Below are 144,179 nucleotides of genomic sequence, written 5' to 3'. Positions count from 1 at the left end.
ATTGCATTTTATAAAAAATAAAGAGTCAGGATATGTTTGGTAAAGGTGCAGTTCAGTGAGAAGGAAGGGGTGTCTCTCCAGGACCAGGTGCCTATCCTTCCTTCTTGGACATCATCTGATAAGTGGGAAGGGGTTGTTTGGGGAACAGGAGGAAGGAAGATGGCTTATGGGACTTTGGAGGAGGGGGATCCAGAAAAGGGGAAATCATTTGAAATGTAAATAAAGAATATATCTAATAAAAATAAACTGATGTAGAATTTAAAAAAAGGAAGGGGTGTCTCTTCAGGCCCATCCAAAGACATCCCTTCTCCCTGAGGTACCAGCCATCAGCCATATAACAGATATAGTATGGATAGTATGGAATAGAGTTTATTTAGGGCACAGGAAGGAGAGTTTAAGAGAGAGAGAGAGACAGAGAGAGAGAGAGAGAGAGAGAGAGAGAGAGAGAGAAGGAAGAGGAGGACGAGGAGGACAAGGAGAAGAGGAGGACGAGGAGGAAGAGGAGAAGAAGAAGGAGGACGAGGAGGAGAGAAAGAGAAGAAGAGAAGAAGAAGAAGAAGAACAAGAACAAGAACAAGAAGAAGAAGAAGAAGAAGAAAAAGAAGAACAAGAAGAAGAGGAGGAGGAAGAAGAGAAGGAGGAGAAGAAGACGAAGGAGAGAAAGAAGAAGAGGAGGAGGAGGAGGGAGAGAGGGGGGAGAGAAGAGGCTGGCCATGAACATGTGGAAGGGGGAGGGGAAGACAAGGGACAGAGAAGGTTAGAGAGTAAGAGGGTAAGAGGGTAAGAGAGAGAAGGGGGCAAACAGCCCCTGTTAGAGTGAGTCAGGCATAGCTAGCTATTGCCAGGTAACTGTGTGGCAGAGCCTAGAAGGAAAGATAGCAGCCCCTCTAGTTTTAGGGAACCCACATAAAGACTAAGTTGTACATCTGCTACATATATGCTGGAGGGGGTCCAGCCTTTCTGTGCTCTTTGGTTGGTGGTTCAGTCTCTGAGGGCCCCCAAGGGTCCATGTTAGTTGACTCTTTTGGTCTTCCTATGGAGTTCCTATCTACTCCTTTTCCTTAATCCTTCCCACATCTCTTCCACAAGACTTCCTGAGCTCAGTCTATAGTTTGGCTGTCGATCTCTGCATCTGTTTCATGTACCACGGTTTAAAATTTGGGTTATTTGGATTTAATTTTTTGAGTTCTTTATATATTTTGGATATTAACCCTCTATTGGATATAGAGTTGATGAGGATCTTTTCCCATTCTGTAAGTTGCCATTTTGTCCTATTGACAGTGTCCTTTGTCTTACAGAAGCTTTGCAGTTTTATGCAGTCCCATTTACTAATTGTTGATCTTAGTGACAGTTTCTCAGAAAACACGAAATATTTCTATCTCAAGACACAGATATACCACTCCTGGTCATATACCCAAAATATTTTCCATCATACCACAAGGACACTTGCTCAACTATGTTCATAGCAGTTTTATTCGTAATAGCCAGAAAGTGGAAACAACCCAAATGTCCCTCAACCAAAGAACAGATACAAAAAAAAAAAAGTGGTTCATTTACACAATGGAATACTATTCAGCCAATAAAAATGAGGCCATCATGAATTTTGAAGTCAAATGGATGGAACTAAAAAAATGTCATCCTGGGTGAGGTAACCCAAACCCAGAAAGGCAAGCATGGTCTGTACTCCCTTATAAGTGAATATTACCATAATGTACAGGATATCCATGCTAAAATCCACAGACCCAAAGAAGCTAAGTAAAAAGGAGGACCCAAGAAACAATGCTTGAATCTCCCTCAGAGGGGAAATAAAATAGACATCTATCAGATGTGGATGGAGAGGGAACTGGGTGAGAGAGGGATGGGAAGGAAACAGAGGTGGGGAGCAGTTATGGGGAAAGCAAGGGTGGAAATTGAGAGGGTTGGTAGAAGAGAAATCAGTGGGGAGGCATCTCTGAAACAAACTGGAGTCCTGGGATGGGGAGGTTCCCAGGAGGATATGAGGGTAACCCTAGCTAAGAGTCCTAGCAACAGAAGTTATGGAGCCTTAAGAGCTCACTTCCTGTAGCCAGGAAGGATTTCCAGTGGAGGCAGGAGGCACCAACCCACCCACAAAACCATTGGCTCAAAATTGGCCCTGCCTACAAGATGTGCAGGGATAAGGATGGGACAGAGATAGAAGGAATGTCCTACCAATGACACCCCGACTTGAGACCCAGCCTATGGGAGAGAGCCAACCCCTGACATTATTAATGATTCTCTGTTATGCTTGCAGACAGGAGCCTACAATAACTGTCTCCCGAGAGGCTTCATCCAGCAGCAGATGGAAACATGCTGAAACCCACAGTCAAACTTAGCTAAGCAGAGCTCAGAGAGGCTTGATTGTGAGAGTCCAGGGAAAGACTGAGGGAACCAGAGGGGTCAAAGACCCCACAAGAAGAGCCATAGAGCCATGTAACCTTATTCCATGGGCTCGCAGAGACTGAAGCACCAACCAAAGAGCAGGCATGGACTGGACCTAGGCCCTCTACACATATTTAGCAGATGTGCAGTTTGGCCTTCATGTGGGTCCCCCAAAAATTTTAGTGGGGGCTGTCTCTAACTCAGACTGTTGCCTGTCTTTATATCCTTTTTCCCTAGCTGAGATGTCTTGTTTGGCTTCAGTGGGAGAAGATGTGCTTAGTCCTGTTGAGATGTGATATGCCAGGATGGGTTGGTACCCAGTGGGGGTATCCCTTCTCTGAAAAGAAGGTGGGAAAGAATGGGAGAATGGGGTGAGAGGGTGGGTCAGTGAGGACAGTAGGGAGGGGTGCTGTGATCAGGGTGTAAATATATAAATAAGTAAATAAAAATAAATTGGAGAAAAGAAAATTTGTGTTCCTTCAAAATAACTGTTAAAAGAATGAGAAGCATGAGAAAGCACTGAACAGAAGGAAACACTCAGAAATTTAATTTTCCTGAGAGCTTATTTATGGGATATCTGTGTCTGTCTCTATCTGTAGCTCTATTTATAAACTTCAAATCCTACGAAAAGATAAGAAACATCCAAACCCCAATATACAAATGACAAGTCCATCATAAAAGCATGCGCAACACTTTTACTCATGAAGCAAATGCTAATTAAACTCCACCACAGCCATAAGGGAAAATGTAAAATGAAAAGTCAAAGAAAAAGAAAAATCAAAAGCATAAAAATGGATGATGTAGGAAAGCAAAAGAAAGGAGAAGTCAGAAGAACAGAAAAAACTTTAAGAGGTGAGTGGGACAAGTAGCCTGGCAATGGAAGCAAGAGAAAGGAATGTGGATTAATTTGTGTCTGTCCTCTTCCTCTTCACAGTAACTTAACCTCCTGGTCTATCTGTTGGGATTCCAAAGCAAGACAAGAGGCCAAAGTCTTTGTTCACATTTTCAGCACCTGAGTACTCAAGAACTAACAGCCTCAGATGGGTGAGGTAGCTCCTGCTTATAATCTCAAGAATTTGGAAGGCTAGGGCAGAAAGATAGGCATGAGCTGGAGGCCATTATAGGCCATAAAGATAGTTCCAAGCTAGTTTGATCTGTACTGGGCGATCCTGACTTAAAGCAAAAACCCCTTAAACTGTCTAGGGAATAATATCAGTGCTTGCTGGTAAGCGGTCATTTGTGCTTGTTCATAAGAGGAAATCATTTTGAATACACAAAGGAGAATAACTTCTTAGTTCATAGATGTAACTCTTGTTTACCAAAACTTTTCTCCCTATTTCTTAAAGGTATAGGATAGCATATCCAATCTGAAAGACCGACCTTCCTTCCTTCCTTCCTTCCTTCCTTCCTTCCTTCCTCCCTCCCTCCCTTCTTTCTTCCTCTCTCTCTTTCTTTCTCTCTCTCCTTCTCTCTCTCTCTCTCTCTCTCTCTCTCTCTCTCTCTCTCTCTCTCTCTCTCTCTCTCTCTCTCTCTCTCCCCTCTCTCTTTTCTTTCTTCCTAGTTTTTTTCAAGACTGGGTTTCTGTGTGTAGTCCTAATTGTCCTGGAACTCATTCTGTAGACTGGACTGGCCTTGAACACACAAAGATCCACCTGCCTCTGACTCCTGGGTGCTGGGATCAAAGGTGTGTGCCACCATAGGCCAGCATCAAGATAGTTCTTTCTTTTGAATTTTTAATTGATTCTTTATGAGTTTCATATCATGGGCCTCAGTCCTGCTCATCGCTCCTTTCTTTCATATCTGACTCTCACCCTTGCAACCTCCTCCAAAAAACAAGAAAACCCACACAAACAAAGAAACAAACAAAAAAACCAAAGCATAAAAACATCTCATTGTGGAAGCTATAGTATGTCAGTGTGTCCTGCAGTTTATCCCTTTGTCCATACATCTTCACTTGCAAATGTTCACTGCAATGAGTTTGGTTTGAGATCTCTGGCTTCTGTAATGCCATTAATACTGGAAGCTCACTTGAACTTCTCCTGGTTATCCTGTTGTTGCCCTGTGTCATGGAGATCTTGCAAGTTTCAAATAACAAGACTAGCCCCCTTCACAGCACTATTCGTAGATGAAATAGATTTAGGGGTGGGACATTTCAGAGCCCTGGATCTGGCCTTGGCTGGTCAGTCTACAGGCCCTCCCTTATCCATACCATCAGGGAAAACTCTCTAGCCTGCCCTTAGCTAGGCCACCCAATGCTATCATCCTCTGGAGGCAGGGTCGGCTTTCCTGCTCTCATGCCCTCACGGTTGACTCACCCATGCCTTTACCATCAGGGCCAGCTCGTTTGTGTTGGCCAGGTGAGATGCTGGGCAAGTTCTCCAGATTGCAACACCCAGTAATGTGGTAGGGCTAGCTCTCCAGCTCTCATGCCCAAGGGGGCCAGCTCTCCCAACTACAACAGGGGGTGAGGGGGAAGGTGGAGCAGGCACTACCCCTATACCCACATCACCTTAAGGCAAACAAGTGGTGGAGCCAGTTTTCCCTAGCTCTCATCCTCAGGGCTGGCTCACCTGCATTCTTTCAACCAGGACTATCACTACTGTGCTGCCCTAGAAAGATGTAGGGCCTACTTTCTGGAGTGTTGCAACAGGCAAGGGGGCAAAATAGGCTCTCCTGACTTCATGACCCCAAGACAAGCATTCCTGATTCATATGTGGCAAGAGGCAAGGAGGAGGGGGAAGGCATCACCCAGGCACCCATGCCACCCCAGGGTAGGTGAGTGGTAGGGCCAGATGTCCTCTACTCTTGCCCTCTGTGCTGGCTCACCTGTTCCCCTTCCACCACAGTCAGGTCTGCTGTACTGTCCAGGAAAGGCTTAGGCCCAGTTCTCTTGAGTGCTGCAGCTATGAGGGACAGAGCTAGCTTTCCTGAGCTCCTGGCCCTGTAAGCATCTTTCCCAATTTCTAAATCAAGGGGAGGGGCATCACCTCTGCACCTCAGCAGATGAATGCCCATCGGGGCCAGTTCTACTGTTCTGCCTGGGTGAGGCCCAGGGCCCACTCTCCAGAGTGCTGCCATGTTAGAGATGGGGCTAGCTCTCCAGAGCCTCACATCCAGTGTGGGGGCAGGGCCAGTTCTACATAGCTCCTGAACATCCAGGTGTGTTCAGGGACATCCCCATGTTCTCTAGTGGTAATATGAGCCAGGGACATCAGCATTAACCCCTGCCACTGAAAAATCATCAACTCAGGCATGGCCCTCATCAGTAGCTCAGGCTGGGACCTCCCCATGGCCCCAGGTGACAGGACTTGACACTAATAACAATAGGGTACTCCTCTCCACCCTAGAGTCTCCAGTTTCTTCTTCACAATGCTCAAGCTGATCCACTGTTTTCTCTCCCATCTGACCACCACATATTTTAGTGTTACCTCCAGTTCCAGGCTGGCCATGTGACATCTTTCATCCACATGTGTGGTGTGTAGGCAAGCAGGTGTCTATGATATGTCTTTGTCATGCACTGAAGGGCAGGCCTGTGGGTGGCATTGCGATTCATAGGTCTCTTGTCTTGCTTCTTCTGTACTTGTGCTGCCTGGATGTGATTTTGATTTTGTGAAACCTAGGCTTAAGACAGCTTCGGTCACCAGGATCAAGCTAGGATAAACAAAGGATAGCCATCTGCTCTCCCCTTGACTGGTATAAGAACAATAATACCAACAAGGTATCTCTTTGCTCATTGCCTGGGGGGTGGCAAGATATTTCTTAAGGAGAATAAAAAAGAATGAAGGTCTCCAGTGGGGTGTGGACTGGCTAGTTTATGTCTACTAGCCACAAGTTCTACTCATATGAGCAGCCCTCACTTTTAAATTTAATTTTTTTTAAAAAAAAATGCCTCCATATGATCAGGCTATCAGCGAGCCTATTAGGTATTTTCTTAATTAGTACTTGATGTGGGAATGCCCAGCCCATTGTGGGTGGTGCCAACCCTGGACTTGTGGTCCTGGTTCTTTATGAAAGGAAGCTGTATTAACTATGGGAAGCAAGCATCACCACTCCACGGCCTCTGCATCAGCTCCTGCCTCCAGGTTCCTGTTTTGAGTTCCTGCCTTCATTGCTTGTGATGATTAACTGCTATGTGGAACTGTGAGTGAAATAAACCTTGTTATTCTGAAGATGCTTCTGATCATGGTGTTTCACCACAACAATAGCAACCACAACTAAGATTGGTACAGGAAAAGAAAGAAATTAAATTTGATTAAAATTGTCGATTGTTGAATTACAATGGTTCTTTTTTAGTTATTTCATTTACTTGCATTCCAGCTGTTGTCCCCTCCCACTCTCCTCTCACAGTTCCTCATCCCATTCCTCTTCTCCCTTGCCTCTGAGAGGGTGCTCTTCCTTCCCTCCACCGGGGGCCTTCCCCCCTTCCCTGGAACATCAAGTCTCTCAAGGAGTATAGGTATCTTTTCCCACTAAGGCCAGATCAGGCACTCCTCTGCTATATATATGCTGGGAGTGAGAGTGGGGGCCAAGACCAGCCTGTGTATGCTGCGCGGTTGGTAGACCTGTCTCTGGGAGTTCCCAGGGTCTAGGTTTGTCAAGACTGCTGGTATTCCTATGAAGTCAACCTCCCCTTGAGCTTCTTCAGTCTTTCTCTAATTCAACCATAGAGGTCCCTGATTTCAGTCCAATGGTTGGATTTATCTGCATCTATCTCAGTCAGCTACTGGTAGAGCCTCTTGGGGGACAGTCATGTCAGGCCCCTGTCTGTAAGCACATCATAGCATCAGTAATATTGTCAGACCTTGGTGTCCCCTCATGGGATGGATCTCAAGTTCGGCAGGTCATTGGATTGACTTTCCTTCAGTCTCTTCTCCATTTTGTCCCTGCAGTTCTTTTAGACAGGAACCATTCTGGATCAGAAAATTTGACTGTGGGTTGGTAACCCTGTTCTTTCAGTTGAGTCCATGTCTATTTACTGGAGATGGACTCTTTGAGTTTTCTTCCCCCACTGCTGGGCATTTTTGGCTAAGGTTACCCCCACACTGAGTCCTGACTCTCTCATGTCCCAGGTCTCTGGAACATTCTAGAGAGTCCCCCTACCTCTTACCCCCAGATGCTGCATATTTCCATTCATTCTTTGAGCTTTGTTTTTATTTTTCTAAGCCCTCTTCCAACAGGACATATGTCAGCAAGCATCCCTCATTGATGGTCAACAAATTAACAAGATGTACTTGAGCTGAAGCTGTGTTTTATTGCTGATGGTATTTTAGCTAGTCTCTCCAGAAGCCATATCACAGGAAACAATTTCTTCCTGGTGCTGCGTATTTGACTCAGGGCTTCATGCATACTAAGCCAGCACTATACCACTGAATGAAAACCAAGTGAGCCATTGGCAGTATGACTCAGAATCTGACTTAAACAGAATGTATCCAGTGCTCACAGAATCGTTTAATAAGACAACTAGAACTCAATATAGACAGGAGTCTAGCATGGGCTACAGTCCTATTTGTTATGTTTTAGGACATAGACTGACCCTGACTTTAGGGAACCCTAGGGCTTCATGCCTGATGAAATTTTTCTGGGAGTTCTTTCTCATGAATAACTCCAAACTTGCTCTTGGGAGCTTCTAAAGCCAGAAGCCCGTATATTGCCCTTCAAGTTAAGAAGTCAATGCAGAAGCTCCCTGGACCCTATGACTCAAGAAATGTGTGTAGCCACTAGTTGGCCAACAGCCTCAACCCCGCTCTCAGAAGCTGATGGCATGAAATTCTGGAGTCAGACATGTTCTAGTGGCCAAAAAGTAGACCTCTGTCAGGATGGACAGAGGTGACTCCATTAAGTCATATTGCTACTGACAATGGTGTGGTGCCAGAGAGCAGCAGACAGTTTTTTTTTCTCCCCACAAGGAAGGCTTTGTTCAAGCATCATAAGCAAACAAAAGAGTTTGAGTGCTTTTGAGACCCTATGGCCAAAGACATGACAAAAACAATAACAAAAATCAAATCAAAACAAACAAAAATTTTGACTCATGGTTTCAGAGAGAGAAAATCCCAATGATCTTGTCATGATGATGGAAGTAAGTATCTCTATCCCTGGTGGCAAGAACATGTATTTACACTGTGGTCATAGGCTGGGAAACAGACAATGGCTAGAATAAAGAGCAGGTATCACCCTAAAAGGTCTTCCCAAAGGCCCTTCTTTTGTCATCTCACTTTTGCCCCCACTTAAAAGTTCAGTGACTTGGTCATTTCCAGCAACTCAGACCTTGTCTGCATCTCTGCCGTGGAACTTTTAGGACAAATTCTATAACCATGGAGGGACCTTCAGTAAACTCAGTTTCAAGCTGACCTTTGATAGGAAGGTTCACAAGAAGTATGACACCCAACAAGTTACAGAAGAGAATAAAGATCCAAGTTGCCCAGGGCAAGATTAATGCCAAACACGGAACTGGTGTTACTTCCAGAAATCCTGTGAGGTTGAGCAGTTGCATCTTCCCCAAGCCTGTGGCCATAATAACTTCGTACCCTGAGAATGAAGCCACTTAAAGGAGAGAGGAAGCAAAGCTAAAGAAACCCCAACAGTTCTTTTCATTGAAGAGACTGCAGAAACATCAAGTTGGAAACAGTAAAGGGGGGTCTATCATGTCTAGTGAAGCCTACAAACCCTGTAGAAAGAATTGCACTGGGAATGCAGTATGAAGCCAATGACCAAAGTGGTTCTAGGGATCAGTTCACTCCTGGAGAAGCCACCTCTGTCCAATCCCCCAGGTTTGGAAAAGGCTGAGCAAGTGGGTCTTCAGCTGTCACCATCTTTCTCCAGTCAAGGGGTAACAATGCCACTGCCCCTTCATCTGTCACCATCTTACCACATGCATTCAAGACATTATTGCAGACATCTTGAGACAGACCTGGAAGGTAAAGAAAGCCAGGAAGAGACTGGCAGAAGCCTTGGAGGCAGACAGACTTGCCAGGCAGGCAGAGAACATGGGGGAACAAAGAAGAGTAGAAAACATGTGTTGAGGTCTCTGTAAGTTTTTGAAGGAACTTTTGGGTCTTTTTGGTTTTGGTTTTTCAAGACAGGGTTTCCAGATGTAACCCTGTTTGTCCTGGAGACCTGTCGCTGCCTCCAGAGTGTTGAGTTTAAAGGAAAGTGCCACCATCACCCACTATTACTTGTATGTTTTTAAATAACAAGTTTAACAAACCCAACTCACCCCTTTTTAAGCTTTTGGAAAGGCAAAAAATATAAGCAGTGATGCTTTAAATAATGGTGTTTCAGGTTTGGATAGAAATGTTCTTTGAGAGAATTCATGTGAAAATATTCTTTTGGTCAGTTTTGATCCACAGTAGGATTTTGGGATGTATTTGACAGCAACCCACAGAGCAAAGGACACAGGTTAATTTATAGAATTTAGCTAATTTTATGAAGCTACTAGGTCGTCACAAAAGCTTAACTTAGCTAAGCAGGCCTTGTGTCTTTGAGACCTTGAATTTAAATTTCTATTGCTCTCTACCAAGGGACAGCAATTTGTTAGGTATTTAGATTTAAGACTGGACTTCTGGTTGCCTCAGGCCTGGGAAGAGAGAGAAGCCTCAGCAGGTATGCTAATCTGCTCTGTAGTGCTATGTCTATGATTTAACAAGTAGATCTGTTTATATTAGATTTACTGGGAGAAGAGCTCTTTACTCAAAATTGTTTAATTTCCGGTTACAATTAAAAAAAAAAATTGGTGCTTATTGGAGTCTCGTTATGTGGGCCTTGCATTTGATCCTCCAGATATAGCTCGATGAATGTTATGATTACAGGCAACCATCCCATATCCAATTGTAATTATTTTTATTCACTTTCAGTCTATAGGAATAATCTAGTCAAAGAGATTATTTAGTGTTTTATACTAAGAATTTAAGTTGTTAGTACTTATATTAATGAATGGTGACCCTTGTGCTGCAGCTTTGTACACCATTGTCTTGGGACTCTTTGTTTTTAGGGAAGTCTCTGTTGCAATCCTAAATGATAGTGATAATAAAGTTATTGAAAATAAAGGTTTCCATTTAAAAAAAAGTTCAATGACTTTCAAAACCTAAAAGCAAAATATGAGACTGTGGCTGATGCTACTAATTCTAACCATAACAAGCAACACAGTAACTGACAGTGTCTTCTTTTGTGAGCCGATTACTTGACCATGGGCAAGCCAGTTAACTTTTCTATGCCTCAGTATCCCCAACAATTATAGATGTCTTGGGGGTGTTGTTGTGAGCATCAAGTAAACTAACACATAAAGCACTTAGAATAGATCCCTACATAAATGCAATTTCTTATTAAAGTCATCTTTGGTGACATGTCACTATTTCTCCATGAATATTCAAGATCACATGGTATCCTCTTCCCTGAACACATGTAAACACCCACACACACACACACACACACACACACAGAGAGAGAGAGAGAGAGAGAGAGAGAGAGAGAGAGCACTATTCTCTTCCAGCAGACTCAATGTTTGTATCAGTTTCATGAACATACTCTGAGGCTGAAAAATGAAGTGTCAGCTTATAGCTACACAGCTACTCTGTGGATCTCTTATAGACACAAAGCAGTTCACCTTGGTTGCAACACAAAGTACTCTGTTTCTCTTTAAATGGGAGAAGGTTAATCTATCCCAATCATAACACACTTAGATTGGACAGATTTACAGGACTGCTTACGTTGGGGAGGATATGAATCTTTTAAAACAGTTACATAAAACAATTGCCCTCTGAACTTCAGCGTACTAATTTAGTAAATTACTTCACTATTCCTAGATGCCCTGATAACAGAGGTTAATGGGACAGACACATAAACAGGCAAGAAGTGATAGAATTAGGAACCCAAAATTCACAAACCAGACCAAAATGGCCAGATATCTGGACTCTATTGGTCTCCAAAGAAGTTCAGCCCCTGAATTATTATGTAAAGTACTACATTTAATATTAGTTGAAGCATAATGTTATGTAAAGCATTAAGGATGTGCGTCAGTTGTACAACATAACATCTAAGAGATATCATCAGGGAACAAGAAACTAAGCAACGGTCTGCAGAGGGAAACAATGAGTAGCAGGCAACCACCTCCTCTTTAATAACAGGATGCTGAGATGGAAAGAAGTAGCTACAAGCCAATCCCCATTCTGGGCCACTTTGTATTTGCACCTAGAAACACTTTGCTCAGAATAGTCTATATTTTATTATTCCCTTTTTGCAGATTCAAACGCCAAGGTTCAACATGATTATTCAAAGTGCCCTATAAGTGTCCAAAGCCATGGTTTTAAATTGGGTTTGACATAGTCTGTCCATCAACTCCTTAGTAAACAAACTGATATGCTAATACTCACTGGGAAAAATTGGTGCACCCTCAGGATAATAATTGTCAAGGTGTGTGGACGGGGAAGATCAGGGAAGCACAGAAGGAGTTGGGGACACAGTAAGGTTACTTGGCAACACTGCATTAGTAAGCTTGGGTTACTTGCATTTTCCATACCTTAACTATTTGTCTGGATCACATCTACTCAGTTATGATATAAAAATATAAACCACTCACTATTTTACATAAAGTACTTAAGACTATGGAGGAGTGGGGAAACCTGTGGGTTTCAGTCCCAGATCAGCCCCAGCATATCCTCTCTTCAGCAATAACTGGAATACTGAAAACTTTATAACACATTTTAAAGTCTCTGGTTATTGTCCTAAGGGCATAAAGCAGAGAATTGTCATGGGGAGCTGAGACAGGAGGATTACAAGTACAACTTGGGTAGAACTTGTCTCAAAATAAAAACATAGTACTAAAAGGAAGAACCAAAAGTGCTTCGTGGCAGAGCACTGGCTTTTGATTGATCAGTTCAGATGAAAATATAGATCATAACAATACATAGTCGTGCTTAACAGGGGAAACCCAAATACTTCAAAATATGTTAAAACTAGGTATGCGCATTTCTTAAATGTGTGTGTGCACATGTGTGTGTGTGTGCGCGCGCGTGTGTGTGTGTGTGTGTGTGTGTGTGTGTGTGTGTGTGTGTGTGTGTGTGTGCGTGAGTCATGTATACATTTATTATTGTGGCTCTGTGTGAGAGTAAACATCTGGAGGTCAGAGCATTTTGTTTGTTGTGTATAACCAAGATTGTATCCTATGATTCCCAATTTTTCAGTCAAAGAAGCATTCCCCTAGCATAATAATTAAAATGGAGACTTTATGAAAGTTACCATTTGAAAACAATTTTCTCAAAATTTTAACACTTCAGATAAATCACCAACTTCACTGTCAAGGTGGTTCTTTATCATCCTCCACTACTATCAGGTAGCTCTTAACACTTTTCCAGAAACTACTTAGTATGTTTAAATTCATAAACTTGAAATAAAGATTAGAATGATTATCTGGTTTGAATTTAAAAAGTAAGCAAAGGGTGAAACATAAGAGAAGCAGATTCATTTCAGGTCTTCTAAAATTATCTCAGCATCCTATTTTCTGACTCTTTCTAAAGATAGGATTGAAGCTATCAAATTGTTGTCCAAAGACTTGTCATTTTTTAAATAGAACTAAAGACAAATTGGAAAATATTACTCTATATTTGTTACGTAAAATCATTCTGCCATTTCATATATGGACCACTAGGGCCAGTTCTGGTGAAAATTCTGAGAAAAAGAAAAATGCAAGAGTTCTGCTAAAATTATACAAGAGTAGAATGATGAAGTGATATATAAAAGAGAAAAATCTTCCTCAATGTGAATTGAAAAACAGGGTATAAAAATTATGTAAACTTGGACTAGTAAGATGGCACACCAGTAAAGGCACTTGTCACCAAACCTGGTGACCTAAATTCAATTCCTGGGCCCCACGTGGTGGAAGAAGAGAACAGACTCATGAAAGTTGTCACATTGTCCTCTGACTTCTATACTCAAGTCATGCCATATGTGTGCCCCCACTATACACATAGAAAATAAAAATTAATGAGTGAGTGGGTGAATAAACAAATTACATGTTGTAAAAGAGACACACTTCTCACCCCAGCACTTGGGAGGCAGAGGCTTTTGGAGTTCTAGGAGCTGAAGTCTAGCCTGATCTGCATAGTGAGTTTTGGGTCAGCCAAAGTGTCTCAGTGAGACCACATAACAAAAATAGCATTCTGATGACTCCTGGTGACACATTGCTCTACCTATAGATCATTGCATCGCTCAACCCTCATCAGAGGAGTTTCTTGGGGATAATTAACACAGAGGCCCACAACCAGACAATGTGCAAGAGTGTGAAAAAATGCTCACTCATCCCTAAACAGATGTCTTTATCAAATCCTCTCCCTAAAGGCTAAGGAAACTATGCAGAAGAGGAATTGGAAAGATTTTAAAAGAAGGAAATAATGTAAGATTCAGAGGTAGTCAGTGACTCCAAGGAAACAGTCTTCCAGACACAATAAGACTGATGCCGATATGAACTCATAGAGACTGACAGCATGAACAAAATCTGCACAGGCTCAAGGCAGACAAAATCCTAGCCTTGAGAAGGGGAAGTGGATATAAAGTCACACTTCCATCCAAGAAGCCATTTGCTATTGAAATCTACTGTGAAAAGGAAAGTCATTTTCTCCAATGGACTCACCACAATTTAGAGAAGACCTCATGCTCAGTAGAAGCTGACCAACACATAACTAACTTTGTTTTTATGTGGGGTTTTTTTGGGGGGGGTGGTTGTCCTGACAGTTTTTTTTTTATTTGTTTGTTTGGAGAGAGAGAGAGAGAGAGAGAGAGAGAGAGAGAGAGAGAGAGAGAGAGAATGTTGTGATTATAAAAAGAGAAAGAGGTATTAGAATATGTTCTATGGGGGTGTGGTGAGGTGTGGGGGAACAGGGTGTCTCCGTGGGCCCATGCCAAGGTATCTCTTTCCCCTGAGGGACCAGACACAAGACAGTATAGCATGGAGTAGAGTTTATTCAGGGCATGGGGAGGGGGTTTAAGAGGGTAGTAGAGGCAGAGAAAGGGAGAGAGTAGACAAGTAGAGGACTGGCCCTGACCACATGGAGAGAGGGGGAGGAAAAGGGGAAAGTGAAAAGCCTAAGAGGGTAAGAGAGGGCAAGAGTAAGAGAGTAAGAGGGAGAGGAGGGGCAAGCAGCCCCTTTTATAGTGGGCCAGGCCTACCTGACTGTTGCCAGGTAACTGTGGGGTGGAGTTTAGACAGAATACCATACCGACAGAGTATGTTTAAGAGAGAGAAAGTAAGTAGTGTTGGATAGGTAGAGAGGTGGGGAAGATCTCAGAGAAGTTGGGGGAGGGGAAAAATAAGATTAAAATTTACTATATGGAAAACGTGGGAAAAAAAGGCAAAACCTGTATTTAAAAAAAAAATGATAAAAGGCCAAGAATTGTACTGCTGTTAAGTAGTATAGTAGAGACTAGTTGTCTAATAAGCCTTGAAATATGAAGAAGTAAATATGATGAAGTAGCAGAAGAAATGACAATTAGCCTAGTTTTTAAAAAAAAGAAAGTATAGACAGTCCATGTGGCCTTAGCCTACCACTTACTTATTGGCTCTGTCTGTGACTTCAGACAACTTCAGTTTCCTTACCTATTAAACAGGGACAGCTAATCCTTCAATAACTTTTGTGTAGGGGAGAGCTAGGGGGTTGAGCCAGGGTCTCACTGTGTAGTCCTGCCTAGCCTCAAACTCACACTCTTCCTCACTTGGCTTCCCTAGTGCTGTGGTTACAAAGTTAATCCTGAATATTCAATCAATTGGTTAAGAACTGCTCAGGACTATCAGTGCTTCCTGCAACTATTTCATAAGTGTCCCCAGTCTCCATCTAATGTTGGGCTGTGGGTCTCTTCATCTGTTTCAATCCACTGCTGGGTAGAGCCTCTTGGAAGACATGCTAGGCTCCTGTCTGCAAGCATAACAACAGTATTATCAATACTGACAGGGATTAGTGCTTGTGCATGGATGAATTTCAATTTCAGCTAGTTATTGGTTATAAACAATATATTTTGGTTACATAGTTATATGACCTTTTCTTTGGTCTCTGCTCCATCCCTGCATGTTTTTTAGACAGGACAAATTTTGGGTGGAAAATGTTGGGTTGGTTGGTACCCTTATCCTTCCCCTGGGGATCCTGTCTAGCTATAGGAGGTGACCTATTCAGGTTCCATGTCCCCACTGTTAGGCATTTCAGCTTAGGTCATCCACATGGACTCCTGGGAGCCTCCCCTATCCCAAGTCTCTGGCACTTCCTAGAGAAGCCTTCCACCCCCAGCTACAGATTTCCATTCATTCTCCTGGCTCTCTGGGACTATTTCCTGTCTGTCCTTGCTCCTGATCCCGCCTCCTCATTCCCCTTCCCATCCCTTCTCCTCGACCACTTGGTTCCCTCCGTATAACTATCTTATTTTACCTTCTATGTGTGATTCAAACTTCGTTGCTTAGTCCTTCCTTCTTGTTTAACTTCTTTGGCTGTAGGGTGTGTTTCGTGGGTATTCTGGACCTTATGGCTAAGAACTCCACAGGAAGACCAACAGACAAACCTGGACCCTGGGAGCTTTCAAAGACTGAGCCACCAACCAAAGAACATATAGGAGCTGGAATGAGCTCTCCACCCCCAAGCCCCCAGCACGTATGGAGCAGACAGACAGCTCAGCCTTCATGGCTACCTTGTCTGGCATCAGTGGGAGAGGATAAACTTAATTTGACAGAGACTGCTTGTGCCGGGGCAGGAGGATACCCAGGGGGTGGGGCGACCCTCTCAGAAGGGCAGGTGGAGAGAAAGGGGAAGGACTGTGTGAGGGAAGGACCTGAAGTGGGAGTGGCGCTTGTGTTGTGATCGAATGAATGAGTGAATGAGTGAATGAATGAATGAATTAAAAAGTACTATTCTAAACATTAAAAAAGAGAGAACTGCCCAGGAGATAGCCATTTAGGGAACCACTGCCAGGTAGAAGTGCTAAGGCTTCCCTGCCTTTGTGACTCAGAAGTGGGTTATGTTCCCCTTCTTCCCATTTTGGCTTTCAGGTCCTGTAACGCTTTCCAGGACGCTGGGACCTTTTACTTTTGGACTCTGAAGCTACATTCCTGCTGCCACGTGGCTTATTATGAACAGTTGGTTTCCTCGATTCCTCCTCCCATTGTCCTCTTCAATGCAGCTGCCAGGATTTACAGCTTGCTTGCCCTGGGGCCCTTCTTTTAAACTCTAATAAAACTGTCTTTGAACTTCCTTCTGAAAAACAAGACAAAGAGAAGACAAAAAAGATTTTAACTTCTGGGTTTTTGTTAAGCCCAGAAGTTTAACAAAGTGTACTTCTGAGTGTATGCGTGAGGATATTCCTATACCATTTGATCAGGATGGCTCGGGCTAAATGAAAAAAGATTAATCCCTTGTTGGGGTCTGGTTTGATGTCATTTTGGGGAAATGGTGAATACTGGAAGACTTACTTGGAGCAAGTAGAGCAGAGGTAGTGTAGTCCTGGGTTTGACTCCGTACTCCAGTCTCTTCCTGCATTCTTTTCTCTACTTATAAGCAGGAAGTGAAGGCTAGACAACCATATGTTCCTGTGGTCATGTTCTTTAGCTCATATGCACTGGGGATGAGTAAACGTGACCAAGACCTCTGAAATCATGACCCCAAACCATTCTCCCATCCCTTAGATCTTCCCTCAGGCATTTTGACCCAGTGATAAGAAAGTAATTTATCCCAGAACTGCAGCTGTGGTTAGATGAGTCACACAAGGTCTAGTCAGTCAACATTCCAGTGTGGCCAAAGTGACTCCAAAACCATCCACCCATAGCTGAGGAGCACGACTGACAGTTGATAGCTTCTGGGGGATAGAGAGGCAGCTTGCTTTAAGGGTGTGGTCACTAGCAGTTTGACCATGCTGCAGTGGAACTCTCTACACCCATGAATACATGGCCATCACAGATTTCATTCTATGGGTTATTAAAAAGTAGAGGGCATGAAGTTTGGGGGAATGGCACATATGCCCGGGAGGATACAAGGACAATTTGTCAGGGGGTATATGATCAAAATACAGTGCATACATGCAGGAAATTCTCAAAAAATGAATAAAAATATTACATTGAAAATGTTTAAAGAAATTGAGTTAATGATGATACTACACAGTAAGACCTATGAAAACACTTATAAAAATTAAAAATAAATATCTGTATCTGACTGTTTCAGCTGCTTGTTGGATAGTCCCCTGCTTGTAAGCACACCATAGCCTCAGTGATAGTGTCAGGCCTTGGAGCCTCCCCTTGAGCTAGATCCCACTTTGGGCCTGTCACCTCCTTTTCCTCAGGCTCCTCTCCATTTTTCCCCTGCAGTTCAGACAGGAACAATTGGGTTAGAGTTTTGACTGTGGGGTGGCAACCGCATCCCTCCACTTGATGCCCTGTGGTTGAATTAGGGAAAAGCTGGAAGAAGCTGAGGAGGAGGGTGACCCCATAGGAAGACCAGCAATCTCAACTAACCTAGACCCCTGCGATCTCTCAAATACTGTCAGGCAGCATACGCCAGCTGATATGAGGCCCCAGACACATATACAGCAGAGGACTGCTGGGTCTGGACTCAGTCAGAGAAGATGCACCTAACCCTCAGGAGACTTGAGAACCCAGGGAGTGGGGAGGTGTGGTGTGGTGGGTGTAGAGCAGTAGGAACATTCTCTTGGAGACATGGGAGCAGGTGTGGGATGTGGAACAGTTGGAGGGTGCACTGGGAGGGGGATAAAGTCTGGACTGTAAAAAAGAATAGGTAAAAAAATAACTGTAGCTGGGTATGGTGGAAGATTCTTTTGTTCCCAGCACTCACAATGCAGAGACAGGTGGATCTCCATGACTTCAAAGCCAGCAGGGTATACAAATCAGGCTCCAGGCCAGCTAGCCAGGATTACAGAGCAAAACCTTCTTTCAAACAATGGAGATTAGGAAGAGAGCCTTAGAGAATAAAGGAACTAACTGCCAAGCCTGAAGATGGAGTTCAGTCCCCATGGTGGAGTGAAAGGCCTGACTCTGGCAAGTTGTCCTCTGACTTCCACATACAAACATACAAATACACACACACACACACACACACACACACACACACACACACACACGCAGAGAGAGGGAGAAATGACACATACATGCAGAGAGAGAAATGACACACACACATGCAGAGAGATAAATGTAATGTTTTTAATTAAAAATAATTTAAATAATGATGACGAGATTTTCAGTGACAATTAAGCCTCATGTATCACTTAGCATAATATAATCCTTCTTCACATTCCTTAGATAAGGTGATAGCTATCAGATTATTCTCATTATAAAATTACTATATGTTCTCTTCCCGATGAATATCCTGGTTAGGGAAAAGTATTTTAAAACTGTTGAATATCCTGCTACTCTACAAATGTTATACAATACTGTCTCAGAGTTTCTATTGCTGTGATGAAACACCATGATCAAAAGAAGCTTGGGGAAGAAAGGGTCAATTTTGTCACACAGCTTGTAAATCTATCATCTAAGAAGTCAGAGCAGGAAGTCACAGCAGGATCCTGGAGGCAGGAGCTGATGCAGAGGCCATGGAGGGGTGCTGATTACTGGCTTGTCCTCAAGGCTTGTTCAGCCTGCTCTCTTATACCATCCAGGGCCAGGGGTGGCACCAGCCACAGAGGCTGGTCCCTGCCTCCTCAGTTATTAATCAAGAAGATAACCCCACAGACTTGCTTATGGCCCAACCTTATGGAGGAATTTGTTTCAAGTAAGATTCTCTCTTCCCACTTATATCCAGGTTTGTGTCAAGTCAACAAAATCCAACCAACACCAATAGATTTATTTGAATTTTGTCTATAGTAATTACCACTTTAATAGATGCTACATAGTGACATTTCTAATTCTATCATTACTCTGCATTTCTTTCTTGGTACTGAAATTACTTTCTGTATATTCTATGACTGAACAAATAAGTAAATATAATTTGGATCAAGAAAGCTAGATTTCTTGTCAGAGAAGGCAGCTAAAAATACTAGAAGCAGGAAAAGCAGAATGGGAGACAGGAGCATTAGGAATAATATCCTTGGTTGGTTTTTAATTATATTAGCATGTAAATAAATATATCAGTAAATTAAAAAAATTATATTAGCGTGAACTTTTTGATTCTTATTTTATTTAATAAATTGTAAATTTAACTGTCATCTATTTAGAAGCTCAAACTGTCCCTAATTTGGTCAAATGGAAGCACTGATGACTCCTGTTTTCTTTTGACATATCTCTGTCATGTTTCAATAGTGTCTTACTTTCTTGTACACCAGGGCATTCCAGATTCAAATTTTCCTTTTTTTGTTTGTCCTAGCCTTGAAATTAGACATTTCTTCATAGAGCCACGATTCCTTTCAGTATTTAGAAACCAAGAGCAGAGCCTTAGGAATACCTATTGCTTCTAGTTCCTTAGTCAAAACACCTAGAGAAGTTGTGTGTGTGTGAGAGAGACCAATTTATTGAGAACAGGTCTCATGCACTGCAAGAATGACCTTAACTCTTGATCCTCCTTGCAACTGGTTCAAACAGAATACAACCAACACAAATAGATTTCTTTGAGTCTTGTCTTTTCCTACTTCTCATATTTGTAGGTGTCTTCTCTAACAATGACAAATCTAACTTTCTTGATCGATATTATATTTACTTATTTGTTCATTCCTAGAACACACAGAAAGTAATATCAGTATTACTCTCCCACTCCTTTGAGAAAAAGAACTCCACCAACTAAAATTCAATATTATTTTAGAGTTCTTTCATCTGTACCCCAGGGTCATATTGTCCAAATAGTATCTCCAAAGGTTATTTCATGGTGGGAACAGCAGCAGTGGTCAAGCAGCCCAGCTTTGCAAACTCTTCTCTGTGATGGAAGAACCTGACTGGGCTGGGATGCTTGCAGCCAAATCTATGCCTGCAAGTGTGAAAAGCCAAAATGACAGGAGAAAAGAATAAAGCCTGTTGGGAAGGGGGAATGTAGAAACCAGAGGGGAAAGGGGAACAAAGAGGCAAACCTTCTCTTTTTACAGAAAGAATTATTCATTTTATTGGATACATATACAGGAACATTATCAGTTTTAATTTGTGCAGGTATTCTGATAATTGGCATTATTTCCAATAAGGCTGTAATAACACAAGCAGTCTTTGCAGAACTTAATGCTGTTGCCCATTGAAACCCTGAGTAGACAATGGTTTGGTGGATATACCTGTGCTTTCCAAATTCTGCAAAATGTAAAACATTCATGTGCCAGATGTCATTGCTTTTGACACCCCTCCAGTTTCTACCAGCAGATAACAGAATTTGTTTATATAGAGAACATGTAAGCTTTTTATTATTATTATCGTTTCTTTGGCTTGTTATATGATGGAAAATTTTTCTTTAAACCTCTCCTATTAATATGATGTTTTTCACGAAAATTTGAGGCTTCTAACCCATTTCCTTTTTTTTTTTTTTTTTTTTTTTTTGTCATTTCTCTGTCTATGGTAATTGAAAGTTTTGCTGGGTATTGAAGTGACAGTTTCTTGATATGTCATATGATCATAAGGTGCTTTGCTGAGGCAGACTTTCGTGGTATTTTGCTGCAGCAAGAACCATGGGAGGACATGTGTTGGGTATTTTGGGGGGGTGTGGAGTGTTTTTTATTAGATATTTGCTTTATTTACATTTCAAATGGTATCCCCTTTCTGTGTTACTCCTCTGAAAACCCAGATTCCTTCCCCCCTCCCCCTGCTCACCCCCCTCAAATCTCCTGACTTGCATTCCCCTACTCTGGGGTATTGAGCCTTCACAGGACCAATGACCTCTCCTCTTATTGATATGTGAAAAGGCCATCATCTTTAATGTGTACTCTTTGGTTGGTGGTTTAGTCCCTGGGAGCTCTGGGGGTACTGGTTGGTCCATATTGTTGTTCCTCCTATGGAGCTGCAAACCTCTTCAGCTCCTTGGGTCCTTTCTCTAGCTGCTCCATGGGGACCCTGTGCTCAGTTCTATTGGTTGACTGTGAGCCAATGTGTTTTGATCCACATTCCAATAAAGATAGAAGTGGAGAATCCAATCTTTCTTTAAAGCATGAGAGAAAGAAGCCAAGTCTAGGACATACTTCATCAAAGTTAGCCTGGTCTACAAAGCAAGTCCAGAACAGGTGGGGTTACACAGAGAAACCTAAAAGAATTAGAAGAGGAAGGAGGAGGAGGGGGGAGAAAAGGATGATGATGATGAGGAGACGCCTCCAAAAACAAAATATAACAAACTAAAACATAGTAAGATAAAACAAAACCCATCACATTGAAGTTTCACAAGGCAAACCAGTAGGAGGAAAAAAGCCCAGGAAAGACAAGAATCAGTGACCTACTCATTACACACTCAGGAATTCCATAAAAAAATAAACTGAAAGCTTTAATATATACACAGGGGACCTGATACAGACACGTCCAGACCTTGTATTTGCTGTTTCCGTCTCTGTGAGTTCATATGAGCCTTGCTCAGAGCCAGGCAGTGGTGGTGGCGGTGGCGGTGGCATGGCGGTCCTGCAGTAGAGGCGGAGGCGGTGATGGCGCACGCCTTTAATCCCAGCACTCTGGGAGGCAGAGGCAGGCAGATTTCTGAGTTCGAGGCCAGCCTGGTCTACAAAGTGAGTTCCAGGACAGCCAGAGCTACACAGAGAAACACTGTCTCAAAAAAACCAAAATAAATAAATAAATAATAAATAAATAAATAAAATGAGCCTTGCTCAGTTGATATAGAGAGCCTTGTTTTCTTGGTACTCCGTCCGCTCTGGCTCTCACACTGTTTCCACCTCCTTTTTGTCAGGGTTCCATGAAATTTGGGGTAGACATTTGATGGAGATATCCCATTTATTGTTATATGTTGCAAAGTTGCTCTCTGTCTCCGTATCTCTCTCTCTCTCTCTCTCTCTCTCTCTCTCCCTCTCTCTGCCTCTGTTTCTGTCTATGTCTCTGTCTGCCTCTGCTTTCTCTGTCTCTCTGTCTCTGTCTATTTCTTTTTCTCTTTCTCTGTCTATGTCTCTGTCTCTTTGTCACTGTTTCTGTCTCTGTCTCTGTCTCTGTCTCTCTCTCTCTCTCTCTCTCACACACACACACACACACACACACACACACGTCTGGCTGTGGTCTCTCTACCTGTTCCCATCTGCTGCAGGAAGAAGCTACTCTGATGATGGGGTGAGCAAAGATTGACCTATGTGTCTAGCAGAATACTAGGAGTCATTGTGTTGAAACATCTTTTTAGACCAGTAGTATTTGGTTGCAAGGAGAAAAAAAGATAGTTTATTCTATTCATGTTATTATGGTGCTTTAGTAATAGAACTGCCTCTTAAAGTAAACTCCTTGAACTTAGGTCTACCTGGTAGCAAACTAGCACATATATTTATAACTTTAAACTAAATGGAAAAAAAGGTTAACTTCCAAAATTTAAGCTACAAAAATCATTAAAATAAGTATTGAGAATTTATTACTACCTACCTTTACCGATTAGAAGAAATACTCTGTAGTATCTGTGTACTGCTCCTCAATTATGAAACAAAGATGTCAGCTACTTTTCCTTCTCTGCCTTCAGAATGACTGTTATTCATTTTCAGATAAAGTTCATTTAGTTTGGTTGTGTTAATATCCCATGTTAGGATTAAATCAAGTATTTGTAAATTTTGACTTCTTTTTTACAGTGTGTAATGAAATAGTAGCATGGCTTTAAAAATTACTATACATCTGAATACAGTAGTATATGCCTGTAGTCTTAGCAATGGGATAACAGAGGCCAAAATGAGACCAGGAGGATAGTAAGGCTGAAAGCAGCCTGCACTGTATAGCAAGTTGAATGCCAGCCTGGGCTACATGGTCAGGATCAAGTGTGGGGAAGGAAAGGAGAAATGGCTAGATGGCCATGAAAATGAATGGAAATCTGCACCTGACAGGGGTGAGGAGGTGGGGGGGGAGCATCTCCAGAACAAGACAGAGACCTGGGATAAGGGAGGTACTCAAGAATCAATGGGGTGACCTTAGCTATGACTCACTACACTGGGGATATGGAACCTGAAGAGGCCACCTCCTGTAGCCAGGCAGGAACCCCAGTGGAGCAATAGAGACACCTACCCACCCACAAAACGTTCGACCCAAAGTTTATCCTTTCTACAAGTAATCAGGCATGGGGGAGGGAGCAGAGACTGGGGGAAATGGTCAATCAATAACTGGCCCAACTTTACACCCATCCCATTGGCAAGCACCAATCCCTAATACTATTAATACTCTAATGCTTGTAGACTAGAGCATAATGTCCTCTGAGATGTTCCACCCAGCAGCTGACTCAGACATAGAAGACACCCATAGCCTAACAGTAGTTGGAGCTTGAGGACTCTTATGGAAGAATATGAGGAAGGACTGCTGGCCCAGAAGGGGATAGGAACTCCACAGGAAGACCAACATAGTCAACTAACCTAGACCCCTGGGAGCTATCAGATTCTAAACCCAACCAAAGAAAATACATGTGCTGTTGCCTGTAAGTGGGATATATTCTTCTAGCTGGGTTGCCTCGCCTGGTTTCAGTGGAGAGAAAGAATGTTTACAGACATGGTTATGTCTCATGAATCAGGGAGCAAAACTGTCAGCAGTTCATGACCACTACCTTAGTATCCACCCTTACAGGTTTCCAGGGCATGAGTTCTCCTCACACAATTTAGTATGTGTCATAGTTTTATAAACTATCTTTTAAAATACATCAACCTGTGTTTTCTTTAGTTTTTCAAAATGCATCTTATTTTTAATGATGTACATTGTATGTCTGTATGTCTGTATGTGGATATATATTTTATATTTTTTTTTCCACTTGTATTCCCAGGGCAGTCTCTAGACTTGATTACTTGGAATCTTGACATAGCCCTGCATCTTGGTAGGTTTGTAACTTTGGATTTATGGAAGATTTATGTTCCTCCTCTGTTAAAGGAAAGTGTTTATAACATATTCATTGAGCTAGTTTGAGAAATAAATTAACTATATAAACGAAGTGTTTTAGAAGTAAACTATATAATAACCCAAATAATACTAATTACTGTTACAATTCCTATTACCATAAAGGGCTGTTATTACCATTTCAGGATGTAAGTGTGGCCTTCAGGCACTGACAAGGGAAAGAGCCTTACTTATTTGGGCTCACAGTTTAGGAAGCTGGGAAGTCCACAAACATGGTGTGGATCCACAAACATCTGCATCCAGTGATGTTTCCTGTGATCTTAACTCCTTTTTGAGAATAGGCAAGCAAGGAATTGTGTGCGGAAGGCAGAGAGACCATTAGAAGGGCCCATTTACAAATTCCTCTTTAGATAACTAATCCAGGATTCTGAGAGCAAGAAGATAACAATAAAATCCTGAAGATTCCATCCTCAAGGCCCAAATACTTTCCACTAGGCCCCTTCTCTCAGCACTGCCAAGTGACATCAGAATCAGCTCGAGCTTTGGAAAGGGAAACCATACTTTGTCTGTAGCAGCTATTGTCTGCTATTTGTCTGTCTTCAGCTATTGATTTCCAGTTAATAATGTTCCCTTTGCCTGAAGACAAATCTTTCTTTCCATTTAAATATACAAGCAGACCTCTCTCTGTATCTCTCTGTGTCTCCCTAAGTCACGCTGTTTCTCTCTCTCTCCCTCTACCCCCTCTCTGTCTCTCTGTCCCTCTGTCTCTCTGTCTCTGTCTCTCTGTCTCTCTGTCTCTGTCTCTGTCTCTCTCTCTCTCTCTGTGTGTGTGTGTGTGTGTGTGTGTGTGTGTGTGTGTGCATTCACACTCTTGAGCTTGCTTGTAGGGTTCAGAGGAAGATGGTCTATCTATCACTCTTCATCCTATTCCTTTGAGACACAGTTTCTGAATCTGGAGCTAGGCTGGCGGCCAGAAAACCTCAGTGATCTTCTTTTTATCCCTTCTAATAAAGCACTGAAGTTACAGACATATGCTCAGTCATGCTCAGAGTTTGGGCGTTTGGTTATGAGGAGTTCAACTCACATCTTAGGCTTGTGTCACACACACACACACACACACACGCGCGCGCACACACACACACACACACACACACACACACGCACACACAGACACACACACTATGTGCCATCTCCCCAGGCCCTCAAAACATTTCAATTGATTTTTGTATATAGTTTTTCACTATTAATTGCTTTTGTTTATGCTTAAAACAAACTCACTAGTAGATAAAACAAATACTATGCCCAAATATCTCTACAACTTAAGTTTCAGAATTTGTGAATATTTCTCAGGGACTTTGTTAAAAATGATACATGATTAAGACATGCCATTGAGACAAAGAACTTTTCCTGGATTGGACAGGGAGCACTCACAAAATCACAAGGCTCCTTATGAGACAGACAGAAAGCAAGGGGACTGGTATATGTGTGTGGAGGGGGAAAGGAGATAAGAAACAATGTGAAGTGAGCCTGCTGGGTTTTAATATGAAGGAAGATGCAGGCAAGCTACAGAAGATGGACAAGGCAGGAAGGCAGGACAAGGCAGTTTGCCCTTAGAGCACACAGAAGGAACGTGTCCTGCGGGCACTTTTATTTCCTATCAGGTTTCTGAAATCTAGAACTGTGTGACAATGAGTTTTTCATTTTAGGCCAGTATACCTATGCTAGTGTGCGACAATGGCAATAGAGTGTTAATCCATGTTGACGTCAATAACATTTCATATTAAACTGTGAAGCTTAATAATCAAAGGATTACACCTTAAATTTTTGAATTAAAATATTGACTTACCTGAAATGTGAGAAATGTGCTTTGTGATTAATTGGATTTTCTGTTTTATTGGGTTTATGGAATATAAAACATATTTTTAAGTTTTTTTAAAATATTTAAAGATTTTAAATATTTTAAAGATATCAAAAATAATATCATCTCTCATGTAGCTTATTAAGAGTTTATTATTTTCTCATATTTCCTTCAAGTCTTGTTTCCTTTCAAAAATAACAATGCTAACATAATTATAATTATTAAGTGATGGAGTATGCCTTTAATCCCAGCACTCAGGAGATAGGGGCAGGCAGATCTCTGAGTTTGAGGCCAGCCTGGTATACAAAGTGAACACCAGGACAGACAATCAGGGCTGTTAAACAGAGAAATTCTGCCTCAAAGAAAACCAAAAAAGTTTACAATTGTAATTTTTAATATTTTTCCTTTATTTTTGAGATTGTGATTCCCTTATTTCTTCTTTGACTTTCCTCCCTACAAACCTACCACACATTCCGTTTCTTGTTCTCCTTCAACACCAGTTATAGATTTTAACCCTTCACTGAATGTCCCTTCACTAGAATTTGGTCTGTAATGATAATACAGATTGCTTCTAATATAGATAAGCTACATTTTTGTGGGAGGGTTTCTGTGTATGTTTTTAATGGGGGATAACTTGTGCTTCATATGTCATATTTAAGAACCCACTGTACAACTCACAAAGATTACATCATGATTTCTTCTACAATGTTTTTTCTCTTAAATTAATGTGTTTGGTATATTTCGTATTCTGGATTAACTTGTATATAGTAAGAGGTAAGGTTTTGACTCATTATACTCAAGTCATCTTGTTCATTTTGAATCTATTAATTATTGTTATCTTGAGCTAGCTAGTTGTTATATGCAGTATTTCATGTGAGGTACACACTGAAAACTCAGACTATTATTGCCGAAGTAGTTTTATTGTCAATCCTGTCAGTTTTACACCGTTAAAAACTCTGTTACTAGATTATATGTGTGTGTGTGTGTGTGTATAATATACTATTTATATATTCTCTATATATGTCATATTTTCGTAAAGAAATTGACACATTTATAATCATAAAATGTACCTCTTACTCTATTTGGTAAAATTTATGTATGAAAGTTCATTTTATCTGCATGACTATAGCCATTTGAGCATGTTTGGCATGTTTGTGTTATTATTCACATTGCATAGTTTTTTTTCAGAGATATGAATAACCAAAGGCTTGTAGCAACCTAGAGTTCTGCAAACATTGATTTTATATATATATATATATATGTACATATATATATATATACATACATACACACACACACACACACACATATTGCTTATTGCTTATCAAGTCTTAGGGATCATCATGGAGGAAGAAGGAGCAGAATGATTGAATGATTTAAAGTGCCAAAGGTAAGCAAGGATTGCCGTAAGTCCATATCTTGTAGACACAATGCAAACTCTGCCCTCATACACTCACGGCAGCTGTGCTTGCTTGCCCAAGCAAGACCAAGCCAGTCAACATTCCAGTGTGGAGTAGGGAGGGGATTACCAGCTTCCACCCATAACAGAGAAGACAGTGACAATTGATGATTCTTGGAGGAAGAAGAGGCAGCTTTCCTTAAGATTATGGTCTTTAGGGAGTCAATCGGCATTAGGCAATTGGCTCAACACCCATGAATAGATGGTCAACACAAATTGGAAATGGTGTATTATCTAGAATTTAAAAATAGCAAAAGGACATGAAGTTGGAACGTGGTAGGGAATGACTTGTGCATCTGTGAGGTATTTGGGAGTGTAGAGGCAAATGCAATGAAAATAAATTGATATTCTCAATGAACTAATAATACAAATATTAGACTGAAAATGTACAGTTGTCTTAAAACATGTAGAAGGAAATTTCAGAAGTCTCAGTGTCATTTTTGCCTGATTGATTATTTAAGGACATTTTAGAATTTTTCTAAGTATCAAGCATTGAAAGACATTTGTGATTGATTTTTGGTATGATTTCACTGTGACCTAAGAACATATGCTATATAAATTACTTGCTTTTGCTAATCAGTGTAAGCTTCTCGTTAAACTTGGAATTTTAAAATGAGAAGAAACCACAGGTAAGTGAATTTTAAATAAAATACTATTTTAATTTTACTAATTGGGTAGCATAAGTCTTATACAAAAGAAAAATAAACATTCGTGGGCCAGTCAGGATACACAGTAATGAGTGAAACTGAACATTTACACATATTAGCTGGAGATTTTGTAATGCTGAAAGGCTATCCTTTGAATGTGAGTGTTGGTAAAAATACCAAACATACTGTTGCTATGCAACCTTGGGTAAGTGAGTTCATTTCATGTTCTAGGTCAAGCTAACTGCAGTTTTGTTGTATGCAAAGTTAAAACATATTGAAACTCTTGCATGGTTGTCAACATTATTAAACGACATAGAAATTGTCTAGAATAGTTGGAGCATAAATTATTGAAGCAACAAGTATAAAAGGTTAGCCCAGGCCAGACCCCAAAGGGATGAGCACATAGAAGGCACTTCATATGCTCTTTATCCTTCTCTGTTCCCATCTATAGTTATTTTAAGGGCTTTGCAGAAACTGTACTGAAGGAGGAAGTTACGTTCTCCTCTTCCAGAAGATTTGATATTTGTTGGTTATATTGGCTGACAGTCACTGGCTTTATTGTTAGTGCTTCTTTCTAAATAAAAGGAATGTCAGCAGTTTCCTAGCTCCAGTTGGTGTGTTCTGATTGAGGCTTTTCTCCCCCCAAACACTGAAACTTGTCTTCAATTAAACTAATGGTATCATGATCCTCTGAGTATGTAATTATGAAAAGAAGAGAAAAATGTTTTGTTTAATCACTTAAGTAAGGGTCCATGGGAGTACTGTATATGACACTTGAAGAATCTTTAGTGGGATCAGGTATTATATTTCTAAAAAAGCAATTCAACCAGTAAAATATTCAAGTGAACGAAAATTAAAGTTTTCAGTTCATTAATTTAGCTTCCATTGACTGAATGTTTTTGATGTTCAAATTCCAAAGAAGAAGAAAATAGAAAAAAACCTTATGTATGTTAGCATAATTATCAGATACTGAATTCCCTTTTTGTTGAGTTTAAATATAGTATTATTATTATGGGTTTTAATGTGTTCATAATAACCCCATGTAACATGAAGACAGTGAGCTCTGTAGTAAAGGCTTCCACTTCATTTGTAAATCCATGCTTAAATCCATTCTAAGCAGAACGACTCTTTTTATTTCTATCCTTCTCCATTTCCATTATATAATACATTAAAAGGAATAAAAAGCACCAGCTTCAATTAGTAGATATACATAAATACCTACATGTATTTACATACACAAACACCTTATCCCCTTTCCCCTCCCAGACAAGACCTTGTTATATATCCCAACTGGATTCAGAGTCCCATTTCCACCTCTTCCTTCTGATGGCTGTGATTTTGGGCATGTGTGAGCACATGAGCACACCAAGCTCTATGTTTTTGTTGTTGAACACTCATGTGGGGATACATAAAATGTAGCCACATGGGCCATTTACTTATTACAATTGCCTTTTTGTGTTGTTCTGGGGACAGAACTCAAGGCCTTGTGCATGCTGAGCAAGGATTCTCCTGCCTAGCTAGACCTCCAAGCACTTATTTCTAACAGGCTCAAGATGTTTTTATCTTTGGTGCTACTTTTAGAAACAAAGGTGGCTAGATTTTTCAGGCATCAACTTCAAGCTGCCTCTCTGGCACCACATTATTTAAATAACTTACATACTTTAAGTAAAACTAGATGCCACCCCTTTTGGAGTGATATTGTTATTTCAGGGAAGCCCTTCCTCGGTACCAGTTACCTTCAGAACCGACTCTTATGAATCAGCGTGACAATATTTGGTCTTGTGAGTGTGAACCTAATTTGTAAGAAGCTTAGGTAGGCTGAGTCTGAGAAGCATTGGGGCAAGCAAGTTGGGAAATATCTTTTCATAAAGTAAGTGTGGATCTCAAGAAATGGAAATGCTTCTCCTGCATGATTCAGATATTGTCTCTAAATACATTTCCACAAAGGAGTTTAAAAATGTTTAGCTGGTAGGAAAGAAGCTACTTTTGAATATAAAAAAGTTTACCTGAGTGGTTCGGCTTTGTTGTTGAGCTTTGGCTTGTGCCTAAGCAATGCATAGTTGTTTTGTGGCGTTTTCAGCAGACAGTCATCCTTATAGAATAGGACCTTACTTTATTCTCACATCAATTGGATAGACTTTTATTCTCAATAATGAGTTCATAGCTGAGTGGGCAATTAGGAGGTGGCAGTCTACTTGGATGTCCCTGATGACATATTTTAGGTAGATATTCCCTTTTTATGACAAAAGTAGTTTAATAAAATCATACAACGTGCGGAGTATGTAAGTGCTTACAGTAAAAAATCATATAAATTCTAAGATAAAAATTAGTAAGTGTCTTAGTCAGGGTTTCTATTCCTGCACAAACATCATGACCAAGAAGCAAGTTGGGGAGGAAAGGGCTTATTGAGCTTACACTTCCACGTTGCAGTTCATCACTAAAGGAAGTCATGACTGGAACTCAAGCAGGTCAGGAAGCAGGAGCTGATGCAGAGGCCATGGAGGGATGTTTCTTACTGGCTTGTTTCCCCTGGCTTGCTCAGCCTGCTCTCTTATAGAACCCAAGAGCACCAGCCCAGAGATGGCACCACTCACAAGGGGCCCTCCCCCCTGATCACTAACTGAGAAAATGCCCCACAGCTGGATCTCATGGAGGCACTTCCCCAACTGAAACTCCTTTCTCTGTGATAACTCCAGCCTGTGTCAAGTTGACACTCAAAACCAGCCAGTACAGTAAGCAATTTAAAGTAGGGTGCATTTTAATACTGATACAGCAGCAATAGCAGCTTTATACATGTTTTACCTGTAAGATTTCTATTTTTTTTTCTTTTGAGGCAGGTTCTTACCAAGTTGCTCAGGCTTCTGTCCACCTCAGTTTCCCATGTAGCTGGGTCAACTGGCAGAAGCCAGCCTAGCTTTTTTTTTTTCTTTTAAATGAGCTTTTTATGCCATAAGAATGATCAAATATACAGTATATAGTGGCTTATTCCTATTGTAAACGTTATTAATTTCCTACAAAATGACATTCTATTACAAATCCTTACTTATTTACAGTGATCATATCCCTTATTTTTACATAATATCAAACTAGCTAGCATGTTTTCACAAAAGCTCTGCTGGATTGGGTGGTGCTTGCTTTGTTCCTAGCTTGCAGTAAGTAGAGGAATGAAGATGTAAAGTCCAAGATCACTCGTGGCTGAATAGTTCCTGGACCGAATGGGCTACATGGAGACCTGTCTCAGACCACAAATAAGACCCTTCTAGTTGGCTCTAGATGTATCTCTTCTATATTATAAACATACATGTAGATCTCATAAACAGGACTGCCTCTTAGGTGCTAAACACTGTCCCCAGGACTACTTTCTAGTCTGATGACTTTCAAACACCATGATTTTGCATCTATATCATTCAATAGAAATAATGGGACTTCTGGAAACACAACTCCATGGTAGGGTTTCTTTCCTATTGATGCAATAACAGCATCCGAGGTGATCCTGGACCTGGGAGTATGGCTTGGTGCACTTTCAAGAAGCACATGCCCAGCACACTCAAAGTCCCGAGACTCCTCTGCACTGAAAAAAAAAAAAGATAGCTTGCTACTTCTGCACTTGGGGGACACTCATTTCAATGGGAATGGCCCATCTATTCTCCTTAGAACATAAGAGATGGGATCCTGACTGAAGCTACATAGTGTTCAGTGCCATGAAGACATGTAGTAAACCATGGGATCCCAGAAATAAATTGCAATTTTTCAGGAATGGACAAACATAGCTAGGTAAAATGTAAGGTTCTCAGTTACATGTGAATTTCAGAGAATAAGACACATATACATAGGTGTGATGAATGATAAGTGAGTTTTGTAGTCACTGTGATGAAATAGCTGAGAAAAGGAAGGGTTCCTTTGGCTTATAGTTCTACCACACACTCTGTTGTGGAAGGGAAGGCATCAAGATAGCACGCAGCTGGCCACATTGCATCCACAGCTTAGGGTGATCTATCCCTGAGGGTAGGTTAACCCATCTCAATTAACCCAATCAAGATGCAAAGCCATCTTCCAGGTAATTATAGGTAATATTAAGTATATAATTGATATTACCCATCACTTGAATGAGTGTGTGTATGTATATGTTTGTGTGTTAGTACTGGGGTTTGAACCCAGGGCCATTGTAGATATAAATTTCTGACCTGGATCTTGGTACAGAGATCTTGAAGCATAGTGGCTAAGACAAGGAGATCTCAGAGTTCAAGATCATTTGGAATTAAAGGCATGGTTGCACACGCCTTTAATCTGGGCCACACCCTCTGCTGGAGAACTACAGTCTTTAATCTGGGCTACACCCTCTGCTGGAGACCTTCAGCCTTTAATCTGGGCTATACACTGGCTGGAGATATATAAGGACATTGGAAGAAGGAAGATTTACTCACTCTTCCTTGCCTGCTTGCCTCGTGGGACTGAGAAACTGCTAGATCCTTGGACTTTCATCCACAGCTGCTGCTGACCATTGTTGGGGAGTTGGACTATAGACTGTAAGTCATCGACAAATTCCCTAACTATATAAAGACTATCCATATGGTCTGTGACTCTAGAGAACCCAAACTAATACAGCCATGAACGTTCGAGAGAATCACTATATTCCTGAACTCTCTACAAAAAATTAAATATAGTTTTTAAATGTAAGTGCACATCATTCAATATCAAGGAGCTATTTCTACTAGTTTAGCACATTCATGACCTTGAGTTCTATCTGTAATACTCAAATATTTGTTGTTTAGTAGGACAGATTTATTCTTAAAGCTTTTTTGTGGTTTATCTGAAATTCAAATCTAGTGGAGTACCTTATATTTTTATTTGCTAAGTCTGACAGCCCTAGATTAACAAGAACGGAGTCTAATGGGAGACACCTCCCTTCCAGCGACTACACAGGCTGGTTAGGAACAAAGCAGGAAGCAGGCTTCATAATAGAACTGCCACAGACCACAGATGATCCTTGGCAAGGCAAGGGTTCATACTGAAATCAGGAAGACTGCTGGAAAACAGACAGCAGATATAATAGTAAGGAATAAAGGCTGAAGATATAGTCCAAGGTATACGTACTTAGCATGTGTGAGGCTCTGGGGTCAGACCCAAAAAGAAGTGGAGGGAAGAGGAGGAGGAGGAGGAGGAAGAGGAAGAAGAGGAGGAAGAAGTAAGAAGAAGAAAGACTCAGACTATGCTCTTAATATCATAACTTCTTTTATATAACAAATTATGTATACCGTTAATATTTCCTAACATTTTATTAATTGTGTGTGTTGAAGGGGCATATATCATAGTTCTTTTCTTCCCTCCATTTGGGTCCTGGGCATTGAACTTGAGTCACTAGGCTTGGTGGCAAGTGTCTATCCTTTGAACTGTATTGCCAGCCCCTATGGAATTAAATTTGAACAGCTACTCTAACCTAAATTGGTTAATTCCAGAATAAACATTAGTTTGCAGACTGCATTTTCTCATCTGGCCCCCTTACCATCATGAATGCCAGACAATATCTAAATGCCTTTATGCCACAGTATGTGTAGGCTCCAGACATACTCACTTTGAGTCTTTAAGAAGAATTACACCCATACAGTTACACATATTTTAGCACATTTACATTTGGGAGGGCTGGTCTCTCATTTTATGTTTCACTCCAGGGAGTCAGGCCGGGTTGCTCTCAGTTCTGTTCATCGAAGCTGCTCACAGAGAGTGGCAGGGATTGAGTGGGGCTCTGAGGATGAACCAGCTGAAACTTTCTCCTTAAGGCACGAGTCATGACTGGAGTGAGTCCATTTCCCGTGTCCATGTTTTCTTTATTGTTAAGAGGGGTCCCACCTGGGCTCCTTTCTACCTCGACTTTTCTCAGCAGTTCCTGGAGATTGATTTGGCTTTTACCAGGGGTAATTAAGACATTTTTAATTTGAATTGCTGACCCCCTGGAGTTAGGTTTCAGGATAACATGCTGCAGGTCCGAAAGTGTAACTTGTGGAGTCTGTTCCTCTGGTGGTGATGGTACAAGCTTCTTTCTTTCATCAATACTCTGTGTCTTTTTTAATTTCACTGTGAGTAGATCTTTAGCTGTTATATGCATGGGTCCATCTTTCTTGAATGGTTCAACCTGAAGTGCTTTAGTGGTACCAGATTTTCTGAGCAGCAAAGTGCTAGGGGTGGCAGAGGGAGAGGAGGAGGAGGGGGAGGGGGGAGGGGGAGGGGGAGGAGGAGGGAGAGATGCTCTTCAGGTTTGCTTGGAGCTTACACAGCTCACTTTTCAAAACACACAGTTGTTGTTTTAGACTGTGAAGTTCTCTGCGATAGACTCGGGATGGGAAGATGGCATCTTTCAGTACTTCTAAACTCTGGGCTACACAGGTCTAACAGCAACTGTATATGCACCGTGCTCTATTTGTCCAAAGGTTTATTGCATCTTCTTGATGTTAGGAAATCTGAAGTTCCAAGATGGTCTTAGCCAGTTTCTGCTTTGGGGAATATCTGTTGAAGAAGTAACCACTCTTTCTGATGTGGGTGGTGGAGGGGGAGGTGTCAATAACTTGGGTGGGACTGCAGAGACTTCTTTCTTCTTAAACAGTCCTTTGGCTTTGGCTTTTAGCTTTCTTCTTTGCTGTTTGTACTTGGGCATGGTTTTAGTCCAGAAGTCTGGGGATTAGACGAATTTCGGGCCTAAGCCTCTTCCACACCATAAAGTCAGCTAGATATTCCTGTCCTTGGCCCTGTTATGTTGCTCCCTCTGTCCCCTGGCTACAGGAGATAACCAGCTTTGTCCTATAACACATCTCTGCTACTACAGGTTTGCCCCATCACTGGGCCACAACAACGCAGCCTGGTACCCACAGATGGAAACTTCCTAAACTCTGAGCCAAAACATGCCATTCCTTTATTAATGTGCTTACCTTGGATATTTTGTCACAGCAACAGAAAGTGATTAAAGCATTCACAATGCCCAGAGGATCTGCTTTCCCAAGCCAGTTGCTTATACTTTCAGACTAAAGAAGATAGAAGCTGAAGTGACTAATAGCTGATTTACATAGCACATTGTGGCCATCGATGACGGTGGGGGGGGGGGTTGGGGGAAGAATCCTGTGGCTTGGCTAGGCTGGCTGTGGTACACGGTTTTGTGTATCTAAGAAGATGGTTTAGTGTAGTTGAACATTGGTTGCACTAACCAAGGAAATATTGTGTCATATGTGAGGCACATTTAATAAGCTGGAAAGCAGTTTTCAGGACAGAGAAACACAAACATCAGATTTTTCTCTTTGCTTTATAAAACAGGAGAAATGAGCCTAGTGAGATGGCTTGTTAGACAAAGTCACTTGCTGTGCAAATCTGCCCTGAACTCAATCCTCCAAACCCACAGGAAGGTGGAAGGAAAGAACTCACTCTATGAAATTGTCCTTTGACTTCTAGACACACACTGTGGGAACCTTGGTCCCAAGTAGTCAAATAGACACATCACATACAGACACAGACACACAGACACAGACACACACACACACACACACACACACACACAGGAACACACACACATGCACACACACAGTTCCATGACATGGAATTAAGAAGTCAACGACGCTTGAAATCTAAAACAGTATGAAATTAGAAGAGGTCTAAGGCCTGTAGTTTCTCATTGGTTCATCCCTTCTTGAGTATAACTTCTTCTTCTTTTTTCATTGTTTTTTCGGTGGTGGGGATGGAACCCAGGGCTCATGCATATTTAGCACATGTTCTGCCTTACTCCGAGATCCCCAGATTTGGATTTAATTGGGTCAGGAACATATTAACATCTTTGAGAGCTCTGAGTATTGGGGGTGGGGAATTTTCATCCCTGTTTAGGGGACTTTGTAGCACTGTAGTTATTTATGGTTTCTCCCATTAGTTTATTCACAAAACAGCTTTTGAGTCCTAGCTGCCTTGACAGTGATAATAATAGAAATGCAACTTAGATATAATTCCAGTTCTTGAGTCCTGACATGACAAAATGAAAAGCAAAGGGATTGAATTACATCACAAAGTCGAGGCACAACGGAGAATTTAAAAACTGAATTGGACAATGTTTTGTCACATCTCAACCAAGGCCTTTTGCACAAGACCTCAATGCACAAACAAAAGGATGCTCTTCCCCTACACACACACACACACACACACACACACACACACATTCTTAATGATGCTTAAGCTAGAAGAAAAGCACTTGCCTGCCTTGCAAGGGGTACTGGGTTCCATGGCCAGCACCACACACAAAAATATTTCAAAGAAGCAAGATTATCTTCTCCTGTGGTGTGGGTATTAATCAGAATGATTAAAGAGAAAGATTCAAGGCTCTTTTTTTTTTTTTGAGCTAATTCTGCCAAGTGAGAATCACACAAACCAGCCAGTACTTTGGGGTTTTATAAAGTCCTTTGAAAGTGGTTTATCACCACAGCTGAAGGTTTGATTCTGGCAGTGTATTCTTGCGGTTAATAAAATGCTGTGTGGTGAAACTCCCATTAAGGATAGCTTGGACCAATTAATATATGTACTGTCCTCACCCAGGTGTGAGGGGAGTTCACACTTGGCCAGCCCAGCATCCTAGGAAACAGGTCTATTGCTTAAATATATAATCATCCTTCTTCCCCAGTGGTCTGAGTCTCATTCCCCACCATACCACCTGCTAAAAACATACTGGAGTTCCTTACAAGGCCAACTTCAAGTCTTGTTCATATTTATCAGATTTGATTGGATGAACATAGAAAAAATAACAGCAACATCTGACTCAATATAGTCATCTGCTTTACTACAGTTTGTTAGTAAAGATAGTGGTAAGGACTTAGGTAGCCTCTTAAATGTTTTGATTGTATTTGTAAGATAGGATCATATCCCTTTATAGATGAGAGAAGACTTACAACAAATGACTTATCTAAGAACATATAGTGGTCAGTGGAATTGGAGGGAACGATACTGACTCTCCAACCAATATTCAGCTTCTCTTGGGTCACATTGCAAATTATAAAGTAAATATATGGGTGGTGTCAAATATGCCACAATATGTTGAGTCACAAAAATCACTTTTCGCATACTGTAATTTCAGTAGCACAGTTACAGAGAAAATATGTGTGTGTGAAATATGCAAAAGTACATGAAGCCAAAAAAATCAACTTTGTTTACTTTTGTCTCACTAATGTTAGCTGCATCAAATGGAAGATTATAATATTAATTCCAACTTGGATTAATTAATTAATTAATATCAGAGAATTTAATAAGGCTTTTTGTATCTTTACAGTGTTCTGAAATTTATAATCTTCATAAGCATCATGATGTAGTAGTGCATTAGTTACTTTTCTGTTGCTATAATAAACACCATGTCTAAAGTGACTTATGGAACCAAGAGTTTATTTTTGCTTATGGTTCCAGAGGAGGAGGCCATAATGGAGGCAGAGGGACAGCAGATGGGGCTGGAACAGTAAACTAAGAGATCAGATTTTCAACTCCAAACAGGAGGCAGGGAGAAATGATGTTAGACTGTGAACTCTCAGCCTGCCTCCAGTGATGCACTTCCTCTAGCAAGACTCCACTTCCCAAACGTTCTCTTAACTTTCCCAAGCAGTTCCTCGAGCTATGGACTATGTTCAATTAATGAGCCTGTAGGGGACATTTTTCTTTTTAGCAAAGAGATGGGTGCTATTAATATCCTCAATAGTAAAAGATTCAATAGATTTACTTTAAATTCAATTTTGTTTAAAACACGGAACAAAGGTGGATGCTGTCTCCCCAACATTTGCTCTGAATAGAATCATTTTACCCCTTGCAATGGAAGTGATTAAGGCAAATTCATTTTCAAAGAAATCGATGACTGGCCTTGGCTTCTGACTTACCTACCATTCTCCCTTTCCTTCCTCCAGTGAAACTATACTGCCATTGTCTGTTTAGATGAACACAGTGACTACTGTGTAATCACGGACTATGACTCAGAAGTGCACTTGAGGTCCTTAGATCACAGCATCCCAAATCTGAGTATTCTTTATAGCTCTGTGTTATCCCTTCTGAGACATCTGCTGTCCTTTTGTCTCAGTTACACGAAGGAGGAAGACTGATGGATCCAATTGTCAAGGTAGACAGACTGTGGCCATGTAATGCCAGGCTCATGCTGTAACTGGTGATCACACCTGACTAGAACCTTGCAACACTTCTTGTAATCCCAGCAGGGCCTCCCCTGAGCAGAGGCAGCAATTATGCATAGTGGTTCTGAGATGTAAACAAATGTCCATGGGGGACTGAGTTAGAATCAGCCAAGTCATTTCATTTACAGCTTGCTTCAAATCGGAATGAAGGGCGCTGATAGGGGAGATCAAGTGTACTCATTTACTGTCTCAGCACGTGTTTTTAGAACTCATGTACAATGCGTTCTCTTTGGAGATATGATTGTACTGTATTTCCAAGGCTAAGAAGGCACTTTAGAAATACACTGTATCTTTAAAATAACTCCCTATTTCCTTTGGTACTAAGCTCAAGTACACCGGAGTGCTCTTGGCCATTTCTCACTACTCTTATTTCTTATGATAGTACCATAAGCCTGGGAAGGGATAGTGAAAAATTACATTTTGATGGAAACTTTGAAGGCACCATATCGATTCTCTGCCTGGTGAACCTTGAAATAATTATCTATTAAAAAATATCTAAGAGGAAAAGAGAGCCAAAACCTCATATAAAGTAACTTACAAGCTAGAGTGTTGTGTCCTCTGGCCCTGTGAGATGGGCAGGACATATGCATAAAAGCAAGGGCTAGAAACTACCAAGGGATTATGGGCCACTGTGTTCTGCCATAGACTTATGCCACTCCCAACATTGTAAGACCACTCACTCCATTGATGGCTTGTGGGAAGAATTTAAATCTCTAAACAGCAAAGGAAAGCTAGGTACTTTGGAAGATGAAAAGAAGCATATGAACTCAAGGAGTGCACAAAGTAGTTTGGTATACAGGAGAATGTTGAGGCAGAAATCAAATCAGAGAGTCTTTGACTGAGGAGAGCTAAAAGGGAGCATGCTCAGAGCAGTTTCCTGAGAGATCCAGGGCTGGGATCCATAGAAGGAATAGGAATTGTGCTGGGACTGAAGAATTTGGACCTGGGTTCAAATGCTGCTTCTTTCTCATACTAACTGCTTAGTCTGGGAAACACTTGTTTGTCTATGTAGGCAAAAAAAAAAAAATACACAACACTTTAAGTGCTTTGTGAATATTAACTCATGTAAACTTTATAATTCTATTAAGCAGATATTATTATGAGCTTCAGTTTTAAAAAGAATTATTTTACTTTCTTGTGGTATTGGCAATGGAACTCAATGATTTAAACTTGCCAGGCAAATGCCAAAGTGTAGGTCTGCCGTTCTGCCTCGCTGCTGCTGGGGTGTGTGAATGCTGCTTATGCAGACAAAAACCGAGAGGTTCTAGGCTACTTTCCATCCTCTCCACAGGGCCTGATGAACACCTGCACCTGCTCAGGGGTGTCAGAACACAGCCTAAGATGGGAGCCCCAGCCCTGGTAAGAAACAACACAGGCTGAGGCCAAAGTGGGGGGGGGGACTCCCTAACTCCAGGGCAACTAGGCACTGAACCCAGGGTGGGGGAGGGGAAATCCAGCTTAGCTCAGGGTTCCAGAGCACTGAGGGGCCTTCTGAGGGAGACTTAGGTTGCTTGGCTTGGCTCTGTACGATAAAGGCCCCTCCACCGGGGCTCTTGATAACAGTAACAGTTCTTGCATGTCCAAACTGTGTATTCATAGTGGCAGAATAGATGCATACTACTTACTCAGGGTGGATGAAAAATACCTTTTGTACGAGAGGGAATGTCTGGCAAAGGAGGCATATTGGCTACACCCTCAGGGCCCATCCAGATACCTAATTAACATGGGAAACTCTGTGCATATGATCCTCATATGGTGTGTCATGGTCACAGGAACCAGGTCAGGAATAGATGAACCGCCTATGGTTCTCAGATATGAGAATTACCAGGATTTCTGAATTTGCTCAACCTTCTGAGATTTTGTCTGGTGACACAGTTCTACTGGCCCCACATCAACCTACTGACTAGTACCCCTCGCTGCCATCCTAAATGGTACCAAACAAGAAACTGAGGAACAGAGAAGTGAAATAACTTGTCTAAAGCTACACAATTAATAAGTGGCAGGGTTGGGAAGCCGGTTCAGGTGCTGTTTAAATTCTTGTTTGTGTACTTAGCTGCTACAGCTGAGCTTTTCTGATGATATATTTCTCATTTATAAAACAAATCCTTTTGGTCCTGTTGTGAGGAATAAATATTTTAAGGGGTCAGTAAAAATACCTGGCAAAAAAGAAGCACTCAATATAAATCATTCTTTTCTTTAAAAAAAAATAGATTAATTACTCCCTCCTGGAAAGTTTAGCTCTTTTGGACTCAGTATTGTCTAGGTAATTTCATAAATATATGCTACCTCATTTCTTGGATCTTCTAAATTTGCTTCTGCCCAGCACTTTCTCTCCTTACACCCCAGGTGTTTTGTCATTATTATTATTCTAGTGCAAGTGATGTTCAGGCTCCCAGCGCCATCTTCACCCTATGCAGCAGATCAGCCTCCAGATTCTAGCTCAAATGCATATTAGAAGTTACCAAGCCAGTTGTACTCTTGTTCAAAGTAGAACATCTCTGCAGAACTTGACTTGTTTCAGGTATAAATTTCCAGGCATAGAAAAGACAGTAGGTATGGTTTGAATAAGAATGGCCCCATAAACTCATGTATTTGGATGCTTACTTATTGGGGACTGGTTATATTTGAGAAGGATTAGGCCAATTAGGAGGTTTGTATATCCTCCTTGGAGTAGGTATGGCCTTGTTGAAGGAAATGTACCACTGGGAGTTGAGGGGATTTGAATGGACTAAGTCTCTGAAAATGTAAGCAAGAGCTGCCATTTTACGCTCCCCCTGCCCCCGTGTGTCTGCCCGAGACCCCCTGAGCATCAACCTTAGTCTCCCCCTGCAAACCATACCCCGAGCGCGGCCCCATTTCTACTCCAAGATGAAAGAAATGATCGTGAACCAGGAAAAAACTGCAGGCACAAGTGCGCGTTGATGGGAAAGGAACTGCTCTTAGAAAGAAGGTGGTTCACAGAACAGCCACAGCAAATGATAAAAAAAAACTGCAGTTCTTAAAGTTCTCTCTCTCTTTTTTTGTTTTTTTTTTGGGGGGGGGTGGTTTTTTCGAGACAGGGTTTCTCTGTGTAGCCCTGGCTGTCCTGGAACTCACTCTGTAGACCAGGCTGGCCTCGAACTCAGAAACACATCTGCCTCTGCCTCCCCAGTGCTGGGATTAAAGGCGTGCGCCACCAGTGCCTGGCAACAATATCTCTGGTATTGAAGAGGTGAACATGTTTATACTCCAAGAAACAGTGACCCATTTTAACAATCCTACAGTTCAGGCGTTGCTGGCAGCAAACCCCTTCACCATTACAGGCCACACTGAGACAAAGCAGCAGACAGAAATGCTTCCCCGCATCCTCAATCAGCTTGCTGCAGACAGTCTGACTAGTTTAAGGAGACTGGCTGAAGCTCTGCCCAAACAATCTGTGGACGGAAAAGCACCACTTTCTCCTGGAGAGGAAGATGATGATGAAGTTCCAGAGCTGGTGGAGAATTTTGATGAGGCTTCTAAGAATGAGGCAGACTGACCCAAAGCAAATTCTGAAGAAGGTAACACTTGCAGAAGTTACAGGAGCTTCTATTTTATATCATGACTGTTTTTTAAATGTTTTTTTTTGTTTATTACAGATCTGATAAAATCTAGATCTCTAATATTTTTAAGCCCAAGCCCAACCCTGACACTATTGTGGATGCCCACAAGTGCTGACTGAGCAGGATATAGCTGTCTCCTAGGAGGCTTTGCTAGTGCATGACAAATACACTGAGAGGGGGACACTCTCAGCCAGCCATCAAACTGAACACAGGGTCCCCAATGGAGGAGCTAGAAAAAGGACCCAAGGAGCTGAAGGGGTTTGCAGTGCCATAGGAGGAACAACAATATGAGACACCCAGTACCCCCAGAGGTAGCAGAGACAAAACCATCAACCAAAGAGAACACATGGAGTTACCCATGGCCCCAGACACATTAGCAGCAGAGGATGATCTTGTTGGACACCAAATTGGGTAGAGGCCCTTGGTCCCGGAAAGACTTGATACCATCGTGTAGAGGGATACCAGGACAGGGAAGGGGAGGGGGTTGACTGGGGAAGGGGAGATGGTTTATGGGATTTTGGGGGGAGGGGAGCCAGGAAAGGGGACAACATTTGAAGGATAAATAATGAATATACCTAAAAACAAAACAAAAACCAAAAGCCCAAGCCCCCCACCCTGGACACTGCCGTTCTTTTCAGTTTTTGCTTATACCTCACCCATTCATTGCTGCAAATTAAGCTGACGAAGCCTGAGAATAAAGTTTGGAAATGATTAATAAAATTATTTGCCTAGTTACAAAAAAAAAAAGAAAGAAAGAAAGAAGGAAGGAAGGAAGGAAGGAAGGAAGGAAGGAAGGAAGGAAGGAAGGAAGGAAAGAAAGAAAATGTAAGCAAGCCCTGAATTAAATGCTTCCACCTATATAACTTTTCGTGATCGTGGAGGCTCTTCAAAGCAATAGAATCGTAAGACAGCAAGGTCATAGGAACTCTGCATTCTACCCTGGAGACTCTGGCAAGCTTCACTTGGCCCAGCTTTCATCCCCACAAACCAAACACTGTCTCCAGATGCTCTTTCCCTTTGCTGTACTTCCCAGCATCATTTACCCATCCTTCATCTGCTGGCTGCAGGGTCCACCCCCCACCTCCCAAACCAAGTGTCATGATGAAAGTAATCTCAGTTAACGTGTCTATCCAGATAGCAGGTTAATGGGTTATACTCCTTCTGAGTGATGTGGTCATTTCAAAGGGGGTTTGGGGAAGACATTAAGGTGTGCTGACAGGAAATTTCAGGTCTCACTGCAGTCTAGTGTAGTAGAGACTGCCTGGACAAGACCTGGCCTTTCCGAATTAACATCTGCTTACTGCCGATGATGGCCTTTCGGGAACTTTTCCTGTGGTCCAAAGTGCCTCACTGCCTTGTGGCTTTTAGTATGCCACACTCAAGGACACTCAAGATTGATTAATGAAATAAAGTACAGTACTCCTGTCTTGTTTTTGGAATGCGTCTTCTTTGGAGCCAGGAAAAAACCTCTTGATCACAGCCTCTCTTTTGCACCTGGATAAAATATGACAGTACTCAGTACCTGGTAGGCAAGATTCCAAACACCTTTTATAAGGTGTTTTTATTTCATTCTTACTAGCAACCTTGGGATGCAGACAGTGTCATTAGCCCACTTTTCAAACAAAGACCAAGTTATAAAGAGAAGTCACTTGGACAAGGTCATACTGCTACTAAGCATGACTTTTAATCATATTTAACAGCATTTGGGAGTCAAGTTTCCTTCAGTTGCATAACATCAACAGGCAGAGCATAAAGACATTTGGCTCATAGACATTGTCCTCCCCAGCAAGGCACTTTTTTCATCCTATATACAGAATATAGTGCTACTCTATGCTAGGCAGCACAGAGACAGGTCACTAGACTCTGCTCATGACAGCCTACTCTGCTTGTAAGAATAGTCTAGGACTGGTGCCACCTTCTTCCATTTTGTGTTACAACAGGTTTTCTCAACCACAGGGGAAAGGAGAGTCAGATGTCAGAGTGCATGCATTTAATACCAGCATTCAGGAGGCAGATACCGAAATGGAGAAAAGTGAAAAGACACAAAAAGGCCAGAAAAATAGTAACAGAGGAGAACTGGTCTTGGTAATGCAAGGACGGTAAAGGAGAAACAGCAAAACTGTAACAGAATAAAAACAATAATAAGTAAGTAAATAAATAATAAAATCACACAGCAAACCACTTATTTCCCCTAATTTGAGTGTCTTTTACACAAATTATAAAATGACTAAAAATAAATATCATATCTTCAAGTTAACTAAAAAAAAAAAAACAAAAAAAAAACAAAAACCAATCCCTCCTGATTGTTATTTTTATCAATACATGAAGAAAATGGCATAATTTTCATTTTAACGATTTATTAAACTTATTTCATTATTCCCATACCATTTTACAGTTTTCAAATAATTTCATTATACTTATATGTAATAAATATTTTGAATATTTCCTCCCTTGTTGGGTATTTAGATTATTTTAAGGTATCTTTTTTGTTTTGTTTTGTTTTGTTTTGAGACAGGGTTTCTCTGTGTAGTCCTGGCTGTCCTGGAACTCACGCTGTAAACCAGGATGGCCTCGAACTCAGAAATCTGCCTGCCTCTGCCTCCCAAGTGCTGGGATTAAAGGTGTGCGCCACTACTACCTGGCTTTAAGGTATCTTTTTAATATGAACCCTAAAGTTGCTTGTTTTCTTTTTTCCGATTGTTGCTTCAGGATTATTTCCAGGATCACATTTCTGTTCTGAAGCTATGATCATATTTTATAACTCTCGATGCAGTTCACAATGCCTAAAGTACTGGAAATTTGCCTGTCACTTCAGGTCCCATAATGGGTTTTGTGAGTTGTTACTTTTGCCAGCTGAATTAGTATCAAATGCTATCTCTTAGTTTAAATGTGCATAATTTTGTCCATTTGGTAACTGAAAAATATTATAGATTAATATTTCTTATTCAGATTTCATGTTCTGAACTCAATGTAATGATTTTAATATTTATTTCAATACTGGTTTTACATGGTTAAGCTATATCTCTGTCTCATCTTCCCTAAGTAATATTTTTGTAAAAAACCAAAAAAGTTAAAGCCACATAGGTTGTTAGTTTCCCTGCATATTCATGGCAAATTACCCTATTCATGACAAATTACCCTATAGTAAACCACACCCAATTTATATATAGTAAAACTCTGGACTGAATGATTTTGATGTGTCAAAGAAAGGTCTCATTGCAGTAATGTATCACTCTGGCTGAAGATGTCTTTTAACTTCGATTTGGGCCTAACCTGCTATGAAATAAAACCCTGAATAAAAATAAATCTTCATTTTCAATTTTATTTTCCTTTCTAACATTTGCTACTGGTTAATTTTTATACTGTGCCAAAACAGAAATTTCTCAATAGCACTAGACTTACAAATGAATAAAACAATTTCTGTTTTGATCCAGTTTTTAAAGGAAATGATGTTTTTAAAGATAATTAAAATTTTCAATATACAGGCCCTGCCATATTAGAAACACAGTTCAAAGTTGGGGCGGTAGCATACACCTATAACCCCAACACTTGAGAGATTGAGGCAGAAGGATCTAGCATTCCAGCTCAATGGGGAATTAGAAAACAAGATCCTCCTCAAAACAGAAGAAAATCATGCAGAAAGGGACATAGTCACTACTCACAGGTCATATTAATCATATATGAAATGTGGTTTTATTAAATACCTTCTAGGCATATTTAATAAACAATCAGATATTTTCAGTAAGCATCCCCATTTTATCTGTTTGATCATAGCTCTTATATATATGGGAAATGGTATGGCATACTAGGTAGAACACATGTCTGAATCCAAATTAAGTCAGACCTTATACCTTTGTTCAGTATTGTGTTAAAATATGCAGCCTGCCATCATCATTTGGAATCTTTGTTCTGCTTTGATAGGTTTTACTGTGGGAAACCCTTGTTGTATCTGTTTTTAAGATAAAATCATCATCATCATCACCTCAAAGTGATTGTTATGAGAATCAAATGAGCAAATACAGGTCCACACAATGGTGGCACATACCTTGAATCTCAGCACTCAGAAGGCAGAAGCAGGTAGAGCTCGAGGCCAGCTTAGTCTATAGTGTGAGTTCTAAGACAGCCAGGTCTGTTACACAGAAACTCTCTCGAAAAGCCAAAAATAGATAGATAGATAGATAGATAGATAGATAGATAGATAGATAGATAGATAGATCTTTTAAATAACATTCCTACCATTTTGTTTTGTCTTTGTTTGAGGGGGTACCATTTTATGTGTTATTCTTAGCATAATTCCCTCTGAAGATATTTTTTAAAAATATAATATATAATTATCAAGGATAACTTATATTATATATTCTTCAAAGGCCTAGGGGTAAATTGTCTTATAAGTTAATCTGGTCCCAGTGTGTTTTATAAGATATAATTCTTCCATATTCGTCTTCAATTCTGCATTTACCAGAATGTGTCCAGATGACTCTGACAATTTTAAGTAACAGAAAAAAAGCCCAAGATTTTTAAAATGTCTTTGCAACCTGACAATTGCTGATCAATTTATTATCCGTGCTTACAATTATTTTAGCATTTCGCTACTATCTGGATCATTTTTATCATTTCTTGTCTAAGAAATGCAGTTTTATAAAAACTTTTTTATGAAATTGTAACCGTACATGACATTTATTGACTATCTAAACTTTTTTTAACAACTAGATTCTGCTTCCCCCCCCCCCCCATTTCTTTATTTAGAAGCTTTGTGTGAACCACAAACTCCACATTCCCAACTGTGAATGGAAAAGGCTTTTCAGGAATGGGTGAATGAAGAGTGAATAATGCCAATAGCTCTCAGCCACCCTTCAGTGAGAAGACAAGAGCTTCAGCAAAGCTGCTGCCTGTGAGCATTTCTAGAACACAGCAAGAATTAACAAGTGCTACTGTTGCTGATAATACAGGGCGGGTGAGAAGAGTGCCACAGATTCAAAACAGGAGGGAGATGCTTTTCATTCTTTGTCATAGAATGGCCTTGCTTTTGTGTCCAATTGCACAGGTTAATTGTCTTTTAAAGAGAATAATAAATCAATTATGCTGCCTAGCTGGGGGGGGGGGGTTGGGTTCAAATGCAATATAATAAGAACTTGGAAAAAACTCTTAAAACCATGGCACACTAACACAGATTTTAACTGTTTGCCTATCCAGCATTTTTAAAAAATATGTCCATATTTGTTTGTGGATTATTGTAATCCTTCTGATATGAAATCATTATATGAGTTTTAGAATTTTTCCTATTACATTAGTCAAAGTTACATATATTTTACTGAAAGAAGATGCTACTTGAGGTTGCTCCAGTTTTCACCTTACATTTTCTTTTAAATGCAGCAAGAGCTTCGAAAGAATGTTCCCAAGGGAAAGGTTTGTTCATGTGCTCCATTTGACTGGTTGGTGGGGCAAAGGGCCAGGAATGACAGTTTTGAATCAAACAGTAACCTTTGAAGATTCATCAGCGTAATGATGCTGAGAAGATCCCAAATGCAAATGAGGAGCCGATAGAAGTGTTATGAGACTTGAATGTGCAAACATTTATGGTAAGAAACCATCTAGAGTATTGGTGAGGACATGGCCCTAATTTTCTTTGGTGATGTTCCTCTAACCATGTCTGAGACGAGCCAAAGAGACTGACTGGCTAAAATTTGTTTATAAAGTTACTCTTCCCTCCAGAAAATAATAAAATCTCACTTGTAGTTTTCACTGGCTAGCACTTTCAAGATAGAGAAGATGTTGAAACTCTACTGTCTGTTCCTTGAGGTGTATTATAAGTTCCTAAGGAAATAATTACTCTGGCAACTCCAGAACAGTGAAAGTGGGCCTGTTTGTGAGGTTATTAGGAAAACCTGTGTGTCCCACAGGAGTCCTGGATTGCAATAGTGGACAGAGGTGAGGGAACTGGTGTTAGCCAAGTTTAATATAAAGACTCCTTTGTTGAGTCACTGACATGACAGCTCCTCATTTACTGGGTCATTGGACATAAAGTTATATAATTCAGCCTTGCCAGTCTTCCAGTCTCTCAAAGTAACCAACACCTCTTTAGTGTTCTGTAGTGGCTCCCGAACTGGCAAAGTCACTTTCTATATGCCAGACAAGTTTGACTATTTTTTGTACAATAGAGCAGGGACTTTGGCTAGTATGAAAGAAGGCAGGGAGAAGTAGTTAGGAGTGCGTGAAGTAACCAGGAAGTCCTTATTTTGACTTCTGTTAAGATCCTGGCCATAACTCTCAAGTGTTTGAAACAATTCCTGCACCTTGTCCTGGTGACTTTCCCAATTCTTGCCAAATGCCATTGTAGATTTTAATTATGTGAGGGGCAGTTTGTGCCCAGTCTTCTAACCATTGCCGCTGGCCGTACTCTGATTATTTTGCATTTAACACACAGAGATTGATTTCTTGCCTAAAATGAGCTGAATTCTATTTGGATCAGTTCAGCAGAATTAAAAAGTATAATTAGCCTGAGAATTCACTTCACTCCACAACCTAACTGCCACTTAAATATGCCCTGCAATGCTTTTGCACTTTGTGTCATGCTTATAGAGCTGAGTTCTAGGCTGAAGCAGTTGATTGCATGCAGGAAAGCAGCCATGAATTGCTACGAGGTCCTCGTTGATGATCCTGCATATGTGTGTGTTATCATCTACAATTGTCCTCATAAAATTAAATAAAAGCACGCGTTTATTATTGTAGGGCTCCAATTAAGAGACAGCTGGTGCTCCTATTACGCTCACATTAAATTGAAACTTGTAATTTAGATGTCCAGATGCACACTTTAAAACCCAAGTATAAAACGGTGTTTGCTTTGTCCATTTTCCATTCAGAAGTATCTGGAGTCTTACTTCAGACTCCTCCTACCCGGTAAACTCCCTTGCAGTAGGGGAAGCATTTCCTTTGATCAACAGTTTTCCCCTCTCAAGTTCTTGGAGCTAAATAAAAGATCTGGGGTTTTATGGAAGGGAGGAGACCCGGGAAGGCAAACGGTGAGTATTTCACCCACCGCGAGTTGAAATACATATTGATCAAGGTCATTTTGGAATTTTCCTAGTAAACCTCACCTGTCTAGGGAGTGTCTAGAAACCTATAGCTTCGCCTTACTGTTGCCTCTCTCTAGTTGGCACTGGAGTGGCTGAAGCTCTCGAAACTTTAGAGCCGGCTCGCGCTCCCGACTCCTGTGGTGTGTGTGCATGCTTCCCTCCGGCTTTGCAAAAGTCTGTACATCCAGAACATTATGATTTGCCCCCTCCCCCTCGCACACACATACTTAATAACGCAATGACAAAAGCCGCTCTAGGCGAGGGTTCCTGCAAGCTGGGGGCTTGAGGGTGGGGTGGAGGAGGCGCCACACCCCCTGAGAATAAAGCCCACGCCGGCAGTCTCCGAAAAGCAAGCACGAAGGTACGACTCACACAAAGACGAGATTTCACGACGCAAGTGCGTCCAACAGGAAGAAAGTGCCCCCAGTCGGAGCGCGAGCAGGAGCGCGACTTTTTGGCGCTCTTTGCAAGCGAGCCGCAAGGAGGCGGAAGACGGTCCCGGGCCGGGGCGCGGGAATCAGGCAGCGAGCGGCGGACGGGGGAGTTCCAGCGCGTGGCGTCCTCTCAGCGAGACGCCACCGGAGTTGCTCTCTCAGAGAGGTGAGGTTGGACAGTGACGGTGGCGGTAGCCGGGTGGCAGTGGAGGCGAGGGGCGACGGCTAGGCGGGGTGAGCAGCACTACCTGGCCGGGCGGGGCGGGGCCGGCCTGAGGCGGCTGAGGACGGCTGCAGCCTGCGACTGCCGGCGACTCCAGGAGTTTGGCGTGAGTTGCCTTGCGGGGCGCCTAAAAACCAAACTGTCTTTCCGGTGTGTGGCGGAGTGCGAAAGTGTGAGTCAGCGGGGTCGGCCTGGGGAAGCTCGGGGGATGTGGGACTTTTGTGTGTGTTGTGGGGGTGCACGGTGGAGGGGTGCCGGGGAGAACCTAGGACACGCCTTTGACTAGGGGCCCGACTTTGGGAGAGATGAGGTGGGGGCGGGATGTGGGCCTGTTGCCACAGCAACCACGAGCCTCTGCGGTGGGAGCCCTGTGCCTGCCCCTGCCTGGCCTCCCGCTCGCCCGCTTGCCTGCGGGTCCGCCTGCGCGCCGCGGCCGCCGGGGAGCTGGGGCGCTCGGAGGTGTGCTCCGAGTGGACTGAACCAAGCGGATGCGACCGCGGGGAGGCGGGGAAGGCGTGCTTCAGGGCCCCTCCCCTAGCCGGTCGGCCAAGTTCGGGGGGGGGGGGAACCCCGTTATGAAGGGCACACTACAAACTAGGGTCTCCTCAGGCCTGAGGCAAAATCGTGGGGACCTGGGGACACTGGGGCTTGGGGGCGGAGGTGGATGGCCCCTCAGGGCTTGCGGTCTCGGTCCCCGGAGTTGCCAGCGCGTGTTGCTGGACTTGACACTGTACACCCCACTGCCGCTGACTTGGAGCCTGGTAGCACGTCGCAGCCCCGAAGTTATGGAGGTGGGGCGGGCTTTAATTTGCCTATATCTAAGGATTTCAGGAACCTCGCTTTAAAATGGCGGCATCCACTATACACCCCTGCTAAAGGCTCTCCCGGCACTGGGGCCACCTCGTGCAGCGCTGCTTTTTTTTTTTTTTTTTTTTTTTTTTTTTGGCTTCTCTCGCTAACAGATGGCATGTGCCACTGTTGCTGCCTCTGCCCCTACTGCTGCCACTGAGGGCAGGGCCCCTTAGCCTCTCTGGGTTTGCGCTAGCGACGGAAGGTAAGGTTGCGAAGGAGTTTGGGTCTCTGAAACTGGCTGCCCTGCTAGGACTCCTAGGAAAGGCGCTGCTTTTAAAACTTTTTTTCTACTCCTGCAATATGGAAAACAGAAGGCAATTTAACACTGCGACTTGTTGCGTGTTTTTTTTTTTGTTTGTTTTCTTTTTTATTTCTTTTTTTCTTTTGCTTTTCCTAGTTTACTCTTTCCTTCCTCTCACTCCCACCTTACCTTTTTTTTTTTTTTTTTTTTTAATATAAAGGAACTTCCTGCATGGCCTGTCATCAGCAAAAGCTTTCTCTAACTTTCCCATATCCATGGGATGCCTTAGCAGGGCCCCAGCAGAACTGCATCTCTTCCCTTCCAGTGTCAATACATTTGGGCAGCTTGCTTTTACCACCTGGAGCTGAATGGCATGAAGGCTGGCTCTACATTCTAGGGAAGTATTATAAAGGCAGCTGTAGTTTTTAGCACTAGACAAAATGCTTTCATGATAAGAAAATGACATTAAAACAGGGGTTCTACTGAAGTTTAGCAGTAGGCCATTAGCTGTACTGTTCAATAATGGTTTCGGCACGCATAAGTTGTGCTTATCAGAACACTGTTTATTGATAAGTATGCACACACATAGCACACATAGATGTGAATGTTTTGTTCCAATAGTTCTAGGGAGTTCTTTTCGTCTAGATGTTCTTAATTGCTCTTTATAAACTGGCGTCTGATCCCCACAGCCTTGCCATATGTGTATGTAAAGTTCATGGGAAAGCATCAATTAAAATAAAGCTGCTGCAAGATTTAATTTTGAAACGATTGGTGACTGATCACAATGCAGACATCTTGGTTTAATTAGTAAAGGCTTTGGGTGATTACTGATATAATGGTTGGAAAACAGAAGGCTGATGTACCTGGACCGATGACTGGACACCAACACTTAATATAATTGATCCAGATATTTCCTCCTTCTGAAGAAAGGCATATTGACACTGAGCCTTACCAGAGACTTTGGCTTTTTCCTGATTGTAGGCACATTTTCTTTTTGCCTGTGCAAAATTTATTCCTTAAATAAACATTAAATACTAAAGCAATTTAATTCCTTTAAAATTCATAATGCTTTGGGGGAAATGCTTTTCCCAAATATTTAGAAACACTTCTCTAAGTACAGCCTACACAAGGCCTTTGTCTATAAGGCAGCTGATACTATTGTACTCCTGTGTGCTTTTTGCTTCTCCTAAGCAGTAGAGACTGGAAAGGAGGGAAAATAATTGTTTTGCACCTACTAAAGTCTAGTGCAGGTTTTCTGCCCAGGTGCTGCAGTCTACCTAGAAACAAAGACCCACGCAGCTAACAATGGAGTTTACTGTATAATAATTCCACACTTCTCTCAGAGACCCATGGGAAGCAATCACTTTTGAAAAAGGAAGTGCTATAGGGAGAGCAATAGATATTTGAAAAGAAAGGATGACAAAAATCAAATTCTCATTTTTTAATGATTCCAAACATAGTCTTCAGTTCTATAAGCTGTGTGGCTGAATGACTTTGGGCGAAAGTATTAAACCTTAGGGCCAGAGCACTATAGGTGTGAGAAGGTTTCCCAGTTACTGTTCTGTTGCCTCATATAGGGATGACACTAGAAACTTTATATGAAAATGTGAGAAAGGGTTGGTACAGTGCTGGCCAGTGACTTTCTGCTTTGCTCTGCTTGTAAGAACCACTCCATTTCTCTGATTTCCGTTCCTGCTTTAAGAATGCATAATGAGTCCCAGGACTGTTATAAAATAGCTTTTTCTCAACTTGAAATAGCATTTCATAACAGCTTCTTTTTAAGGAGAATAAAACCTAGGACTATGAGCTGGTAGTCGAAGCCGCCTGTGAGTGTATTTGTACCTATCTGATAGTTAAATAATGTTTTGCATACACCACTGTTTAATAAATGTTGAACTATATAGAAAAAAATAGGCAGTCTATAGTTCATAAAGGAACAGATTTTGTGCATAGCATTCAATTTAAGCAGAAAGCTTTTTTGTACACTTGCAAGAACTTAAAATACAAAGTAGATTACACCGTGCATTCTCGTCATTGCATTCTGCTTGCCTAAAATGGATTCTCTTGCCTCTTGCTGGACTTCCAGTAGGTGTGTTATTGTCTGTCCAACTTTACACGATGAAGACGTAAAAAGCAGCTTTAAAATTAAAAAAAAAAGGTTTTGTCTTTTGAGTGGCTGCACAGTACTGCACATTTGCTGGAATGGTGACAAGCTCTTGGCTGTTGTGCAGATGTTGAAAAATAGATTGAAGTACAGCTCTGTTCTCCATTCAGCTGTCTTTGCATCTAGGAAAGAGGGGCGGGAAGAAAGGGAGTGAAAAGCAGCCTCGTGATGAAGCTATTCATTCATAAAGTTTTACACATACTCTTCTTCTAGTGAAAGAAAGTCAAGAAGGTGGCAGAATTTTTCTTTTGAAATAAAAGATTCTGTCTGCTAGATTACAAACGGGCATTTTGGAAATGTGAAGAATAAGTTACAGTGCATATTAGACAAATATCTTGATCCTGTCCTGTTGTTAAAATAAAATAATGGTCATTGCCATGTTGAAATGCTCAAGAGTCTGAAAGTGATACAGGTTACAATCACGTTTACTTCATAAAGGTGCTTCCATATTGTTGATTTCTGTTGTTCTTGTTGAGACAGGGTCTCACTAAGTAGCTCAGGCTTGCCTTGAACCCATGTTTGTAATGCTCACCTGGTGTTACAGGTATGTTGAATTGTGATAGTGATTGAACAGATGGACTAAGACAATTATAAATGTGGTAGTACGGAAGTAGAAACCAGGAATAATATCCCTCTGTGATATTTTTCTGCTTCTCCCTCGGTATGATATGATACTCACTTCAAAAAAGGAAAGCTGAGTTTCATATAAAATGAGGTGGATCTTTTGTTCTAAGATAACAAAGTGTGTCTGGGTGTGAGTAGGTTCACTGTAGAATAACCAGCAAACAAACAGGAATTATGAGCAAGTAGAAGCAACTGGATGTGTATTAATGTAGACTTTCAGATCTATAGGGGGCTTGATGGTTGTATGGTATACTTATATCTGGTTTCATGATAACCAGGGAACTATAGTGCAAAGACAACTTTGATAATTAGGACATATAAGGTATCGATTATTTTGAAAACATTTTTATAGTCATTTTTAATAAGCACAGTATAAAGCCATTATTATTTTCTATTTGACATTCAATTGAGTGATATTGCTTTTAAAAAACTGATGGGATACAGTTCAGAATGGGACCTTATTTTTGTTTCAGAAATAAAAGTATTCTATAATGTCTTGGAATATAGATACAAGTATAACTTTGACTATAACTGTACAATTTTTTGATCAACTAAGAATAATATATGTAGTCCCACATTGATTTCTCCCTGACCTACAGAAAACTAGCCATTTTACAGTATTTTTCCAGGAATAAAGAAAAGAAAGGCAGATTGAAAATAAACTATAATAAATATTTTCATATAGTTCATCTGTCTCTGTTGTTTAGAAATGTTTAACTCTAGGGAGTTCACTTTAAGAAAAAGGGTACATTTCTTAGAACTGAAGAGGAAGCAACAGTCAAAAGAGACTTGATTTGAGAGAGAGAGAGAGAGAGAGAGAGAGAGAGAGAGAGTAGATTTTTTTTATGTTTTACATAAATTGAATTAGGATCATTGTAATCCTAGAACTCATTTTATAAAATGTATTGACACCAGGTTCACTGATTTCCTAAGACTAATTTTCATCTTCTAAGCTTAAGTGGTTCTATTCCTTCAAGGTCCTAAGTAGCTGGGACTACAGCCATGCAGCACCAAGGCCAGCCTCTCTAAACTCTTTATAACAACCATGAAAAGCAAAGTTAAGGGGAAGAGAATCCAGATTAGAAATTTAAGACTCAATTAGTCATGCTTGTTAAAATGTGTGTCCACTCTCAAGTCCCTTGCAGCAGGATTAAGTTGGCTGACAAGTAGAAGTGATTTGTTTATAATTTGGGGCAAGTTTTATTTTATTACCTGTATTGTGAGTGCATTTGTGTGTCGCTAGAAAGAGAATGCCTACAATTGAGAAAGGGCAGTCTAGATAGAAATGCAGGGGGCTAGCACTGGAGAATTCTGCTAGGCTATTTCATCTCCTCAGGTCATGGGAGCATCCTAGAGACTGGTGGTAAGCTGTGTTAGGGTCTTCAAATTGGTTTTGATCCATCCCTGCCTGATAGTGAGAATTCTGAGCTTCTTGGCTACTTACATTTGTGTGGAAATTTGGGAGAGATTTCTTTAGGCTCACTTAGGTATCCTTCCTTAAGTGTAGCAGCAGATCCTTGGATCTTTTTACCTTCTATCGTCAATGCTTTCTCTTCTAGGTAAAAGTTTTATTATCAATTAAATAATAGATTGCTATTTCTAATTTGCTCTTGCATTTTATCCATATTTTCCTGTGATTTTAAGTAATGTTTGTTTTTATTAACTAAAAATGAGGAATTACTTGTATTTGGTTGAATATTAGTGACTCAAAATGAGACCAAGGACATATACTCCATGACAGCTTTTAGGATGAGACCTCAAAGAGTGACCTGAAAGCTAACTGCTACTTTTCTGTCTCCAGAAATTACATTTAAAGTACAGCCTCTTCATCCCAGGCAAATCATCTTTGCCATGAAGTTATGTCTATACAGTTCTTTTTAACAGCTTCCACAGATTAAAACAGAATAGACAAAAGAAAAACTGCTACTCAGGTACCTCCTGACATGTGTGTTTTAGAAAGTGATAGAGACACAGGTGAAATATGAAAAGGATACTGGACATTGTCTCTTTTTCAGACACTGTCCAATTACTGCTCGAATTTGTATGGGTTTGTAATTTACCAAGATGTGGGTGTGGATGGTGTCTCTTTTTACTGCATCTAGAAAGCAAGCCCTATAAGAAAGGACAGGAGCTGCCATTTCTGAGTCTCTGCAATCATCTTTTGTGCCCAGAGGACTATTGTGTTTTTGATAGAGCTCTTGCATTTTCTTCTCATGTGGCAATATAAAAGAAATTATGCAACTGGGTACATGGGGAAACAGGGTAAGAGGGATATCTTGTTGGAAAACAAAGAAAAACTTGAATTTCACCTGTTGGTTTCTAGACTGTGACCTTTATGAACAAAACAACAGCAGAAAAACAACAGCAAAAATGTCACTTGTGGTCTTTGTGTGTGTGCTTTGTGTGTGTGTGTATGTGTGTGTGTGTGTGTAAAATAGAATTCCTCATTTGTTTTCCTTTACAAATGGACATAATGCATCTGTTGCTTTATTAAGGTTAAGCTTGTGTGGCGCAGCTGGAGAGATGGCCCAGTGGATGTATAGGACAAGTGCTTGGTTTCCAAGACCCACATCAAGTAGCTCACAACCACATCTGGCCACCTCAGGCTCCTTCACATTCGGACACACGTCCACCCACTCATGTGTACACATCATTTAAAAAAATCAAAGCAAGTTTTTAAAAAGATTATGTTTGTAATATAGAAAACAAGTATAGAAGTACTTGGGAGACTAATTAGGAAAAGGGAAAGGAAATGGAGAAAGGTGACAGGAATAAGAGGAGGAGGGTAACAGGGAATGAATGCAGATGACAGTTTATGCATGTATAAAAGTGGAATCATGAAATCTATTGTTTTGTACAATTAATATGTTCTATTGAGATGCTTTTAAAAAGAAGGCAAAAGTATTAGACTTGTATATCACAAAGGTGTTGTTCTGAGTTCTGTTTAAATCATGTAGCAATATAGTCAATCAGACCCCAGCATGAAGCTCAAGCCTCGCCTCAGCACTAGCATCAAGGGTTTGCCTTTGTGCTTCCACCTATGTGCTTGTATCGTTGTGCTTGCCCAGCCACTGCTGTGAATGCAGATACTGTTGCTAAAGGGCACAGTGATGCTTTTGAAAATTCTTGCTGTCTGTAATTGATGAGCATCCCAAAGAAGGTGGGGCAACTATCTCTTCTCAGCAGCGATTTTGATAACTCCCAACTCATTTATGGCAACTTCCTGCCAGCCTCCTACATAAGTACTTGGACAGTATAAAAGAAACCTCGTTAGTTCATCCAGAAGTATAAACTGAAACAGATTGCACCTTATTTAGATGTCTTTTAGGTCTGCATTTTTCAAATACATGAAAAGTGGGGGGCTGGGTGCTACTTGGGGGCTGAACCTGTGTGATTTGGTCTGTTCTATGAATGGCTATAACAGTGGTCTCAGCTGTAGACAGACTTTGTGTCAGTAGTTTTTAAAGCTGAGGCTGGATTCAGATTGGCATGTACCAAAGACCATGGCTTTTAGGACTTTTATTGGGGGGAATGAGTTTCAAAACAGGGTTTCGCTGTGTAACCCTGGCTGTCCTGTATACTGGACTGGTGTCAAACTCACAGAGGTCCGCCTGCCCCTGCCTTCTGAGTGCTGGCATTAAAGGTGTGCTCCACCACTGCCCTGTTTAGCAAAACTTCTGAACACTGGTTGTCCTTTATTATTTAAATGCACCCCCACAACCCCACAAAAAAAAATTCTTGTGATTGAGAAATTGAGCAGCTGTCAAAATGTACCATGGTGCTTTGCATATTGTCATGCTGGGAAAAAGTAAGAATACCTCTATATTTTTGTGAAAAGTGATATTCCTAATCTTAAGAAGGATTGACAATTGGATTCAGTTAGGTAACTCTCATATATGCACATAGCACTGAATGTGCACAAATCATTTTGTAGGGTGATAACACTGATAATGATGTTGGTGATGATGATGATACTCAAGAGAAACTCTAAGAAGCTACTCCCTGTGATTCTGTAGTCTGTAAGTTTTACTATCTACTGATCAGGTGCATGAGAACTATGCTTCATAATGTTGACCCCGAACTAACAATAAAGAAGAGGCTGAATCAATAATTCTAGTATTTGACCCCAAATTGTTTTCCTAATTTTGTCTACTAGTCTAGCATTCATTAATCTGCAGCCAAATGTCCAAATGACAGGCTGTGTGACCTCTGCTAAGTGCATGATATTTTGTAAGTTACATTTGTCATTTCGCTCATAAGCCATACAATAGCCCTTCTTATGGTCTTGTGTCGATCTCCAAAGAAATCTCAGTAACATTTTTAGCTATCTAAAAAAAATAATTCAAACAAAAGTGCTTAAAATGGTGCCCAGCAATGGCAGGAAATGCTGGTTGCCCTTGTCTACTTCGTAGCTAAGTGGGGCCCCAGCTGGCTGACTGGCTTTAAACTTCCTGTTTGAGGGCTGCTTGGGTCAAAAGTAGCTGTGTTTTCCATATAGAGATTTTTTTTTTCTTTATTCTGTAAGGCCACAATAAATCTGTCACTGGACTGCATATTTTGTATATTTTATGGACTGAATCATGTGGTTTGAGTTTAATTTGGAAGGCAGTGCTTTTACAATCAAGATTTTTTTTAACCCTGACATGTGCAGCTTTGGGGTCTGGGATTGCACTGGTCTCCAACATTTTATGACTTTATTTACACAATAGTGATTGCTGAGGAGGGCATTTCCTGCTAGTTAATGACTGGCTGGAAGGCCTAACAGTCCAAATCCACGGGGAGAGGTCCATTCATTAAATGCCAAGAAGGAGCATGACCTCCTTTTTCAGGAACTGGTAGGGAGAAAGTGAAACTGCATTCTACCTTTTGAATTGCTCAAAACATGGACAGCAGAGCTAACTGTGGAGGTAGGGCCTTGTGGCATGGGGAATGGTGCTTCTTTTCCTGACAGGAACATGCTAAGTCTTTCCTTTAGGTTGTCAAATAGGGTCTTGAGCCAGGAGGATATTTCCTTTAGGTTGTCAGTACATAGAGATCCAATAAAGTTGTGGGCCCCTAACTGACCATTAACTGCCTGAAAATGTTCAACTAGGAGGTGCTACAGGTACTTTAAAACCTGCACTATTGCATGATTGAGCTTCTTAATTGGTTGAATAACTAATTATGACTAAAGTAGACATGAACAACTTAGAAAGGGATCGAAAGACTGGCTTCGTTCAAGATCACACCTGAAAGGTACCGGCAGGTACATACTCTTTGTTATATACTCCTGATATAATAAAGGGAAATACTATTCATAAAGCCTGCTTTAACATTTGTAGAAGTACCTTGAGGGGCTGGAATAGTAACCATTTAACCCATAACATCTCTGGGAAACAGCTTTGTTCTCCTGTAATTCTTGCCTGCTGTAAACCAGCTGAAGTGTGAAGAACTTGGCACTGACTTAGACCAAAAACAGAATTAAGACCAAGGCTGGGTTCACATCTAGGAACCCCTTACTTCCTGGCCTGGCCTTCACTCCCCTTAGCTTGTTAAGCCTCCAATTTTGTGACTAGTTCACTGTTTATAAAAGATAAACATCTGTTCTGGGTTCTTTTAGTAGGTATATCCATATGAAAACAGTTGTGTGATGCAGAACTTGCCTTGCTCCTTTACTTGAAATTAAAGTTCTTTTATATCTTCCAAACTTGGTGGGGGGTAGAAGGACTGAGCTGGAGCTTTCAAATACAGGCAACCCCTGAAAGCCAGACACCTGGGCTTCTTCAAGACTGGCTTGAGTAATCTGTCACACACAGAGCAAACCAAATATTAAGTTTCAGTTTTGAGTCTGGCAAATGTCATCATAGACTTTTAAAATATTCAGTAATCGGGGGATTGCTGGTCATTGCCAGTTCGCAAAATGAAAAGGGTTTTGAAGTTTTGAATGCTGTACAAATAAACTGTATACCCATTATAGTTGTTATTAGGAAATGGTTCCTTCAGCAGATTTTTCAACAGAAAAGTGAATGATGAAATAAAAAGAGGTCAAAACATGATTTTTGTTTAAAAACTTCAATTCAAATGGTATAAATCACTAAAGTTTTACTGGATTGAATTAATGACAGTATTCTTACAAACTGTTTTGGGCTAAGAGCCAACAAAGTTTTCCCAATTAGATACCATTGGCCTGAATATTACATTCAGGCATAATTAACAACATGACTACATTTAAACAACAATCCCCAAACCTTCGAGGTAGCTTGCTCTACAATTTAATTATGCCTTTCAATTTTTGACATTATTATTTTGCTTAGCAAACTCCTGCTATACGGTTAATCTAAAAGCATCATATTTTAAGGTTTGAATATTTCAACCTAAATCACTGGTGCCAAAATGTGAAGACTTACCCTGCTGTATATGGGTGTAATAATATTCCCTTGTTCTATCTTTGTAGTTTTCAGGTGTCAGGAAATGACTGAGCAGCATGCAATGAGATGCATGTAGTCAATTGCAGTTAGCATGTTTTCGGAACAAAGCTGCATATAATGGATGATAAGAAAATATCAGAACATATTATCTAATCACATAAGCCATTTGGGGTGAGGCTTACTTCAAATTCATGCACAGGTGTATTAAGTTAGAATACAACATGTAGTTATTACTATATGTTGCTATCAATGAAAAGTTTACAAGTCAGTGTTTTAGGATATGGTAATTCAAAGTAGGTCAGAATATATATTTTTCTTTTTTGAGTATTTGAGAAGACAGTGCAAGGGATCCTGGGACCTTTGGTGCCAAAGTACTGAGTGATGTTGGTATCAAACATCTACGATATTTGGAACCATTCATAGTAATGATTACTCAAAAGAAAAAAAGCAAAGACAATACCCATATTGTCTTTCCAGTAACTAAACCCAGGAATAGAAAATGAAAAAGGTTTGCTCTGCTGACCAGATATGATATTAAGCACTGAATGAAATCCACTGGGAGATTTGAATCATCATTATAAGTATTAACATTCTGTGTATATTCCATCGAATCAAATCATTGGTTGGAGGAAAATGTTGTTGTCCAGGTACTGTTATTTCTGTGGTAGGATCATAAGTATCTTGTCTTCACCCTTCTACATCTGTGGCCATGTTCCTTTCCAGTGCTATCAAATTGTTTTCTGTCTTGGATGTATTGAATTTATCCGCAAAGGCCTCTTCCTATGAGTATCCTTTGGAGCCTTAAAGTAGTACTGATTTCTCAGCTCTGACGACTTGAAATGTCTTTTATCACAAACATTTAATTGTTGAATTCATTATTCTCCTAAAAATAAATTCTCACTATTGAGGACTTAGCATCTAAACTCCATGAGTTTTGTAACTCCCTCCTCAGAAATACTACATGGAAAGCCTAAGAGTAGGAAAAGAAATACATCTAATCATGGTGAAATTTCCAATCAGTTTATGAAATGAGATGTAAAGACACCAGAAAGCATAATAGACAAGCTGTCAGACCAAACATCAAAACATTGAATATGTTACTTTATTCACAATGATAAAACAACTAAAATATGTTGGTGAGTGACTTTGTTTGCCAGACCCTGAGAGTGGTCTTTCTTCTTATTAAATTTGTTAAATTTCTTCTTAGAAAGCAAAATTACATATATTTGGGACAAGAGACCACCTTTGCCTACCATATCTCTTTTACCACCAATAACATTTATAGAGTAGGTTGTATAAATGTGTTAGTTATTCAAAATTTTCAGTTCCAAGAATTGCAAGCAGCAGTGATTGGGTATGAGGAGAAGAAAAGCCTGCATCTCAGCTCCTAGTGGGATGCCCCTGTTCGTGTCATCCCTCATCTTGGAGAAACAAAACAAGAAAAAAAGAACAAAAAAGAAAAGAAAATGAAAACCTCCCTCAAAGTGGCAGATTTTCTTATTACAGTTGACTTTCCCCAGATCCCTTCTTGCTAAGCATGTTTCTAGAGTTTAGAGAGATCCTTTCCCTATCTAGAGCAGAACAGGACAGGAAGTCAGAAAAATCAGATTACAGTCATTGCTTCTGTGCTGCTACATATCCTTTCCAGACTTGCTTGACATGGATACTAGTATAGAACGTAACCATTGGAATCTAGATTCCAATTAGGCTTCCCCTGACACAGACTCGGTGATATTAGAACACTTGGGTGGCAGGGCAAGCTGTGTTTACAGCTACCTGCACCTCCAGAAATGTATTAGACTTTTAAATCAATCTTAATATCTGTAGGCAGGAGTTTATATATAGGAATAAAATTTGAACCCCCATTTTCACACCCAATAAAAATGTCCTATAAGAGGTGTTTATTCAGAGTCAACTGACATTTATTGAACAATTACTCTGTGCCAGATGGTCTGCTAGGTACCTTAATATTGTTTTGACAAAAATTTCTTAGTATGAAATATAATTTGTTGTATCCAATCAGGTATTCTCTTTGGTGTCTATTACATACCCCACTAAAAACTGTACCCTCATGCCTTTGTGTGCCTTTTACATATATCTCCCATGTAAGCCATACATTTGTACTCATCTCAGTTCTCTTAATGGTTTGGGGACGAGTCCTTATCTGTCTGCCTTTACCTTTCAGGTGCTGGCATTATAGGTGTGAATCACAACAGCCATCCCAAACCTCTCCTCTTTGAGGTTTGTACAGGTACCAATGATCAAAACTATTATTTCTCTAGAAGATTATTTTACCACAAGCTCCAAGGAAATAAATTTCCTTTCATTTTTTTTTTAAATTAAAATGTAATTGCCTTCCTCTTTCCCCTTTTTCCCTCCAACCCTTAGCATATAGCATCCTTCCTGAACATGTACATACATACAACCAGCACAGTCTATATAGTCACTTGTATGTGTATGGTTTCAGGATTGACTACTCGTTATTGACTAACCAAGTTGGTCCTGGGGATATTCCTGGGGAAGGGTATCTTTTTCCTGCTCTTAGCATTTCTTAGTTGCCTACAGTTCGTTAGCCCTTTATCTAGAATTGTAGCCCCTTCTGTGTTAGTTTGTTAAGTGGTGTTGACCTTGGCCAGCTCATGTTTACACATATTGTTGAGCCTTCCTGGGTGTGAGCGCCATGCCATTTCTAGAAGATGCAGTTTTACAGAAGCCTTGCCGTTCCTCTGGCTCCTATAATCTTTCCATCCCGCTTCCATGATGTTCCCTGATCCCTGGGTGCAGGAGTTGTGTTGCAGACTTATTAATTAGTGCTGTCTGCATTTTGGTCGCTTGTCCTTTTCTAGAAGGGTCTTTGTCTGCTGCAAAGTGAAGTCCATCCTTTCGATGAGGCATGAGAGCAGGGCCTAAGTGTGTGTATAAGAATAAATGTTTAGAATGTAGGGAGGAATTACACTGGTTTAGTAAAGTGTTGGTTGTAGGTTCTCCTCTAAGAGCCATGACCTCACTAGCCAAAGGTAGTTAGTTAGGTTTCCAATAACAAACATCATTTCCTCCTTATTGAGCACGCCTTAAGTCCACATACAGAATTGTTGTAGTACAGGTGGGAAAATTTTGTTAAAACTACACACACACACACACACACACACACACACACACACACACACACACACACATATATATATATATATATATATATATATATATATACAGAGAGACTATATATGATATGTAACTTTAGACTATTCCTTATTCTTAAGACACCCTTACTGTTACTTTACTCTCTTCCCTCTTTTCCTTCAGTGTTTGCCTCCCTCCCCTTCCCAAACTAAAGCCCCCCTCCTTTAATTTTTCCAGTTCTCCCTTCAAATCACTTATATTCTGCTATTCTAACCTCTAGCGCTACCCCTTCTATAAACCCTTTTTACTTTCCTCATTCTGTGGTTACTCCAAGTTATGAACTTGCATCTGAAGATTTGGAGTTTGAAGGCACAGATGAGAACAAGCATTCAAGGTTTGTCTTTCTGGGTATGAGTTACCTCCCTCAGTATAATCTTTACCCTTCCATTAATTTACCTGAAAATTTCATGATTTCATTTGGACAGAAGCTTTCTTAGATGTAATGCCCAAGAATTCATGGCTGAAATAAATACCACATTCCAAGGATTAAATTGCATTAAACTTTATATATATATATATATATATATATATATATGTGTGTGTGTGTGTGTGTGTGTGTGTGTGTGTATATTCATATAAAGTTATATGCCCCCTTCTAAATATAAGCATTTAGCTTTCTATGCCTCTTTTCAAGCTACTATGCAAACATCACTTGTTGATAATAATTTAAGAACACTCTATCAAAATAGTTTAATGATATTTTCAGAGTGCACACCAAACAAAATCAACAGAAACTTAGAAGACTTCCCTCAAATTGGAAAAAAAAAATAGGTGAAAAATGCATTCTGAAATGGCAAGAAAAGTTTTACTTTTTAATTCCATGTTCATTCTTTTTGATATAAATTTATCCTTCCCATATTCATCCCATTTACATCTCCTTCCTCTCTCCTTTTTTTCTTTTCTCTGCCGAAGATCAAACTCAGGGCCTTGCTCTTCTTTACATTTCTTCTTTACCATTTTACTCTGGAGAAAATAGATTTTTATACAATCCCAAGTAGAGTAACAGCTTAAATGGTTTTACATTTTGATTCTTTGGATGTCCTTTTTCTTTGTTCAACTGAAACCACAAGCCAGGTACTAACTAGCACATAAAGTATGGATGAGATTATTAAATCTGTGACCATGGATTTGCAACTGATTGCTTAACTGGTAGAGTTGTAAAGAACCACAACTTCATATCACTTTTTTAAGACTATCATTTTGAGGAAATCAGTTTGGTAGCCAAGTTGTGAACTCTAGGCATCCATACTTATTTTTTCTGATCTGTCTTCAAAACTCCCACTCATAGGAACATCTGTCCTCTTGCAAGGGTTTGCTCCTAGATTTCTTCTTCTTATGATTGCTTACTAGATTCAACAAAGAAATGGAATTGGTAGGTAGATGCTTCTGAGTTTTGAGGAATATTAGGAGCATGTGTTCTCAGTATACTATTGTCCAGTAAAATTATATATTTATAATGGTTCACATATTGAAATTAAAAGAATTAGACTTGAAATCCAACAGTAAAATGTATTTCCCTATAAGCCTGTGTTTTCTTTGAGGGTCATGTATGTGCGTGTGTGTGTGTGTGTGTGTGTGTGTGTGTGTGTTTAATATTGTAATAAATACCAATGAAATGACGACTTGTTTGTTGAGCGTAAGGTGGAAAAAAATCCAGCAAGGAAGACAAAGGTGAGTGATGAGAGAGCATTTCCAAACACGGACCTCTTAAAATGGCCTTTCAATAAAAGCAATTGCCTCCACCTCTGGCCATCTGCATTGCATTCAGAGGAGCATTTACTTTAGAATGCCAAGTGCCTTGCCTTTCTCAAAAGCAGAGAAGTCTGGTATTGTGGGGTTCTAAGGCCTATTCACTTCTAAGCAAATTCTGTTCCTTTCTTTCTTGTGTTAGTTCACCATCAGAACTCCTTCTTGCCTCCCAATGCAAACTTCACCTTACGTTTGTTTGTTTAACATCACCTCTTAGTACACCTCTAAGTACCTGTGAGGACAAAGGGCAGACAGATAAAAGTTCCAGCATATCCTCTACACCCAACCAAGGGTTTGATTCTTGCAACAATTAAACTGAAAATTCTACTGTTTATAAGTGTAATATGAACAGTTCATACAACAGAGGTGGTAATTTATATGACTTCAGTCAGGATGCAGCACAGCATCATGTGAAACAAAAACTGCAACCCTCCAATATCCAGGAAGAAAAGGTAAGCACATCATTCCCATTTGACTTTTGCAATCAACTTTTTGTAGCACAAAAACAACCCTGGCATCTTTCTCAAACAGTCTTTGCCTGAGAAACTCACTATGTCTATAACTTTAGTAAATTTCCTCAGCCATAAATATATTAGTCATTGTGTTGTCTTGTTTAAAAAGCATTTAAGGATGACCTATCTATTACAACTTTGCTTTCCCTCCTGCAACAGGAACAGATGCAAATCTTCATTGGGACAGTCTTAACTCATATTTCACCAAGAGTTCTAAAGTATCTTGCTTTATTATATGTATATTTTTGTGTGTGGTAGCTATGAATCTGTTCAAATTGATTCTTTTTATGCAATAACTGGCCTAAAATAAAGTGCTAAATCATATGAATTTACTAAAGTATGTTAGATGATAACCAGTTTTTAGTTTCAGAGTGGTGCTAACTCCAGAGCCATCAACTAGGAAGTAACAGAATGAAAGGAATATTGAGCTCATGTTAGGAAGTAGCAGGAAGAAATTATATAATGCTACTGTTTTTGTATACAAGTTGAATATTCTATATCTGAAATGCTTGAGACCAGAAACGTTTCTGATTTAAGGGTTTTTTTTTTTATTTTGGATTATTTGAATATGTACAGTGAACTATATTTGGAGTTAGACCCAAGCCTAAACCTTAATTTCATGTATGTTTCATATATACCTTGTAAGAAATTTTTATATTAACATAAATTTGTGCACAAAGCAAAGTTTTATGGTATGGAATTTTCTGCTTAAGGCACCAAGTCAGTGTTTTTTAAAAGGCCTTGCTTTTCAGTACCATGGCCCAAGCTTTTGGGATTTCACTTATCAGATTAGGGATGATCAACCTGTAGTAACAGCCACTCATTCTATGCAAGACTCTTGGGTAAGCAATTTATAGGCATTATCTCCACTAATGTTCAGAGCGATTCTATGAGCTAGGTGTTCTTATTATTCTTATTACAGACAGGGAATCCTGAGCTCTGAGGAACATGGAGACATTATGCTAATAAATAGAAGACATTAGGAGACATCATGCTAATAAATAGAAGCATTACTACCTAATCTTAATGCCCTAACTCCAGAGGCTATCTATTTGTATAGACCCTACATTCGCATTAGAGAAGTATAAAACTGGTTTGGGAACTTGAGTATGCTACCTGAATTTTCACATGTTGATTTACTATGATTAAGAATTGCACAAAAATAGGAAACACATAGATTACAAGTTATAAAATTATATGGTTAGAAGGGGTAGGGAAAGAAGCATCATGAAATAACTATACAATTATTGAGGATAAGTCTGCTTGGAACAATACTCTCAGTAACAGTATCCCTTAATGTTCCTGACTTTTACAATGTGAGGTTTACTATAGCAGTACCTGATTTGTTTTTCTAGTTTTTAAATTTTTCATTTTATATGTATTGTTATTTCTATTGCATGCATGTATGTGTACCACATGTGCTTGGTGCTCTTGGAGGTCAAAATAAGGCATAAGATATTCTGGAATGGGAGACACAGATGGTTACGAGCTGAAATATGAGTGTTGGGAATTGAACCTGGTTCCTTTGTAAGAGTAACCAATGATCTTCACTACTGAGCATCTCTTAAGCCACAGCTCCTGGGATTTGTTTTGAGAAGGGGTTTTACTATGTAGCCTGGAACTAATTGAATAGATCATGCTGGCCTTGAACTCACTAGAAATGGGCTTGTCTCTGCACCCTCGAGTGTTGTCAGCTTTACATTTTTTTTTATTTGATATATTTTTTATTTACATTTCAAATGATTTCCCCTTTTCTAGCCCCCCACTCCCCGAAAGTCACATAAGCCCCCTTCCCTCCCCCTGTTCTCCCACCCACCCCTTCCCACTTCCCTGTTCTGGTTTTGCCTTATACTGCTACATTGAGTTTTTCCAGAACCAGGGGCCACTCCTCCATTCTTGTACCTCATTTGATGTGTGGATTATGTTTTGGGGCTTTTCAAAGAAGCTCTATACAGCTTTGTTACAATTTCCCCATTCATACTCAGTTACTAACAGGCTTCCTCTGTCTATGAACTTGCCTATTCTGAAAATTCTCTTGAATGCCAGAATAAAAGGTCATACCTGGCTTTTACTAATATTTTCCTATGTATGTTTTATTTAGAATATCTTAATGTAGAGTGGTAAATGCATAGAGCTTATCCACGGCTCATTTTAAATCATGGTTTAGCCTGGTGTGGTGTTTGATTTATAGCTACAGCACTCAGGAAGCTGAGGTATGAGTTCAAATCCAGCCTAAGGTACATAGCAAATTAAAATCAGCCTTGGATACACAGGAGATTCTCTCTCAAAATAAAAATAACACCAATAATAAAAATAAATAACAAGATTTTCCCCCAGATATCTTACCCTCTGATGGCTTTTTCATTTGAACTTTTCTTTTAATCTATCTGCAGGCTTTTTGTTGTTGTTACTCTTGTATTTATTGCTTATTCTATATATTTTACCAAGCATACACTATAAATCAGCCATGTGTCTGGGTTCTGAAGATGATCTAACAACTGAGCCAGTGTTGAAATAAATTTAGTGTTTGAATGAGGAGCCTAGGTTATTTTCTAGAAGCTGAAACATCACAAAGAGTTATTATATTTTATTACTTTAGATGTTCTTTTTATTGCTTATTTTTATTTAAAAAGTTTTAATCATGCAGGTCATATATGGGATATATATGTATATATATGTTTGGAATTATATATACATATGTGCATATAGCAATAATTAATTAAAAATAAAGAGGCAATGGGTTTAAAATAGAGCAAAGGGGTATTTGCAAGGGTTGAAGGAATTAAAAGGAAAGGTGAAATAATATAGTTCTATTCTCATAACAAAAAAGAAAAAATACTGATTTGGGTAGCAAAAAAGTGGATATAGCACAAATATCAATCAACTACTGATTAGATGCACAAAAATATGCTATGCTTACACATAATTCAAGAACAACAATGAACAGCAGGAGTGAACAAATGGCTCACAGCCATTTGGAGCTCCAGTCCAGAGGATTCAATGCTCTCTTCTGTCTTCTGCAGGCATATTACACAGACAAACACACATAGATTATAGTAAAGCATGTAATGGTGGTAATAATCTTAAACCTTGTAACTAAAAAAAAAGCCAGGAAAGCATACTGCTATATAACACGAGTGAGTCATAAAAACGTTACCTAATGTCAGAAAGCCACATACTATATAATTTGATTCATATGGAATGTTCAGAGAAGGGAAATTTGTAGAGGGCACCCACTAGTAATTGTATATGGACTGAGATGGAGGAAAGCAGTCATATCTGAGTTGTATGAGGCTTCTTTTTAAGTAGAATTAAAAACTATAAAGTTGACAGCATTGACAACTGCAAACATCTGTAAATATAGTATAAGCTTTGAATTGTAATTTTGCACAGGGCATATTATGTGCTACATGTATTACATCTCAATCAAACCACCATTACATGCTCTACTATAATCCATGTTGAAACTTATAGTATTTTCATTTTGAGAACTACGAGAGTCACACCAATAGAGTTGATCTACTTTTAAAGAAAGGTGATCATTTGGAACAGCTTTGGAATCCTGTTGATTCTATGACCTTTTGTGAGAAAGTTGAATTTTTAACTGAAGTCCTCATCTGACCATCTTCTTTTTGAGGATTGCTCTCGTGTAGTGGGTATTTTTGCTGTGCATCTTTATATGTGCATCCAAGCTCAATTTTTGCACCATGGAGCACAGTGTCTTCCATAATCCATGTGTTCATTACTTTTATTCTTTTACCAAGTTTCTTGAGAATTTACTAACAGGAATTATTGAGACAAACACTGAAATGAATAAGAGCTACATATTCATCTTAAGGATTTCATGGTCAGGCTTATAGTTGAGCACCATTTTAATAGGTCAGTAAGCATGGACATGGCGTGGACTGACCTGTATTCCAGAGAGGCTAGAGCCTTGAGGATGGGTCTGTCTGAATCTGGTCCCTTCAAATGGCTAGCATGCACATTGTATATGTGCATTCTTCCCTACATTTGAACCCCTCCAATAACAAGACATTGAACATTTCACTAAGATAGTGAAGTTAAACTGTATTTTTCCAGCATATCAAAGACCCATGAATTTCACCATCAATGAAATTATACATTTTATTCATAAATGAAACTTAAGTAGAACTATTGTTAGCATGGCTTGCACCCTCTAAACATCATTCTGTATCTTGATGGAGCTTTGAATAATCTCTATATATTTATAGAAAAGGATTTGAGTTCCTTATGTGTGTTAGACCCAGAGATTATGCATTTTGTGCCCAAGAGAGGCAGTACAGATTAGTCACTGACAGCAAACATTCTAGGACATGTCCGAATTTGATTGTAACTTTTCTTCTGCAGAACTTTGAGCCAACTTACTTAATCTCTCTGTGTATGAATTTCCTCATTTGTTAAACGATGAAGAAAGGGAACCTGTCTTACAGGATTGTTTTGAGCAATGAGTAAATTAGTGTGTGTGTGTGTTTAAAACATTGCCCAGTGTGTGTGTGTGTGTGTGTGTGTGTGTGTGTGTGTGTGTGTGTGTGTGTGTGTTTAAAACATTGCCCAGCACATAAGACAAATTCTCTGCCTATTTGCTGTTGTTTAATTGAAATTTTGTGCTTCATTAGCCAATTTTTTGAAATTATAACAATCACCTTTACATGACATACAAAAGATAGAAGGTGGACTATCTAAGCAAACCACCTAAGTTCTTATGTAACTGTATGTGGAAATGGGAGGGCAGCTCAACGTTCCTTCCTATTTATTCATTTTCCATGGTCATAGAGAGTTAGAAGTTGCATGCTTATCTCTTTCTTGTCAGTGTGATCATTAAAATAACACATATCTTATCCCGTGCCAAAGCATAAGCACATAGTTTAAAATCTACAGGAAACAAAGCACACAAAAATGATTTTTATACTTCTTGAGTGGATTTATGCCACCTTGTTTGCAAGGCTTATGACTTAACTATGGCCTTCCCCTCCCCCAACCAATGGTGTCATTGTTCCCCTGCTGTCTAGGATCTAAATTTCTATAGTGAACTTCAGGCATGTATTGCAAGAAACTGTGCCCTTTTGATTTGTCAATATTTAGGAGTTTTTCTAAGCTTATAACTTTGACATGCACAAAGTTTTTTTTTTTTTTAGAATAATGATGAACTAATGTTTATTTACTGATTTTTTTCTTAGTGTGGGTCATTGTTATCCTTTCATGCCTATATACTGCTTTGTGATTATCACTTCTAAACCAGTAATGATGTAGTCATTTATTTTTAAGCACTGGTAAGAAGAGTGAAACAAGAAGGAATAAAGATGCTGGAGACTTGTGCATGATATAGATACCTTTTTCTACCTTATGCCCTTTCTTTCCTTTTATCCCTTTAGGTAGATGTTTTCTTTTCCTTTCACCTAAAGCGCTCTGTGTATTACCAAGCCCTGGAGCTGGAGCTGGAGCTGGAGCTGCAGCTTAGTGGTATAGTACTTGCCTTGCATGCACAAGGCCCAAGCTAACAAACCTAGACCAAAATAGAACAAAACAGAATTTCTAAACAATATGCCTACATTTAATTTCCTATCTACTTTTAGTTTGTACCTGCTTACTTCTCCTATCCTAATGAATTATTCTTCCTTTGATTCTAATTGTTCCAAATATTCCAATTGTTCCAGTCCAGTGATTGGCACACAATTTTAGATGAAGTGTTAGTTTATGACACACTTTATATAGGAAATAACTGTGTCATGTATTTAGTGTATTGTCTCAGTAGACTTGCTTGCTATTCTGCCAACAGACTTTAACATTCCAGCCATTCCTCATCCTCTGCCATCACCACCACACGTACATGCTCACGCACACTAACGGAGTCACTCATACTCCTGGACGCAGGCACCAAGGATGCTCACCCAGGCTGGATTTTAGTACTATGATCGACTCATATGGATCTATGTTAGATCTTTCCTTGTTCTCTGGAAATCCTGCTGTGTCTGTGGTTTCTTTTCTGGCTAACGTCCATCACCTGTTCTATCTCTGGCTTTCTTTTGGACTTGGATGCTTGGGTTGGCATCAGAAGTAATTCACAGCAAATAATATTATTTGTGAACTTCCCTAGGAGGTTCCCCGTAGTTGTAGTTTGCTTTGGGAAAGGAGGCCACTACTCTAAATCTGACAAATTGAAAATATTTGTATCAGCATCCCATTGAAGTAAATAAAGTGATTTTTTAAAGTTAACATAGTATTTTTAGCTCTATGTCCATATTTTTGCCATGCCATAAAAATTGAGTTTGTGTGACAAAGGTAGAAGACAAGGATGGGAGTAGCATACTAGGAAAGGGGGTAGGGGTGGATTTAAAACTTTCATCAAGGTTAAAAAAAAAAAGAGTATATAACTTGTATTTTCTGAATGGCACTTAAAGCTGGCTCTGTCACTCACTCGTTTTGTATTACTATCAGAGTCATAGCCTCTGTAGTCTTGTCTCTGAGTCAGTGACATGGGCTTTCAAGTAAAGCAGAAAATATAGGAAAATGCATCTGTACTTCTGGTCTTGTGTTCATGACTGTGTCACCTTCCAAGAAAAAACATCAGTTCTTATATACAATGGAAATGTATAGGTCTATTCTTTCTAGTTTTCATTTATTAATTTTCTGGATTTGCTGCTCTCAGTGTAGTAGTGCTTTGCATTTGGGAGATGTTCATAGATACAACTTTCCCATTCATGTTAAAGTAAACAAGAACCCTGCGGGGATTATTTCTTTTGTTAGAACAGATGCTGTTATTGCAATTTACAAGGAGAAGAGAGTATTCAAATAAGACATGTGTGTTATTTTATATTTTATATTTCTAGAAGTTTGTGGTCTGTAATGTAGAGCTTAATTATCTGCCATCTCTATGAATTTCGAAGTGTTTATAATTTCCTGAGTAGATTATAACTCATTAAGGAAGGAGGCTGTTTTGTATGGTTGCTTAAACTTTTGTTACCCTAAAGCAAGAAACAACAACAACAACAAACAAAATTTACTTTGGAAATAGTACATGCATTTAAATTTTTCCTGTCTGATACTCTGATGAAAATTACAGGTCTAGAGATGTGGTTTAGCAAGAGAGGACTTGGGTAGCATGTGTAGACCTCACATTCCATCCCCAAGCAGTTCCCAAAGAAATGAGCAAAATAAATTTTATCACTGACTCCTGGCATCCAGGTTTTGCATGATGATATTCTCATTTCTTCTCATTTAAAGTAGCAAAATTCTAGTGGGGAAGGTTGGGGCAGTGCCTAAGGAAATAGTTCAACAGTCCACAGAATGGGAGAAAATCACCTATACTTCAAAGAATAGACTAAGAGAATTTACAGAGAATTGCAGAAGCTAAATACCAAGAAATTAAAAATGCCAATTTATAAATGGGCAAAGGAAATAATAGAATTTCCATTAAAAAGAAACAAAAATGACCAATACTGTTTTAAAAAGTGTTCAATATCCTTAGCCATCAGGGAAATTCAAATTAAAACTTTGAGATAACATTTCACTACAGTCACAATGGCTATTATCAATATATGACAGTAAATATTAGAGAGTGTGGGGGATAACAGCATTTATTCACTGTTGATGGGGGTGTAAATTAATACAGCCATTATGAAATCAGTTTGGATATTTCTAAAAACAAATTAGAACTATCATAAGATACAGCGATTTCCTTCCTGTGCCCACACACATAAAACACCATAACCTACCATAGGGATATTTGCACTCCTTGTTCATTACTGTTTTATTCATTATAACAAAATAATTAGAATCAATCTAATTGTCAATAAACAGTTTAATGGATAATGAAAATTTGGAGTGTATATGTGTGTGTTTGTGTATATGTAAATGTAAATATTCAGATCTAAAGGAAAAAATCATCACAAAAATTTTCAGGAAAATGAATGGACATTGGATGTATAATATTAAGTGAGGTTACACAATCTTAGAAAAGCTGAATGTTTTTCCTCATGTATCTATGTATACATGTGTGTATATATGTATACATGTGAGTTCATATAACACAGAGAAAAGAGAACAAGAAAGTCTAAATATTAAGGGGTGAGGAAGTACTCACAGAGGGCAATGGAATCCAGTAGTAAAACGAGATGTAAAGCTAATTGTTTTTCTAGTCCCAGGTCAGGCATGGTTTGTTTTTTTTTGTTGTTGTTGTTTTTTTTGTTTTTGTTTTTTGTTTTGGTGGTGGATAAGTGCAAAAAATATATTCAATAGCGAGTGAAAGGGTAAAAGCCAATGTAAGTTTCACAGCTGTTTACACCGTTTATGGCAGGAAGTTTATCAAGAGGTATAGAATTGGGGTCTGGTTAATTTTGGTGTGTGATTTTTTTTTATTTGTAAGTTTTTATAATAAAACTAATAGACCTTTAAAAACGTACTTTATATTTCATGAGACAATGGTAAATGCATTATGTTAAAACTGATGAAACTATGGAGCAGCCTTATGAGATGGATACTACTACGGATACTACATTATGGATGAGGAAACCAAAACATAGATTGTTTTTGTAACTGGGGTCTTTCAACTAGTAAGAAAGAGTTGGTATTATGAACAAGAATTCTGTTTCTTAAACCCTATTTTTAACTAGTATACTATGTTGATGTGTTTCAAAACTCAGGAACATTTGCATTTTTTCTTTTGTTCTCATTAACAAGTACTCAGATACATAAAGTTTTTATTTTTAGACTTTATTTATATTTTAAAATTAATCTTTCCATTTAAAGAATCTGTAAAAGATACTCCAAACGCCTGGCAAAGGTTATGCCTTTCTTTATTCACTTTATGCCCCTTGAAGCATTATACATATATTTTGAATATATAAAACTCCAGCGGATTGAATTACCTAACATTGCTAAGATGTAGGTAAGCTTTTTCTTGTGTCTCAAAGGATGCTGTTACATCAGCTCTGTGCTATATCCCAAAGGTAACTGCTTACTTTTTTTCCATCTAGGTCCTTTGCACTTATTCTCAGACTAAGGGTTTATTTCTAATGTTCAGTTTGGCTAAGGTCAATCTAAAACACCAAATAGATACTATGATTTGACCATGTTTTCATTTCCTCTAAGTTTCTGACAACCCAGTTTAATGCCAGTTTGATGTCATTAACTGAAAGGTTGGATTTACTGAGCACCTGCCTTAGTCCATAAATTTGCATATCTGTCATATGTTTTTCTTTCTGCTAAGATTCTTATCAAACACACTGACCTTTCTTTACATCCAAGCCATATTATTCAATAATGGGCTTTCTTCCCTTTTTGGGTCTTTGTCTCCTCACTTAGAAAGGGATGAAAGGGTGGATTGAGAATTTCCTAAGTGTCTGGCAAGAGACTAGGTCGTGCTCTGAATATGGCATCTGAGTCATTCCATCTTCTAGCAGATTCTTCAATCTCTTTCTTCAGAGAAGGGAATTTTCATGGTCGAGCTATCTCACATCCTTCAGTAGGTTTACTTCTAGATGATTTTCATTAGGCAACTGTGAAAGGCCACAGGCCACACAAGCTCGTATGGAGATAGGAAATTCAGTATTCTGCTTTGTTATAACCTTCAATTTGCTTTGAGTATTGATAATCTTTCAAAGATTTCTACTGGAACATTGTGTTATTTTGGCCATATTAGAGCCTAGGGAAAGTAAACCAAATGAACATATAGTTCTACTGAAATCCAGAGAAATATTTATGCTTTTTTCATAGCTCCTTTTGTAGCATTAGTCATATATCATATCACTTAAAATTATAACACAATTTCAATATAATGTCATATATTTTTATTGTTAGCTAAACATACTTTTAATTTTTCTTTTTCTAATTTTATATATTTAATTACAAATGAGGGTTTCTACATTTAAGATGATGCAGATGGTGTTCGCTGTCAATATGTTGAGAAAATTAGCATCTACTCCTCTTCTCTTGAGGACTTTTATAGGAATGCATGTTGAATTTTGTCACAGGTCATTGCTACTACTAGTCCTCTAGTCCAAATGACTTAATGAGCTCTTCATCTGCATTTTTCAGTCTGCAAACTAGAACTGGTCTTTGAGGATTGCTTCAACACAATTAGTCTTATTTTAACAAACATGATAACACACACACACACACACACACACACACACACGAATAATCAGCCAAAGATTAATGATTTTCATGTGGAATTTGTGTTTTATTGAGGATTAAAAAATAACATTTATGTAATTATTAGAACTCTTCATGCTAGATTGCATATAATCAGATTTGAGTATATTAAAGAAGAGATTGTACATTTGAACGGAAGTTGATTTTTCACTAGTCCATCTAACACTGCATATCTTTGATTTATCCAAATAAGTGTCTTGTACATGTTTTTTTTAAAAAAAAAACTTATAAGAGAAAGTCCTGTTCCAGCCATTTTTAATGTGAAAGCCACTTTGTTGCTTATAACATGAATATTTTTAGTGCTACAAACATTTGGTAGTACATATAATAATACCATCCACATTAGGACTTTAGGGGGCTTAATCCCAAGTTTTCTTAGTGTAAGTTGAGGTTTGTATTTACCAAGAACTTTTATAGTTTTCTTTTTTATTTTTCTTTTATTTTTTTTAATTGAGACAAAGTGTCACTATGCCACCTTAGCTGGCCTGGAAGACACTTATGTAGACCAGGATCACCCTGAACTCACAGAATCCACCTGCCTCTACTTCCAGAGTGCTAGAATAAAACTATGTGTTATCATGCTCAGCCCCTTTTTAATCTTTTCTGGGACTATACTGTTCCATTAAATAGAATCTAGGCATTTTTGTTCATGTGTATATATTGTATCAAATTTAATCACTTTGGTCACTTAGTACTTAGCTGCTATATAATGTTAACCTTAATTTCCTTATTGCCCTATATCTCCTATATTATAAAATCATTAAAATCATGAAGCATGGTAGTATGAGTTTTTATCTGCTTTGTTAGATAATTCCCTCACCTCCACATAAATACAAATACTCCATTTAATTTAGTATTTTATTTAAGATCCTTATAACACCCTTTGTCCTCACACCTTATTCTGATTTTATTTATGGCAGTTTATTTGTGATTTTTTAAAATAATTTTTGACATTTTTATACATGTTTAAATACTTTTTAATTACTCTCACATTGCAGCACTGTCAGACTGGTTTCTCCCTACAAATGCTCTTTCCCACATCCATGCCTTTTCTACACATACATTTTTAGAGATACTTTGTAATCTATATGCCTGTTCTTTCTCATTGATACTTGGTGGGCAGATTCTCTAACTGCCTCAATTTCAACATTTCCTTTGAGCTTTATTTTTGTTTTATGTATTTTACATCTTTTTATTTATTTAATGTGTATGTGTGTTTTGTCTACAAGCATGTCTGTGCACCACATGTGTGTAATGCCCATGGAGTCCAGAGATGTCATTGACTCCTCTGGGACTGGACTTATAGATGATTTTGAGTTGCCATATAGGTGCTGGGTCATCTGGAAATCAGCCAGTACTCTTGACCACTCATATTCTTCCAGCACCTTGAGTTTTATTTTCAGGTGCCTGCTTTCTTCGAAGGTTCTTACTTAGATTTTCTTAACAATGTCAGATTTTTTTTTTTTTACTTTTCTTTCTCTGAATGATCTACATATTCCAGGTTTTAATATAGAAAGTTAAGTGGTTAGAAACAAAACGAGTTGTGTTTTTGAAGATATTGACAACTTTGCTGTAATATTATAACTTTATAGTTTTTTCATAATTCCTAAAGTTTGGTTCAAAGTGTTCAGTTTGGTTTGGATAGCTATTTTGAGGTCAATAAATTTTGTTACTGAGAAAGAGATTTACTAGGCCCAAAGGCTATTATGCTTCCGCTCTCCAGCTGGATACCAGATTTCTAGACCACATGTTCTCTTGATTGTGATCTTAAAGCCCATTGTGTGACGCATTTTCAAACATACTCTCCAGTTATGTATGAGAAGATAGGCCCTCCGAACTACAAGCAATCAGGACCCTCTGGATTCCAGTGAATAATGTGCTTCCATACTGTGATTACATGAGCTGAGAAGAAAATTGAAAACCTGGAGGTTATATTTGGTGTCCATGACACTCTCATGGTTTCTGAGAAATTTAAATGTTGAAAAGCTCAATGAAACTATTAGTGCAAAGTCTAGAATTTAAGTTTCTGATAGATTGTGTTTTTAAATTAAACTTTTAACATTATTTCTCAAGAGTACACATTTTAGAAAGTATTGGAGATAATTGGTTAAGCTAGTGACTATAAATTGATAATAGCATCTTGTATGGCACAAAATAAGATTTTCATAAATGTGAGCTATTTTTGTTTTTATGTCATTGTGTGTACTTGTAGTGCACATGTTTGTGTGGGTATGTGCATGTGTGTATTTTGAGGTGGGCAGCTTGAGATCTGGTATCTTTATTGCTCACTTTTTACCATATTTTTATAACAAAGAGTCTTACTGAATCTGGAGCTCACTAGTTGGCTATGGTGGCTGGCCAAATAGCTCTAGCGAACCTCCTGTCTCAGACCCATTTCCCCCAGTACTGGAGCTGCACGTCGTGTGGGTGAGGATCATAATTGTGGTCATCATGTTGCAAGGCAGGCACTTTGCCCACTGAGACATTTCCTCAGTGCTAACAACTACACCTGAAAACTCTCTTTTTTTAAATTAGATATTTGCTTTATTTACATTTCAAATGGTATCCCCTTTCCGTTATCCCTCTGTAAATCCCTGAAAACATTCTTTAAGATACCAGTTTTTGTATGTGTTGTAGGATGCTGGGCAAAATAATCCTCAGGTTTTATTGACTATTTTGTGAAATCTAAACTTGCTTTTGGAGTTTTTACTCAATATGATTTCCAGTATCCTACTTGATTAAAAATTAGTATAGAAGCATTTTATATTCCTGACCAGAATATAGTAGAAAAAAATGAACTCTTATAAGTAAGAATACAGTGGAAATATGAAATATGCCAGATCTTCAGATTTGGGGTGAATAGAGTATGAAATGGAAATTGCACAGCCGTTAGTGGAAGACATAGACCCACCAATAGTGTCAGTTAGTGCTTATAACTTTGAAGGAAGGTATTGCCTTTCCTGTAGGGATTAGAAACTGCTGCTGATCCGTTTTGTTGTTGTTGTTGTTGTTGTCTCGTAGTAGTCATTTTCATGGTTGTCAGCAGTAGGTGAAAATTCCTCCACAGCCAGACATTAAGCTCCAACACAGATCTCATTTGTTAGTGAAAGAAACCAAATAAACCGGGACAATGGAGTTCGCCCACCTCTTTGGAACACAGATTGCCAAGGTAGCATGAAATTAGGTTGTCAGTTCTTCATTTGTGCATCAAAAAGCTTCAGGTATCTCTGCCCTGGGAAACTTTCTGAGTTTGTGCTCAAGGTTGTAGTGATTAATAGGTTATGCTATCTTTCTGTGGCTCTGATAACTACTGGGTGCCCATTTAAAGTTCTTTGGGGTATTTTAAATATTTGACATGCACTTAATTTCCCACATCCCTTGTTTAAACCAGAAGTCTGATTTTAATTAACATGCCTTACAAATATAGGCACAAAAGTTATTTCCCAAATTACTGAGGCAAATGGGAGCTGAAACTGATAAAGTTCATAGAACTGTTTTGTTGTTGCGTACCTGTTTTTTCCCTTTTCCCCTCCCTCCTTTCCTTCTAATGCTGGAGATGAGCCCAGGTCTTCACACATGCCTGGCAAATTACTCTATCACTGAGTCATGTACCCAAACCTAGAAAACTGTTTTTCCTTGAAAGACAATTTAAATGACAGAGTTCAGATGTTGCTTTCCAACCTCACAGGGTTAAACCCTTTGGGGGACAGGGGAGGTGGTTTAGCCATTAAGAGCACATACTGCTCTTATGGAGAATGGGGCGTTCAGTTCCCATATCCTGCCCTTAAACTCTAGCTCCAGGGGATCCAACTCCCTCTTCTGGCCTCTGACTCCCTCTTCTGGCTTCTCTGGACACTGTACTCACAATTACACCCCACCCCCACAATAAAATCAAATCTTGAACCCTAGTTTACTTATTAGCTTTCCTGTGCTGTGGAGGTCTTAAAATCTTTCCTTTGGGGCTTGTTCAAATTGACCTCGGGAGTTAGAAGACCACTTGTCCCATCGAGGCTGACTGGTTTCATTATGAGTATATTGGAGTCACACAGCTTTGTTTGGCATTAGCAAGTCCATTAACTGTTTATGTCTCATTTAATTAAACAGTGTTTAAAAGCCAGAATATTTAAAGTTCTAATTTTTTCCACAAAGACATTTTCTGTGAAGAATTGGTTTTGCCAATCCAGTATAAATCACTCTGGGATAGGAAGAAAATATCAAATTCCTATTTTAGGAGCCCCAGGAGGGAGGAAGAGAGCCTTAAGCTTGGATGAAGACAGTGAGATGGAGAACTTAATAGTATGTTCCATTTGCGTTCCCTGTGCTTTACTCTCCATTCTTTCAGACCACAGCCATTGTTCCCCTTGACACGAATTCTAAACGACTAATTTATAGACACGTCTTTTCATCAGGTGTGTGATATGAAGCCTCTTGAAGTAGTAACTTCAGACACAAGGGTCAGTGCTCTTGTATAGACATTTCCACAGAATTCATATCCATAGCATTCTCCATTCCATAACCTGCTACAAAGTTCAGCTCTGGTTTTTGAAACAAGGATACATATTTAAAATGAGGGACTCTACCAATATTTTTAGCAACAGTATTTTTCTGTTGTTTGGCTGTTTTTTTTTATAACTGCTACTAATAAAGAAGAGTTGCTGACTATTCAGACCAAGAGAATACCTTCATTTGCTGTAAGGTTGTGATGATTTCTGGTAAGGAAGCCCTTACTGGATGCTTCATCCTAAGTGTAGTGATGCAATTCTTTATGCTGCCGAATCACCATGTGCTACCTCAGTTTATCTTGTTGACACATTATCATTCTTAGGATACTCATATGTTTGACCAGAGATAATATGGGTTCATGGTAGCACACCTAACAGCATCTTAGAGGACCTGAATTTAGGCCTCAGTACTCAAAAAAAAAAAAAAAAAAAAAAAAAAAAAAAAAAAAAAAAAAGAGTTAGAGTCGTACTTCATGTTGTGATCATAAAAAGAGAAATATGCGTAAGAATATGTTCTATGGTGGCGTGGGGGAAGGGGGTGCCTCAGCGGGCCTGTGCTGAGGCCTCCCTTCTTCCTGAAGGACCAGACACATGATGGTATATAGAATAGAGTTTATTCAGGGCATGGGGAAGGGAGTTAAGGGGGTAGTGGAGGCAGAGAAAGGCAGAGAGAGAGGGAGAGAGCAGAGATGTAGAGGCCGGCCATGACCACAAGGGAATGGGAGAGAGGGGGAGCAAGAGTGAGAAGTAAGAGAGCAAGAGACAAGAGAGAGAGAGAGAGAGATGAGAGAGAGAGGGTGGTAACGGTGGGGTAGAACTTAGAATCCTAACACTTAGGCTCTTTATAAATATTCAAAGAAAAATAAACATTATTTAATAGTTTTGTTATTTTGAATGCAGGGCTTATAGGAAAAAATGCCAGTGCAAATTCTTTTGAAAATTGAGTGTTAGTGAGCTAACTCAGTGGGTTTAAAGCACTTGCCATGCAAGCTTGCTACTTTGATATTGATCAGCTACTGAAATTTTTCTTCTCACCTCCACATGTGGGTTATAGCACATTTACATGCATGTGTGCGGATACTAACAGATAAACAAATATTTGAAAGTATAAAAACTTCATAAAAAGATGAGCCCATTTGACAAAATGAGGCTCGCCTGTTATAACAGCAATGATCAAAAGAAATCATTGCATCTTTTTTTTTCTTCCATGACTATAGATACAAACTAAGGTAGGTTGTTTAATGGGCTTGTGAAACAGTAACTAGACTTAACTGTTATTGGGAGAGGGGAGGAATGTGATTTTTGTTAACCTAGGGCTACTGTGGAAAACTTCAACAAAGGTTGAAAAAAAATCTTTGAAAATATTCTTCAGATGGGTGAAGTATCCTTCCTTTTATGGCCTCCTTTCTCTGAATAGAAGACTCGAGTGTTCTCTAGGATACTTGTGAAATCCTGGTCTCCATCTGCCTGCCTCAATAGGCATTTCCCATATGCCCTAAAGGGTGCACTATAGAGCCATTAAGCAAAACAAAGGACCTGAAGCAAATTTGAAACTGTGAAGGCTTTTTAAATCTTGTCAGCTTGCCAATTCAAGCAGGGTATGGCAGGTGTGTTGGAGATCTGTAAAGCCAAAATAAATGGCCACAAGAAATTCAGAGGTAATACAGATGTTAAGGGGAAGCTTAAAACGGAAAGAAATCAAACATTGAATTCATTGTTCATTCTGGAGCCCTATAAAAGTAATTTAAGGAGTGCTTCCTCAGCCATTGCATCTTGTGGGTGCTGAAATACTAGGCTTTGGCCAAGCTTCTGTTTTGTGAACTGACTTGGAGAGACAGAGTGGAGAAAAGGAGTAGATTAGAAGAATGTGAGCCAATAAGACAATAGAGCCTGTTGATGGCGAGTTTGTACTCCTTTGGAATAGCTTCCCATTTCTATCAGATCAGCAGAACATAGTTCTGCCTACTTTGTGTGTGTGGGGGGGGAGGTGTGAGTTGGGAGGGAGAGAGAATTTTTTATGAAAAACTAAAGGATTTCTTAAAACAGTGTACTTTTTCAAACGATGTACTTACTGGTGAGTTTGTTGTATATGCACGAAGTTTTTATACTCTCCTTATATTTTATCGGGCAGTCTTATGGATGAGCATTATTTTGAAGTTTATAGTTGTGAGAAAATACTCAAATTCACTGTTCCATTGCTTACAAAACCTAGAGAGGTAGACAGAACTCTGCTTCTCAGAAGGTAGTGATGAAGTTCCTTCCTAGCAAGGTCCAGCTGATGGACTAATGTTAAATTACTGTGCCACCTTAGTATCCTTCCAACAAGGAGTCCTTAGAAGCACAACAGTACCTGAGATTCTGATGACAAATTAAAAGGCACAAAACTGAGAAGCATATTCTTTACAATCAGGGAGTTGGACAGAGCAAAGTTGTGTCCTGCAGACAGCTAGAATAATGGGGGAAAAAGTGATCTTTGCCATAAGAACAACCCAGTGTTTTGATATGGTTTAAAAGGCTGATTATGGAGTCAGACTGCCTGGCTTGATCCTCAGCTCTATAACCTACTTAGCTCTGTGAAGTTATGCAAGTTGCTTAACCTTCCTCGCCTCCATTTTCCCATCTGTAAGATGAGAGCGATAGAATCCTCTCCAGGAGGAAACTAAGCAGCAATAAATCTTAGTGTGAAGAATTCCTCAGTATTTCTCTTCATGACTCACTTCAGTGCAAGTGTTTAAGAGTAGATTTAAGAGTGTTAATTAAGTCATAGTACCTAGTGTTCCATTGATGGTGAATTACAAACTTGTCTTGAATTCATAATACTTTGTGTCGACTTCCAGCTGTTCACCAACTCTCTAATATAATCTTTCCAATTCTCTGGCTCTTAAATTAGTTCTTTATCTAAATGAACATAAGAAATTCCACAAAGCCAGAGATCTTATCAGTATCCTCAACCGTGCCTGGCACATAGCAGATACTGGTACATGTTGGTTCAGCACAACTTGGGGATATTCTGAAAGGGATGATACACACCAGGCAAGAATGGAATGCTGCGACTGAAGCATAGCCACACCACAACACGACTAGCTTTCCTCTCCTGAGAGCCCCCGGGGAGATAAATGTCTTCTATCAAGATCTGTGCAAAAAGCTTGGAATCAGAAGATATTGCCTTAAGTCACGGCTTCATAATGTCAAACAAGAGGGTTAACTATGAGTTTCATTTCTTTCATCAGAATATTTCAGCTATCACTCATGGCTTAGAGTATTTTTGAGATAGCATGAGAAAGTCCTAGGGTTCCATTCTCAGCACTTCAGAACAAATCCAATAACTAAAACATGCAGTCCTTTTGAGAGATCCAAAGATCAACGTAGTCCTAGCATATGGAAACTGTAATACAAAAAAGAACAAACACACTAATTTCATGCTCTGCATTGGAGGATTCTAAATCGGAAAAGGCCAAACTCTTCCTGTTGCTCAAATATAAAGCTGCAAGGCTAAATAAAGTTTGACTGTCGCCCAAACTAGGTGATCTTAAGTATGTAATAAAAGCCTATCTTTGGTGCATAGTCTTTCAAGTACAGCTGCATGAGAGACCTTCAGATTCCCACCAGCTCCTTTTGTTGTTGCACTTCATTTCTTCTGAGACAGCTCCCTAAATATTTTCACCCTGAAGGAAGGAAGACATGTATTGGCTAGAACCGTATCAAGGAATTGGCCAGGGTCCTATCCAAGATCATAGGAAAAACAAAAAAACAAAAAACTCTTCTGCCACCCACTCCTGATGTTACATGAAAGCAGGCATAAAGGCCAGTTCCTCTTGCATTTTTTTATTTGTGTAATCTCAAAATTAAAAAATATAATTCATATCATATCTACATGATAGACCTCTAGAAAGGTCCAGATCTTTGCTGTTTATGTTCAGAGCAAATCCTTGACCCTTATAAATATTCCTCTTTTTTGGTGGTTGTTTTTCTTTCACATATGTGATTTAGTTGCAGAATTAAATGTGAATATAAACTTACACGCTCCAGAGTACACACTTGCAGTGTACTTCCATAATATTCTAATCCATTTAGAATATGCGAGCTGGATTTACTCTTAACCAACAGTGCTGAGATGTAATGTCCAAGGTGTATACAATAAAGCTTGCAGTAGCTGATCCCATCACTCAGTCGAGTTGCTTTCTTTTCCTTTATATATTTTTGTTGTTGCTGCTGTTACTGTGCCTCTTTACACTTAAAAAAAAAAGTTATGGCCTTATTAGGCAATATTTCACATACTGTCCAGTTTATTCATTTATAAGTGCACAATTTGTCAGGTGTGGTAGCACATCCCTATCCCAAGATTTCTAGAGGCAATGGCAGGCAGATCTTTGTGATTTCAGTGCCAGCATGGTTGACATAGAGTTCCAGGATTTGTAAATAATATTTCTGTAAACATTGCCAGAATTTCAAGCTTTTTTTGCAATAATACACTGAGGCATTTAATTGCTTGGTTATATAACACTAGCACACCATGTTTATCATAACCACGGCACCATGTTTTTTCCATTTGCCTGACAACTTTAAACCTTTAGAACATGGTTGTACCTGTAACACAATGCGAAGGGGATGCCAGAACAGTGAGAGTAGTCCTGGAGCTTCTGTTAAAAGCCCACACTATGCCCCCAGGCCCATTATTGAGTAATTAATTGTGATTCTCATTCCCAGTTAGCTATTAAGTTTTCCAGAAGGGGACTAGAGTTTGTTCCCGAGAGAAAAATGTAATACTTCCTAAGTCATCAGTGATCCCAAGTCTTTATCCAAATGCCAACTTAGTTCAGTAAGCTGTAAGAAAACGAAGTCCTTTACAACACATTTTAGAAAACTTTTCTATGAAGGAAGTCAGAGGGAAAAAAAATGGCTTGCCATTGACTAGATAAGCTTAATTATATTGACTAGGCATTTAATTTCCCAATGGTAACTGAACAGTCCAGTGATGTTGAATCTCCTCTGGACTATGGAAAAGATGAACAGTAAGGGGTTGATTGTGTTAAAAATATAAGTGAAAGATTCTCAAGAGTTTGAAGTTCACTTTGGATGCCATTAACAAAGTAGTTGCTTTATTAGCTATTTAGAGCTGACTTCTGTTTTGCTGTTACTTCAAGTTATATTGGCTAGAACCGTATCAAGGAATTGGCCAGGGTCCTATCCAAGATCATAGGAACAACAAAAAAACAAAAAACTCTTCTGCCACCCACTCCTGATGTAACATGAATGCAGGCATAAAGGCCAGTTCCTCTTGCATTTTTTTATTTGTGTAAGCTCAAAATTAAGTTGTTCAAGTTGTACGCATGGCATATCATTGGCAAATTAACTTTGCATGCATCTTTTCAGCTGAGTTGCTTGCCACTGTTGCTGGTTGACACTGAGCTAACTGTAAATCTTCAAGCTGCATAATACCTAACATATTGCTTCAGCAACGCTTTCTATCTCACCTACCTGTGTGTGTTGAAACCTTTCTTTCATAAAATAAAATAAATAACCTGGGAAATATACCCAGGAACAATAGTCCTAACTGCTCAAGGAATTTTCTCAAATTGAAAGCACATTTTATAATTCCATCCTCCATTTCACTTCATAGGAAGTGAGTCTCCAGCTACTTGTGTCATGAATGTTTCATATATGTTTTCCATACATACATATATTCCTGTGTTCTGGTTTGAGGACAAACAATAGAGGCTGCAGTCAGCCATGATAAGATTAGTTTAAAGACAGAATCCTGGTGCCTCTAAAAACCAGACACACTCAAGTAAATTGACTGTGTAAGGGGCTGTCATGATATTTTCTGCATAGTGGACACCAAAATGCAGGATACTCTGAATGTATCAAAGTCAACAATCATTTTTAAGAGACTGGGATGTTGCCCAGTTTTGTACTACACTGGGAAGTGCCCTTTAATTGATTATAGCTGACTGTACTAAGCTGCAGTGTCAGTGTGTAGCTGCTTCCTGTTTTACATAGGCTAGATACTTTTCTTTCAGAATCTAGAATGTGAAAGGAAGCATTGTAGTGGTTTAGCTAATTTCATTTATTTTTTTCTTACAGGTTCTGAAAAGTGCCTTTTCTGAAAACTCTGCTGCTTGGATTCTACTCTAGAGCTCTCTTTCCAAGCCCTCTCCCCATATCCCCTTCCCACTCCTACCCTACCAGACCTGCCTTGCTTGTAGTTCACTGTCAGCAACTTGCCCATTTATTTTTTTCTCTCGTTCTCAGTTTTCTTAGTCATTTTTCCTCCCCTTGATTTTGCAAAACTATATTTTTAGGTTGTAACATCCTCCCAACCTTAATCTTCAGAGTAAAGAGTTGGGGAGATAGACTTTTCTCTCCTTGATCGAAGACCATCCACAAATTGAAGGGCAGCCAGCAACATATGCTTTTTGTAAGAATAATTGAAACCATCAACTAGACAGCATAGGATTCTTTTGAACGTCTGCCAGTTATTTGAAGCAAATTCAGCAAAGGAACAAAATATAGCATTCAATATCTTAACCTTTCTAGTTGCCTTCTTAGGACTTGGTCTCTAGTTTGATTTTTTGGTTATTCTGATGCAATGTTGACTTACTAAGTGGCTTTTAGTCTTTGACCAGATCAGACTTGACTTTAGTGAGAACCTAAGTGCTAACAAATGCTCCACCAAAGCAACCTGCTCTTACTTCTTATTTGGTTCTGATTCCTTTAGATTCCTTGAACCATCTGCAGTCGTATTATTCTCTGAAGAGGGTGCATTGATTGCCAGTTTGCTCTCAGTATGACACCTGTCAATGTAGCTCTAATCCGTGATACCAAGTGGCTGACTTTAGAAGTTTGTAGAGAATTTCAGAGAGGAACTTGCTCTCGAGCTGACACAGAGTGCAGGTTTGCCCATCCGCCAAGAGTTTGCCATGTGGAAAATGGCCGAGTGGTGGCCTGTTTTGATTCACTAAAGGTGAGTGCCATGTGTATGCACATAATTGCTTCAATGTGTTGATTTCTAGACATTTGAAAAGAAGATGTGCTAGAAAAGAGTAAAAGTAATAATAGTATTATAAAAGTATGTATTATTTGGTTTAAGACAAGGCATACCCTTTTCTTTATGCTTAGTTAAACCAGTTGAAGGCTCATTATACTAAAGTCAACTTGTCAAGATAGATATACTTGTAAAAACGAAAACTCAGGAATTTTTGTAGGACTGAGATATTGTAAACTTGCTGGAGTTTAAACAGGTCCTCTGTATGTATATCTGTCTGGTCTGTAACTTACTATGTAGACCAGGCTAGCCTTGAATTTGTACTAGTCCTTCTGCCTTTGCCTTCTGAGCACTGGGCTTCTAAGCATTTCCCACCAACCTGGCTAATTTACCATCTCATAGGATTTTAATTTCTATATAGAATTTAGACTTTAAAAAATTATTGGAATTATTCATTTTGATTTATCTATGAATATTTTGTCTGCCTGTATATATGTACAATATGCTTAGTACCCACTGGAGGCCAGAAGAAGGCATGCGATCCCCCAGAACTGGAGTTAGTGATGCTTGCTAACCACCATGTAGCTTCTTGACGTCAAACCTAGATACACTACAACAGCAAGTGTTCTTAATCACCGAGCTGTCTCTCCAGCTCCTAGAATTACGATTTTTCAGTGCAGTGACCAAAATTCTCATGCAACAAAGAAAAAACCCTGTGATGAATTACATTATACATATATGTATATATAGCTTATTTTGCATATTAGTAAGATATAAATGCCTTATAAGACCAGTCACCAGTCAGACAGAACATGTGCATTAAAACCTCACTGTTCATGAAGATTAAGCATATTGTTATAAAACTAACCTCACTAATGTCTCTTCTCAAACACACAACTGAAAACTTCTAATTTGTAAGTATCAAGAAAATCTCACTACCACAGTTCTCAAGCTTAAGAATAGCAAAATAGAGGGCAGGTGATGTGCTATATACAGGAGGACTTAAATGATTGTGTACCATGAGAATGTATTCATTTTCATGTTTTGTTCAATGTTTTCATGTTTTGTTTAATGTAAGGAAAAGAATATGAAAATTACACCAGTGAAGCAAAAATGTGAGTGGATTCTTGGTTTATTAAATAGATTTGCTCTGATGAATATGAAATGAAATTTGAAATTACAGGCCAATTAAATAGGTTTAGCAAGAATTTTTAGAAATTTCATGATATTATATGACTATCATAATGATCAACTTCACCCCACTAACATTGTCATTACTTGCTGCTGCGTTGGCTATTAGAGGTGCATTCTTTGTGTGTTGCTTTCTTCAGAATATATTTCAAATGCCTTGCTATGAATGACTCTTACGATTGGGACCAGAAGTGCTTCACAAAGTTCTTCAGATTTGGGGTTATTTTCATGTACATGACGAGATAACCTTGGGATGGGACCCAATTTCAAATGGGAAATTCATTTATATTTCGTATATAAACTATTCAGGACCAACAGGTCATTTTCATGTTGGTGCTTTAATTCTTCTGTTGTCTGAATGCAAAACGAGGCAATGTATGGTATTGTCCAATTATAATGTTATATTGGTGTCAGAACGTTGGATTTTGGAACTTTTTAGTTTTTCAGATTAGGGATGTTCAGCTTAAAACTATGTATGTAGTTTTGCTTATTTCTTGGTTGCTGGTTTTTGTTGTGGACCAGTCTAGTTATGGAATCTCATTATGGTAAAACAAAGGGCAGTACTAACATTGAAAAACTCTGAAATGCTTTTATTTGAAGCAGATCTAATTACTCAACAGGTTGTTTTTTGGCTAACCCTGGTGGCACACACCTTTCATCCCAGAAATCTATGGGCAGAAGCAAGTGATTCTATATTAAGTTCAAAGCCAGCCTGGTCTACATAGCAAGTTTCAGGCCAGCTAGAGCAAGATAGTGAGATCCTCTCTCAGAAAAGATATTTCTTCATTGTTTGCTTCATTCTGGGTTGTGTGTTGAGGCACTGAGCTAGTTAACTTGTGGTATCTTTCACCCAGGGCACATGCAAGTCCAAACGTTGCACTAGATCCTTTATCATCTTGCTTCTGGAGATCTGGAATACAGTTCCAGCCCCACTAATCTGATCTTTCAGCTCTTTTGTTTCTCAAACCTTAAGTTACTTTGTCTTTAACAGATGCATAATACCTTCACTACCTGGCTTTCACAATGTCTGTAGAGATTCCAAAGAGACAACACAAAACAAGAAACAAGTATAAGGTTAACTTCTTACAATTAATGGAGTGTTTGTTTTAGGAGCTATTTAAAAAAAGATTCCATTTATGTAGAATTTATTACTTAATGCTGCAAGCTCATGTGCATATAGCCATTGTGATGAGGGTGATTTTAGTTCTACAATTTACATATATCAATGTTCTGTGGTTTACTGCATGATAGGGAATTAATCACCATCTAAAGATTCTGTCTTTCTAGGCATCAAAGAATGAGGGAGATACACATCTCTATAATCTTTTATAGACTTCAGGTCAGTGTCTCTATTAAAGGCAAAAGAATGCTTACTATAAAGTAAACACATTGAGGACAATAATAAGAGTAAATTGCTTAATTATTTTCATATGCTGTATACTCTTCTGGATCCATTGCTCTTAAATTCAGGTATTGTGTTCATATCTTGATGACCAGTCAGACTAAATAAAATGATTTACATAATTCCTAAGTTTTAATTTCTTTTCTTGAAAATTAAATATTTCAAATATGCAAAGCCTTTTATATATTTATTTTTCCATTTAGATAGCACATTCATCAGAGTCCCATGTCTGCATAAAAGCTTTGTATTTCTTTTTTTTTGCATTGCTTCTTATCCAAGATATGCATGAAAGCTATCCTGAGATCAGGGTAATTGACCTATGCTGATTGTACTCCTATCATATGCACACACAGAGAACATGCCTTAATTATTGCTGGCACATTCATTGTTTCTCTTAAATTTGTATAATTGAAGCACCATTGAATTTATCTGTGTACTGTTTTTTTTTTTTTTCATCAGTGGTTAAATAAGGAGTCATTTGGTGACTTGTAGGCTGTGGGTTGGTAGTTTTTTTTTTTTTTTGAGTCACACATGCATGAGTGTGAATATGTGTGTACATGCGTGGCATGTGCACGTGCATGTGTGTGTATGTGAGTATGTTCCATTAGTATTCGCTACTTAAAGAGATGATGTTTCTTTGCCTACATTATAGGCACAATAGACACTGTCCTGTTGTCCCTTGTAATGAGGGAAGGTCATGACAATAGGAAGGGTCATCAGAATGGATTGATTGTGCATTGTGCTGAAGGGTTGCACTGATAACTCTGTGAATGCTGCACCATTTTCAGACAGGAATCTAGTTTATGATGCCTGTAAACAAATTCTCAGCTACACAGGAAAGTCTTGTGTCTTGTTACTATGCAGCTGTTTTTGACTCAGTTACCTTGTCTTCTTAGTACATTCATTTCAAACTTCCCTGTGACATTGATTAACCCATTCTATACTGACTCTCCATGGTATTATGTGCTGTCATTGATTTAGATTGGCATGTAGAATCAATGACCTGTAGATTTAACAAAAGATAGTATGTTTGTGATGGTTTTCAGAGCTACCTGCATACTCTGCGTCAAAAATATCAGGCATATCTTGATCCTCCCACTTTATTCTTGATCATCTACCTGCTATATTGCAAATACATAAATGCAACAAGTATTGCATTATAGCACATTGACAGCAATCATATCTACCTATCATAATCAGTACTTTGGGTGGTTTTGTAACAACTACTTGCTGGTTAAGCCATGAGAGCAGTCATAGTCAGAGGACAATTATGTTAATCCATATATATTCTTAAGTGACAGGAACTGGGAGAGTAATGTACATTAAGGACCTTTAAATAATGTCATCCAACCTTAAGCACAATGATACTATGAAAAATTAAACATGTTATATATAAATATAAATATGCTTGCAGATAATAATTGGCTCTAGGATTCATATGTTCTATATTTTGGGCCACTAATCAGAGCAGTTCTCAGTAGCTTAAAACTTAAGTATCTGGGAGCTGAGGTGGTAGCACAGTGGTTGTTTGCCCAGCATAGCCAAGGCCCTGAGTCTGATCTCCAGCCCCACACAGAAAAAGACTATTTTGACTGTATAGTTACTCATGCGTGTTTGGTAGGTATAGCTTGCTGGACTCTTACCATAATCCTAAGGATTAAACAAAATATAGTACCATTTATGAACTCCAGCAGAGTGGTTTGCTTGCACTATAAAGCCTGTCTTTCTGAGAGTCATGAAAAATAATGTTTTACTTAAAAATAGCTTGGATAATGACCTTAAAAAGGAATATGCCTTTATTTATATAATCTTTTGAGGAATAGTTTTAAAATCTCATTTAAATGAAAAGTGGATTCTTGATTAGCACCCAAGCATCCTCAGCTTCTTTGAACTTTTTGTTTGAAATAAATTTAGATTTAGAGAGAAGTTGCAAAAATAATAGAGGCATTCCCTGTGTACTCCTCAGCAGATTCTCCTAGGTGTTAGGAGCTTACAGCGCACTCATTGCAGTCATCCGACCCAGAGAATGAGCACTAAGCAAAACTTCTAAGGAAGGGACTTGACTTAAATTTCCCCAACTGCTTCCCAAAGGCTCAGCAGTTCAGATAATTAGCTTAAAGAAGTTTTGTGTCCATAGAATTTAAAACAAAACTAGGCAATGAGGAATTTTGGCTGCTGAAAGACTATTCAGTTAAAAACCTTTACCATTCATACATGAGGAAACTGAAGAATTAGTAAGAGAACATTAATTCCCAAGATCACTACAAAGTCATCGGAAGAACTTGATGACTTGAGTCTTTATTACAATTGAGAAGAAAAATGGAGAAAATATCAAAATGAAATTTAAATTAAAGTTTATGCTTCCAATTGAGAAGAAAAATGGAGAAAATATCAAAGTGAAATTTAAATTAAAGTTTATGCTTCCGTACTTAGTTCTTTTTCTGCGGTTATGTGTTAAGACAGGATCTTAGAAGCAGCCTAGTGTCTAATTCTCGACAATTCTCTTGACTCAGTCTCCCAAGTGCTGAGATTACTGCTCTGAACAATAATGCCTAATACTCTTACCTTATTGTTAATCATTTAGACTGTTCCAAAATGGAGAGTGGAAAGGAGATACTGTTGTTTACAATGTTATCTAACATTATTTCCAAGCACCAGAACACTGAGTTGTCTCTGTCCTTTCTTTTTCCCAAACCCTGCATTATTGAATTAGTTAATCAAATTGGTGGTTGATTTTTCATAAGACTCTCTGATATTGTTATGTACTAGTAAAGTGAACCAGCTAGCTAGTGATATCTGTCACCAATCACCTGGAAATATTATAGTAGCTGTTTAGCCTCAGAATGGATTTAAAAAACTTGGAACTCTAATTAACTTTATTCAAAATGTTGTTTTATAGGACCATAGTTCAAAGTCATTTCTCTCCCACCTTGCAACCAAATTGTAATTGGGCACCTGGTGATATATAACTCAGGATAGGGCCAGGAATGTATTTGCTAATTGCAATTTTGATTATACCATTCTCATGTGATAGGAGAAACTTGAAAATCTGAAATTAAACTGTGTATTGTATGTCAGCTTCTCAGTTATGAAGAAACTCTTCCATGTTAAGGCAATACAGAAATAATTTTGTTTCTGTTAGCATAACTATATGAAGTCGCTGAAAATACTGTCCTTTTCTAAACCATATTTTTGTGAACTGTGGGTACCAGGGTTGTTTTTTGTTTTTGTTTTTGTTTTTTTTGGAACATTGCTTTGTACCCAGGGTATAATTTGCTGAGTGCTCATTTTCCCTCAAGAGATAAACTTTCTGACTGTACCATCCTTAAAGTAACTCTCTTTCTCTAAATCCCATGTCATTTGATCTTCATCTTACAGATGTACATGTTTCAGAGGAATCATAGATGTCTGATCTCATTATCTTTTCATTTTCCTGTATGTATTGAGCTATATAATCAGTTTGGATTTTTAAAATTTGTTTTAGCTATTTGTGTTGTGTAATCTGGATTTGTAATCCTCTTTGGTGTTTTGGCATTGTTTGGTTTTTCTTTTATTATTATTAATGTATTTGGTTAAGTAGTTAATTAATTTTAGAGAGGTTCTTTCTGTGTATCTCTAGCTGTTCTGGAACTCAGATATCCAGTCTCTGCCTCCTGAGTGCTGGAATTGAAGGAGTGGCCAGCATGCTTGCTATATTTCAGGGTTTTGATTCCTATACTGACAGTTACTTTACCCAAGGTCAAGTTTACTGCCAGATGTAATTATACATGTATTTAATTTCTGCTTTTTTTGTCTTGGTGGTGTTCTCTTTTAAAAGTCGGTAAATGATCCCATTTTTGTCAGTGTTTTATTTTCTAAATGATCTCCCCTATCTGGAATCAACCACATGATCAGTAGAAATAGACTAAATTGTTTACATAGCTTATGATAGATTTGTGTAGTATTATTTACTGCCATGAGTAATCTGTTATTTGGTTAAAGAGCATATGGCTATAGGATACATCATTAGAAATAGTTTTTCAGCTATGACTTTGTCAGAAGCATTTATTAAATTTATATATACCTTCTAGTGGATGTTTCTATCATAAATGATTTTTTTCCTGCTAAAATTGATTTTTTGACACACTCAAAGTTGGTATAAAAATTACCCTTTGCTCCTGCCCATATTCTTCTGGGTAAGCGTAGACAGTGAGGGTGGTTTCCAGACTGTGAAAATTGTCCCTAAATTTGAAAGTGTAGAGCCCATAGTAATATAACTGTGTTAAATACAACATGTTCTCCAAACCAAGGTATATATTGTGTGCCAGCCACAATTTGCTGACAAACTACATAGTAGTGATATTCTAAATCTTCTACATACAAAAATGTACAGAATGTGTTGTTGCCTTTTTGCATAGCTGAGAATGAAAATGAAAGGCCGAATGCCTGCTAGCTACCAGCTCTACTGGTAGCTGTTTTTGTAACCCATGTTTTCTTTTTCCTTTTTTTTATTGGATATTTTCCTTATTTACACTTAAAATGCTATCCCCTTTCCTGTTCCCCCCCTGAAACCCCCTATCCCATCCTCCCTCCTCCTGCTTCTATGAGGGTGTTTCTCCACCCACCCACTCCTGCCTCCCCCTCCTCGTCCTCGTATTTCTCTACACTGGGGTAGCCCGTGGTTTTTATTGCTTTGTTTTGTGACAGAATCTCACCAGTATCCCTGAGTGGCCACTAAGTCTGGGCCCTCCTTTCTTAGGCTTTCCAAGTGCTGGAAATATAGCTGTACAGTCCTGTTTAGAGCTTCAGACTACTTTCCTCTGTGACTTCACACTCTTTTTTCTAGCTGTGTTTTATGCCATTAAATACATTATGTGGACAGCATTGTATTGTCCCTAACCTTTTACCCAGAAATGAGGTTGTTTTAAGACTACACTGTCACATTGTCCTCACACCTCTGTCCATGGGCCTGTTTAGGAATGATAGTAACACTGACATTATAATTTGAGGAATCCTAACATCTTCAGGAACACTGTGTTCTTGCTTCAAAGATTTCAAAATACCTAATGGCAGAAGTTGGGGTTTTTTGAATGTTTATACTCATCATTTATGTAAACTTACATTTTTCTAGCTTCGCAGATAGCATAGTTTGTAGTTTTTGCAATTTCTTGGTTTCTTCGTTTTTAATAACCAAGAAGATACCTTGTATGGAAGTCCCTTCAAAGGGCTAGGGCTTCAGCTCAGCAATAAGGCGTATGTTTCACACATGGAGGACCCCAAGTTCTATTCCCAGCACAGAAAATCACCCAAACAAACAAAAAACTTTGGGAAAAAAAATCAGTCACAAATGTAACCAAAAGACATGAAAACCACGAATATTTTAAATCTGCAGGCAGGTACTTTGGAAGACTGTGATTTGTTACCAGAATTTGTATAAATGTCAGGGGTTATTTAATACTGACAGTCCTGTTATATCCACTAGAAGTTCTATATGAATTCAATTCCCAAAGACATGATTTGTTTAACAAACATTTATTGAAACATCTTACTTATTAGACACTGATTGGATTGAGTTCACAAAATTTTGGAAGATAAAACTCCAAATTGATCTCTTAGTATAAGGTGGCTTTGTTATGTGTCTTAAGCCATATTTTATCTCACAGTTAAGAGTCCACAAGAAGGACAGTACTGGTATTATCTCTAGCTGTAGACATTAGAGACACAGAGTTGACTAAAGTGGCTTTTGAAGTATTCTTTTAAGAAGGGATAGTCGGATATTCCAGGCAGAAGGGATACTCTAAGCAAAATCGGAAGGGGGATGCAGGTGTGTCTGAGTATTAAGTTTGGACAGGCTGGAGCATAGAGCTTACATTGGAGAGGCAGGGGCTTAAAATTCAGCGAGCTACATGGAGAATGTGACTCTGTGGTAGTGCTTGCCTAGTATGCATAAGGCTCTGAGTTGTCTTCAGCACACACGAAGCCCGTACAGAGTTAGGACTCTAGGATTTATTTTGGAGCTGTGAGAAATCTAGGGTACTTTTTAAATGACATGTGTGCATGGTATGTGTGTGTGTCAGATCCTGGCAGTGGTAAGAGAATGCCATCAAGGGTGAAACCATTTGGGTACATATCTATTAATCTGTTGTAGCTCCATAAGTCATGTGTTCAACTTGAAATTAGATTGCTTGGATGAATTTTCAAGTACAGAATCTTTTAAAAGTGAAGACTTGATTGAATATCATTGGATTATCACATGAATATTTTAACAAAATATTCAGTGATAACCATTTAGGAAAGTCTTTGAACTGGGGTTCTAGTAGGATTTCTCTGTAGATAAGATTACTAGCTATTCTTGCAAAGGACCTGGGTTCAATTTCCGGTATCCACAACCATTGGTAATTCCAGTTCCAGGGGACCTGATACCCTTGTCTGTCCTCTGTAAAGCACTGGGTACAAATGTGCTGCACAGACATACATGCAGACAAACTCCCTTACACAACAAATAATTAATAAAATTACAGAAAGTTAGAGTGAGAAATGGATGGGGTAGTTGAATAGTCAAGGTGCTTACTCCACAAGCATGAAGACCTAGTTGGGATACCCAGCTCCCACATAAAAAGCCAGGTGCACATGCTTGTAATCCTGGGACTACAGGTGGAGAATGGGTAATCTCTGGTGGATTCCAAATTCAGTGAGGTTCCTTTAAGAAAACATGATGCTGGAGAATGCTTAGCATCAACTTCTGCCCTGTACATACTTGCATGCACTTGTGCATCCCTCCAAATATGTGCACACATATGTGTACCATATACATATACCACACACACACACACACACCACATATTTTAGACTGGCTGTAGTGGCACACAGCTGCAGTCCAAGCATGGAGAGATGAGAAAGAAGGATCAAAAGTTTGAGGCCAATCTAAGGTACCTACTGATATCCCATCTCAAAAACAAAGTTTAAGTGAAGTTTTAGTAAAGATCTCCCATTCTTTCTGTTATTTTATTTGTTTTGTCTTACTACTATAACTTTTTGTGACTAGCATGTGATAGTGCCTTTAAACTAAAAGCACTTGTTCAGTGAAACAAACAGCTTATGGATGAAACTTGTATAAAATTATCGCCAACTTTTTTCACTCAATGATATTTAGCCTAGATTTGAAGGCTAATAAACTGCTGATTTGTGCAAATGGAATTCTATCCCTCAGAATCATAGACCTGTTCTTTATTCAAGTGTTGTTGGATATTCTATAAATGTTGCATTTTGTGTACTTTTACCTTATATTGGTACCTTCAGTGTTTTTCTGTCTGGTTACCATTAGCTATTATTTAAAAGAATTTTGTGGTAGTCTAGTAAAATTTAAACATAACTTTGTATTAAAATGTTTAGAATTGAATTTAATAGCACAAGGTAGCTCACCCCTCAAGGTATTATTAGAATCATGATTAATGATAATGAGATCATTTTTATTTCTTGGAGTCTGAACATAAAGGCAAAGAAAATTTCTAATACAGAGAAGCCATGCAAACACTTTTTGAAAAATCCTCAATAACTACAATTAAGTAGAAAGACTCTGCTTTGAAAAGAAATAGAAAAATACTAAGAGTATAGTCTGAAAATAGCATTTTATAGAGGGTATCTAGGCAGACATATGTTTTATAGCTTTGAATTTTTTAAGTCAGTACAATATCTTGCACTCTCCCCATGTTTATGACTGTTCCTGGATAGCAATGTCCGGTATTCAAAAGAGAATATTCTGAGCCCTGTGACATACTCAGTAATGCAGATATGAGCCAGTTTAAGCAACTGACTCTCCTTTCTTTTGAAAACAGGAAAGACAATATGAGCATGGTGGCCAGTGTCTGTAATCCCTGAATTTGGTGGTTGGAGACAGAAGCATCAAAAGTTCAGGGTTTTCTGTGGCTGTATAATTAGTTCCTGTCCAGCCTGGGCTACATGAGACCGCCGTCACAAAACATACAAATAACAACAAAAGGACAGACAGACAGACAGAGTCATGTTCCTGGGATATTTTTTAAATGTTTCAACAAAGGAAAAAAATAAGTGAAGTATATTAAGTATTTAGTAACATTCTGCTGAAGTCAGCTTTGACAATGAGTCCATAAGTGTGATTTGAATGTGCTAATGGACAACTGACCTGTCAAAAGAATCAAGGCTCTTCTCTTAAAATTTAATACCTTGTTTTGATGGCACGTGACATCTGTTCCGTGTTATGAGAGATACCGCAGGGAAATCCCAAGTCTCCCCATAAAACTTGCTCTTCCTCCTTCTCAGCTACCCAAAGTTATCCTGGTTATCTTTGCTATTTATACTCTATTCCCAGCCCCTCAATATGCTTCAAGTCCTAACATCCCCTCTGCCTTTCCTTAGGCTCTGCAACTTGGAGAGAGATGAGGCTGACCTTACATGATAGGCGCTTAGTATTGAATGATTTTCTTGATCATGCAATGCAATTCAATTTTTTCCTATTAACTTACAGTTACCTGAAAGACATTTGGAACCTGGTCATGAACTTTATTGTAGATTTGGGATATTTGATATACTTATCAAATTTTAAAAGAACATGCTGTCATTCCTACTGCATCAAGTTTACTCTTCAGGCCTAATATAATGATCCTATTGGAAAAATACCTTTCTTCTATGTCATTTTCAAAATTTATAGATGAATGTAGCTGTATAAATAGAAGTAGATCAGGTCAGCATGGGAAGAATCTAGTTCTGTGTCTGAGTTGCACTTTTTTTTACAGTTTGTTAAGCTCCTAGACGACTTCATTTAGACATGGTATCGTACTGTGAACATTCCAGTATTGAGAACTGGAGATTTCAGTTTGAAAATCTGTTTCCAGTGATACAATCTCATTTGTACACAAATCACATCAAAATGTGTTCCATACATTCAGTACAAGTATTTTTCAGTCTAAAGTACAAGTGAAGAAGAAATGCAGTAAGTGCAACTGCATCTGATCTTAATATAAAATGGCAAAAGAAAACTACATGCAATTTGTCAAATGGGTGACTGAGAATGATAGCATGTTTAAGGCTTGTAGTGCTTTACTCAACACTGTGTAGGAGAGGGGATGTTTTGTGTGTGTGTGTGTGTGTGTGTGTGTGTGTGTGTGTGCACATGAGCTGCGCACATTTTCTGTATGTGCAAATGCTTGTGTGCATAGTGCCTGTATATAAATAATCCCGTGTATGTACATGCAGAGACCAGAGGAGGACTTTGGATGTCTTTCTCTAGCTCTCTCTGCCTTATCGCCTGGAGACAGGGTTTTTCTTGAACCAGAAGTTAGCAGTTTCAGCTACACTGGCCAGCCAGGGAGCTCTCAGGGTCTTTGTGTCACCAAGGTTACAGATGAACTTTGTGTCTAGTGCTTGCTTTGAAAGTTAGGAATCTGCTGATCCTCAGCTTTAGAGTATCCATATTGAGACACTGTAGTCAGCACTGGGCTGTTTGTTTTGAGGTAAAAGCATTTTCTTGCTTTTACCTCATATTTTCCAGATATGTGTTTCTGGGGGATGAAGAGAAGGAGTAATGTTTTCAAATGACTAGGGCTTCTGAAGCCAGTGAAGGTATGAATTTAAGGCAAACGGGGGTGGGGGTGGGGGGGAGGTTTTTTTTTTTTTTTTCAATTCCATTTGAGTCCTTAGCAAACATTCAGAAAAACACTCTGGCAAAGGTTGGAGAGCAAATACACTCACTGTGGAACCAGAGCTCTCATGTACTTACTTGCCATTATAACTAATAGCCCTATTTTTGTAATCAGAAAATGAATTCATTTCCTAGTAACTTTGAAAAGCCTCATCTTTCGTTTTAATGATCTACGTTGCCTTTTGTGTATATCACTGCTAGCACCATTACTGATGTCAGAGTCATGGAGGAAAAATGGACAACTCTTCACTGTGGCCTTTTAGCAATAGAATTATCAGCAACAGGAAAAGATGCTTGGTAAAGAGCTAAATCTAGTTTTTGATAAATAGAACAGTAGTCTCTGTGAGCAGAGGTTCACAGAAGGATGGTGGCAGACTACCTTGATCTGGGCACTTGGTGTATGTTCTCTAGCTGTGTCCCACATTTGCTGAAGAAGACAATCAAAAAGTAGGCTTGGCCTTCTGTTTAGTGATTCTGATGAACACAAATATGTGAAAGGCCTTAGTATAGAGAAAAAAAAATGTAGCAATTCAAGATAATGCCTTAGTGCTGCCGATTCTTCACAACTGTGCCTTGTTCTTCTCAGTGCTTTATAACGTAACATTTCTTCATAGTCTTTGATCATAGCATTTTATTTTGGTGGATCATGTAGAAACTTCTCATGGAATATTGTGTAGGTGATTATCCAAGAAGCTTATTGTTGGATAAATATGTGAAACTGAAATGAAGGAAATGATCTTAGCCATGTGTCTGTTCTAAGGCTTTAAAAAGGGTAGTGAGTTTCTGTACCTTCAAAGCTCTATTGTCCGTATTGTGAAACATGCAAAATACAAATACAAAATTTTATAAGCAGCAAATGTGAGGACAAAATTGGTGTGTTTGTTATATTTGTGAGTGTTTATATATGATAAATGCATTGTATCTGTGTATATGTCATACATTTTTATGAGTCAAGTTAGCTTCAAAAAGGTTGGCTTGTTGATAGGAAAAATGGGAAATGAACTGACTCTTATAATCAGATTTAAAATGAGATTCAACTTTTATTATTTACCTACTTTGTATAATATTTAAAATCCCTTTGCTGTATATAATCACTGGTATTTTAACAATTAGCATCTTCTTTTACAATCTATTCTTTTCGGGGGTACAAAGGTATTTATTTGGCCAATTCACGCATGTATATAACATATCTTTATCAAGCTACCCCACAACCTGCCCTCCAATCCCTTTCCCATTCCCACCACCATTCCCTCCCAGTTTTATTTGTTCTTCTTATTTACTATTATTATACAATCCACTCATTGCTTTATCCTTTCCACTAACAGAAACCATTCATGACTTGTCTGATTTTGTATCTTTTTAACACATGTTATAAATGAAATATAATATTGATCACAATAATGCTAGAAGAGCTGTCTTTTGTGTATAAGAAAGATGATTTTAATATATTTTATTTGGATTCTAATATGAATTTCTGCTGTGTTAATTTTTAGAAATATTGCTTGTTTTATTTTCTGAGTACTGGGACTAGAACCTGGAACCTTTGTCATGTTGGCAAGTGTTTTACCACTGAGATGCACTGTAGACTTTGTTATTGATAAATCATAATGTGGGATAGTTGTAATACTAGGAGAATAATTAGTCTTGTAAGTTCTAGTTTGTTGACAGTTGAAGAGGAGAAGTAATATATGACTCTGCATCTTTATCTTCTGCTCCTCTGTCTACTAAAATGTGGTAGTACCAATCGCTTAACAGTAATGTCCAGTTCTCATAGAAGAGATATTACTTTTTAACATTATGTTAAATTATTTGTCTAGGCACTTGATGATTTATATTACTTATGTAATCAAGAATTAAGTACAGTATAATGCATTACTTCCAATAGAGAGCAAACATGATTCAAATAGCTATAAATTGTTACACTATTTTTAGTTAATTGTAAGCAAGTATTTTAATATTATTAAAAATAATACTACATTTTCAGATATGATATTATTTTATTTCCAAAATATAATAAATCTTACCCAGTCCCTATATTCTTTCAAGGAACCTATAAAGTACATGGGATTAGGAATTACTTGTAGGAAAGTTAATTAACAGAACATGAATTACAAATCTAGTGTACTTGGATTCAACTTTAGTGTTCTTTCCAGGAAAATCTACATTCATATTAAAATGCATTTCTTCTTTGTTTAGGAAAACTATGCTTGGAGTATGACTAGTCTGTTAGTCATGTTTCAGTTGCTATGACAAAAAAAGAAGAAAGCAGGTATTTTATCTACAGTTTCAGAGGCTTTAGTCTGCTATCTATCCTGAGTCCTGTGATTGGAAAGCTTGTGGCAAAGGAAAGCTGCCCATCTCTTGTTAGCCTAGAAGAAAACATAGGTATATAGATGATAGATAGATAGATAGATAGATAGATAGATAGATAGACACACACACACATACACACGGGTAGGTAGGTAGATATGACAGGAGATAGAAAGCTAAGAAGAGAAAGGGAGACTGATTGATTGAACTTATAGTCAGTATTCCAAAAGATCAGAATTGGGCCAGATATCATAAAGTTTATAGCACCACCTTGTAGAGTTGCCATCTGGATAGCAAGTTTTCACTTGTGAGCCTTTTATGAATATTGCAGATCCAAACCAAAGTAATTAGTTCTAAATGGTTGATCCTCATAATACTGAATTTGAGATTGTTAGGGTGTTTTCTGCTGTCATACTATCTCTAAAAGTATGCTTGTCACTCTGTGTAGTCAGTTGTTCTTCCTACTTACACGCTCTAGAGTCTTGTCATTAGCAAATATCTATAGCACTTTATGTCTTAAAAGTTGTGAAAAAGAACTAAAGGACAAATTGAAGAGTTGAAATGTGTACATTACTGACATATCGACATGATGTAGCCACTTATATGTGAAAATCATAACATTTATGGGACTGAGAATGTTGGTGGGGAAGGCTCTCATGGAATGGTATGCATGTACTGTGTTTGAGTTGTCGTTTGCCTCTGTTCTGAGAGGAGTGAAATATGGCAGAAGAACATTCTGTACCATTCCATTCAAAACGAGGTTTAACTTGTCCCTTTTGGAGTTTTTCTCCAAACTTTATCACTTTGTGATAATGTTGGAACTACAGCACTCAGATCCTTATGATCAGAAAGCCTGTTCCAGAGTGGAAACACTCTCTGCCTTTCAGCTTCTTCCAGTAGAGTGATAAGAATGGTTACAAAATGCCATTCTTTCTCCGCTGGTTCTCTTGGGAGGTTTTGTTGAGCTCTTCCTTTTGCTGGGTCTTTGTGGCCAGGGCTCAAGCTTCCTTGACCTAACTTCTGAAAATTTAACATTGTTTCTCCCAAATAAACCAGCAGAAGCCTGAAACTTGCATAAAAAGAATCATTCCACTTCCTGACAGATAAAAGACTTCCTATTTTGTTTCAGTGACTGGCTACTTGCTGCATGTTTTCATGCCCCCCTCCTTTAAACCTCTCTCTCTCTCTCTCTCTCTCTCTCTCTCTCTCTCTCTGTGTGTGTGTGTGTGTGTGTGTGTGTGTGTGTGTGTTTTGGATGCATACACATATGTGCATGTGGAAGTCAGAAGTTGATGTCCAATGTCTTCTACCATTCTACACCTTAATTTTGAGTCAGAATCTTTTTTCTGAACCTGGAGTGCATGCTATGAATGAGATTACAGAGGTTATAGAATAAACATGAATAAATGAATAAATATGACATTTTCACAAATATGTACCATTGTGCTTTTTCGTTGCTTTCTCCCTCTGCCCTCTTCTATTATCCATCTCCCCATTGACCCTCTTTGCTCCCACAGATAGTCCTTCCATCTGCTTCAGGGTCACCTATACTCCCTCAGGGTCACCTATACTCCCTTAAACTCTCTTGTTTCCCTCTGTCCCTCCCTTTTCAATTTCTTCTTTCCCCCACCCATCATGGTCCGTTTCTCAAAGAAAGGAATTATTTGAAAAATTGTTCAACGTCCTTTGCCATCTGATACCCAAATTAAAATTTCCTTGAGATCTCATCTCATCCAGTTCAGGTGCTGTGAGGAGAGCAAGAAAGAGAAATAAACTCATGGCAGCAGTGTGTGTGGACGGGTGCAGCTGTGATTGAATGCGGTAAAAATACATCTCAACACACCAAAGACAAGCCATATACAAAAAGATGCTAGACAGCATACTATAGGAACGCCAATATTTACTGCACTATATGAAAACTAGTTTTTAATTACATTAATGTATATGTATGCCCTTGTGCACATGTGTGCTACAGTGTGCCTGTGAGAGTCATAATACAACTTACATGAGTCAGTTCTCTCCTATAGTGTGAGTGCCAGACATCAAAATATGGTTGTCAAGCGTGATAGCAAGTACTATTAAGCACTGAGACACCCGAGAAAGAATATATTTAACATTCAGTTACCTTGTCTATTTATTTTCTAGTCACCCTAAATATATATGTACTTAATAAACTATCTCTCACTCTACATATATTTGTATATTAAATTGTTTCTGGCTATAACTAATATCAGTTAATATCCAGTCCTTGCCAGAGGGAATGTGGAGATTCAGCTAGTGGAACTGTTTGGAATTATCTATTAAACTATCCTTAGTTTAGCTCTGCCAAAGTATTAGAAGGCAATAAGGTGTCTTGGTCTTTACAATGTGACCTGTGACTAGAATAAAGCACCTAGGTTGAAGTCCACACTCTATTCTCTCATTATCAGTGTCAGGCTGGGCACCTCCTTCCTTTTATATTTCAGTTCTCTCCACTAGGAAGAGTCAATGAAATAATGCATTTATAACACTTTCACCAGTGTGTGGTAAACACACAATGAAGGCATCCACATGTATTAAGGTGGATACGCCAGGAAAAAATGCAAACCAACTAGGTGGGGCATGCACATCTGTAATCCCAATACTCCAGTGCTAAGGCAGGAAGGTTGGGAGTTTCACTTGAAGCCAGGCTGGGCTATATGGTAAGACACTGACTCCCCAAAATTAAAACAGTTCACGCTATCCTATAAATTTTTTAAATGACTTTTTGTTGTGATGGGATTAGTAGAAAACCTAAATGTGTGTTAACAGTAGTCACATGGCAAGTAACCTAAGCTAAAACTGTATGTACAGCTTTCCTCCAGCATCCTTATGGATACTATGAATACTTCAGCACTCCTCTGTCCTTATAGAATCTAGTATGTAAAAAACTCACTGTAAAACATGAAATGGGGTAAGATAAAGAAATGCTTCAATTACTATTAGTTGAAAAATCCACGTGTGAGACCTGACTTATTTTACTTTATTGGCTTTATGAAATATTTTCTAGACTGGAATTTGACTTGCCTTATATAGAAAGTATAAACAGATGAACTTGTTTAATTTTTTTTTTGAAAGTCCCATTTTCTAAACCTGGTTGACAAGGAAGACACAATATACCTAGGGTAGATTTGTTTTATTTATATTATTCTAGCCTAAATTGAGGACTCCAATCAATAAAGTACAGATTAGATTGCACTTTAGCATGGTAACACCTTTCTGTGCTAAATATAGTTTTCACATTGTAAAAAGAACCGCATCTTTACAAGTATACCAGTCCTTCTATAAATCTTCCAGCTTTTTAAGTTACTTTGGGAGTAAAACTGATGTATTTTAAATACAGCTAATTAATTCTCTCTGTTCTTTGCTTTGCTTAATTTTTTCCCCTTGTTTGGGATTTGGAGATACACATCTTTTGGCAATGATGGTATTTCAACTTCTTCTCTGTAAGAGCATGAGGCATTTATGGCTGAAGGATTGATTTATTTTAAAACATAAAACCTTCCTTAATCTCTCTGTTTTACTTAAACTAATCCATGTTCTAGTTACATTGTTTGTAGATGCCCTGATTTAGGTCTTTGACTGGTAGGAACAATTTCATCACTACCAAATATTAAAAGCTCACCAAAGGCAGAAGGTGAATTTAATGAGATGACTGTATTTACCAAACCAGGTTTGAAGGGGATCATTTTAAAACACACTTCAGAAAGTTATGGCAGTGGTCTCATTTAGGGCTTTTGTCGGTTCACTTTATATCTCTGAAACAGGTATCTCTAAATTTGTAAGAAATTGAGGAAAGTTAGTGGGTGTTAAGGCAAGACAGAATCAGTTCTTTTCTTGTCTACAGAACATAGAAGGTAACTTAGAATATAACTGACCTAAGTTTTAGATGAAATTCAGATACATTTTGCTGAAAATACTACTCTATTTCCATATCATTCACTTGGGGTTTGGAGTTTTATTTTGAAATTGCATGACACTCTAAACTGTCTTGACTCTAGAGGTTACATTTTAAAATAAATCTTAAGTAATGGATTTAGACTTCTGTAGACATGATAAATATATATGAAATGATTAAGAAAGTACGACTTAGTTCATGCTACCAAGGATTTTTAGAGGTGGCCCATGTCACCAAGCAAGACTTCATGTTTGGAAATTACATTTTTGTCATTAATTGGAAGTAGGAGTGTGAGGAGAACACTAGTTGTCATGTGAATACATTTGTCTCTTTCTGAGGTTTGTAACATGATCTCACTCTTACAAACTTAGCAACCCATACACATTTTGATATAGTGCTCTTAAAATTCTTTATCTGAAGGCAAGTTTATCTTTAGCATAAGAGCACCTGATTTTTATCTTTATGGCCCTAATTTTAAAGTGCAGTAGTAAGTCATCATAGTGCCCATTATACAACTTTTGTGTGGATGGATAGGTGGCTGGATTTTGTGTCATAATTATCAGACTTACTGACAACACACTGAGTCTTGCAAAACTAACTTTTAAAAATCTAAACAAATCGCTTCTTGCCTTTTAGCTAAGATCAAGTGTAAAAGTCTGAATGATAATTAGCATTTTTCTCATCTTAAGTTATTCTTACATGTTTGGAAGATATTTATCTAAATTAAATCCTTTTTTTGAAACTTGCATTTCACATAGAGGCAGGAAATTTAATTTTGCTAAGTGGAAACCCCAATGTTTAAGGATAGCACGTGACTAAGCCCCTTAGGAATCGAGAGAATTGCCAAATACCTTCCTACTTCCTGAGTTTTAGTACAGTTCAAACTCACTTGAGACCCTTAAGTCATGGAAAACCTGGAGTAACTGGCTTGCTTCCAGGGGAAAGAAGTCCCAGTGTAGAAAAGCCAGTTTGACAGAAGTGACTTGCAGTTCTGCCCTGAGGAAGTCTTCACACCAGAAAGCCACAGCAGGCTCTGGGGAATTCCTGATAAGCCTAGGAATGGCCTGGGCCTGGGACAATGCTGGTGAAATGCTCTTTTGTAACAATCAAAGTAAAACATTCCCATCTTGTTAGCTTTGCGGAGACTCCATCTAGGCAAAAAACAAAAAAACAAAAAAATTATTGTAATAGAAAATCACTTCTTTGATTTAGGACAGGAATGAAAATGAACATAAAACCCAAACAACAACAAATCAACCCTGGCCTACACCTTACCGTGAGTCCTAGTTGGCTCTTCAGTTTATCTGTAGCATGAGGAAGATAAATTTGATTGGTATTTTCACCAGCCCCTCAATAGAGAGATAATAATGGGCATTTGACCTAATGTGGTAGTTTTTACTAAGTAAACAATGTTGTAAAATATTGAGTGAGCAAGAGTGAGCAGATTTCTTTGCTGAAAGTTATATGGGATTTTCACTCTGTGAGAAAGCTATTTCTTCCAACTGTTTAGATCAAGACTCCTTGTTTTTTATAATGCTGCTTTGGAACAATGCTCTGTAGTACACATCCTAACAAATGCTAAAATAAGGATTTGCAAGGGTCTTTCCACTTTTAGCATTTAATGTTTCAGTTATATGTCCATCGATGTATGAAGTTCCCCAGCATAGTAAAATTGCATTCACTTGGATCCAACTAAATCTGAATCTTTTAAATTCTACTCAAAGACTGTATTACTAGTGAAGAAAAATAAATTCAGGACTGTGACTAGCAAAAGATTCCTAAATTGATTGCTACTTCTGTGATTTATATTTATATTCAGCAGTGTGAGCCGATTATAGTCATTTCCTGGAATATATTATTTTGTCCATTAGAATTAGCCGTGGCCTTGCCCTTTACTTTGTTTTCATTGCATGCTTATTTTATGGGTAGGGGTGCTTTGCTTGTATGTATGTTTGTGCATCAAATGAATGCAGTGTCTGTGGAGGCTTGAAAAGGGTGTCAGATCCCGGGACTGGAGTTACAAATGGTTGTGAGTCACCATGTGGGCCCCAGGAATCGAACTTGTGTCCTCTAGAAAGCAACTAGGGCTCTTAACCACTGAGTCATCATTCCAGCCTTATTTTTTAATTATTCCTTTGTGTTTTTTAATATTCACTAGTCTTCTGCTTGTTGGTATGTCAGTGTGAGGGTATCAGATCCCCTAGAACTGGAGTTACAAACAATTGTGAGCCACCATGTGGTTGTTGGGAATTTAACTTGGGTAGTCTGGAAGAGCAGCCAGTGTTCTTAACCGCTGAACTGTCTCTCCAGCCCTTTCCTTTGTTTTAATATGAATAATCAAGCATTGACAGAAAACACTATTCCAATTTTGTTTTGTGAATGTTCTTGGATAAATTTTACGGGAGTATATATAGAGACCTGACATTAATCTCTCATTTCCCTGGACATTAATGGATGAGTAGTCCACAGACAGGATTAAGAAAGAAAGTGGGCCTCCCTGTTTAACCTCTCCCTAGCTCACAAATGGAAAAGCCTTAAAAAAAAATATAAGTGCCTCATTTTCATGCAGTATTTTATGTGCTCAAATATGTGCTGTATAAGTTTGTAGTCCCACTGGGAGTGTAGCTCTAAGAGAGAACACTTTGCTGGGGACGGAGTCCACCTCCAGCTCCAGAAAATAAATAAATAAATCGGCAGTCACATCCCATGCTTCTTCTCATCTTAACCTAAAGAGGGAGCTCCAACAGGCAGCACAGTCACTTAACTATACAAAAAAAAGTAAGTGTAGTCTTGCCTCTGTGCCTTAGAAGGTGGAGTGGCTGACAAGGTAAGTGATTGGTGTGATGCTTATGAGGGGAGGAGCTACAGAGTGAACAAATTGCACTCTCCAGCAGTCAACTTCCTTCAGATCCTTGCAGCTGGTCAGGTAAGCTGGAGCTTAGCATTCCTTCTGGGTGACTGGTGTGCTGATTCTGGGGCTGATTGGTCCCGTAAGACGGAGCGTCTCGGGGCCCTTTGGTAAAGGGAGGAAAATGGGTTTGTGAGGGTTTGACTTTATTTAGCTCAGTTCACAGCATAGAATAGTTGTGTAGAAAGTTACCAGATTAAATATTGAATGTAACATATGTATACTTAGATGGCTTATCTAAAATTCGAAGTAAGTCAGGAGTCTTTTAGTTCTATTTGTTAAATTTAACATCCCTAGGTAGGATTCAAAGCATAAGCCTTAGTGGGGCAAAAAAAAAAAAAAAGGTACAGGCAGCTGCTGTTCTTTTTGTCCTAGCTTCCTAATTGCAGTGTTAGATGCTGAAGGGGGTGTCCAGACAAAGAGAGTAAAAGAGCCCTAGTACTGTAGACTCTACTGCTGGGCAGAGACGGGCACTCTTTTATATTGTTTTGTAACAGTCTATGTAGTAAGTAGCAGCTTGATTGCATGGCTTTAAGTGCATTTTTTTTGATGCGGATAATACACTAAGTTTTCTGTATTTAATGGCATTTTATGTTAGCTGCCACAAGACGCTGAAAGCCAGCTTCCACGAGTACTTAACCACCAGAAGTGCTTCTGAATTTCATCCCTTGGCACCAATATGTGTCTTTATCTTGGGAGTTTAGTTTGATTCTGGCTATTTTTTAAAACAGATATGATTCATTCTCAAGGAGTTGGTTATTTACAAATTATCCAGTAAATATTCTATCTAAAATGATTGAAGGTATTCGATTAGAGCTGGGGTAAAAGCCTCATGTTTAGTTGGTGGGGAGCGGAGGAGCAGGAGTAGATTCTGGATATGGGTGAGGTCAGCTTGCTTTGCCTGTGGACATCAAGTCAGTTTTTTACTGTTATTTACTCTTTCAAACTTTTCAATGAAGAAATTCAAGCCTGTGATTATTTAAAAGTAAAATCTTTCTTTAATGGGAACTAAATTGAGCTTGGGTGGAATATATTTCTTAAGAATTGATGTATACAGTAGTCTACCTGGTGCGCTTTTCCTAAAGCCGCGTATTTCACGTTTGTCCAAGTAGCTTAGAGGAATTTGACCTACAGCATGCTTAGAGAAATTCTGGGTAAGGGTGGGGCAGGTAGAGAAGCACTTTGTCGTAAACAGACAACAGACCCTAGAAATCCAGAGCTCCCCTTGGGCAGGCCAGGTGCTGATTAGATATGGATCAGTGTCTGGGTTTTTTATTGTTCCTGTTGGTCATACAGTGGGGGTGTATATTCTGGGGATCTTGAGACTCTTTGGATTAGAACTAGGGGGTCATGTCTGTGTGCCTTAGGGATTCATGTCACTTCTGGTTCAGTTATACTAAATTACTATAAAGGTGGTCATATATTCCTTGGGATTCATAATCGTAGCAGAAAACTTACAGACTATTTTCTAGACTTAAATGAAATAATAGTTCATTCAACTCAGTCATGTGTTGACTGTTATTCTCTTTCTTGGAGAGAGAAGAGGGATCTCATGAAAGGCAATAGAAAGGGGAGCAAGGAGAAGTTTTAAGTGCAGCCCTCTAGAAAATTATCCTCCCAATGGTTAGCAGACTTGTGTGGCCACTATCCGCCAGGCACAGATACATCCCTGGGGGGATTCAAAGATGAGAAAGATAGAGGTCTTTTCTGAGAGACTCAAAGTCTGGCAGAGGAGATAGGCATGCAAACAATTTATTGATGTATTTAGTGATAGGTGTTAGGGCAGTGCTGAGTATATATATATATATATACACACTTCGGGGCACAAAGGTGAGATAAGGGGTCGGGGTGGGGAGAAGGCCTCAGGAACAGTCTTTACAGGCACACAGTCATTTGAACAGATTCCATTTTGGGTACCGAGAATGATAAAATTGGCTCTTGTGCTTACTAAGCTGCTTGTGAATTAGGATAAATCCTGTCAGTCACCCGTTCGGCCTTCACTTTTTCCCCAGTCAGATAAGGGGTACACAAGATGTTACTTCACGTCTGCTTCAGCCCTAAAATGTTTTAGTTCTCAGAATGAATTTATCTTAGTGGCCTCTTCCAGAACAACAGACAATTGTCGAGCCTAATCCTCCCTTCGCTCTTTCGAGGTCACAGCTAGAAACCTCTCTTGAAGAAGATAGGCAGGAAAATGCTACTTTCTTCCCAGAGTCTTGCCTATTCCGACTTGATAGCTACTTACTTGGAGGCCATGATTGCCCTGAAAAATGCGCCTTTGGGTTGTTTCAGAAAAATAGGATTCTGATAGTATAAAGAAGGGGATGTTAATCGTACCCGAGGAGCTTTTCGATGCTCCATTCCTTTGTGATTTGTATTCAGCCTCATTAATTTTACCTTCAACCTATTTTTTTTAAAAAACTGGTTTGTTAAAACATTTTTTCCACATTTCTTACCAGCATCTCAAATTTATAATAAATATGCAACATGTTAGGGATACTTGTGGTACAATACATCGATACTGATTGATGATACACTATTTGGAGGAGAAAATTATGCAGATTATTCCTATTAGCTGAGAGACAGAACTCCAAGAGAAAGAAAGTGGAGATTTGCAGTAACTGCTAATAGCTGGGAAAAGCATCCTTTGGGTGGCTGCTGACTCGCCTTCTGCTCTTTCAGATATTTCTTAGATTTCAGTAGGTCTGAGATCCTGCAGAAAATAGTCACCCTGGTACCTGGCAAGTATAAGTTCTCTATTCACTTGAACATCCTCTGAGAAGCCACGTCTATGAGCATACATATGGTATAGTGGGAGAGCACAGATCAGGGCTTTTTCCTTCATTTACCACATGATCATAAAAACAGAGTAACTTTTTCTTCTTGAACAAATCATCTGTATGGTGTGTTTAACATTTAATTTTTAGCTGCTGATAGTGCAGATCAATAAGGCTATGTCTTTGAAAAAGGTAATTCAGGTAAGTTTGTATTTGAGAGAGGTTATCTTCATCTACCTCTCCATTCCCCATAACTCCAAACATATATGAAGAGGCAAGTTATTCTGCAAACAGCTGTCTTTATTAAAGATACAGTAACTGATAGAAGGTAGGTTGTTTTTTTTTTTTTTTTCAGCTTCCTAGGGTCCTTTTCTTATTTTGATAGATGGCAGGGTTCTCTCATGAACATAAAAAGTACTTTTCATAGATTTTTTTCCCTCACCAAGTGCATAGTATTCTGTTAGCTGACAGACTCTCATAACTTCCAAGTCTTAGGTAGAATTTGAATCATTACAATGCTACTTTTCTTTCTCCGTTAAAGGCTTGCTATTCACTCGTGAAAAGCCTAAAGGTACGGGAAAGGCAATAGATTGGATTTTGGAGGTTTTATAAAAGCTCTGCAAGTTTCTCCTTTATCTGTTATCAACTTTTTGATATGGATGTGGTTCACAGATGTCATCAGCTGTTCCCTCGCCCTGCTGTTTTTTGGTTGCATTTTCCCAGACAGTGGGTGGGAAAAGAGGGAACTGGAAGACTCAACAGAGTGGGAACACTTATTTCAGCAAAAACTACTTACCTTCTAGAATCATTGTGCTAGCTGCCTAACTTAATAACATAATGATGACCAGGTGAGAGGTATATGGTTTTAAGGCCAAAAGTAAGTAGAAAAAGAGTGAAATTGACACAAGCCTAATTGAGTTCACTCCCTAATTCCCTAATTTTTTAAAAGTCTCCGTGCATGGTTAAGGAGGGAGGAAAATTGATTTACATCTTGGCCAGCCCTAGTTTCTGTTTTTAGGATAGTCTCTTAGGCCAAAGGATGTCACCTAACATTTTTAAGTACTTCAGAACGCGGTCTATCACTTACCTACTACATGGCAATTCTGACACTGTTGCTCTAGATAAGAATGTAGACATGGTGAGACATCTTTGAGTTGGCTGAGGAAAATGAGGGGGTTGCCTTTTCAGAGCTAAGATTCGTACTGGGTTATGCTGGATTCATTTTGAAAGGGTATCTTGTGGCCCACTCAGACTGCTTAGTGGTTCCAGGGATGGATGTTCCTGGCAAGCTTTCTAATCTGTAGTCATTTTTTAAAAAGAACAGCAGCCAGTCCTCTCTGCATCCACAGCTCATCCTAGCCATGTATGCTTTACCAAAGCCATTTTACCCCAATGAAAAACAAGGGTCACAAAATGTCAAAACCTACAGTTATATCCCCATCGTATCAATTAGAATATTAAAGCCTATAACTAAATTTGAAGTTTGTGAAGAATGAATCGTATCTAGAAGTTTATTATCATCAAATGTTCTGCATATAAATACATTGCTCTGAGTTCTGAACTGAGTTTTAAAAAATATGTGAGGGTTTTAGTGTTCCTTTGTATCAGTGTATTTCACAGTTAACATGAATATTAAATTACATGATCTCCTCATCTATTCTTTTGATAAAAAAATGTAGATTTTGTATTTTATAAGCTTTCTGTGTCACAAACAGCAATCTCCAATAAGGTGGTATTGCTATGCATTTGCATTGTTATAGAATTAAATTATGGATTCTATCATTCAAAACAGGATACTTTATAAATCAAGTAAAATCTCATAACTAAGATGAATAACTTTTTTCTTTTTAATTTCATGATGCCTTATATCATGCTTTGGTTTTATAGCCCAACTTGATGTAATTTTTACACTGTGATTTTCCTTTTATTTTTCTATGTCTGTGTATTGTTTTTGCTTTGTAAAAATCTCATTAGTTTCTGAAAAAAATAAGTCTAAGAAAAGTTACAATTTGTAATGGACAGTAATAAAGAAATCATAAAGATATGTTCAATTTTTTTTCTCTCTGGGTTGGCAGAAAATATGCCAGATATACTGTGCTTCTTTCGTTGCTTTGTTCTTTTGGCTTTCTTCTAATACAGTAAGTGTAAATGATGTTAACATTCTGTCATTTTTAGCAAATGCTAAAACTCCAATTGGTTTCTTTTCTTTCCCTTTAAAAGGCACTCTATTGAAATAAATAAATTAATGGGGGTAAAGGCACTCTATTGTTTGGAATTCTGAATATAACAGATGTATTTATATGTCTTTTTTCTCTTTTGCAGAGGGATTACAAATCCTATTAAGCTGCTACCTAATAGCAATTGTCTTATGTTATCTAGACTTTGCAACCCAAGGCAATCCTGCTCAGCAGCTGTCTGAGTTCTTTTCCTCACTGCTGTTATGTAACTGCCCCAAACCATAGAATTGACGCAATGTCCCAGAATGTGTGTCTGCAGCAAGCTGAAAGATAGGCAAAGGTCAGGAATAAGGTATTTCCACCTGGTTACAGGGCAAGAGCCCCAAATGCAGCTGCAGCTGCTGATAAAAAAGCCGGAAATTCAGACCAGAGGTCAGAGGTAGATAGAGATTTAAGATCTGGACAATTACAGGGCTCCCTGCAACTTTAGAATAATTCCATTTCTCTGAAGAAATGAGATGGGAGAAGAGAACAAGATTTAGACCTGGGCCTTGAGCAAATCCTTGCTGTTGAGGTCTGGAAGGAGTAGCAGGAAGGCTGACGTAGAAGCAGAAACTACCATGCTGGGGCACATGTCACCCAATGCTATGCATCTTCTAAACTGGATTTTTGAGCCAAATAACCTTAGTTATGTTGCTGGACAGTGAAGGGTCTAGGCACTGTAATTCCAATGCCTGTCTTAGCATTTAAGAGGGATAGTATATGTAAAATGTTGTTTATGGGTTTTGTGGGAAGAGATCCCTGAGATTGTGATTTTAGTGTGGGGGAAGTTTTTCTTACAGTGCTTATATGTGTTGACATTATACAGCTTTTGATAAGCTATTTGTGTGAATTCAGGAGAACCAGCTTAATAACATTTCCAGCTCTTTAATATGTATAATTTCTTCTTTTTCCAGAATTTAAGAACAAAATTTAATGATATATTTGAAGTGAGGTTATTATTCGATTTGATAATTATTTTAATTTGCTTAAAAATAAATATACTGGGGAAGAAACAGAACAGCAAATGATAAGTGTACTTTCAGTTTTTCACACTAGATTTTAGATTATACTCTATCTCGTGATTATGTACCAGTATCATGCAAATAAACATATATATGTATATATATGTGTGTGTATATATATTAGAATTATTGAAGACTTTACAAAAAAGCAGCAACAATGCATTCAAATTTACATTATATATAGCTTGGCAAACATGTTGAAGTACACACCATGTTTCTCAGTAAAATTGTAAGAATGACTTCATAGAAAGATACTGAAATATAAATAAGTGAATGCATGTATCATTTGAGTATTGCAAATTTGTAGAGTACCATGCATACGATGGGCTGAATGAAAACTCTTGGTCAACTGACTCATTTTTCCCTTGGGAATTCAGATAACTTCGCAAGTTACATTCTGAGGCCAAAGGAAAAGGTTGTGTTTTTTTTTTCTTCCTCTTTCAATAACTTCATGCTGGGTAAAGAATCCAGCATCGATGGGAAAAGGTTTTACTTGCAGTCATCGATGGGAAAAGGTTTCACTTGCAGTTGTGCTTATCTTAAAAGGATTATGGTGGATTTAGTAATCCAAACAGGATAGCCTTTAGTTGCTTCGTGTAAGGTTCATAGTTGAATAGAGTGGTAGGTCATATTAAGGCATTGCAATAAACAACTTGTCAGTGACACTCTTTGCTACTACATAATCAGCAGCTGAGTCACCATTTACAGGACATCAAAGGCATGTGGGGTTTTGCTTTTGATTTTTTGAAACAGGACCCACTCTGTAGCCTAAGTCAGCCTTGAACTCATGGCATTCCTCCTGCCTCTGTCTCCACAATACTGGGATTATAGACATGAGTCACCATGTGTGGTTCAATAGAATTTAAATATTATCCTCTCTTGAAACGGACTAAACTATGAATTTAAAAAAAAATGATGAGAATCCAGGACATACTTTAGTATCTCCATGACCTAAGGACACTGTTCCTAGGACCTAATGAACAACATGATGGCCACACAGACAAATTTATTCTCAAAGCCTCATTAGCATAAAGTGTTGAGGAAAAAGAAAGTTTTGGAACCTAGAATGTCCTGGGTAATAGGATCCAGGATCAATAAACTTATATGTGATTCTTAAAGATCATCCCTGAATTTTCTAATTACTTGTCCATGGGTATCCATATCCCAGGCTTAAACAGATGATTTTTACATCTTTACATCTCTTGTTAAAAGATTTGTATTTAACTTTGTAATTTCTACTTACATTTTATGGCATACCTTTCCTAATATTTCATGTTCTAAATATAATATGACACATAATCAAAGTAGAGCAAAACAGAGCAACTAAGAACGTTCTGAAATAAGACCAACTCTAGATTTTTGCGGTTATGTCCCCATGGGCAAGTCACGTAATGTTTCCTAGTCTCAGTTTCTTCAGCTGGGAGATAAAGATGATGAGAGTGTCAATTATACAGGGCTGTTAGGGAAAGAAAATGGGGGACTTCGTGACTAGTGCTTGCGACTGTTGCTTCTTAAGAACTCAGAAAGTTTCTATACGTTTTTTGCACCATACCAGAATTATTAAACAAAGATTTACCTACATTTTTGCTCTTAGGGTCGGTGCACTCGTGAGAACTGCAAGTACCTACACCCTCCACCCCATCTGAAGTCGCAGCTGGAAATTAATGGGAGAAACAATCTGATTCAACAGAAGACTGCCGCAGCCATGTTCGCCCAGCAGATGCAGCTTATGCTCCAAAACGCTCAGATGTCATCTCTTGTAAGTTACAGCAGTCTTTGGAACCCACAGCAGGCTATTGAGTACTTGATGTCTCTGTCCATGATACTGTCTCCAGAATATCTAGACAGATTGATGTAAGATAGATTTCAGGTTCTACACTATTAGTTTGCCAATTTGCATTCTGAGTCAGTACTGATAATTAAGTTAATTGATTAATCTTCACATAACCAACGTGCTCCTTAGAGTTCATTTGGCCTTTGGTAATACTTTGCATGAGCAAAGTCCTTGGTGAACTTTTCTGGGCTTTCATATGCTGAAGGATCACAGTTCCTCCATACTCACTTGGATGGGAAGATGCTGGGAATAATGTTCACAGAAAAGGATATATGTATGTTGAATTCAGAAAGTACATGAGAATAAACCAAAGGAATTTTAAAGCTATTTTTTCACTTTATTGTGGTATGATGACAAGATGTATTCATTTAAGGTATAAATGTGATGATTTATACATACAACACATATGTGCCTCATTTTATAAAATGAGACAACATGGATTAACCTAAAGGATATTATACCATGTGGAACAGATCAGATTAAGAACGGCTAATGCTGCATGGTTTCACTTATATGTAGAATCTCAAAAATGTTGAACTCATAGGAACAGAGAATAAATTGATTATTGCTAGAAGCTTTAGGTGAGGGTAGAGAGATGTTGGTCAACGTTCGACTAAGACAAACAAGTGTTCAACTCATCATGACCCTTCTCAGGCTCTTATGGGAATAAGCAAGGGACAGAGCAAGATGTTACTAACACTAGAGCCCAATATATCCCATAAAGCCAGAGCAGGTATCTTTTCAAAGGTCAAGACACAGCTGCAGGGTGCCAGTCAAATGCCATTTCAGGCAATCAGAGAGTCGGGCATAGGGTAAAGTAGGGGTGAGAAAAACTATGTTCTTTCTTTTCAGCCTGTGAGATCCTCTCTGTCTCCACTCTCGCTCAGTGTAGGAATGGTTAAAGTGTCTCATGACTCTAAATATGACTCATCAGAGTACAATTTATGGCATGTTACAGTAGATAAGTATTACATAGAAGACCCCCCCCAGGGAACAATTAGAAATTGTTTTCCTACCTCATTTAGTGATAGCTATTATGATTTAATAAGTTAATATGGATTGATTCTACAACTAGTGTGTACACAAAAATCTAATCCTGAGAAGGTTGATATCTCCTCTATGGTCTAGGAAGTTGCTTTGTAGAACTGTTATAATTCAGCTAATGTATGCAATTTTCAGTGAAATTTACCAGTCTCATTTGGAAGAAATCTCTTTAATATGAATCTTGATCTTGATTCTACAGCAGGAATGTATAATTTTGCTTAATTTTTTGTGGTAGGAACTCTTTCTATAATCAGTTCTTTTTATCTCTTTTAATCACCCCCTTGCTAATAATTTTATGCTTGTACTTAGAGCAAATTTTGTTTAAACTTTTCCAATCCTGTGTTTGTGTGATCACACATTAATAACCATTTGTATTACTAGCTTGAACTTCAGGTCTTTCCACAAAGCATACTTTGATTTGTTTCTAGGATACCAGAAGAGTGCGTCTGCCTTTGGAAAATTGAATATAGCTTGCTTATTATAAGCCCCTAGATAAAGGGAATGTCAGCCTACAAAGGATGAGAGCTAGAGAGCAGATTCTGTTCAATGTAACTGAACAATGAATAAAAACCACACCTAGTCGGTTTAGGTGGGAGGCTTGCTATGGTTGTTCACTGTGTTTAACAGGTATGCACTGACATTTGCTACTGGAAAGATCTACCTTTGAAAGCTTTTAGGTGGCTTTATTAAGAAAGTTTAGCAGGTAGAGCAAGCAATGTAGCTCCCTAGCATTTTTTCCAGTGCATTTAAAAAGCCAGTGTTTCTGATGTTCAGACTTGGTTTACATTGTCAGGAGGTAACACTGTAGAATACAGTAGAAGTAGACATAGCAGAAAACTCCCAAACAATACAAAAAATTAAAAATTAGAAAAGATGGAGAGAGGGTATGGGAGGAAGGATTGTGGGAGGGGTTGACCACTGGGAGGGGGGGAAGTGAATGTGATACACAGTGAGTAATAAAAATAAATAAACAATAAAATTTTGAAAAATCATGTGCAATGATCAGATGGGATTAAATCCAAGAATATTTTAGCCTTTGGTAAGCAATGTGATGTTTCACATTAACAGAATAAAAGATAAAAACCACAAAAAAAATAATCTCAGCTTCACAATGAAGAAGTTTAGTGATACGAAAGAATTCTTACTACTAGAGATGATGCATGTGCATTTACAGTAAATATATATAAATATATTTATATAAATATATAATTCTATGAGAGTATGCATATTTTTCTTTAAACATTCTGTATACCTGGACCTGTAACAAGAAATTCCTTTACTTCTTTGAATTTTGTGATTTCCATGAAAGCAGATCTTGGACGTACAGGTGACCTTGATCGAGTGGAGTGTAGTCACCTGATAATTTATGTAGAAGGTATTGGCACATTGAAGTTGACCAAATCTATCATGAGCATTCTGGAGCACTACTATGATTTGAGACAGAATTTCATTTACATTTAACTACATTTCTAGACAAAAAAAGAGAGATGGTGTTATTTATTGGTTCAACTTTGTTTCCTGGAGCAGACTTAACCTCCAGACAAATTAAGGATAAAGACTTCTCATTTGTATAGCTTTCTTCAAGTATTCTGAGAGGAGCTCTAGCAGTTTCTTTAAAAGGTGTTTGGGAAAAGCTGATCCAAAGTTCTTGTTTAGGTCCATTTTTATCACTTTGTATGTTGCGTAACTTAAATCTCCTTCATGTAAAATTAAATCTATATCTAATAATCGTTGCTGCTGTACCTCAGCTGTTAGGTATTGAATGAATATTTCTGGTTCTAACAAGATTCATCACATTTATCACATTGGGGTATTCTGTTTTCCTCCTGCAGCATTATCTTTCTAGTGAACATGCAAGAGTTTATCTCTGCTTTTGTTGTTTTAGTTTGTCCCAAACTTGATGATGGGAACTCTTAGTGCTCTTTATAAATACTTGTGGGTTCCTCGCTTATCTTGACTCTTCCCATCCCCCAGCAAAAAAAAAAAAAAAAAAAAAAAAAATTTGCAGTTTTAAAATTTGATTTTAAAAAATATTTTATTCGGGTATCATTCACATACAAGGACCATGTATGCATACAATGCACACAATTTGGTGTCCCTGGTGATAAGTATATACCTGCAAAGGCACTGCAATTTACAAACTGTATCTTTAAAATAGTTTCCCTTTCTCTACTGGAATATCAAGTTTCATTGAGTGGCATTATTATCATATGGTGGTCACCAAAAATTGATTTTTAGCTCCAGTCTTTCTTGTTCCTCAGAATAGTCCAAATTGCCTTGCTTGGGCAGTGTCAGGCAGCCTGCCCACAGAAGTAGTCTGTTGCTCCTTTCCTCTGCTGCTGTGAGTTTGGGTACTCTGTTGTAATTCCTAGCCTTCTACTACAGTTTCTCCTTCCACCAAAGAAGGGTCGGTCTGAACTGTGCTTAGGGGCCTCCCTTTTGCCCCTATAGTCACTGTAGTCTACTCATCATTTGCCTATCTGACAAGCTTTAATGTTTCTTTTTTACCTGAAGACATCTATAATTTTAAGGTCAAATAAAAGACCAGGTATAGTTGAAGATAATTATTTTCTTTTAAACCTTGAACTTTTCCCCTTAGCTCTCTCTCTCTCAATGGCAAAGGTGGCTTATTTTTTAACAGTTATAAACACTACTATCATTTTTCATTTGTTTATAAATATAACTCATAATTGTTGAGATACCATTGAACTGTTCTGGGGATTATATGGGCCTTCTGCAGCATGACTTTTGACTACTTCTGTCCCTTAAGAACATCACTCAGTAGGTGAGCAAGTTAAAAACTATGAAACACAGGCTATTCAGTTGTGCTCTATGTGAACAGTTAATAAAGTCAGATAGAAACTAAAACTATGCGTTTCATTGCTGTTCAGAATTTTCTGATGGTAATAAGCCCAATAAAGATGAAACCTTTTTTGTACAACCTCAGTGTACTCAAATGAACAATACAAGGATGGTATTATGAGTGCTTGTAAAATTTAAGGGCACTGTTTTTCTGATATTAAAATCAACTCAACAAATTGCTAACAAATGTTTACCCTTAGTAAAAGAAAATTCTTAGTCTTCTACCTCTAGATAGAAAGAAGCTCAGAGATGGAGGGCCATAGCTATTCTGTGGTCACTAGGTCATGTTAAAATTTACATCACTTAAAATCTTTTGTGTTCATCAATAATTGTAACTGATGTTGGATATTACTGAGAATAAGTAGGTCTCTTTTGTTAGAGAGACAATGGATTTGGCATAACATTTAATTTTCATTTCTTTATGCTAACTTGATGAATAATTCATTTTAAGCAATGGGTTAGTGTCCCTAAAATGTTTATAAACTAGACACATGTACTTGAGGCATAACTTTTGCTTTTTTTAAATTTTTCAATGGAAACACATTTACCCACATATCTATGAGGTACACTGCAATAATTTTATAAATGCATAGAATGTGAAATGCTAATCAGTGTAATTAGCATTTTCATCTCTTCACTTAGTGGATCCTTGTGTTGGGAATGTTAGGTTCAAGATTTGAGCTACTCTAGTTATCAACTCAGTAGTGAAAGAGATACCTGTACTGCCAGGTCTATTGGCCACTGTTCACAGTAGCTAACACATGAAACCAATGAAGACCATCAAGAGGTAACTGGTTAAGGAGCCAGAATTTTTATTGACCTGTTTTACTATTCAGAAGATGCTTCAGAGTCCTTTAAGAAGATTATTTGCTAGGCTCTTAAAATTTTACCTTGCAGGACTATTGCCTTCCCATAGTTAATCACTAAATAGCAACTATAAACATATATGTGTAGGTAGGTGTGTGTGTGTGTGTGTGTGTGTGCGCACGCATGCGCGCACACGCGCACACATGTATGTGAATTCTTATGTTTGAGAGAAGTTAAATGCCCATAACTTTTTGTAATACAAGTCTATAAAGGAGCACAGTGAAATCAGTGAATAGATATTAAAATAAAAATATAATCATAATAATTTCCCTGTCTGGCTAAATATTATCATTTTAAGATTTTTAAACATCTAAAATGTAAAAATCAGATTGCACAAAACTAAGGGCAGGTTATGTTTGCCCAAGGGAACTTAATTTGTGGGTTTTTATTCTCCTGGGCTTGTTCAATCTTTTGCCATTGCAACAAGACATTGTCACCCCACAAAGTTCATCTTTGAGAACTATAAAATCTAGGTTTTTTTTTTTTTAAAAAAATCACAAAACCATCTCATAATGTCTAATGTAAGTTTTTAATTTTGTGGTGGGACTCTCTAACTTCATGTGGTCTGTGGGCCTGTGAGGAGCCAGAAACCTGCTCCGGGGGCAGACATCATGGGCACCTGAACTTCCTAAGATCTCAGACAACACTTTTGTGTATATGTAAGGTTTTGCTGTACACAGTTGCTACAGCTTTTAGCTGACTCAGGGAATTCCAGAATGAAATGATTAGGAGCCATTTTTCTGAAGACGTTCACCCAACTTTTAGGCGGCCTTTCTTAAGTGCATGGCAGTCTAGGCAAGTGCAAGTGCCTCAGGAGTATTAGAAGTTTGTATGACAGGAGAAATCACTGCTAGATGCTGAGGACAAATAATTGTCCTGCAGTCTTGTTTCTTAAACTCTCTTCTTCACTATATTCTTCCCCCTTTGCCAGACTTAGAAGGATAAAAATCAACACTTCTGATTCTACGATAAAACATCTTTTCATATTTTCAAATATTATAAAATGAGTAAGTTCATCTTAAATGTCAGAGGCAAATGAGATGTCTAGACTACTCTAGGCTGTAGAGAGAAATCAGATTCCGTGTATTAAGAACCTTTTCCTTAGCATTATGCAATGTTCTTGAGTGGTAAAGTATGCTGAGCCTGTATAAGGGCATGGGTTCTGTCCCCAGCATACATATACACCAACCCCCTTACCTTCTTCTTTAACATGGGCAATAACTTACAGATGGTATTGTGTTAGTTCAAGTGACATGAAGGATGTTATATACATAGAAGCGGGATTAAGTTGCTTAGCTTACTGCAACTGAATGTACAAGCTTGATTTAACCCATGACTATTAGTCAAAGCTAAGCCATTGAAGGTTCAGATTCATAAAATGGCGTAGTTAGCTTGGGGCAGAGGTGGTGTTGAGAAAATAGAAATGCTTATTTGAAAAGAAATAAGCAGCTCAGGAGTTCCTGCTCTGCACCAGGGCTGTAATCGGAAGAACTTGCTTCTCAATAAAGTGTTATAGAATGACATTTATACCCAAAGAGGAAATGGTCATAAAAGCTACAACACTAATTTTAAAATCTAATGACAACCCAGGAGAGTTTGTGGTTAAATCTTTAAAAAGAACTAAATATCTCCAGGAATCCTTTTACCTTTTTAGTAGGCTGATTATTTACAGAATTTTTTTTCATGCTATTAGAAGAAATAACAGACCCTAAAGTAGATTTAAATGGTTTTAAAAACAGAAAGAAGTTTTTTTTTTTTTTAAGTATAAATTAGAGAGGTTAAAGCCATAAAAGAAAGCCTGGCTTGTGTGAACATTGAGCTTGGCTTTTAATTGAAAATTAATTACAGAAGTTATTTTTTTAATCTGGAAATAATCCATCCACTCCTCAGCCTTCCTTCAATAGATCATAGTTGTAATGCTTTTCTTTTTTCAATTTTAAGAAGTATTTAGAATTGGAAGTGACTTCAGTGAGAAGGTCCATAAAAATCTGAGAGAAAACAAATATATATAAACAAGACTACTGTGTGGTTCAAATGTGGAGTTTTTACTTTCAAAGATTCTTGATGATTTTGACATCAGTATGAATCATTGAATTAGTTAGATCTGACTTGTCAGGTCTAATTCCTGAAGATGGTGAGAACTTTGACAAGTTCCTGAGAACTGCTCCATCACAAGACTTTGCTGGGCTTGGTCAGCCCAGGGCTATCTGTCCTCAAACCTGAGAGCCCCTCCCCAGACTGCTCCATCTTCTTTCTTAGCATCTAATGAGCTTTGAGTTGCATTCTTTCTGTTCTTGATTAAATGAACAGAGTAGTCAGTTCATTTAATACATTGGCCTAAGGAGGGCTGCCAAAGCAGGAGCACTTCCATGGCAGCCAGCTTGGCCTTCGGGAATTTTTCCAGCAGCTGTGCATGGAGGATAAGATAGGAATTGTACTTATTGCCCTTGCCAGACTCCACCCACTCCTTTTTTCCGGGAGTTAGAGGAAGCCCTCTGAATGCAATTCAGCAAGTGTGGGTGCAGCTTGATCTCTTCAGCAAAAGAAAGAAAAAGAACACAAGAAAGAATACATGCACTTAGTAAAAACACAGTGAGCCAGCACCAGCTATTAACATATTAAATTGCTATTAGAAACGTATACGTAATATATATTATTCATTGATTAAAATTTATTTTGAAATGTATCCTCAATTGTAGCTGCAAGTCTCTTTGTAAGTATTCAGTACTCTAGGGTGGAGAGAATTATCAATGAAATGATGAACACATTGTAAAGATGCACACATGTGGCAGGAACTGGAAAACAATGCTGTAAAGTGATAAAATGTGCCATTCCGGAGACCTAAAAGCAATAAGCATAGCAATATTTTGAATACTGGAATTTTAAGTAGAGACATACCCAAACCAGTAAATACCACTGCATTTCCAAGGCTTTTCTTTACTAATTATGCTCTAAATTGTGGACCATATAATTCTTCTATCTTATCTCTTCCTCCCTAACAGAAATCCTTGTAGCATATTTTCAGGGTCTCCTTTTGAACTATGAGTGCCATATGGCCCCTAGATAAAAACAAGGCTGAGCAAGTCACACCCGTTTATGAAAAAGGTCCTAGACTTAAAAAGAAAATAGTAAAATAAAATGACAGTGATATCCTCATTTTAGTAAACTGTTAAAGCATTCACTTTTCCTAAATTACCCTTTTCTTTTTCAAGTCTTCCATAAATAGCAGTGGGCTAAGGAAAGAAAGAAGGGTGGGGCACTATTGGATGATTGGCCCATGTGGCAGGACAGGCAGCCTTAGAGCCAATTACAGCTGGGGAGAAGAAGGAGGAAGTGGGAGAAAGAGGGCTTTCAGGAATACACCAAAACACCATTTAAAGGCATGGCAAAGGTAAGGAAACCAAGAGAAAGTGTGTGTGTGTGTGTGTGTGTTGGTTAAATTAGGGCTTTTTCAAAAATCTGCTTACCAATAAAGTTCATGCCTATATTGGAACTAGTAAAAGACAAAAAAAAAAAATCAAGAAACAGTGGTAATTATATATATATATATATATATATATATATATATACACACATACAGAGAGAGAGTATAATTTCATGTATATATTTTTTATGTAACAACAATTAATAAAAAATAAAGACATGTATTTTAAAGAGAGTAATAAGAGTAATAAAAAGGGGGCAAATGGTAAGGATTTAGAGTAATTATATAATGATATAAATATGTAAAAATAGTATAATTACATAACAAATGGAATAAAATGATAATTATATAAACTCAAAAATAAAAGAAATTGTGGTCTGGCTTATATTCCTTCAAGAATGCCTGATGTAACATGATAAGAAGGACTTTAGCTATAATACCTCATTTTCTCTCCTTTGAACACAGGCATCCTTTCCTATGAATCCATCACTTGCAGCTAATCCTGCTATGGCTTTCAATCCTTACATGCCTCATCCTGGGATGGGCCTGGTTCCTGCTGAGCTTTTACCAAATGGTCCGGTTCTGATTTCTGGAAACCCACCTCTTGCACTGTCAGGAGTTCCTGGTCCAAAACCACCTCGTACAGATAGACTGGAGGTATTTGTTAAGACATATATAAATGCCTATAAAATGAATATTAACTGTATGCATGATGTACCATTTTCAGAGGCTAGTGTGTTGAATGTTTTAGGTAAGTACATCCAAGTACCTTTTTAGCTTGAGGAGCCTGAGGAAGAATGTTAACCGTTTTTAAACTTCAGTTAAACCTTGTTCTGAAGTGAATGTATTTTGTTGTGCAGTACGTCCAACAATGCTTCACAATGGTTCAAAAATGAACCATTGTGTAGGAAGTCTAAGTGAAAATGTTCTACCTATGGTGGAGCTTGTAGAGGGAGATTACTGGGATCGCTCATAAAGCTTTACTTTCTAAAATAGACACTCTTATCTAGAATGATCAACTGAGAAAAGATGAACCTAACCTTCTAAAATTAGAGAAGATGAAGCTAAATGAATGTAGGTTGTAAACGAATTATATGTCTAACCACTTTCTCCATGTTAAAAAATGACGGACTTCATAAGGAAATAGCACATGAAACAAGAAGAATTTAAAGGAAATTTCAAACCGCCTTGAATTATTGGCATCCTTTAGTTTTCCCTTAATTATATTCTTTGTGCACTAAAATAAATAACTGGTTGATTTCTTAGAAAGTCAGCTCCATAGGCATCCAATTGAATACCTGCTCATGTATTATAATGGAATCTGAATAGACATGTGATTTAATGCACTTTACATGTTGGCTGTGTAACTACCAGTGCATTGCTGTGTGATAAAGAAACACCCCAGGCCTTAAAGAAATAATTATACTTAGGATGGATAGGTTAACTTCAAGATTCAAATACATTTTTCAGTAATACTTTAAAGTCCTATATTTGTGTAAGGCAAATAGGCACTCTTATCTTTGTAGAAAATGTGATCCCCTCCTCCAGAATAGAAACTGTGTTTCTTTCTCTTAAGGTGAATATTGCTTTGTATTACTCTTCATCTTTCATAGATATTTGCTACATAAATGACAAGATGTATATGTGATTCTCATATGTTCTAGGAAGGTAAACAAAAGCCAGTCACCTTCCAGGCATCGCTGGGAAATGTATTTTTTTTCCTTCTTAAGGTTTGCCGTGAATTTCAGCGTGGAAATTGCACCCGTGGGGAGAGTGAGTGCCGCTATGCTCACCCTACAGATGTTTCCATGATTGAAGTCACTGATAATACTGTGACAATCTGCATGGATTACATTAAAGGCCGATGCTCCCGGGAGAAATGCAAGTACTTTCATCCTCCACCCCACTTGCAGGCCAAACTCAGGGCAGCTCATCACCAGATGAACCATTTGGCTGCCAATGCAATGGTAAGTCCAGGGACGATGGACTTTCTGTTTGCAGGGGTGGGGGGCATAGATGATTTGTGTAAACCTACTTTGTCTAATCTGCATATATAGACAACTGGCTACTTATGACTATATCTTAATACAAAGAGCCAAAGTTATACATTAGAAAAGATAGGACCAACTAATTCTAAATATTTGCTAAGATTTTCTAATGATAATTATGTAATTATTAATGGTATTACCTCACTATTCTCTTTCTCACAGTCTTAAAAAATGGTAACAATATATGATCTTAAAAGTAAATGATTTTGAGTGTCTTACAATCTGAATATTCAAACATGGCAGAGTTGCCTCTGTATTCTGAGTCACTTCCATGGGCACTTAGCCACTCACAGTTGAATTCCTTTGAAACCACAACATTTAAAAGATGGATATTAAGTAGCTTCTGATTTCACGAAGGTGAGAGTTCCCTTTCCTGTCTGGTGGCCTGGTGCAGGCAGAGGGAAAGATGAAGGCAAAAGGCTGCCCTCGCTTCAGGGAGATTTTGATGTAACAGAGGAAAAAGGCCTCTCCTTTCAAGTGAGCCTAGCAGTCATTTATGGGGAAAAGTTAGTTTTGATTGATAACACTAAAAAGTAGAAAGTAGGAAAAAACAAATTATGTGATGCTGTGTGAGCCAGTGTGAGAGGTCAACATTAGAAATCCTCAGGTGCTTCTCGACATCCATGTTGGCCCTTTGATGGGCAGAAATCCCCTTCCCTCTCCTACTGTCAGTTCTGTCCATCTCATTTCTATTGTTTACTAAATGAGCATACCCAAGAAGTTCATTGTGTATGACAATTTGCTATTAAAGTTTACCACCCCACCCTGCCCCAAGTGTTACGGATTGGAGACATTGAAAGACCCTTTCCATTTATATTTCTGTTTTGTACTAACATCTTTTTGCTCTGAAACAGCCAATGCGTTCTTTGCCCTGCTGGGTGGCCACTACCCCTGGAAGGTTTTGCTCAATGGCTACACTTGCTGTGGCTTCCCAGGCTATATCACTTTCTTTGAGTACATTTTTACTTCTTCCCTGATACTAGCGATCAATTCATCCCTTCTCCATAGGCCCTGCAGCCTGGTGCACTTCAACTGATACCAAAGAGGTCAGCCCTTGACAAGGCCAATGGTGCCACTCCAGTCTTTAACCCCAGTGTTTTCCACTGCCAACAGGCTCTGGCTAACATGCAGATTCCGCAGCCGACTTTTATCCCGACAGGTGAGAGCACAGCTCTGGGAATATTGGGTTTAACAGTTTGAGTGTGTGTACTGCAAAGCCCCTTCCAAAGGGCTTTGTTGGGAGACTATCACCATGCATTTTGACTATAAGTAAAGCGATTGCATTTGATTTGCTATTATCTAGAATAACATGATTTTGGAAATGAATGGCTTGAAATCAAAGGAAGAAAGATGTTAATAGTTTTCTTTTTGACATTTCTTTTTTATTCTGTGCTTCTGAAGGTTGATTCACTTGGTTTAATCTCAGCTAACATCTTGACTCTTAGTGATTATTTCACAGATAGTAATTATCTGCCAAAAGAATTTTCCACCTTCAATATTGTAAATTTTGTAGTGCATATAACTATGATATAACAATCAGAAATTTTTAAACCCTTACATTTATAGTAAATGTGTGGTCTACATATAAAACAGGTAGTTTCAGCCTCTGACTCTTGGAAGCCATTATTAAGTGAAAGTAAGGAGAAGGGATGTGTGGAGTAATGGAGAACTTGTCTAGCATGTGCAAGGCCTTGGATTTAGTCTCTACTACTACCAGAAAGTTGTGGGGTTTTTTTCTCTTTAAAAAGCCTTAATAAATAAAGATGCCATTTGCTTTAAAACCAAATTTGACACATAGAGAACCTAGTTTTACTTGGGCATGGCAGTGCATGCCCATAATCCCAACACTTAAGAGGCTGACTCAGTTTGAGTACAGGCCCGGCTTGGACTAGCTAAATAGCAGATGGGAGGCCATCCTCAAATTTACTGTCTCAAAACTAAAGTGTACAAGAAATCTCCCAAATCCACTCCCCTGAATTAATAGCAAACTTTAATGCTAATTTAGCTGAGTCTCCCCCTTAACGGAAAGCCATTTGCCAAATAGACTACTTAGTTTCAGTGAGGTGTGGGACACAGTTTTATTAGATTATTTCTACAACAGCAACAACAACAACAACAACAACAAAAGGCATCAGACTTGGATCCTGGAGCATACCTGTAAGGGGATGCGTGTAGTAAACAAACAAAAAAAAATCTCCTTTTATGAATAAAGGTTTGATAGTATATTTGTCTAGAATAAATATTTAAGTGAGGTTATTCCTTTAAAGAAAAGGTAAAGTTCTTTTTTAATCTCTGAAATACTTTGATTTGGATCTGTGGTCTTAAATCTAACCTGTAATTTTAAGCATGGGTGATTACTGATTTGCTTGTGCTGGTAAATTGATATTGCAGACAACTATCTTTCAAGTTAAAATCCACTTCTCTCTATAAGGCCTTAATAATGAAACCTCTCTTTTCTTTACTTTCCACGCTTTTCTGCATGGTGTACAGGGCCAATACTGTGCATGACTCCTGCTTCAACTTTTGGTAGGTTTTGTACAAAAAAAAAAAATCTCCCTTTCTCTAATCTAAAACCATCTTTCTGCTGTGTCTATGAAAGCCTGGGTGACAAAATGATGCAAGTGGAAACGTTTGGGTACTTAAGGTTTAATATGTGCAATCAAAGTAGACCCATTTCTCAGGTGTTAGTAGGTTGTTACTGTAGCCAAATTCTAATCCCACCATTTCATTTCTTTCCTAAAAATAGCAAGTGAAATATTTTTAAAATATTCCATAGTGGAACTAGACGATTTTTCTTGGCCTCCTGTCTAATATTTTAAAAATCAATTTCTAATATATAATTTATGAATTACAAATAAACAATCTCCTCCCAAAGTTATCCCTATAGTATAGTGCATTTATTGCACAGATGGTGAGAAAGGATGACTTAAGCAAAGCTAGAACATCCTACAGTATTCTGTGATAGATTCTATAGCTTTCAAGAATGAAAATCTGCCCCGAAATTAGGCACAACCGAATCATTTCAAAAGTGATTTGGGGTGAATGGTGCAATTTGGAACTACCAGTCACATCCTCTCAGCCTTTTGGCTAGCATCAAGTGAAACAATCAGTCATGCAGGAATTCTATAGTTAGCCACCACCATAGTTTGTAGCCTTCCCTAAGCCATTTTACATTTCACTAATAGAAAAGAAAATGAGAAAGCCTTTGGGGAGGTCATAGTTCCTAGGGCCAGGGAACAGATCATGAAAAATTGAATTTTTAAAGTAGGATTTGTAACACATCTTAGCATCATCACCTAACAACCCAGTTCCTCTCATTTTAGAGAATTCACAACAGCTTGATCTCCACCTCACTGGTGGACTAAAGGTTATGGGGTCATCGAAATAATAAGGACAGGTCAAAAGGACCACATAGAAGTAACATAAACACAGCAAGATCTAAAACCTGGCAAAGGGATGAGGCCTGTTATTGAAGGATTGGCTGTCCCACATAGGAATCAGCATTACCTTGATACTAACAGGAACATTCTATGAATGTAAGGGGAAGAACTGACTTCTGCAGGTTTGAGAACTGTGTCTCTGCTTTCCCATTTTGTGACCCGTCTCTTGGGGCTGCTTCCTTGTCTTTTCCCTTTCAAAGCTCTGCTTCTGAATGCAATTGCATGTTTACGCACTGCGGCTTTCTGCACAGTTGCTTCACTTAAAAGGAGAAAAACGAGTAGTTTTAAAACTAGTGTGTGAGACAAGGAAAGATAGCTGTGGGAAATAAGTAACCAGAGATGGGTGAAAGGGACACCTAAGGAGGTTCTCTTACTATTTGGAGGGCATTCACTTTGTTCCCCAAATTTGGGGCATTCACTTTGTCAGCACACTGTCAGAAACTATGGATTTGACTGAGGTAGACACCACAAGTCATACGTGTCTGCTTCCCATTCACACGTGAATTCCCTACTTGGCTTCCCAAAAGAAGCTGGCCATTAGAAAAACAGCCAAAGGCTTTGAACATGAAAGTAGCAAAGCAAAGCAAAACATCCCAAAAGACATTTTGCAGCTGCTAGCCATAGTAGGTTTAATATTTGCTGCGAAGACAAGATTTACTACAAAGCACTTGTATATTTGAAAATAGTTAAAATTTCCAAGGAACTTCTGAAACTGAGTACATATTCTATTGCTTTCATCATACCTGCTCTTCTACCACATACTTACCAACAGAACCACCACTGGTCTTGTATATGCAGATCAGGTAAGTATACATAAAACTGTCATTTGTACAAGAAAATCAAGTTACAGAACTTGCGAGGGAACCTAAACACCAGTCGACAATTCCCTAATTAATTTTGACTGCAACCCAGTGACTTGTCTACTTAACTAGCTTTAGTAGGTAGCCCTGGTAACCGCAGCTTTTTTTTTTAATATGTCTTCATTAGTTCCTGCAAGTTCAGCCCTTTGAATTCACTACAGTGTTATTTTGCTCAAAATGTTACGTAAGACTGGCTCTGTTTCATTAATGGTGACTATAATTGGCTTTCCCCTTTTCTCTTTTTGAAATTTTCCTCCATTCCATGCTGGGCTGCTTTGCACTGACTGGTTGCATGCTGCACCCTGGTGTGTACCCATCATGATGATGTCACATGGCTTGTTGCTGGACTATCTACTACACCCCATTCCATCGTATCTGTCATGGTTGTGTAAATGCTTCACCCTTCCATGTGTATCGCTTCCATGGTTTCCTACTGCAAGTGCCCATGATGCACAGTGCTACACCTTCCACTGTGTCTGCAGCAACACCACCTGCCAGCAACGTTCCCTACGTTCCAACAACTTCAGGCAACCAGGTTTGGCCATTTATTTCATTTGTTCAGACCTAGATAACCACAACATGTTGAACAGGCACAATGTATGCCTTTTGGATTGGTGAGATATATTTGTCCACATACTTATGTATTTCCTAGCTGGTTGTTAGGTGTGGAACTTTTATTTTAATTTGTTATGTATGATTTGGGTCCTGTATGTGGTTTTCTATTCATCTCAGAGTTAATTGGCAACATGTTTACTCATTGTTAATTGGTAAGCAGATGTTGCTTGTACTATTCAATATCAAGTTGTTGCTACCACACCAGTCCTCAAATGTATATGCTGTACTGAATATGTCAGAAATGCTTTCCCATCCTGATCAAGAGGAAAACTTATTCCACTACCCCCTCCTCATTTTTTGGTTATTGTGTTTAAACTTTCATTTAGGAAACACATCACCTTTACTTGCAGTTCCACTGGTGGATAAAAAAGCATGCTATCACATTTCTTTCCAAGGAATGACCACCCTTATTTTCACCCAGTAATTACATCAGAAATCCCTTCTCATGTAGACAGTAGATGTGCTTGTGTTGCTTAGATTTTCATTTGGCTTAATTATTTTTCAGGCAGAGTCATAAGCAGATGACCAATATTTAGAGATTCTTGACGTTGTGAGGTAATTGGTGCAGTAGCTACTGCATACCGTGCTTCTGGTTCTGCCTCATTAAAGTCAGGGCTTGCCCCTGGTCAGCTGCTTAAGTTTCAAGCATGATAACCATGACACACAGCATTCATTCAATGAATAAAGCATACTCCAACCTGTGCTCTGCAAAGTTGACACAGGAGAAATAGGAAAGTTAAAAGTTTTCTGTGAGCCTGATCATTGTTATTGATGCACCAAACTTAAGCAATGAACAAAATGAACAGAATTCTCCTGACACACCATGGTAATCTACAGTCTTTTTTTTTTTTTTTTTTACTACTCTAGATGCCCCAGTTATCAGTCGATGAACTGAATAAGAGCATGTTTGTTTCACAGATATAGACTTTACCAATAGAACAGTAGGTTTTTTTAAAGTATTAATGGATGTTATTCCTAGGTTGTATCTTTATTTACACAGTTGTGTTTGCTAAGGTTTGGGTAAACATTATTATTTAAAGATGTTGCTTATAAATCGAGTTTGACTATGCATTCAAAAGTTTCCAAACTGAACTATGAGAGAGAAGAGATGAATTTTTTTGATATGGAGATAACAGCTGTTGCTGTATTTTTTTCTAATGATTTTATATGTTCAATGTTGTTTTCTAATTTCAAAGGGGCAAGATTGTTTTTTTAGCCAAAAGTACAAATCCCATTTGAATTTGAATTCTTTTTACATTCCATTTTATTCTTTTAAAGACAAGATTTTTCTGTGTTGCACTGTCTGTCCTAGAACTCACTTTGTAGACCAGGATGCCCTAAAACCTCAGAGATGTGGCTGCCTGTGCCTTCCAAATCCTGGGGTCAAAGGTGTATACCAGGACACCCAGCTTCTTTCTTTAAGCTTAAGCTTTTTTTTTTTTTTTTTTTTTTGTTCTTGTTGTTAAAAGCAAAACAAAGTAATTTTGTCAGAATTTGGCTGATAAGATTATTTTGAAAGGCAGAAAGTGCTATGTTTCTTCCTGAGTCAGTGTACAAAGCTGGCCTCTTTCTGTATGTTGGAAGAAGTTGCAGTCCTTGTACATCGAGTAGAATTGCTCCAGCTGTTTTGAAGTTTGAATGAAATACAAAATCATTTAGTGATCTAATAATTCTTTTTACTCTTTTCCCACCCTTAACCCCTGACCTCTACTTCACCTAGATGAGGGACCATTTAGCAACACACACGTCAATCCAAGGGGTTATTCACGTGGGATGTGTTTGTTGAATGTACGTAAGAACCCTGGATACCTAACACGTGAACCTGTTTGGCATTCATTGCCTTGTCAGTGTCGCAAGCTTGAATGTCTTCCACCTGCAGTCTAGCATTTGGTGGAAGGAGGTAGCCGATATGCTTGCTGCTGCCCTAATTTCCCATCTCCCGGCAATAGGTCCCTAACACTGTTTCAGACAAAGCCCACCACTATTGTACACTAGATAAGCTGATTCCCCCATGATAAGGAATGTTTTAAAACAAGGTGGGAAAACTGAAGGAGCTGGAAGTTAGAATCATTTTGCAGGTGTTCTTTGGAATACTAGCGACTTGGGAAAGCATGACAATTGAGGTTCAATGCTTGCTAAGTTCTCATAGGGTACTACACATCAAGGGAAAGAAAATTCAAGCATAATTAGTTTACATAAATATGTTTGGGAAGAATGAATTTTTTCCTACTTGATTCCTTTGGAAAATGAGTTATTTGGCAGAGAATAATCTTTTTCACATGTAACAGGTGTGGAGATTTTCTTCAAAGATCAAAAAATGTCACTTTGTATAATAATATATGACTTACTCAGAATATTTCTGCAAGGGTGTAAGATATTCAGGTAAAAGTGTAGCACTTTGTTTACTATTGAACCTTATCAAAGTGTTTGGTATTAAGTACATTTTGAAAGTACAGCGTTGTGTCTGTTTAATGATTATTTGCCCACTGTTGCAGAGGGTCTGAAATTCAGAGTAGGGAATATCTTGGCTTATTAGTTCATATATCGAAGTAGAATAAGAAATTGGATCAGGTCTCCTGATACCTTGTTCAATAACCTTTCAGTGTTTCTTACTGACTCTCTTGTTTTGTTTTCTATTTCAGTTGAAATATTGAGCAGCAGAGTTACAGAGTATCAGAATCTCTCAACAAGAAACTCCATGTGGCCTTTTTATATGTATTCTCGTATGTCCTCTTGTACCAACACAATGATAAGCATGGTGCAGTCAATATATTAAAGCACATATACCTGTTGGCAAGTTCAAATTTTAAAAATCTCTGGAGATGTTAAAGCAAATAGAAAATTAACCACTGTGTATTACCTTATATGGGTTAATTGTATATGAATTAGCATACAGAATACAACCATACGGCTTTGTTATGTACATGAATGATCAGATCCATATTACACGAATTTCCATCTGATATGAATTACCATATTGAATATAACCATACAATTTTGTGACTTTTTTCCAGTAATGATTTATGCTAAATGAACGTCCACAGTGTACTGTAGGCTTACTGTATACTCTTGGTGGATAAATTCTGTTTGTGAAGTGTTACCTTACTATTTTGTTTACAAGATAGTCTGTAGGATTGATGTAGAATGTAACTGATATTTCCCATACCATTTTCCTCCATTGGTATATTGTATTAAATTGGGTTCTGCTTAGCTTCTCCATGCTATAGTGTTTTCTTTTTTATACATGGTGTTTGATTTCAATTAGAATGTCGTAAGTGGGGAACAGAACTATATGTGATTGGAAATATAACAGGTTCATGGTAATATGCCCTCTTTAAAACATTTCTGTAAAATTTTTGGAGACATACATTTGAAAGGCCTCACTTCTGAGTATGCACAAAATCTGCTCATATATAGAATTTTACCTGTAGATCTGACCTTGCATAGTTAATAATATACTAAATTTTTAAAAGAGAAAAATACTTCCTTACATGTGATAGGAAAGTTCAAATGTTAACCTTAACCATTCCTCTTAAATAATTTGAGAATTCAAGTGTTCACATTCCAATAAATTTCTTAGCATGCATAAAAATTATGGAGAGTAGCCATCAAATTTATTGTGTTACAGGAATCCTATCTCTCAACTTGAGTGTTTAAATTTGAGCCATTTGTCATCTTCAGCTGAGAAACTGGTACTTACTAGTTTAAAGGTATGCTAATCACAGGTTGAAAATCAAGCAGAGAGATGTGGGCGTGGAGACAGTTTTTATGTACTGGCAGAAAGTGTGTAAAACCTTTGCATTGTAACCTTTTGCACAAATGCTGTTTTCCAAATGCAAATGGCTCATGCTCTTTTGACTGTTCTTTGAATAATAAGTAAGATGCAGTCTAGCAAAAGTCAGTCCAGGTGAAAGAAAATTGTTTCCAAATGAGGCCTTGCCTCCCCAAATGGACCATCTTTTCTATTGATCACAGAAGGAGGCTGAGTATAAGTTTAGAGAAATGGCAGGAATGGGGGCAGGGGGAGATTTAAAATGACTTGGAATGTGCAAAAGAACTAGAAAAGGTTTCTGAAATTGTCTTTCAGTTTAGTTTAGCTGAGTTTCCAGTTTTTCTAAGAGCAGCAGTGAGGTAGCAAGCATTTGTGCTAAATTGACGAGGGTTTCTCTGGTAAAACTTTAACATCAGAGGGTTGTAGAGGGTCGGGGGTGGGGGCGGGGGGAGTGATGATGTACTCAGTTTTGTTTCAGAACCAAACACATTTTTGTCACATCTGAACTTACTTGCCTTTGTGTGTATTTCAAAATTAGTTTTAGCATCCTTTGGTTAATAGGGAATAGCAATAGCCCATGGTAGTGTGATAGGAATTCTTCTTCTTAGGAAATATAGTAATCCATCTATTTCTGTGACATATAGTGTACCTCTTCTACTCTACAAAGTTATTAACATTACTGTTGTTATAAGAGGGAGGAAACTTATTTTCCAAAAGCCTAAGTAAATTGAATATTTTGTACTCAATATATATTCTCCCACTGGAAAGCATAAAATCAAATTTTTGTATGTATAACAGTTGTTTTTCTTCGTGAAAATCACAAGGAAATAGAAATTATTTGGGATACCGTAAAACAGATAGTTGGATTGATTTGCAGAACAGTGGCATTGGCAAAGACATTACTGCCTTTTCCACAGTTGATGAAACAAAGAGGCAGACTGTGTGACTTGCCTGAGGCTGCCTAGCCATTGTGGGAACCAATTGTTCTCTCCTTTTACATCTTTGTTTGAAACATTTGAAACTCCTACTCAAAGCAGATCAGAGTGGCTCAGAATTTAAAAAAACAAAAAAACAAAAAACAAAATTACTTCTGGAGGTTGGTATCCTCTTGATCTTAATTATCCAGGTGAATCCTGGTTACCAATGATTTCTAAATAGTCTTGTTTTTATATTGGGCCTCTGCCCTTTGTTAAATATTGCCTGAAATTAAGAGATTGAGAGTTGTCTGTTTGTGGAATCTTTGAACCACTATATTTCTGTTTTCTAACATCGTAATTCTAGGAAGAATGTACCTGTGCTAGTCTAGACGTAGTTACTAATGGATATGGGACTGTTTTGTGCAAAATGATTTTTTTGTAGTTTGGCAGTTTGGTGCAACATACTATCTCATTTAATTTCTTAAACTTTTGACCAAGATATATGTAGATGGTAAACTTAGAGTAGAGTTGTTCTCATGTTGCTCTAAGCACTGGAAGATATTAATGTTGACTTATATAGGAGGAGATTCAGTGGGGAACATTCAGGGTAGTTGTCTTTTTGGTGTGATGAGTTTCTAAAATATGAGTGTTAGCATTTTAAAAGTTGCAATGTACATGAAGTTTAAGAAAGCAAGCTCAAAACTCGAACATTTTGATCAAACTTAATGGAGTTTTGAGGAAAATGAAACTTTAAGATGGCACTCTAGTTGTGCAATGACTAATGACCTTATTGAAGAGAAGACAAGTCATTTGACTATAAATGAGTTAACAAGACCAGTCACAACCAATCAGTGACTCTAAACAAAAATTTACCCAATTATTTGTATATAAACCAAATTCTAATCAGTTGTGATTTCTAGTTAGCATTTTTTTAGTCTTTGTGTTTTACCATGGCCTGTTTTTATTTCTCCAAAATTATCGGCTTTGTCCATCTTCTCAGCCTTTTGCCAAATTTTGCAAGAACAGTGAAACTTGGATAAAATGTGTCAAATCTACAAATAAGCAATCTAAACTTGTCATTTAAGAAGAGGTTAGTTTCAGATTTTACAAACACCACTATGAGACCGCAATGAGCAGAGACTAGAATTAAATCGAATGGATTCATTCAATTGCTATTTCAATAGTGGTTACTTTTGAAATTGGAGCATGAATCCACACCTAGCTGTTGCTTTTCATTTGACTTTTCTAGATTAATCTTCAATTTTCATCTAGTCATGAAAGCAGTCGGCTTGCTATTCCATCAGTCTTGCTTGCCTGCCTTCTCTGAGCATCCTAAAACACTTTGATCTTGCCAGAAGTGTTGTCCTATGCCACTCAGCTGTGTCCACTCATAGAACCCTCAACTCCCCTGATCTCCAGCTCAGGAAGAAACCAGTACCTGCTCCCAACTCTCAGCAGGAACCAAATGAACTTAGTGTTTTGTACTTGGGTTCACTTTAAACAGCACACGCAGTGAGACAGTGCTATGTAAAGAAGGGACGGCAGCTAGAGTGCATTGTAGGAAATGAAAGAGGCAGCTGAGGCCACTCATGTGCTACTTGGAATGCCAGTTGGTTCTCTTCCTTGTCTCTGAGTGTTGGTAAGGATGCCCTTAGGCAAAATGCAGCAGAGGGTTTGTAAGATCTGGCAGTCTGGGATAGGCTGTGGCATGCAGAATGATTAGTAACATACTTCTTTCTCCACCTTTAAAAAAAAAAAAAGCTCTTCTACATTTCACTGAAATGGAAATAAGTAAAATTGGGGGGATCTGATTTGATTTGATTCATTTGATGGATTTGATTCCAAGTTTTGATTTGTAGATTTAATAAGATAGTGGCCTTATTTTACCAGAGCCTGTCAGAGGTAGTAGAATAAAATAGTAGATAAGAGAGTTTAGCTTTTTTTTTTTTGAAAGTTTAGCAGATAGTCTAAACAAACTGTAAATGTAATTACAAATACAGGCTCTGAGTACCAAGTTACTAATTGGTGCCATGTTTTTGTTTTCTTATTGTTAGTTTTTAAGGTTTTAATTGTACTACATTTTTATATCTAAGTAACCAATGAGTTTAATTTTGAAGGAGAGTTAGAGAAAGTTTAAGTTTTTACCACATATATTCAGACCATCTCTGTAGGCTCTAAACTGACACCATAGCATGATTCAATATAGATACAGTCTTTAACCACCCTCTACAATTCACAGTTCAAGAACAAATTTGGCATTGTACGCAAATGATAGATGTCAGCTAAATATATTTAGCTCTTGCTTCGGCAATAAAACTACAACATAGCTACCTTTAGACATTTATACATGTAAAACTTTTCTGTGTAAGCTATATGTGGTTCATGATATTACAAACAATATTGAAGATACAGGTCAAACTTCAGAAAACTGATGATGTTTTTGAAGCCCTGTGTTCCATATGAAAGCTGAATTTGTATCCTCATGTAGCTTTTGATTTTAAAAAAAAGTTTATAACACATGGATTCTAGAATCGGGCTTTATAGTTTAAAGAATTTGTTGTGTTGATAGGGTTATTCTACAGTATTTTGACATCAGGACAAGCTTGACGTAGATATTACCTGGCCTTTTTTCCGCAACTTAATTCAAAATTATCTATTCATGTAGTATATGTAGTTATAAAAAGATTCTTTTTTTTCTGGATTTATTCACAAAAGCTCTATGTGAGGATTAAAGCATAAGTAAACGTTTTGAGATTAACTCATGTTTGTGAAGCCACACATAAAAATACTATAGAAGGGCCCCTGAACAGTGTTTAAGAGACATATGCTGCAGTTGCCTGACTGTCTCAGTTAGGGTGCGAATGTGTGAGACCCACCTTTTTTTTTTTTTTTTGCACTTATGTACATAGTCCATGAAAGCAATCCTTGGAGCTTTTGACAATAGAAGAAGTCTGGTAATAGAGGAAAGTTAGTGAGAGTGCTTTCTGAGGCTCTAAGAATTAGCAGAAGCATAGTGTTGCAGTTCTGTTGTGAAGGCTTGCTTGAGTTGCTATAGCTCACCAGAAGCTCAGACTGCTAACAAATGCCAGATCCTCCTAACAGCACTGAGTGAGAATACAAAGCACTTGTTTTCGTACAGCTACTAGCAAAAATGATTTGCTTTTTGAATTATCTCCCACTGTAAACACACACACACACACACACACACACACACGCCCATACTTGTACCACATAATGGATAAGGTCCCCAGTAAAGATTTTCTTTTTTCCAATTATAGAAAGCAGAAAAACTACTCTGTACATTACAAGCTAGTTACTCTCAAATCTAATTAAAACAGATTTCATCCTTCTTAGTTAAAACTTATATCAATTAATGTGGATTTAAGTTATGAACTGTTAATGTTTTAACTAAACAGAAACGAGCCAGCCCAAATCTTACATAAGATGGACACTGGAAGATGATGTCAATTTAACCTACTCTGCCAGTTTTCGCTCCACCTTTGCAGATAGGCAAGGAGCCACCTTGTTGTCCTCCAAGGCACTGAGGCTTAGCAAAGATGGAAATTTGAAAGGTTAAGGAGCGGATCATCATTGGCACTTTGAATCCTTCCCATCTTGAGGCAGGTGTCTTTCACACTACAGAAGGACCCCATCCTAGGCTAAGGGTAGTTGTTGTGAAATGTTGCTAACTCTCTTAGATACATAAACTATATCTGTAGCCATAGCTCATTAGTACAGCACTTGCCTGGATGAATGAGGCCCTGGGTTCCATCCTCAGGACTGCAAACAGGGAAAAAAGGGGAAGAGAGAGAGAGAGAAAGATGGAAAACAGACCAAAGCCACAAACAACCCAAGCCTTACATGTATCCCATAGCTCAGGGCCAGTTGGCTAAAAATTACTTTTATTTTCCCCTCAGCTCCTGATCACTAAGTCAGTTTGTTGTATGGCTATACAGCAAAGACCCTGACAATCTGAGCAGCTGTTTTTAGCCAATAGAAAATGTAAGTATATATTCATTTTATAGTTAGGAATGCCCACTTCAGCCTTATTAACCCCATAATTTCACTATTTAACCAGCATCATTACACGGATGTTTCCTTGGGAATTTCTAAGTCATAAAAATGCATATAAGGACAAGAGAAAGATGAAATTGTGTGTGGGGTGCTGGGAATGCAGCCCGGGGCTTTGTGTGCTATGCAAATGCTCTAACACCTTGGCTAGCCAGCGATAAGATTTTAAGTCCAGAACTATCCATAAATTAGTAGGGATGAGCCTTGAAGCTCCACAAAAGATAGCCAATAAATTTATAACACTTGGTCCCATGCTGAAGCTTAAACGTAGTGGCTGTATTTCAGTCATTAAAATAAAGGAGAGAATTAAGTATAAGGAGTGCATTTAACTCGGTCTAAAAGAAAAAACTGGGATTTAAGTTTGACAATTTGTCATTTATAGCCCCTCTGCCTTGCCTGTAAGTGAATTACCGACTGAAATTAAAAATCTGGATTATCCAAAAGAAAATTTATGTTTATAGAGAGCCCTTCTTCAATTATACTGTACCTAAAAGATCAAAAGTGCTTTGGTCGGAAATATGTTGCCACTTTGTAAAGATACTACAGGAATCCTCACTAGCCCTCTTTTACACTGTGTTACTTAAAAAAAAAATACCTCTGTAGCAAGACCTGGAAGAATTAAGTGAGCTTTTTCTCCCCGACACGTACAACCTTAAGACTCTGTCATAGAACTGCACGGTTCCAAAGCTTTATTTCTGTATACAGATGCTATCTGTTAATGATGGAAACCAAATTGTTGTCTTGCTGTGTCTTTTGTGCCTAGCAGTTGAGTGGATGATATGACCATTATTTCATTAGATGCTGGGGATAACCTTCTCAAAATAAGTTTCTTATTTTTACCATAGCTGTTGCTTCAGGTATAAAATGAGCCATTTGCTCCGAAATTACACTGATTAAAATGAAGTCCATTTTTAATCAAGTGGGTATCACACACTGTATTGTGTAAACTAGTCCAAATTCCATGGCCTTAAATGATTTGATTCTCCCATCTCAGCCTCCTGAGTGACTTATTTTGCTTTATGATGATGAGCTAGGTTATTCCTTTGTGTAATTTTAAAAGGATAACCTACAGCTCCAGCTAAGAATGATCTGGATTGTAAAAAATGGAAGCATTTGTCTTGGGCAGAAAATGGCAATGTAAGAATTTCTTTGCCCTGTGCAACAATTAAAAACTTAAGTAAGGACCAAAATATTTTACAAGTAAAAACTGTTCACGTAGTACTTTGTCCCAAAATGCAGTAATTCATTCCCTCAACTGCAGATGTTTGGAATTTTTCAAGTTACAGTGTTGTATTGCTTTACTGTTTGTCTTTAGATGTGTTCATTATATAACTCATTTTAGTATGCTACTTTTTATGTTTCTTTTTTATTCTTTCAATAAAGTTTGCAAATTCCTTGGTTATGTCTTCTTTTTATCAATCCATGTTCACACATTCAGTCAAAAGTTACTCATGTTCTAGTATACAAAACTTGACATTAATAACTCTAATATAAAATTTAAGTTTGTTATTTGGCTTAGTGTTATAGTCCATACATACAGTAAGTTTATTTCAAAATGCCTTAAGTAGTTAGATGATATATTCATTTTCTTTTATGTATTTTTCCCATAAGATTGTAGTTAGTAACACAAAAAGTTTCATTTCATTCAAAGAAAACCAAAAATATTATTGTGGTTTCTGTTGTTTCTTAGAAACCCTAAGGCATATTCCAAAATACCTGAGAAATTTATGTGTACCAGTTCTCCATTTTTGTCTTACACTTTCAGTATAACATGAAACTAGTGTGTTTGGTTCATTCTCTTCAAGACGGGCATCAATGAATGGTGTCATGACAATAAGATACATGGATTTTCCCATTAAAATTTTTTCTATGATTTTAAATTATTCATCTCCAACAACTGGCACAGGAACAAAAGAATTCTCATTTTTATTCATTAAGAAAACAAATGTAATCTGGCAATATTTTATTCTGCCAGATCTCTGAAGTTCTCAGAAATCTACTACAGAAAGCCTTTGGATTTGTCACCATCCTATAGTTGAGTCCATAGAAGACAGGGCTGAAAAAAGCTAGTATCAAAAGCTGGTATTGTTTATCCGTCTAGGACAATGTCAAGGGCCAGAGAGGAAATTAGGTCCTTTCTGGTATAAATTATTACCATGTTCTTTTACCCTGTGTGTCCTATTTAACTATTTCTAATGTGATCTTCCCTTTGGCATTTTATAAGCCATCTTTTAAGCCTTTGGATGCGTTTCTGTGAATGACAAAACCAACACAAACTGATTTGGCATATAAATACTTATTAGAGGTTTGAGGCTTCTTCTGAATTCATTTTATGTTGCTGGATTATAGGTAATAGTTCATGGCAGACATTCTCAACTGTTGTTGAAATAGAGACTTGGGGTTGAAGTTGACACATAAACAAAGCCAGATATCAACCAAGTTTTTCTTGGAAACTTTCCACTTTATTCCACAACATCCATCTGAGGCCCCTCTTACTCATCCCTAAGAGCCTGAAGCCCTTTAACCCCATGGTAGCAATTTGCCAGGCCTACATTCCCAGGTACATCTGAAATCTTCCCTATTAGAACCTTACTGATGAGATCCCAGGCTTCAGATAGCTGTTCACAGCTGAAATGTAAGAGAAAAATTACAATTTGAAGAATGGAAGTATTTAATGTACTACCTCTCCTAGGGAAGTTTGTACTTAAAAAGACAGCTCTCCAGTGGTCCAGTATCAAACATCTATATGTATAGATAACAGGGGTGTGGGTTATGGAAGCAAACCTCAAGCATCTAGTCTCAGCATTTAGGAGAAGCATTCCAATTTCTGTACATTAGTTCAGTCATTTGCCACCACAAGAGGGTCATAAGAAAATGCTTATATTTTTGTAATTGTCTGCAATTAATGATGCATGATGAACATGAAATACTAACTAGATAGTGAAAACCTGAAGATTCCAAAGAGCAGAACCTATTCATGTGATCAGCATTTTAAGAGAATGCCCTACTGACTAGCCTCTTTTAGGATTATATTCTATCATAATCTAATGTCTATACTTAATATTCAACAGATGAGCGCACATAGTCTCACTTTAAAAAAAATATTCCTTTTGTACAGGAAGCCTTCCTTTAACTGACCCCTTGGATATTTCTTTTTCTTTTTCTTTTTGTGCCCAGCTCACACTTTAGGCAGGTAGGCAGTGTGTATCTGGGGAATACTTTAAATAAAAGGGGTGGCCACCTGGACGGAGGCTACATGTATAGCTTTTTAGAACTATACAAATATGGTTGTCATTCACAAAAGCACAGTTGTCAAGTAGATGCAGAAGTCACTATAAAACAACATTCTATACAGAGCACCCTAGAGTTTGTGTTGTGCATTGAAACATCACAGGACAGAGATTTTAGTATAAAGCACTGCAGACACACATGAAAAGGTGATAAGATTGGCTATATTTTCTGTATGTGACCTAAGTGAAACAGGAGTTTGGTGAAAACAATGGTAACAGCAGATAAGTGTTCTGAATTCACCTGGGTCCAGGTGATTAACAGGTACAGTCTGGAGCTCTCGTTAGATACTGTCAGCAAATGAGGCATTTGTTTAAATGAATATGCCCACTTTTGAAACTCATGCAGATCTCAACCATAGTATTCAAGCAAATTTTTGCCATTATTTCAGCCAGTATCCAGGGATAGAGACCCCATAAATAACTACTTTCTTCAGACTGAGACCATAAGTATTCTAGACACATGACATGTCAAAAACCATTGAAATGAGAGGTGAACCCATAAAATCATCAAAACTATTAAGGCCCAAGAGCATGGTCAGCATATAGTGACATTCAC

At 38.4% G+C, this 144,179-nt stretch overlaps 1 protein-coding gene and 3 pseudogenes across 13 annotated transcripts; 3 read left to right on the top strand and 1 right to left on the bottom strand.

Annotated features, from left to right (window-relative positions):
• Positions 1-8,711: 8,711 nt before the first annotated feature.
• On the top strand, positions 8,712-9,419 carry LOC127674683 (methyl-CpG-binding domain protein 3-like 2B; annotated as a pseudogene).
• Positions 9,420-33,870: 24,451 nt separating this feature from the next.
• LOC127675335 (proline-rich protein 11-like) lies at positions 33,871-34,947 on the bottom strand (annotated as a pseudogene).
• Positions 34,948-41,350: 6,403 nt separating this feature from the next.
• Positions 41,351-41,999, top strand: LOC127675031 (transcription factor BTF3-like; annotated as a pseudogene).
• A 7,484-nt stretch (positions 42,000-49,483) lies between these two features.
• Mbnl3 (muscleblind like splicing regulator 3) lies at positions 49,484-141,730 on the top strand. 13 transcript variants are annotated; one of them, XM_052170510.1, is made up of 9 exons: positions 49,484-49,736; positions 62,267-62,322; positions 116,174-116,338; positions 125,076-125,267; positions 126,341-126,577; positions 127,667-127,817; positions 129,149-129,184; positions 131,399-131,493; positions 134,216-141,730. In XM_052170510.1, the coding sequence occupies exons 3-9, from the start codon at positions 116,285-116,287 to the stop codon at positions 134,225-134,227; spliced, it is 777 nt and encodes a 258-aa protein (XP_052026470.1). In that variant the 5' UTR covers positions 49,484-49,736; positions 62,267-62,322; positions 116,174-116,284; the 3' UTR covers positions 134,228-141,730. The 13 variants fall into 13 exon arrangements, with proteins under 13 accessions (XP_052026470.1, XP_052026471.1, XP_052026461.1 ...); XM_052170501.1 differs by lacking the exon at positions 62,267-62,322 and adding an exon at positions 86,913-87,158 and having other exon boundaries at positions 49,650-49,736; XM_052170508.1 differs by having other exon boundaries at positions 49,721-49,736; positions 62,267-62,332.
• The last annotated feature ends 2,449 nt before the right edge of the window (positions 141,731-144,179 follow it).

The sequence above is a fragment of the Apodemus sylvaticus genome, chromosome X (genome assembly GCF_947179515.1).
Source record: "Apodemus sylvaticus chromosome X, mApoSyl1.1, whole genome shotgun sequence".
Taxonomy (NCBI): domain Eukaryota; kingdom Metazoa; phylum Chordata; class Mammalia; order Rodentia; family Muridae; genus Apodemus; species Apodemus sylvaticus.
The sequence above is the reverse complement of the archived record's forward strand: the minus strand, read 5'-3'. Positions and strand labels throughout refer to the sequence as shown.

Coding starts and splice junctions, on each gene's coding strand:
- Mbnl3 (XM_052170501.1), top strand. CDS start 86,982: ATGACACCTGTCAATGTAGCTCTAATCCGTGATACCAAGTGGCTGACT. Junction 116,339..125,075: donor ACGCTCAGATGTCATCTCTT/GTAAGTTACAGC, acceptor CTTTGAACACAG/GCATCCTTTCCTATGAATCC. Junction 129,185..131,398: donor GACTCCTGCTTCAACTTTTG/GTAGGTTTTGTA, acceptor TCCTACTGCAAG/TGCCCATGATGCACAGTGCT.